The 144179-nt window shown below is 43.0% G+C and overlaps 2 protein-coding genes and 4 long non-coding RNA genes across 16 annotated transcripts; 2 read left to right on the forward strand and 4 right to left on the reverse strand.

Moving 5' to 3' along the window:
- Positions 1-5563: 5563 nt before the first annotated feature.
- Positions 5564-9108, reverse strand: LOC140619905 (protein arginine N-methyltransferase 2-like). The gene is made up of 4 exons (XM_072803779.1): positions 8917-9108; positions 7968-8104; positions 6459-6630; positions 5564-5985 (listed from the first exon to the last, which is right to left on the reverse strand). The coding sequence occupies exons 1-4, from the start codon at positions 9106-9108 to the stop codon at positions 5953-5955; spliced, it is 534 nt and encodes a 177-aa protein (XP_072659880.1). The 3' UTR covers positions 5564-5952.
- Positions 9109-25927: 16819 nt separating this feature from the next.
- Positions 25928-82835, reverse strand: MTDH (metadherin). 6 transcript variants are annotated; one of them, XM_072803815.1, is made up of 13 exons: positions 82185-82835; positions 70678-70779; positions 55873-55957; positions 54974-55150; positions 53503-53568; positions 51880-52116; positions 49308-49397; positions 47037-47135; positions 41582-41706; positions 35849-35956; positions 32493-32633; positions 29704-29860; positions 25928-29016 (listed from the first exon to the last, which is right to left on the reverse strand). In XM_072803815.1, exons 1-13 carry the CDS (start codon positions 82569-82571, stop codon positions 28946-28948), a joined length of 1845 nt encoding a protein of 614 aa, XP_072659916.1. In that variant the 5' UTR covers positions 82572-82835; the 3' UTR covers positions 25928-28945. The 6 variants fall into 6 exon arrangements, with proteins under 6 accessions (XP_072659916.1, XP_072659917.1, XP_072659918.1 ...); XM_072803816.1 differs by lacking the exon at positions 53503-53568; XM_072803817.1 differs by lacking the exon at positions 49308-49397.
- Positions 82836-93468: 10633 nt separating this feature from the next.
- LOC140620060 (uncharacterized) lies at positions 93469-98349 on the reverse strand. Of its 2 annotated transcripts, XR_012019790.1 has the most exons (3): positions 98092-98332; positions 95595-95744; positions 93469-94320 (listed from the first exon to the last, which is right to left on the reverse strand). It is a non-coding gene; the product is annotated as an uncharacterized lncRNA (long non-coding RNA). The 2 variants fall into 2 exon arrangements; XR_012019791.1 differs by lacking the exon at positions 95595-95744 and having other exon boundaries at positions 98092-98349.
- Positions 98350-101307: 2958 nt separating this feature from the next.
- On the reverse strand, positions 101308-104077 carry LOC140620058 (uncharacterized). 3 transcript variants are annotated; one of them, XR_012019789.1, is made up of 4 exons: positions 103551-104077; positions 102947-103106; positions 102104-102172; positions 101308-101835 (listed from the first exon to the last, which is right to left on the reverse strand). It is a non-coding gene; the product is annotated as an uncharacterized lncRNA (long non-coding RNA). The 3 variants fall into 3 exon arrangements; XR_012019788.1 differs by having other exon boundaries at positions 101308-102011; XR_012019787.1 differs by having other exon boundaries at positions 101308-102172; positions 103551-104072.
- A 14052-nt stretch (positions 104078-118129) lies between these two features.
- LOC140620061 (uncharacterized) lies at positions 118130-133618 on the forward strand. Of its 3 annotated transcripts, none has more exons than XR_012019793.1 (4): positions 118130-118540; positions 118633-118740; positions 119447-119496; positions 132602-133618. It is a non-coding gene; the product is annotated as an uncharacterized lncRNA (long non-coding RNA). The 3 variants fall into 3 exon arrangements; XR_012019792.1 differs by having other exon boundaries at positions 118130-118318; positions 118607-118740; XR_012019794.1 differs by lacking the exon at positions 132602-133618 and adding an exon at positions 119761-121684 and having other exon boundaries at positions 118130-118318; positions 118607-118740; positions 119447-119623.
- A 5586-nt stretch (positions 133619-139204) lies between these two features.
- LOC140619921 (uncharacterized) lies at positions 139205-142609 on the forward strand. Its single transcript, XR_012019684.1, has 3 exons — positions 139205-139340; positions 139725-140015; positions 142441-142609. It is a non-coding gene; the product is annotated as an uncharacterized lncRNA (long non-coding RNA).
- The last annotated feature ends 1570 nt before the right edge of the window (positions 142610-144179 follow it).

A 144179-nucleotide genomic window follows, 5' to 3' on the forward strand; every position in this document is an offset into this window, starting at 1 on the left:
ACTGTTGGGGATTTACCCCAAAGATTCAGATGCAATGAAACGCCGGGACACCTGCACCCCGATGTGTATAGCAGCAATGTCCACAATAGTCAATCTGTGGAAGGAGCCTCGGTGTCCATTGAAAGATGAATGGAAAAAGAGGATGTGGTCTATGTATACAATGGAATATTCCTCAGCCATTAGAAATGACAAATACCCACCATTTGCTTCAACGTGGATGGAACTGGAGGGTATTATGCTGAGTGAAGTAAGTCAATCGGAGAAGGACAAACAGTGTATGTTCTCATTCATTTGGGGGATATAAATAATAGTGAAAGGGAATATAAGGGAAGGGAGAAGAAATGTGTGGGAAATATCAGAAAGGGAGACAGAACATAAAGACTCCTAACTCTGGGAATCGAATTAGGGGTGGTGGAAGGGGAGGAGGGCGGGGGGTGGGGGTGAATGGGTGACAGGCACTGAGGGGGACACTTGACGGGATGAGCACTGGGTGTTATTCTGTATGTTGGCAAATTGAACACCAATAAAAATTATTTTATTAAAAAAAAGGCATTTTCCGGGGCTCCTGGGTGATTGTCTGACTCTTGGTTTCAGTTCAGGTCATGGTCTCAAGGTCTTGGGATTGAGGTCAGACTCTGCCCTCAGCAGGGAGTCTGCTTGTCCTTCTCCATGCCCTTCCCCATGCTCTCTCTTGCTCGCTCGCTCGCTCTGGCTGTCTCTCAAATAAATTCTTTTAAGAGAAAAGACATTTTCTTACTTGTGGCAGTTTTACACCTATGAAAATTCACCATGATTTCTTTTTTTTTAAGATTTATGTATTTATGTATTTATGTATTTATTTATTTATTTATTTATTTATTTATTTATGATAGACATAGAGAGAGAGAGAGAAAGAGGCAGAGACACAGGAGGAGGGAGAAACAGGCTCCATGCCGGGAGCCTGACGCGGGACTCAATCCCAGGACTCCTGGATCGTGCCCTGGGCCAAAGGCAGGCGCTAAACTGCTGAGCCACCCAGGGATCCCCTCACCATGATTTCTTGACGTCAGTTTGTGCCTATTTCAAATTTAAACTTGCCATTTCTGAAAAAGAAAATGTTCTTCCACAGGTTTTTTTTTTTTTAGTTTATTTATTCATGAGAGATATTGAGAGAGAAGCAGAGACATAGGCAGAGGGAGAGGCAGGCTTCCTGCGGGGAACCTGGACCCTGGGACCCTGGGATCATGTGCTCAGCCAAAGGCAGACGCTCAACTACTAAGCTACCCAGGGGTCCCTTGACGGTTGGTTTTATTCCCATCAGGACTCAAACATGGTGCACACGCTGTATTTTGTTCCTGTGCCTCCTAGACCTCTCTCTCAGCCCACCCTCTCTGAGTGGAGACAGGATCTGTGCTGTCACTGCCAGAAGTGACTGAGCGGTGTATCCATCCCCCAGAATTCCCCAGTTGGGACCTGGCGTCTGTGGACTGCTGTTTCACTAGACCTTCTACCTGTAGAGTAGAAGTTAGCTCTAAATGTTTGACTAGATGCAGGATCCTTTTTGTTCAAGAATATTTTAAAAACTAAATATATATATATTTTAATGAATGACACTTGTGATGGTTAATGTTGTGCCAACTTGGCTAGGCCTATTTAGTCAAACATTGTTCTAGATTTCTCTGTGAAGGTATGTTCTAGATGTGATTAACATTTAGATCATTAGACTTTGAGTAAAGCAGATGAGGCTCTCCAGTGTGATGAGCCTCGTGCAGTCGGTTGAAGGTCTTGGTAGAGATGAGACTGACCTCTCTGAGAAAGGGGATTCTGATGGCAGACGACCTTGACCTTCGGACTCAAGCTGCAGCATGACGTCTCCTGGGTCTCCAGCCTGCGGGAGAGAGGCACGATCCACATATACAGATAGTGATGAAGGATAAAGATAGAGACGCTGTAGATCGAGAGAGATGACATGGGTAGCGCACGTAAATCCTATTGGTTCTGCTTCTCGGGAGAACCCTGACAAGACAGTACTTCTTAAGGGAGAATATTTCAGGAAACACAGCTCCCCAGAATATAAAAAGAGCAACGTGAAATGTCAAATTAACAAAAAGTAATGCTGAAAATATTGAAGTTATGCTTGCCTTCAGTTTCTCTCTTTTGTGTTCAAACTGAACTTTGATGAATTTCAGAGGTGAGCTGTTGGTCTTGGATGGAAAAGAGTAGATTGTGGCCAGCTACAGCCACGTTTTCCTAGTTAGTTTACACGTCATTTAATATTAATTATGTTCTGGCACATTAAAAACAAACACATTTATTCCTGATATGGCCCCCACTCAACCTCCACTTTTATGTATTTTTTAATATGTAGCCCATTTCTTTTTTGTAAAATTGGCACTAATACCTATTTTGGGATGCTGCATAAAGTCTGGCCCAAAATAGCAATAAATGTCAATGGTCATTATCACCACCATCACCACCGTTTGCTTTGCTCTGAGTCCACGTGGAGCTCCTCGCATGGCAGAGAATGCATTTGCTTCCAGGGTGAGTTTATGAAATGATATTTTTAAAATGGGACTCATTTCCCAGGCCTCACTTAACAGTACTCCCAGCTGATACGGCCCGTCTCCCCCAAAAGCCGACCCTTTGCTTCCCCCAGAGGTCCCAGCTCCTCCCACATTATTCACGGCCCTCTGGGCTGTGTGCAGTGGAGCAGAACAGCTCAAATGAGGTTCGTGCATTAGGGAGAAAGCTGCAGGGCAGTGAAGAAGCCTGCCCATCCCTGCCCCTTCCCAACCCACAAGGGGCCTTCTTTTAACACACCCGAAGTCACCATCCAGTGCCTGTCACAACACATGGTCACGCCAGCACCTGCCTGGCAGCTGCATGACCTTGGGGAAACCTCTTAACCTCTTCAAGTTCCATTTATTAGTCTGTAAAAGAGGGACACTGTGATTTCAGGGCTCTGTGAGCATCTGCATGCGTGAGCGTGAATGGAAGCTCAATAAAGGCAATAAATAGACAAACAGACGGATGGATGGACAGATGGCTGGCTGGCTGGAGTGTGTCTCTTACAGATCCCAACACAGTTCCATATACCTGATCCTCGCCACATCCTTGTGATGTGAGCAGGGAAAGTAAAGTCTCCTTGAAATGAGGCAAACGACGCAAGACCCTGGCAGGATGGAAGTGGGTGTCGGTTTTCACAGTAAAGTGCAGTTTATCCTGGTTACCTCTCACCACGATGTGAAGTTGAGGACAGGTGTCTTGTGTCAGGTCACTATTTCTCGCATGAATAATGTATGGACAATTTCTAAAGAAAAAATTTCTATCCCACTATGTCAACCTAAATTATCATACACCTTAAATATAGGTTAGTGTAAACTCCAAGCAAATGCATAAACTGACTATCAATAGAGCCCTTTGCCGGTGCCTCCGGCTGCCACCAGCACCCGGGGCAGGGCTCCAGGGGGGACTCGCCCCGCCGCGGCCCCCCACCCCTTGCTCAGTCCAGGCCAGGCCCCAGGCTCTACTTGCTACTTTCCGTATTTCCTGTGGAAGCAGAGCGGCAGGGAGACCAGCTGGGGCCGGGACGCAGCAGCCATCCCAGGGGGCTTCTCTCCACGCGGGGCCATTGCAAGGCCGAGGTGCTGAGCTTCGGCTCCCCAGGGGCGGCGAGCAGACGGACCGGGGCAGCCCAGCACCCAGGCGCCCGGCGCATCCGGGCCGAGCCTTGGCTCCCTCCCGCCGTCTGCTCGCCGCCCTCCCCGCTGCTGGGACGGCGGCCCGGTGTGTGCCTGCAGGGGCGCCTGCAGGCCTCTCGGGGTGCAGCAGCAGGGACAGGGCCGGGAGGCTGCGGGGCAGCGGGCCTGGCCTAGGGCCACCCCCGCCCGGCCCCCCGCAGGCTCCCTGGGTCGCACCGGCCTCATTCCCCCTCGGTCTCCCGCTCCCGCAGCGCCTGCCACGTGCTGGACCCCGTGTTGGCCTCAGGGGGGAAGGCTGGGAACTGCTCAGAACCCGGGCTGGCCGGGCTGCGGTGGCCGGAGGCTGGAGGCTGGAGGTCAGAGGCCAGAGGCCGGACGCTGGAGGCTGGAAGCCGGAGGCTGGAGCCTACCCTCGAGGGCCCCGAAGCCACAGCAGGGGCAGCAGGCCGCGCTGCACGCCCACGAGTCACCCCCACCCAGTCGGCCCTGGGCGCCGCCACACATGGGCACAACACGTTTTGTAAAAAAGCAGACAGATCCAGGTCAGTCGAGGTCTTCCTGTTGCAACGATGACCTTGCCTGAGCCTCCAGGTCCACCACGGGGTCAGCTCTGGGGTGCAGAGGGCGCGGGGTTGGGCCAGGGGGTCGGCCTGGGGCTGCTCAGGGGGCTGATCCCCCCACCCCCACCCCCACAGCGGGGGCAGCCCCGGTGAGCAGATACCCCTAAAGCCACCCCACCCCGAGCACAGGCCAGCTGCCAGACCTCCAAGGGGCGCCGGGATGGGGGCTGGCAAGCTCGTGGCACTGTGAGCAGCACAGGGTGGGGCTGTGCCACAGGAGTGCCAGGAGCCCCCACAGGTGCCCCTGACATCCCCTGCCACCCCCCCATCATTCAGGTGCCCCCGACATCCCCAGAGGCCCGCTCTGCAGTGGGGGTTCCATCCCAGCACGGGGATGTCGGGGGTCACAGCAGGGCCCCGCAGTGTGACTGCGTTGCAGATCAGGGCCTTAAGGACATGGGTCAAATGAGGCCGCCGAGGTGCAGCTGTGTCCTCGGAGGCCCTGCTCCCTCCCGTGGCAGCTGCCTGAGGGGATGAGGAGGCGCAGCCGAAGCATCGGGGCCGAGCGAGCAACACGGCTGCCCGAGCCGATCCCGGCGACATGGTGGCCTCTCCATCATCCAACAGCATGACGCACATTCAAGTCCTTGTGACCTCAGGGGAGTGAGATGACTCAGGTCATCCTCTGAGCACAGTGACATTCAGCTAGAGATTAATAAGAAAAAATACCTAGAAAATTCCACCTTTGGAAATTAAGCCACAATTTCTAAATAGCCCTGGGACAGCAGAAGAACTCATAATGGGAATTAGAAAATACTTGGAACCGGAAGATACTGAAAATAAATCAAAACATGCTGTTGCCGCCGCAGCAGCTCTAGAGGAGAAAGCAAGGGTGCGCGCAGCAGGAGAGGAAAGAAGCTGCAACTCCACCGCCGGAGCAGCCACCCCTGGGGACGCGAATCCCGAGCCCGCCCAGACGGCCCGAGAGAAACCGAGGCCGGGGGCGCTGAGCTGTGCGCCAGGGCGACCGACGGAGCCGTAAACGGAGAACAGATTCCTTCCACTGGACGCAGCAAGTGCATCCTTAAGGAAAATAATGTCGAATCGGACAAAATAAAACTTAAGAACTTCCGTTTATCAAAATAGAGAGACTAAGCCACGGAGCAGGTGTTCGCAGAACAAGCCTATGAAGGGCTTCGAGCCGGGCCCCGCCAAGGAGCTGACACTGAGGACGCTGTGCGCACGGAAACACGCCAACACTCATTTCTTTAAAAATATTTATTGAGTATGTGCTATGCGCCAACACATAATTTACGTGGAAGACATCTCTACGACTGTACTATCCATGCAGAGTCCTGTCACATGCATCGCTGCCTCCAGGCCCTGCACGGCTTTGGGGCGCCCACCTTCGCACGACAGGGAGGGGCCCGGGCAGCAAGGACACCATGACACATGATGCGTGAACAGCCACTTTCACAGGAGTACGAGGTTGATGCGCGTGTGCCCTACGAGTTGAGATCTAGACCTAGCTTAGGGACACGGTGCCACCGACTCGGCCACGAGCCAGACTGTGGACACCTGGGGACACAGCCTACTTCTAGAGCACAGACACGGGCAGTGACAGGGGTGACGGGTCCCCGCCGAGCCCCACGCGGCGCCTGTGGAGGCCCCGGGCTCGTTCCTGCAGCACCTGCTTCCCACAACTTCAACCCTCATCTCCAGATGGGAAAGACCTTCTCTCCAACCTGAAAACAGACAAAGCAAATCAATCATAATAAACTGCTTGAGTGTGACTCACACGCAGCACCTCCTGATGACGACTCAGGATCGCACCCAAGAGCGACTTCCAGGCGGAGAAGTTTTCTTAATGACAAACATTAAGACTTTGACATAAAATTAGCACAAAGCAGGTAGGAGACCAGAGGAAAACCGTTGCATCCCCTCTGCCATCCTGCACCACGTGTGGGAACGGCGGCCAGGCCCGCTCTCCACCGGGGCCTCCTGCACACGGGAAGGGTGGCCCTGGGCTGGGCCCCTGCCCTCAGACTCACCTTCCTGCCCCCGTTTCCTGTTCTACCAATAACAACATCCACTTCCCGTGAGGAGGGTGAGAAAGCAGCGCAGGCGCGCGAGGCCGAGGCCGTGGCACCACGACCACCAGGCCCGTCTCCCAGCACCAGCGCCCAGCACCTGCCCTGCGACATGGCACGAGCCTTACTTTCTGCGATGTGGGGTCTTGTGTGGAAGTGACGGACCAGCTGAGCGCCACGGACATGTGCCTCCTCCACACGGGGTTTCTCTGCAACATAACCGAGCCTGTGATCACATCTCCCGAGAGCACGGACACGGGCTCGTCCATCATAAACAGCACCTGCTTCCAGTGGGTGGTTCTGCAAGACACGGGGCATGCGTCACCTCTGTGGGGCAGACCCCCAGGCTCCCCCGCGGGGCAGATGCACCAGGCCCACACGAGGCCTCTGTGGGCGCCAGGGACTGGGCCGCAGCCCAGCGAGCATGCGGCTCTAGGCCCTGCCCAGGCCCCTGCACCCTGGCACGGGGCGTCTACCACGTCCCTGCCTGGTCCCTAGGCTGCCAACGCTGAGTTCTAGTTTCTGCAGCGCAGGAAGGCCACTGCCCCTGGGAGTCGGGCTGGAGGGGGTGTGGCAAGTGCGACATCTGGGACAAATGGTCACGCTCCGCGCTCTCCGGGTTCTGCAGGCCCTGAGGACACGGCTCCACAGCCTCGGGGTCACGCTCAGCCCTCCTGTCCCTCCGGCCCCAGGCACCGTGAGGGCCCCTGTCCCCACGTCCCAGAGCGCTGCCCGGGCTCGGCACCTGCCTGCCCCACCCCACCGTGTGCGGGCGCACGACCCCGGGGCCTGAGTTCCCACCCTCGGCGGGCGACAGCTCGCATCTGTGCGCCAGGACCGGGAAGGGCGGCCGGAGGCCTGGCCCCGCCACCTCTACGGATGCTCCGGCCAACAGCCTGGCTCCTGTGGTGCGGACGGACGCGAGGCCCCGAGGACCCCTGCTGCAGCCAATGCTGACCTGAGCAGCGCGGCTGCCCACCCCGGCCCGGGCACTACCGCGCAGGCCCACGGAGGCCCCATGAAGGCAGCGCTGCGCCGGGCTGCTGGGTCCAGCTCCGAGGCAGACCGCAGCGCCCGGCACGCCCGAGCAGCGAGCAGCGCCAAGATGCTACTGCACAGAAGTGTCCCAGGGGCGGCTGGGGGCTCAGTCGGGGGAGCGTCTGCCTTCGGCTCACGGATGACCCTGGGGCCTGGGATCGAGTCCCGCATCGGGCTCCCTGCTCAGCGGGGCGTCTGCCTCTCCCTCCCCTGCCCCCGCCCTCTGCTCATGTGCTCTCTCGCCCACTCTCTCCCTCAAATAAAATCTTTAAAAAAAATTTGTCTCAAGAAACACTGACCTTCCTCAAGAAAGTCTTGGGGAGTTAAAAGCCCCTACAATTCCACGGGTTGTGCTTGTATTAGACCATGGGAAGCTGAAGCAGCGTCCAGGGCAACTGAGGCAGGCAAAGTGCGCTCCGCCCGTTCATGCAGGGGTCAGAGGACAAGCAGGGCAGCCCAGGGCAGGGGCGGGTGGGGCACGGTCCCGGTCCCCCGCCCACCGCCCACACACGCCACTGCCTCCCCAACGGCTGCGCGGCAGGGAACCTGCACCCGCTCCTCCCGGGGCAGCGGAGCCCCTGCGGGTGCTGCACACTCACGGGTGAAACGGGCCTGTGCTCGGCACCAGCTGCGGCTCGTCCTCCTCCAGGCTCTGGAACCGGACACTGAACCAGGCCGTGAATCCATGCAGCGTGCCGGCCTTCCTGATCTCAAAGTGCAGCTCGCCTTTCATGGTCTGTTCAGGCAACGATAAGGAAGGGACGCGGCTCCCGTGAGCGCGTGACAGCAGGCGGCGAGGGCTCCGGGGCAGGAACTAGCAGCTGTCCCCGCCAGCCCCGCTCAGATGCCGCTGCACTGCCCGGCCCCACGTCTAGTCCAGTAACTGTGGATGCAACTTGCTAGTGTCGCCAAACACAGCAAACCTGCTCCTCGGGAAAGAACTACTAAAGCTGGCAGCACAAATTCACATGCTGCAGATAATCAGAAAAGGTTTCAAGCAACGTGGGCCTCATTTGCCTCATTTTCTGGCCCCATATTTGAGTGGAATCCTTTCTTCTCAATTCTTGGCATAAAGAACCGGGCCTCTCTATACTGCGAAACTAAGTGCAGAGCCAACAGCTTAGCTCCCGGCTGAGCTCCAGGGGGTTCCAGGGACCCGCTCCCAAGCTCTGCACCTCCAAGCACACCCTTAAAATGAGACCCTCCTGAATGCACACGCGCCACCTCGTGGCAACAGGGGGAATGTAAGAGTAAGAATTAAGAATTTTGTCATCCAGGGCAGCACAACTTAGAAAAAAAATTTTTACCTTGAAATCCTTGAAGAAACTAGATATAATTTATTAGAATCTCAAGATGCTGAAAATATTAAACATAAATATAAAAATGACTGATGATATTAAAGAGGTCCGTGAAAAAATATTGTAAAAATGCAAAATCAGAGAATAAAAAAGACAAGACTCAGGGAAAATCAAAGGCAAGGTTCCTCAATCTGTGTATTCACACAGAGTCTGGTACGTGCGCCGCCCACTTAGCCTCCGGGGCTCTCACCTCCAGGTCAGCGATCTGCACGGTTCTCATGTCCAGCTGCAGGATGGTGCACGGTTCAGACAGACAGTCTTCTGGCTGCAAAATGTGGTTGTACTTGGGCTTCGAAAAAAACTCCTTAATCGCAAAAGATCTAGGGAAAAAGTCAAAGGAGTTGCTCAGAGGCGTGAACCAACAGCTCAGGTTCTGACACATGCACTCGCTTTGTCTCCAGCGTGAGCAGGAATTCCACGCCACCGTGTGCGGCACGAGGGCCCCAAGGCAGGGCCGGGGGTCCCTGGGGCGGCCCGCTGAGCGTGCACCGTGTGCGAGCACACCTACGCCCTCCTCGTGGGCGGCGAGCGGACAAATGGATAAAAATGCTCAAGCTATGGGACCACTACCTCCCCAGCGAGAAGGTGGGGCGCTGGGTGCCCCCGAGGGCTCTCCGTCCTGACGGGGCTGGGGGGCCGCCCTCAGTGTCCTCCTGCCTGGGGAGAGTCTGCTGGGAGCCCGAGCCTACCCAGGCCCTGGGACGGCGGTGAGGGAGCGTCAGGTCGCGGCCACGGTCCCTGCTCCTCGTAGGGGACGGGGCCCAGCTCCAGGGAGACCCAGCCTCTCCGCAGACACCCTGGAGCCGAAGCCGGAACCTTCTAGATGCCTCGCACCCCCTGGGCTCCAAGGGGCCGTCCTGGGCCCCTCTCACCAGCACTGCCTTCCTCCCCGCAGCTGCGACGCAGGGTCTACAAGGGGGTCCCGCCCCAGGTGCGGGGACAGGTGTGGCTGTGATTGCTGAACGTCGACCAGGTTAAGGCCAGGAATGCCGGGAAATACCAGGTGGGACCCGTCCACTCCCCGTGGACCCTCAGTCCCCTCCCTGCCCAGGGCTGACCCTCCATGTCCCCTCCCCACCCGGGCTGAACTCCTGTGTCCCCTCCCCACCAGGGCTGATCCTCCGGCACCCGCACCCCTGTGGGATTCCCGCTTTCCTCTAAGGACAGGAAGGTCTCCCAGGGGAAGGCACGCACCCTCGGCTCTGAGCCCCTGTTTGCTGTTGCAAGTTCAATAAAGTGTTGTTGTGTGAAAATGCACGGCTGGCTCGTTTCTGCGTCTCCTGGAGCTCTGTGCACGGGGTACGGAGACACCCCCAGAGAGGAGGAGGGGGCACCTCCCAGGCCCTGACCAGCCCCTGCAGGGGTGCTGCCAGGCACTCACAGCTGACGTCCCCATGTGCCTTCCAGGGGCGGCCAGATGCCAGGATCAGGACCCCACAGACTCTACTGCGACTCAGCCTGTGCCCTGGGACAGAGTGACAGCTGGGGAGCCTCAGGTCACCAGGGTCTGTGCTAAGCACCCTGGGAGGTCTGTGCCCCCTCTGTTCAGGGGGCCTGGGCTGCCCGGGCTCCGGGGCGCTTCCTCCTCTCCCTGGGGCACAGAGGGCCCACAGGGCGGTCAGCGTGGCCCCGGAGGGGATGTCAGGACAGCAGGCCCTTGCAGCTCTCACACCTGGGCCACCCTCAGCGTGCACACCTGGTGCTGCTGGATCTCTCGCACCAGAGTGTGGAGGGCACCCTGCACGCCCTAGAGAGTAGGGGCTGGGTGAGCGTGGGGCTCGGCCAGGGGGCAGGCAGCGCAGGGGACTGAAGGACCCCAGCCCCGTCCCCACCTCGACTCCCACACACAGGCAGCCCCAGGGCTCCCCCCATGGGAAGCCGGCTCCTCAGGAGCTCCCCCCCAGGGCGGCCCCGAGGTCTGGATCCCCGCTGGAGAGGCATCGGGGAGAAGAGATGCGGCCGGCGCTCGGCGGGGACCCACTGCCACCCACGGGAATGTGGCCGAGCCGGACCTTCCAGCTCAGCTGACCCTCCGGCGGGACGGCACGGCACAAGGGAGCCCAGGTCGGCCAGGAGAACCCAGCTAGCCGCCCAGCGCCAGCACCAGAAATGATGGTGTTTCAACCATTTCGGCGTCAGGACGACGCGGCCCGAGGATCAGATCGCGGCACGGCGACAGACACACACACACCCCAAACCCAACAAATGTCAGAATCCCCCATCGTTGTCAGACAGCAGCCGGACGGTTACAGACACGACGCTGGGGTCCCCGGTAGGACACACGGAGGACGCTCCAGACCACAGCTGCAGAGGCGCTGGAGGCCTGGGGATGTGCCTATGGGTGCCGACGGGGAGCGCGGGGCGGCGGGAAGCACCCTAGAGGGGGGCCCCTCCTGGGAAAGGACGCCAGGTCCCCGCGAAGGCTCCGGATGCTGACATCTGTCCTCTTCTCCTTCGCTAGGGTGTAGAGATGACAGAAAAATAAAATCTTAAAAAGAAAATCAATCAGTCAGTCTGGGGGAGACACAGCCCCGGACCCCACAGGGGCAGGGAGCCAGCTGACGGGTCTACGCACAGTATTAGAAGCAGCAGAGCACAAAGTCAGAACTTTCAGAAGTCTGCTAGAGTGGGGGACACGCCGGCCTTGGGGTGCTCGGGAGGCGAAGTGGGGGGCGGCTCCTGGAGTGACAGGGTGGGCTCAGGGTCCCCGGGGTCCCAAGGACGGTGGCGCCAACGGTCCCCAGGCCTAGGAGTGGGGACCCAGGCCGAGAGCCGCGGGACTAGGGCCAGCTGTCTGTCCTGTGTGGCCACAAACTGCAAACCCCTGTGCAGTCACAAGGCTGCGTCCCTGGGCCGGGCCAGCAAAGGCCAGAAGTGGGAGGAGACCCTCCTGGGCGGGAGGAGCACGGGTCTCCCCCAGGGCAGCCCCTAAAATTTGGCGTTTTGAAACTCAGTCACCTGTCTGAGATCAAAAAACAAACAGAAGCTGGGACACAGGCAGGGTGAACACGGGGTCTGTAGAAGCACTGGAGGCCCGGGGCCCATGGGCTCCTCTGCGGAGGCCCCTGCAGACCGGGGGGCAGGATGCTAAGCCCCAGGCCCAGGGGACCCGGCGCCCCCGCCCGCATCCCGCCCTCAGCGCCAAGGCTCGGGTGCAGCACAGCGCCGCCCGCGGGAGGCCAGACCTCGCCTCTGACCCACGGTGCATCGCCCCCGAGGCAGGTGCATGGCTCCTGAGGCAGGTGCATCACCCTTGAGGCAGGTGCACACCTGACCATAGCGCCGCGGGCCCCGCCCCCAGAGGACCCTCACAGAGATCAAAAACTCTCAATAAGAACTAGCACAGTGAATCCAACAACATATTAAATAAATTATTCACCATGAGCAAGTGGGAGTTATTCCTGGGTTGCCAAGATGGTTCAATATTAACAAATCAATCACTGCGATATACCACTTTATCAAAAGAAAGGATAAGAACCAAGTTATCATTTCCACAGATGCAGAAAAAGCACTGACAAAACACAACATCCAGTCATGGTGAAAACCCTCAAAAGGTTAAGTTTAGAGGGGGTGTATCTCAACATAAAAAAAACCTTAGATGAAAAACCCAGAATATCATCCTCAATAGGGAAAAACCAAGAACTTTTCCTCTACAGCTAGGGCCAAGACAGGGATGTCCGCCCTCATCACTCTGATTCAACACAGCCCGGAAGTCCTAGCCACAGCAATCAGACAACAAAAAGAAATCAAAGGCTTCCAAATCAGCTAGGAAGATGTCAAGCTTTCACCCTTTGACGATGAATGATTTTCTGTATAGAAAACCCACAAATCTCTGTCAAAAAACTGCAAAACTGATAAATTCAGCAAAATCACAGGACACAAATTGAACTTGCTGAAATCTGTTGTATTTCTATGCAACAATAATGAGGCAGCAGGAGGAGAAATTGAGGACTCAATCCCATTTATACTAGCACCAAAAACAATAAGATACATAGGATTAAGCCTAACCAAAGAGGTGAATGCCCTGTAAATACCATAAAACGCTGATGAAAGAAAATGAAGATGACACAAACAAAATAGGCATTTCATGCTCAAGGATTGGAAGAGCAAATATTGTTAAGAAGGTTATATACTACTCAAAGCAATCTACACATTTAATGCGATCCCTATCAACATAGCCATAGCATCTTTCACAGAGCTGGAACAAATGATCCTAAATTTGTATGGAACCACAAAACATTGAAAATAGCCAAAGTCGTGTTAAAAAAGAAAACCAAAGCTGGGCCATCGCAGTTTCAGACTTCAAGTTATATCACCGAGCTCTAGTGATCCAAAGAGTATGGTGCGGGCACAAGAAGTAGACCCTTAGATCAATAGAATAGAATGGAAAACCGGAACAAGACACACACCTGTAACTCTATGATCAATTAATCTTCAACAAAGCAGGAAAGAATACCCAATGGCAAAAAGTCTCTTCAACAAACGTGTTGGGAAAACTAGGCAGCCCCGTGCAGAAGAATGAAACAGGACCACTTTCTTACACCATATATGAAAAATAAATTAAAAATGGATTAAAGCACTGGGTGTTATTCTGTATGTTGGTAAATTGAACACCAATAAAAATTATTTTATTTAAAAAATGGATTAAAGACCTAAATGTGAGACCTGAAACCATAAAAAGAAGAAAAGATAGGCAGCAATGTCTTTGACATTGGCCATTGGATCTTCTTTCTAGATATGCCTCTGAGGCGAGGGAAACAAAAGCAAAAATAAACTATTGGGACTTCATCAAGTTGAAAAGGTTCCACACAATGAAGGAAACAACTGTAGTTAAAAGGCAACGTACAAAATGAGAGGAGATATTCGTAAACGACACATCCAATAGTTAGTGTCCAAAATATATAAAGCAAATATAAATCTCAGCATCCTAAACACAAATTGTCCAACTGAAAATGGGCAGAAGACATGAATGGACATTGTCTCTGACAGGACATCCAGATGGCCACCAGACACACGGAAAGACACTCAGCATCACCCATCAGCAGGGAAATGCAGACCCAAACCACAATGAGATGTCACCTGACAGCCGTCAGAATGGCTAAAATTAACAACATGAGAAACAACAGGTGTTGGTGAGGCTGGGGAGAAGGGGGAGCCCCTTATACTCCTGGTGGGAATGTGAACAGGTGCAGCCACTGTGTAGAACGGTGTGGAGGGGACTCAAGAAGTTAAAAATAGAACCTACCTACGATTCAGAAATTGCACAGTGAGGTATTTACCCCGAGGATACAAAAGTACAGATTCGAAGGGGGACATGCAGCCCAATGTCTGTAGCAGCGTTATCAACAGCAGCCAAACTGTGGACACAGCCCAGGTGTCCATCGACAGATGAATGGGCAGAGACGATGTGGTAAGTACACACACTGCGACATCACTCGGTCATCAGAAGGGATGGAATGAAGCCATTTACAAGGACGTGGAGAAGCGGAAAGGAATTATGCTAAATGAACTATGTCACTCAGAGAAAGACAAATACCAGATGATTGCATTTATATGTGGATTTTAAGAAACAAGATAAACTGGCAAAGGGGGTAAATGAAAGAAGCTAACCAAGAAACACACTCTTAACCATAGAGAATAAATAAATACCAGAGGAAGGTGAGAGAGGATGGGAAACAGGTGTGGGGATGACGATGGGCACCTGTGACGAGTACCAGGCATTGTAGTCAAGGGTTGAATATGTTGTACACATGAAACTATATCATACTGTTTAACAAATGGGAATTCAAGTAAAACTTTAACAATTGCTAGTATTGATGAAATGGTGATAAAACGAGATAAAAAACGAAAGGAAACTGAAAATCCAAATGAAGAATATTTAGAGCCACAAATCCCAGCTCAGGAGATGCCTGCCATGTCTATTCAAAACCCAGCAGAAGCAAAGAGTTTGATTCTCTGAAGAGGCCTCTAAATGGATGGATGCAGGGCAAATTCCCTAACCCCAAACCTAAATAAAATACTTAAACCCATGAAGATACTGGGAGTCCCAGTGCCAAGCACACACCAGATTCAATCTCTACCTGTATACAGACAATATCCCTAACACTAACCTTAATCCTAACCTTCACCTAGCCTAACAATAGACCTATTATTAACCTATTATTTGAAAAGCAAATACTAACCACTAGCCCTTAATCCATACACCTAACCCTGGCTACAACAATAACCCTATGCTTACAACTACCCTCTAACCATAACCCTAATCCTAACCCTAACCCCTAACCCTATCCCTAACCCCTAATCCTAACCCTAAACCCTAACCATAACCATAACCCTAAACCCTAACACCAACTGTAACCACAACCCCAACAAAAACCCTTACCATAACCCCTAAACCTAACACCTAACCCTAACCTTAACCCCTAAACCTAACCCTTAAGCCCAACTCCAACCCTAACCCTAACCCCTAACCTAACTGTAAAACTAATCCTAATCCATAACCACAACCACAACCCTAACCCCAACCCCAAACCTAACCCCTAACCCCTAACCCTAACCCCTAATCCCAAACCGAATCCTAACTCTAACCCTAACCGCTACTCCATAATCCCTAAACCTAACCCCTAACCTGAACCCGAACCTGAGCTCTAACCCAAACCCTAACCCTAAACCCGAACCCTAATCCGAACCCTAACCCAAACCCTAACCTGAACCCTCACCCAAACCAGAACCCTGACCTGAACCCTAACCCCAAACCCTAACCCGAACCCTAACCCTGAACCTTAACCCTACATCTACTCCTGTACCTAATCCAACTCTATCGTGATTCTAATCTTAACCCTACCTCAAACCTTTCCCTTCCCTACCCCTGTCCCAGGCGTACTCTACAGTCCATTTCCATTGCACCCCCTTATCTCTCATGTTCCGTTTTGCGTGAGGCTAGTTGAAAGCCTGGGTACATCCCTACTGCATATACTTGTATACCTACCCTATATACCCCACTGTAGAGATAGGATCCTCTTCCCATATGTGAGAGGAGAGATGAATGGTACCCACTGGGAGGGTTGGTTCTCAGCCTGAGGCCCACAGCCTTTCCACTGCCCAGGCTCATCCGCTGGGCTGAAAGTTTCTACTTTCCTCAGGGAAGGGGCCAGTGGAGAGCTGTACTCAAGGAGCTGAGGTGTCCCAGAGGCCCTCCAGCACTTGGTACCGCCCCTCCACACCTTCTGTGGGGATCTAACTTCCCATGTATCTAACTCCCTTATGTGAGGGGCTTGTTGAAACCCACATTCAAGAACCCCTCATTTCTCAGATTTAAGTATTTCGCATTACCATTGCGCCCCCACCCCGAGGCGTCTGAGAACATGCACAAAGCACCTACCAGAGAATCAATGTTCCATGAATTCTAGCTATTACCATGAATGAGATGTAATGTTCATGGTTATGGAATCAACTCAAAACCCATCCTACCCTGAGTAGATGTTTTGCCCAATGGCTCTTTTGTTCTAAGAACAATCGAATGTGTGGTGTACTCTTAAGGGGTCTAAATTCTAAATTGTGTGTGTGTGTTTTTTTAAGATTTCTTTATTTATTTTAGAGAAAGAGAGAGAGAGCAAACACATGCGCAGGAGGTGGGAGAGGGACAGAAGGGGGACATTCTTCAATTCGACTCCTCGCTGAGCCAAAACCAAGAGTCAGCTGTTCGACCAAGTGAGCCACTCTGGGGTCCCTGAATTGTGTTTTTAAAAGTATTTTTGCTATCATCACTATTTCTCTCTGTTTCAAAATTGGTACGTGGAGGAAGTGTGATGCATTTTTCCTAAGGCAAGGTCTGGACAGTTTTAATACTACTCAAATTAACAGAGACTGGGTTAAATATTAGGAAATTCGATTTCCTATTACAAACATGCAATGAGTATAAACAACTTCCTACAACATGACATGCACTTGAGATAAGAGGAGTTGGGATATAATTAGATCGTTCTCATCCTCTGCCCAGCCCCCTTCTCAGGTGGCAAGAGGGGACTGTGAAGAGGCGTGCTCATCTTGCAGGGAGGTTGAGGAGGAACTGCCTTATGATGCTCATTGAAAGCCTCGGTGCGGGGTTTGGTCGGATGTGCTGAGTCCCATCACCTTTACCTTTGTGCTCTATGAGACAGTATGATTGGCTGAGAGCTAGTGTGTTTTGTTAGTTTGCAAAAAATACCACCACCTCACAATTTATGTGATTTATGGGACGAAATATTTTGGAGTCCACACATCCATCGATACTTTACTACACAGCATTGAAGTTAAAAGCTGTATAATATGTGATCACTAAAGTTCTCAGAAAGAGAGCTTCTTGCAAATAAAATATTTAAATTTACGATGATAATATACAGAGTAATATACCTTTTCCAGGACTCTTACACCAAACTGACTACTGTTTATATTGTTGATGTCTTCAAGCCATGTGACTCGTAATGACCTCCAGCCTCTCATCCTCATCTGGGGCTGGGGCAATGCTTTCCACCCCAGAGTCTAACATAACAGTTCAAAGATTCTCAATCATTTCTCAAGGACGTTGTTGTCAGGATCTCATCCTCTTGATTTTCATCACGGCTGTCTTAAGGATGTATTTAGTTATTACTGTGGTAAGAACACAATATGGGATCTAACCCTCTGGACAGAAGTTTTTAAGCATTTTATTTTTAAGTAATCTCTATGCCCAGTGTGAGGCTCGAACTCATGACCCCAAGGTCAAAAGCTGCTGCTCCACAGGCTGAGCCAGCCGGGCACCCCTGGACCCCTGAATGAATTTTTAAGTACACAGTGCAGTGCTGTGGAGCATGGGCGCAAGGCTGCACAGCAGACCTTGCCTCACTAAAGCTTGGTCCTCCAACAGCAACTTCTCCTTTCCCCCAGCCCCGGGCAACCACCGTCCCGCCCTTGTTTCTATGAGTTCCTGCAGGTGGGTTCAGGCGTGTTCGGGCTTCTCTGGGGGGCAGCACTGAAGCCAACAGCGCATGCACTTACCCCGAGAGGCACCTGCGTTGCTGAGCGTACCTCCTGTGCGCGCATTACCCGGACGCACTGGCCTCGCCGCAGCTCCCCGTGGGTGCGTTGGAGAGGATGCTCAGGACCTAACATTCACTTCAGTTATTCTGACTCGATCGAACTCAGGTGATAAACCCAACCAACTGTCCGCGAGGGCATTTATGGTCTGTTAGGCATCAGCAGAATCTCATATGCAAATCAGAGCTTACCTTGGTCTAAAGCCTTACCTTGACCTAATTTACCTTAAAAAGACACATGATTTTCAGCAGAACTTGAAGTTGTTTGCGAAGAGGTCTTTATCTTGAAAGCTTTGCTTTTTGGAAATGTAAAATGGTACATCCACTTTGGAAAAAGAGTTTAGCAGTTTCTTAGTAAAACTAAGTAAGTCGTGAGCATACAATGTAGTGATTTCCTTCCAGCCGTTGTCACAGAGGGACAGAAACATGCGTCCACACAGGAAGGTGGACACAAATGCTCACTCACAGGAGCCGCAACCTGGAGAGCAAGCCCACTGCCCCTTGGCGGACGAACAGTTCAGCGGCCTTGGTGCGTGCGATCCCCGGGATGCTAGGCAGCAACAACAGTGGCAGGAAAAGGAATGAACTTTCGATACAAGAACTTGATTGATCTCAAGGGGATTATGCTCAGTGGAGAAGGCCATGCCTCGAAGGTACATACCATGTGATTCCGTTTATATAACATTTTTAAAAAAGATTTTATTTATTTATTCCTGAGAGACAGAGAGAGAGAGAGAGAGAGGGAGAGAGAAGCAGAGACACAGGCAGAGGGAGAAGCAGGCTCCATGCGGGGAGACGTGGGACTCGATCCCGGGATCCCAGGATCATGACCTGAGCTGAAGGCAGATGCTCAAGCACTGAGTCCCCCAGATGTCCCTATGCAATATTTTTGGAATGACAACATTATAAAGAACAGAGCACATGTTGCCATGGGGGGGCAGGGCTGGTGCCAGGAGGGCATGTGTGGTTATACAGGGCAGCGCAGGGGCCCCGTGGTGAGGGGCTGTTGCGCGCCTTCACTGCTGCTCACTGCTGCTCGCTGCATGAACCTACGTGTGATAAAGTTGCACAGTAATAACCACACACAGAGGAGGGCACCTGACTCCAAGGGAATCTGAATAGTGTGGTGGATCGTATCAACATCTGTTTGCAGCTTGCAATATTGTTATCACAGTTTTGCAGGATGCTGTCTTTGAGGGAAACTGGATAAAGGGTTCTGTGTTATTTCTTACGACTGCCTGTGAACCTGGTCTGGAATGGAGTGAGTACCCTGTGAACAGGCCAGGGCCGTGAAGAGGACGCTCCGTGGCGCGTGTTAGCGATGAAGACTAAGGAGATAAGGGAAAGATTACAGGAGATGCCATTGAACTGATCTTGAAGTGATTGCCTCTGGCTCTTTAAATACAACAGAGCACAACACACCACAACACGATACGACACAATATACCATGACACGACACAACTCAACACAACACGACACGACATGACACATGATACAACACAACACAACACACCATGACACGACACAGGAGGACACAATATAAAACGACACGACATGACACGATATGACATGACACAAGACATGACATGATACGACACGACAGGACAAGACACGACACAGCATGACACAACACGAAACAATATGACAGGACACAACACGACACAAGACATGACATGACACAACACGATATGATACAAGATACGACATATGACATGACACAACACATGACACAACACATGATACGACACGACACGACACGACATGATATAAGACAATACGATAGAACTGAATTAGAAATTTAGTTCCTCACTTGCAATGGCCACATGCTAGGTCCCCGCTAACCCCGCGTGCCAGCGGCCACACAGATATAGGACATTTCTGTCACCGAGAAGGTTGTGCCGGCCTGGAAGGTGGCTCCGTGGGGATAGGGAAGACCACTCGGGGAGGAGGCAGCAAGGACCGCCGGGAGGGCCTGAGGACAGGCCAGCCGTGGGCGACACCGCGGGGAAGGGAATTGGGAGAGTCTGAGGTTCAGGGGTTGGACCGCAGCACCTTTCTTTTCGTGGTTGAACGAATAGTCCCCGGTGACCCCGGGAGATCGGTGGGCAGGGGTTTCCTTCGCCTGCCCTCCAGCTGCCAGCGGGCTCTGCCCCAGGGCGTCCCGGGCCCTGGGCCGTTCCCCAGTCTCACCAATACAAGCAAATGCATTAGGAATGGGGGACACACTTGGCGCTTTTGGCATCGTCCCCTGGAACCCAGCGCTTCTGGTGGTGGCCTCCTGGGGGCCAGCCTGTCACCTCCTCCAGCTCCTCCTCCCTTCGAAAATAGCAGCCGGATGGATGGGCTGGGGGTGACAGTGCTGTGTTCAAGTCACCATCTTGTGGTGGCTTCAGATTCCTCCTGAAGGTTGTCTTGTCTCTTTTCTTTCTTTTCTTTTCTTTTCTTTTCTTTTCTTTTCTTTTCTTTTCTTTTCTTTTCTTTTCTTTTCTTTTCTTTTCTTTTTTCTTTTCTTTTCTTTTCTTTTCTTTTTTTTCTTTTCTTTTTTCTTTTCTTTTTCTTTTCTTTTTTCTTTTCTTTCTTTCTTTTCTCTTTTTCTTTTCTTTTCTTTCTTTTCTTTTTTTTCTTTTCTTTCTTTTCTTTTATCTTTTCTTTTTTTTCTTCTTTTCTTTCTTTTCTTTTCTTTCTTTTCTTTTTTTTCTTCTTTTCTCTTTCTTTTCTTTTCCTCTTTTCCTTTCCTTTTCTTTTTTACTTTTTTCTTTTCTTTTTTAAAGGACTATTTATTTGAGAGAGAGCAAGAGAGCATGTGCGTGCACGTGAGCACAAACAAGAGGAGGGGCAAAGGGAGAGGGAGGACCGACCCCCACATCGAGTAGAGAGCTCGATGCCGGGCTGGATGCAGGGGCTCCTTCCCAGGACCCGGGACCATGACCAAAGGCAGATGCTTAACTGACTGAGCCACCCAGGGGCCTCTCCTCCTGGAAGTCTTTAAACCTGCCCCAAGGTGGGCAGCGGCAGGCAGCCGGGGCCGGAGGACCGGAGGTCAGTCAGGAGCACTTGCTGGCAAAACTGCTTGGAGTCAAGGATGCCCTCGGTACCTGCCAGCCCCATTGTCTTCTTTAGCTGTCACGTTGAATGTGACAGCCCATCTGCCACTTCCGGCCTTACCGCCGGTTGCTCCGATCTGCGTTAAGGCCCAGCCAAGGGAGCAGCATGGCCCATATTGGAGCTTAGAGTCTCAGCCAAAGTGTGTCTTTGGCTTTTCTTTCCTGCAGCATCCTCGGTTCCATTTCCCTTTGCTTCCTGCCTCAAAGGACCCATAAGATGCCCCCCTTCTAACAAGATGAGAAGACACTGTCTTGGTCCCATTCTGCAGCTCTCAGAACACTTCTGATGTCTCGTATCCCCAAAATCAATACTTACCAATACTTTGAGTTGATGGATTTGCTCATGTGATGCTATCTGTAATTTCTTTTAAAAGATGTTGAAAAGCCTTTACCTGTATCCACATTATATAGGAATTGGTCCATGTTTTCTTTAGTACTTGAACAGTTTGGTTTCTTATGTTTGGGTTACTGGTCCACTGGGGTTTATTCTGTGCCTGGGGTTTGGTTTGTCTATTTGTGTGTCGGTATCACAAATACAGACGTCTTGGCGTCTGTTACAGTACCTGGGAGGGCTAGTTTCTCTTCCTACTCTTCTTTTTCAGTGTTTTCTTATTCTTTTTTTTTTCATGCAAAATATTTTTTCATGCAAAATATTTATTTTTTGCATGAACTTCAGTATCAACTTGTCCAGCTTGTTAGGGTCACCTATAATTTTTAACTTTAAAAATGGCACCTGATTGCTCTCCTAAAGGGCTCTAGTAATATATGCTGCTAGTTGCAGTAAATGAAAACGCTATCTTCTCTGTATCCCCATTAGCAATTGGCTCTTTTTAATTCTTGCCAGTCCAATAGTTACAAAGTGAGACAGTCATTCTTACTTTAAATTTTCCTGGCATGCATTTTTGAATACGTTTGATTTTAATTTTGTATTTGCTTACTCATGAATTATATACTTATTCTTCCCCTTTGCTGCTGTTTTCTTTTTTTCCTCTTTTGTCAACTGTTTTTATGTTTTATAGGTATGAGTTCATAATCTGTAAATTTTACTGCACATTTTAAAACTCCATCTGACTAGTCACTTTGTATATGCTATCTTTTACCATACAAAATTTTCTAATTTTTACATGGTTAGCCACATAGTACAGCCATTGAGCTTTGATAAAGGTACAAAAGCAATTCAGTGGAAGGATAGTCTTTTCAATAATTACTGCTGGAGCAACTGGAAATCCATAGGCAAATAAAATAATAAAATAAAAGGCACTGAGTGAATATATATGGAATTGTTGAATCACTATATTGTACACTTGAAACTAATATAACACTATAGATTAACTACACTGGGATTTAAAAAATTTCACATATTCTACAATGATTACTCAGAGTGAATTACAGATTTGAATGTAAAACATATAACTAAAAATTTTAGAAGAAAACAGGAGTCTTCAGTAGCTAGAGCTAGGCAAAGAGTTCTTAGACGTGACCCCAGAGACATGGCCCATGAAAGTCAATAAATTGGACTACATCAAAATTTAAAATGCCCACTCTTCTGTAAACAGCCCTATTAAGAAAATGAAATGACAAGCAATAGATTGCAAAAAAATATTTGCAAATCATGTACCCGGCAAAGGATTTTTCTTCTGGAAAATATGAAGGACTCTCAAAATTCGGTAGTCAAAACACACCACTGAACCAGAAAATGAGCAAAACATCAACAGACATTTCACCAAAGAAGATGCATGGGCGGCAAATGAGCAAGTGAAGAGACTATGAGCCATCAGGGAAGTGCACGTGACAACCACGCATAGACGTGGACTTGCTGCTGCTCTCCCGGCGCTCCAGGCTTCTCCTCTTGTTCACAATTACCCGCTTACTTGTCCTCAAGGTTGGGAAGACGAGGAGCTGATTTGTCGTGGTGCTTTGTGATTTGCATCCCTGCCCCCTACGCGGAGCCTTGAACCTTGGAGGTGCTCAGACCCGGGGAGGAAAGCGCTGCTTGTTGACGGCTAACCTAGGAACACAGGCGACCCGTGTCGACACCAGGCGGTTAAGCACACCTTCTTTATAAAATGGGCGACACATTTGGCAAGGGTCCGTTGATTTATCTGCTCATCGAAAAGATGTTTTTTGAGCAGTTGAGGCTTGTAGTTCTAGGGGCCAAAGTGAGCTACACAGACACGGTGTCTACTCAGTGCTGTGTCTACAACAAATAAATCCCTGCTGGCAGATCTGAGCCTTGCTGGGCTCACCTTTTCTCCTTCAGGTGTGTTTAGTGTTATCCTTTTCATTTCTCAGGTTATTTTCTGTCCTTAAAGACTTTAGTTTTCATTTAGTCTTGTATCTTTCTTGAAATATTTATTTCTTCATACGATGCTTCTAGTTGTAATATAATTGGATTTTTCCCCATTTTTTTTCTAGATTCTGATTCTAGTTCAGAAAACTCTATTAGTTTTTGTATGTCTGCTGCTTGAGTATATTCTCTTCCTAGAGATCATAGCTTTTTATTAAAAATCTCTTGAGCTTGGGACGCCTGGGTGGCTCAGCGGTTGAAGGTCTGCTCTCAGCTCAGGGTGTGACCCTTGGGGTCCTGGGATCAAGTCCCACGTTGGGGTCCCTGCACGGAGCCTGCTTCTCCCTCTGCCTGTGTCTCTTGTGAATAAATAAAATCTTAAAAAAAAAAATCTCTTGAGCTCTGTAGGTGTACAATCAGGAAAAAATAAGTTCTCTTATGACGTTAAGCCAATTTTAAAATTTTATTATCTGTTAATATCACTCCAAAGCAATCTAGGCTAGCAGGTAACTCTGCTTTGCTCTGATTTCAATTGAGAGGACTTCAGCATTTCCCCTATTTTAAATTTTTTTGTTTAAATCTAAATTGGGAATGGCTATTGGATTTTATAAAATGTTTCTTCAGCACGGTCATGATCATAGGCCTCTTCTGCTTTAAGTTTGTGCTGACATAGGTTAATAGGTATCGGCCCACACTTGTATCTTTGTTTTACTGTTGATAAATTACCAGGTTTTGTTGGCTAATCTCAGAAATGCCCCCAGGCTTTTGGCATTTGGGTGTCCCCCTTTCTACTTCTGGCACTAAGGCAGGTTTTCTTCCGTCGCGCATTATTATGATCATTTTGATTTTGATGAGAAATGGGAATAGCTGTCAATTTCTCCAGGTGATCCTATATTTTAAAATTATTATATAGTTTCAAAGAGAAAGAAATCATTCATAATTACACTCTCTTTAAAAGTTACTCACAGCTCCTGCTGTTTGGCCACAAACCCCCTTGTGTTTGTCCGTCTGCAACCCCTCAACAAACTTGACAAGGAATCCTCGCCCTCAGCAGGCCACTTGCTGCTCTTCTGAATCCTGGGGCTGGGGGCGGGGATTCCCATAGGGCCTCACTACCCTCCTTCCTCACGGGAAGGCTGCCCTGTGCACTACACAGCTCTGGGGGCACCATTCACTCTCAGCCGTTGTGCCTACGTAAATTTATTACAATTTCCCAGCGGATGGCAGTGGACTGGCCCGAAGGGGGCGCCAGGAAGGCCGGGACTCCCTTCCGAGACTGGCTAAGTTACCTGGAACCCGCAGCTAGTTTGGGGCAGGGAAAAAGACCCGTGCAAGCCTGGGGGCCTGAGAGCAGCGGTCTTCATCCACGCCTTTCCCCCTTGATCCTGTTAGTGAACAACAGTGGAAGTCAGGCTCACCCCCAACATCCCCTCGGCTGATAATGTTCTATTTCTTAAGCAGAATGGTGGTTTCAGAGGCGTTCACTTTATTATGCTTTATAGTTTATGTACATGTTACATATATTCGTTCTGAATGCTTTGATACAATAAATAAAGGAAAGCACACATATACAAATAAGAATATCATTCTCATGGGGAAGATTTTGAATCTGCTGAAATTTTTCTCCAATTAGCCTTGTCACCAATCTCAGTAATGTAACTATTATGAGTTAGCAAGCATGTCACAATGCACCCCATCTTGATGCTAGAGTTAGAAATTATTCTTCCGTTAAAGCATTTAGAAAAAACAGTGATGTATTTTATTTTTAATTACTTTATACACCAGGGTAATTTTTCTATTGACACTTGTTATAGTTGCAACATAGGCATGATAGCAGGCTGCTCAGTCTCTCTCAGCCTGTCTTTGCAATTTAAAGCAGTCGAGTGGCAGGAATTTCTTACAGAAAGCTATTACATAGAAGTTTGAACATTACTAGCTACTACTCTTGAGTGGTACCCAAGAGATTTCAAAATTTTAGTTGGAAAAACTAAAACCCAACCTTAAAAGTGATGCTTGGGTGCAGGACAAACGCAGTGCACGTCCAGCCCCGTGACGGCGACTGCTAGCTGTGCTTCCTCAGTTATGAATCCTGAAATGTTAATTGGCCCGTGACAGCCGGAATAAAGACGATTATTTCCTGTTCTCTTTGTAGCTAGTGGGATCAAGTTTGAGTTGATGAGCCTATGTGGTGCTAACTTGTAAGAAGTGTTCCTAAAGGAAGAGGGCAGAAATGCTGACAGGTTTCTAGCTGTGCAGCTGCCTGCAACTTTGATGCGGAAGCCACATACTGAGTAATGGGGGGGGGGACCAATGTCGAGGGAACCTGGGTTCCCGACCCCGCAGCGCTACAGCAGCCGTGGACTGCCTTCCGGACTTTTACACGCACAAGAAACAAAGTTCTATCTTGTTTAAGTCACTATTGTTTGGGGACATAGCCAAAAGTAATAAATAGTGCCAGATTTGAGTCTCAGTTCCTTAACTTAAAAACCCGATGCAAGTCATATACTGAACCTGGTGGCAGTTACAGCTACTGCTAAGATGGAAGCAGTTTCCCATAGAGAACATCATGTGTCCCAACGGCTATTTTACAGGGTGCTTAACTCCAAACATTTGACTTCCCACTAGTAAAGCCTCCAAGTGCACCCAGGCTTTTCGAAAGAAGCATCAAGAACATCAAAAAGTAATTGCCCTTAGGCTAGCTGCTTCGGATGCAAAATGACTGAAATCCCTTCCCATAAGAGAACTGTAACGAGCAATTAAACAAAAAAATGGTTTGTTTTATTTACAAAACTCAATGCATTTTACAAATAACATATTTGCATTCCCTAAGCCTTTTGGAAAGTAATTCCAGTTTGTGCAATGAGTTCACAGAAGAAAGTCTTAAGACATCTCTTAGACATCTTAAACCTAATTAATTCTCAATTTTGAAAGATATTTCACACTATGTTAATAGAGGACTGTTTTTAAATTCAGAAAACTAAACTCTGTAGTTAAATGTTGCCTTTCCATTATCTTTAACCCAAATACAAACTGGATTAGCCTGTGAAATAATTCCGTTAGATCTGGATAAATTATTTCCACTGCCCCCCACCCCCCTTCCCATGCATGCACAAAGTAAACATGGTAAATTACATTAATGACATTTTATTTCACTTTTTTTTTTTTTTTTTTTTTTTTTTTACTCTCTCAACTATTGTTTTTGCTCAATCTGGGGTACAGATAGGTAGGATTCCAGTCTGGGGAAATCCCAAGCCCCTCTACAGAATAGGGAACGACGGGTCAGGGTCGGGGGGATCTCTACATAGGAGGCCTCGTTTGCTAATCAGAACAAGGTTTCCCTTCAGGTCTCAGGACACCTAAAGGGATCAGCTACCACCCTCCTAACAGTCTGGGAAGCATCTAATCCAAGCCTCCAAAAGACAACAGGCTCCTCTCTTTCTCCTCCTCCCTGAATCACTACCTTCATTTTAGTTCCTTCTGAGGTTGATGATGGAGAACAGTTCCTGTGTTCACATTCCAGAAACTGGCAGTGCCATACAAAAATCTTCTGGAACAGGTAAAGAGCAACAAACAATGATACTTTAATTGTGCAAGAGTTTTCATCTCATGCATATGAAAGAAAATAATACTTTTATCACTCGTAGCTGCCATCTCTCAAAAACATAAAATCCACGTCCTGGCTCTTGAGCTGGAGAGGAGAGACAGAGGCATCTCCACTCCAGGTCCACCCGTTTAGCAATGCACTTCTTCATCTCCACACTAGATCTCTCCTCGAAAGACAGTGTCTCTCACGCCCGCTGTCGGTGGCTGTATGGGAGACGCTAAGCTGGAGAAATAAAGTCCAACACCTGACACGGCCAACAAAATCCTAAGCTAAAGAAATGGTGAGGTAGAGTTGAGAGAGTTCAATTTTCTGAGCATAGATCTTTTGGCACATTCTAAAAACTTATACAGACTCCTCAAATCCTCCTCTGGGACACCTTTACAAAGTGCTGGCAACTTAGGAACCCTCGGATCTATTTAAGAAACATCTATGCAAAGCTAACAGAAGAAAGTCATCTGAAGAAATGAATTCCTGGCAGGTGAGCTTATTTTACCCCAATATTGAAGCAAATAAAAACAATGCTATCCATTTGCTGAATTTATTTAAAGAAATCAATTTAGAAATATCATAGAATGAAACGAGACTTCTGACATGTAAACACACTGCCGTATTCCTGAAACAGATGTTAACACCTGATAGAAGCTAATAATCCTCGGCAGGAAAGCTGTCCGTTAGTAAGGCCGGTCTTCAGCAGTTACTAAAACCATTTTGCTTCTTCAGCTTTCCTGGTGTGACAATGCAATACTATCAAACCACAATCAGATATAATAAAGGACAAGATTGGATGGACAGGTCAGTACCATTGGTTACAGCTGTTAAACAGTTTCATTCTTGGCGCCACGTAAAAACAAGCCAATCACATCAAATAAATCATGGCTTTTTTTTTCTTTATCACAATTCACTAAGTGATGTTAATTATGGTCCTTGTCAAACACGTTTGGTAAAGGCTATTTACAGTGTACATGGCTGAGCATGCACTATTTATAGTTACAAAGATACCTGCCAGTTTATTACAATAGAATTACACAGTGCCTGAAAATGGTGAAACATCTCACACGTCATTTAAATCAATAGTCTCAAGCAGAAAACGTTCCTTATTTGACCACGATTGCAATAATTACATGAAAATTCTTATAAAAACACGAATCCCCCTCAAGAAATTGATGCATATTCTACGCACTATAGGTTAAGGCAGTAAAAAAATGTATTCCTGATAACTGGAGGTCTTGACAATGTCAATTAAAGCTGTCTGACTCTAGTTTTTCATTCTCCATCACATACTCAAAGTTCTGTCTGTATGACTAATTTGTGAGATTTCATTTTTAAAGTTGAAGTATTAGCAATGCAGAAGAGTCGATGCTGGAAAAAAGAAACTGCTAGGGAAAAGGAAAAATGTTAACGTGGATTTTGCTTGAAAGTTTTCAAATTCTAAACAAGAGCATTATTTGTGAGTCTGAACCTTACAAGTATAAAACAAATACATATAGTTTACCTTTCTTAATTTAAAATATACTGAACTTTGAACAATTCAAGTAATGTAAGACTATCAAAAATAACTTCGTAAGCCATACAAGCCATCAACTGCATGTTCAATGTTTTAATTAAGAACTTTTTAAAAACTGTAAACTAAACCAGGAGTTTAGTTAACAAATGATAAATGACCTTTATTTGCACTTGTGATTCCTTTAATACAAACGGCTACCAACATAGATGTAGGAGATGGCAGATTATGCATTTGATCAAAGCACTTGGATTTAAGCATAAACAGCCTCAGATGGTCTAAGCTCCGTGCAGAAGACTGCCCACTTGCAGACAGCCCCCTCTCCTCAGAACCCTGGATTCCTCAGCTGCAGAGGCGACAGGGACAAGCTGTTGTAAACAGGGCACTGCTGTAAAACCAGGATATATTCTTAAATTAAGATCATTCTTGTTCAGTTGAAAAGACTCTCCCCACGTGTCTTCCAGCACTGGAGTATATTCTGCTGACCTCTTGATTTCATAAATTAACTTTCCTTTGATTCCATTTTTACGGTGGTTGTGTTCACAGTTTTGTTTTAAAAATTGGTTTAAATTTATATAAAACTCTGTACATGTTCACAAATTATTGCATAAACAGCATAATCTTCCAGACAGTGTTTGCAAACACATGTCCAATTCAGGAAAAATATATTCACGTTTCCCGTCTGGCTTTTTTCTTCTTTTTTATTTGTTTGGGAGATTCCCAGTTAGTTTCAGACTTGGCTAAAGGGGGGGAAAAAAAAAGAAAAAGAAAAAGAAAAAGAAAAAAAAAGAAAGAAAAAACAGGAGTAAATACTCCAATGTCTCAAAAATACAAAAGTAGCATTAATGAAAACATGTTTTGAAATCCACTAATAATGCTTCAACCTTTAAGTTTTCAAGTTTCAGTGACAAGTTTTTAGATTATTCTATGGCTGCCTTCCTCTTTTCCTTTGAATCCCAATGTATTACTTAGTTTAATCACATGGAAGATATTTCACTGATTCTGATCTAGAAAACCCATCATTTAATATGGCTCAATCTAAGTAATAAAAGTGATAATGGGCAAAATGGACCCTGAAGGTAGCTGAAGGGACAAAAGGAGGGAAAAGGGGGCAAAGAACAATTCATAGTCCCAAGAACATGTGCACGGAAAACAAGCGGGACCAGACAGACGGACAGGCAAGCATCGAGTCCTCCGCTGTCACCGGCCACCCCTCTTGCTTGGAGTGGTGTCAGCCCACTGGCCCTCAGAGCTGAGGTCCACAAGGTTCCAAGGAGTCTATCTAGCCTTTGCAAAGGAAGGGAGGGTTGCCCTACTAATCCATCAGACTTCTAAGATCAGAAGTCTACTATTTCAGACTTCTAAGATATTAACACTTATAAAGTGTATGAGAACATAGAAAAAAATAAAAAATGAGGATTACTTACTCTGTGAAGGAGGCACACTATTTTGCTTAGTATTGGACTTGGATTTATCTGTCTCTTGTAATATCGGTGGCACTTGGGAAGAGCTCTTGTCAGAATCACTTTTTGATAAAATAACGGATGGCTCGGTAGAAATAGCAGGTGGAAGAGTCTTGATAGGCTATTTTGGAATAAAATTATTTTAGGTTCTTTTATAAAAAGTTTCAGATAAAATTAAGTATCAGAGTAATACCAAGAGGCTGTTTAGGAATACGTAAATACACCAAGACGGTTTCCAAATAATTATCGGCAGAAACACAACTCATGCCTGCCCTCTAGCAGCATAACCAAGTAAATCTTTACCTACAATATCCATCAATAAAGGTCAAGAAAAAAAATGGATGAAAAGTATTAAAATTACAAGATGTTTACTGAAGCTCAAATAAGAGTGAATAATTCCATTTCCATGAGCTTTTATGTTCTTCTTTTGCATTACAAATATATTTTATATGTTCTAGTGATTCAATGTTCTGTCCACTTTTCACCATCTCTCAATTCCTCAAAACTTTTTCAAATGAAAGACAAGAAGAAAATGGCTAATTTCTGAACTTCCAGTGGGTGACATTCCCTCCTCTGTTTCTTGAGAGGTAACTCAAACAGGGCAGCAAGCACTTCCATTTCCTACCCACGGAAAAAGATGGCATCAGACAAAAGCAGACTGTAGCTACTAGTCCTATCCATTAAAGGAAGCAATAATCCAAATTTTCCAGTTCTATCCAGTCTGGTAGTGAAATTGTAAGGCTGAGGGCCTAGACTCAGACCTTGCCTCTCCTCTCCAACCTGGGAGCAGAAAGGGGGCAAGTCAACTGATTTGCCTAAGTGAGGCCTAACTGAATGGGTGGTTAGGAGAGGTAAGGATGGAAGCTCCAGTATTTGGAGTGCCCTGAGGCTGTACCAGAGGAGGAGGAGATCCATTCATCCTTTGGTGTTACTTATCAACATGATGTGAATACGGGAACAGGGCAGGTGACATCTCTCCTGCCCCTAGTTCTTCCAGGCTCTGTGGATGTTAAGAAAGCTCAACTGAGGGGCGCCTGGGAGGGGCACCTGGGCTACGTAGTTGGTTAAGCATCCGACTCTTGGCTTCAGCTCAGGTCATGGATTTGTGATTGTGGAATTGAGCCCCACATCAGGCTCTGTGCTCAGTGCACAGTCTGCTTCAGATTCTCTTTCCCTCTCATTCACTCACTCAAATAATTAATTAATTAAAATTTTAAAAAAGCTCAAAGGAAAAGGAAACCGGAGGAAGCTCTGTACATGCAGGTAATTACTTGGATTCCCTCCTATTTCACATATGCATTTGTCTTGCTCAGTTCAGCTTTCTTAATGTTCTCTATATTTACTTCATACTCAAAAGTTTTAGTATTTATTTCCAGTATTCTCCTCTCTATTGTCTCACTTAATTTATGTTAAATCCCAGAAGAACAGAAATAGTTTACCAGATGGCTTCTGAAAATGACTTCCTAATAAGTAAAACATCAAAATGTCAAATGACCCTTTGCAGCCCTACTATTAAATCTATGCTTGTACTGAGATCACATCCTTTCATCTCAAAAGGGAATTTTTCTCTTAGGGAATTAAAAGCATCAAATCCCAATAGGAAGTATTTAAGATTTTATTTTAGCACAAGACCATTACCAATTACTTCTTTTAGTGGTAACTCGGATTCTTTTATTTTATTTTATTTTATTTTAAAATACTTTATTTTTAAGTGAGCTCTAATTCCAGTACGGGACTTCAAGTCACAACCCCAAGATCAAGAGCATATGCTTCACTGACTGGGTCAGCCGGGTGCCCCAGTAACTCAGGTTCCTATCTGAAGCTGTTTCATTAAATATGTATGCTCCACAAAGGCAGAGATGTTTTTTATCTGCTTTGCTCTTGGATATATTCTTAGAACCTCAAATAGTGGGTGGCGTGTAGTAGGTTCTCAATACATTTTTTTGAATGAGCACATAAACGAACCATGCAACTCTAGTAGGATTTCATATATTTCTATATAATTTGCCTTTCTAGAAATCAGATTTTTAAAAACTATGACTTCTTGTGTCACTGGCCTAGACTTTTAAAATGGTCCCTTCTGACATATTAAAATTTTCTACTGAATGGCACATATTTCAAGAACCTGTCACAAGGGGGCCTGGGCGGCTCGGCTCAGTGGCTGAGAGTCTTGCCTCTGGCTCGGGTCATGATCCTGGGTGCTGGGATCAAGCTCCACACATTGGGCTCCCAGCTCAGTGAGGAGCCTGCTTTTTCCTCTGCCTGCTGTTCCCCATGCTTGTGCTCTTTCTCAAATAAATAAATTGTTTAAAAGAAAAAAGGAAAAAAAAAAAAAAAAAAAAAAACGGTCACCAAATTTTAAACAAATGTTACATTTTGAGAAGTTGGACCAGAGTCCTATTATATACTGTGTGCCTGCTTTTAGCAAGATGCAACCAGTTTCATTTCCTCTAAGCAATCTATCCTCTGTATGTTTAGATATTTAATAGGAGAAAATACATTCTTGTGATCCTGGTTTCACCACAGATAGTTATGCAGCTTGGGACAAGGTATTCAACTTCCCCAACTTCATTTATATAATAGATCTTACCTCTCTTGTGGGGCTGTGATGAGGGCTAAATTATTTAGTGTATTTAAAATGCTCAGCACTTTAGTGATTAGTGATGCTTAGCACTTAGTGCTTCAATAAAATACAAGTTATGGCACAATTCTTAAGTCATCAAAATTTTATTACTTAAATATCAAAAAATTACCTGGCTATTTTTGATGAGTGCTTCAGCTGGATCACTAGTGCTTATGGTCTTCAAAGAAAAAGCTTTTTCCTGCTTTGGACGGACTTTAGAGGTATTCACTGGAAGCTCTTCTCTAATCTCTTTTTCTAATTCTTCTGTGTCCTACAGAGAAAAGTAGTCTATTAGATGATACAAATCACTCTTTTTTTACTAATTAAAAATCTATTTGGCTTGTAATATCCAAAAGATAGTCCAAGAAAGTAATTTAACTTCAATAACTGTCCAAATAGCTTAGCAGAGCATATAAAAACAAGCATTCAAAGATTGAAAATACACAAGTTCATCTGGAACAACAGTGATCACTCCTGCTATCCCCAGGGACTTCAATCAATTGGGAATTAAAAACCAATACACTCCCATCCCCAAATGCAAACCATTCTAATTTACTAAACCAACTCAAACAAAATAAACTGTTTTTTTTTTCTTTTAAACAAAGTACACAGTGAATTAGGTGATACTTAAAGCAAGACTTTAGAAATAACATTTCACTTAATGAATTGTTCAATGAACAAAATATTTGTATGTATGCACATTCTGTAGATAACTGAGGCTGACATAGCAGAAAGGACATTGCGGTTTTGGCCTCCTGCAGTCTAGCTGCATATGGTCAAGGACAAATCATTTCATTCCCTGAACCTCAGTTTTCTCAACTATAAAATACAATGTGCCTAGATAATTTCTAAGGTCCTATCTAAGCTGTAACATTTCCATTCTTAGGCCTGCAGACTTTAAAAAGGAGTTCCAACAAAGTAATTCTTTTTTTTAAAATTTAATTTAATTTAATTTATGATAGTCACGGAGAGAGAGAGAGAGAGAGAGAGAGAGAGAGACAGGCAGAGGGAGAAGCAGGCTCCATGCACTGGGAGCCCGACGTGGGATTCGATCCCGGGTCTCCAAGATCGCGCCCTGGGCCAAAGGCAGGCGCCAAACTGCTGTGCCACCCAGGGATCCCCAACAAGGTAATTCTAAAGCACATTACATGCTTGGGTGTGTGAAATAAATATGAACGAGAATATATCGAACAGGACTATCACTGTTAATTGTATTGTTTTTTAGTGTACACGTACATACAAACAACTGGCCAGGATTATCTTGAAAGTTTTCTGCCAATACTGGTAATTCATAAAACTTGTTCAGGATGGTAGTGGGTTTAGACAGCAAAACAAATTTTGTTGTGATTTTAAGTTAAATGAATAGCTTTGGAAGTATGTATGTAAGATTTGCAATCTGTACAAAATTAATGTGAACACATCAGTTAGTTCTATCCTAAGCTATACTCTTTTCTTTTTAAAAAAATATTTTATTTTGACGGAGAGAGAGAGAGCATGAGCAGGGGAAGCAAGCAGCAGGCAGAAGGAGAGGGAGTAGCAGGCTCCCCGCAGGGCAAGGAGCCCGACATGGGGCTCGATCCCAGGACCCTGGGATCATGACCTGAGCTGAAGGCAGACGTTTAACCAACTGGGCCACGCAGGTGCCCCTCTAAGCTGTACTCTAACAGTAAAGACGCCCACCAACCACGTACACACAAGTAAAATGGACAAATTCCCAAATGTATTATAGGTAGATTACTATGTTCTATATACTTGGCACAGAATTTCATGATGTCTCATTTAATTTTCAAAGCAACCTATGCAGTTAAGTCACTTTTGCAAAGTAAAACAAAAACTACTAGTTTAGTAAATGGCAAAACTGAAATTTGAATACAGATCTGACTCTAAATCCTGTATACTTACTCCTTGTGATTTATTTAAAAGATTTATTGACCTTGGGGTGGAGGGAGGGAGGGAGGGGAAGAGGGAGACAGTCTCAAGCAGACTCAGCGCACAGTGTGGAACCCCATGTGGGGCTCCATCTCACGACCCTGAGGTCATGACTCAAGCTGAAACCATGAATCGGACACCTAACCGACTGTGACACCTAGGTGTCCCATACTCACTATTATTTTTAAAAACAGATCAAAGGAGTATCAGAATACCAAAAGAACTTTCACAAGTTAACGACCTCTGCCAGTAAGTTGAACTTTACAGATTACATCTACTGCACAAAATTTCTTCTAAAAGGAACTCATCTAATTCACAAACCAGAAAATCACAAAAGTCCAGGAAAGTCTGGCTTAAAAGAGTTCAGACAGTATTATCAAGCTGTCAATAACATTTTTCATTAGCTCACTCAGCTAACAAGAGAAGCACCTCTATTACATAGTTTTAGTTTTTCATATCCATTGATCTCAGTTGCGTTAACCTTAATACCCAACCACTACTTGTGAGAAAAAACTAATACTGAAAATGGATTGGTGTCATTTATGATGGGCTGTGCTTCCCTTAACAAAAATGAATGCAACGCATATTTCCTTTAAAAAAGCCTTATGCAGCAACTTTTCCCAAAGAAAACAATAAACAGGAAAATTATTATGTGGGCTATCCTCTATAGAAACTCTGGCTATGTCCTACATTTATTTACTAACTTATTTTTTAAAAGATTTTATTTAGTTGACAGGGAGGGGAGAGCACAAGCAGGGAGGGGGCGGGGGAGATGCAGGCTCCCTGCTGAGCAAGGAGCCGCACATGGGCCGACTGCAGAACCGTGAAATGACCTGAGCTGAAGGCAGACACTCAAAGGACTGAGACACCCAGGTGCCCCTATCTCCCACATTTAGAGGAATAAGAACAACTAGCCGCATGTTGTAAGTAAGGAGTAAGATTTCCGTAATTTGTAATGTAATGGTTATAGAAACCCATGCATACTTCTAGTAATCTAGTATGTTTGAAATTAAAATAGCTTTGCTTTCACCCATATTATAATCTAAAAATTTTCCTAATAGGAGAGACCATGAAAAAAGAAGGAAAATGTAGGAATGACATAAACAAAGCTCCTGTCAGAAGCCAAACAAGCAGAAAATACTAAGTGAAACAGAGCAAACTCAGAGTGGATGACACTTCACTCATGATGCACACGGTTGTTCTAATTGAACTAAACTTCTAACTTGCTAATAAATTCCAGTTATTCAAAAGACATTCTGTGAGAAACACTGTTATCTCCTTTTCCATTTCACCTTAATATAAACCAAAATGTATCTTATTTTATTTTTAGTAACTTTTGGTTTTACATCTTTGGTTATGATTTTTTTAGAACAACAGTTTTTATTACAGTAGGATATAGAAGATCTTTAAAACATTCTGTGACTTTTCCAATACAAGTAAACCTGCTATCTCCTATTATGTCTTTTATTTCTACATATTCTTAGTATCTGCATATTAGCCTTTCACATTTCAGCAGTAGGTGCTTAATGAATGACGTCTGTTGTTCTGATACCCTACCTGTGCAGGAGAGTTATCTTCACTTTGCTTCTTCTTTTTCTTTTTTTTCTTTTTAGATTTTCCAGTTGGAAGAGCTCCCTCTCCCTTTTCTTTATCATCATCTGAAACCTGATGTTAAAAGCAAAATATTAAAGTGAACCAATTGGTTAAGTTTTCATTATTCAGGAATTATGGAATAATTTCATTCATTAGGCTCGGTCTTTATCTTCTAAATGCTAAGAATTAGTAATGAGTAATGAAATATATCTAAAATTACACATTAAAAAAGAACAAGTACATGGAATTTCCTTCTCCTATGTCTATGACAGACCACTTTTTCTTCTTTTTTTTTTTTTTAAAGATTTTATTAATTTACTCATGAGAGACATAGAGAGAGAGGCAGAGGCAGAGGCAGAGGAAGAAGCAGGCTCCACGCAGGGAGCCCAACGCGGGACTCAATCCCGGGACTCTGGGATCACGCCCCGAGCCCAAGGCAGACGCCTAACCACTGAGCTACCCAGGCGTCTCTCTTTTTTTTTTACATCTATCATCCCCTCCACGATAAATTACTAGAGCTGTGCAAACCTTGGTTTTTAAAAACTCACTGGTTAGGTCATTCTGTTTTATTTCATAGTTTAAATGCAGAACTATGTGCAGTAAAACAGAATCCTACCCTGTTAAAGAGAATGACAAGCTACTGAATGGGAGAAAATATTTGCAAACCATATATTCAACAAAGGACTTATGTATCTAAGACTATATAAAGAACACTCAAAATTCAATAGTAAACAATCCAATTAGAAAATGTGCAAGATATGAACAGATATTTCACGAAAGAGGACAGACAGATGGCAAAGCACATGCAGAGATAGATGTTCAATATCATTCATCATTAGGGAAATGCAATTAAAATCACAATGAGTTCACTAGACACTTATCTGCATCTAAAATAAAAAATAGTGACAAGCAAGAGCTGGCAAGGATTCAGAGAAATACGATCATTTATTTATTGTAAGTGGGAATGGGAAGTGATACAGCCACTCTGAAAAATAGTTTGACAGTTTCTTAATATGCTAAATATGTAACTATTTACAACCCAAGGATTATACTCCTAGGCATTTATCCCACAAAAATACTTATGTTCGCACAAAAACTTGTACACAAATGTATATGGCAGCTTTATTCATGGCAGCCCCAAGCTAAAAACAGTCCTGATGTCCTTCACCAGGAGAATGGTTTAACAATCTGAAGCAGATCCACACTGTGACTACTCAAAAGTAAAAAAGAGCCAACTAATGAATGCATACAACGACCTGGATGAGTCTCTAGAGAATTATGCTGAGTGAAAAAAAAAAAAAAAAAAAAAAAACAGTATGAAAAGGTTACATGCTGTATTATTCGATTCATAGAAAATTCTTGAAATGACAGAATTATAGAGATGGAAACAGACTACTGGTTGCCAGGCATTACCATGGGGCTCGTGACAGGAGGAAGAGTGGCCGTAACAAAGGGCAACATGAGGGATTCTTGCAGGATGGGAATGTCTTCTATATCTTGATGCAGTAATGGCAACTCCCTAGTTGTGATACTGTACTGCAGTTTTTCAAGATGTTACCACTGGGGGACACTGGGTGAAGAGTCCAGGGATCTCTCTGTATCATTTCTCACAAATGCTTTTCACTCTACAGTTATCTCAAGATAAAAGGCTTAATTTAAAAAACAGAGTGAGACGGAATGTCACTGAAAATAACATCCCATATGACAAAAATAGTGACTTAGGACTTAAATTAATATTCATAGTATCCCTTCACACAAAGCATATTGTTGACTTTTCTATGACAAAGTGCTTTTTGTTTCTCCATGATAGGCAAGATTCCTACTCTACCCTTATAGGAAGAGATGATGGGGTAACTACTACTTCTCTGCTCAGCAGAACAGTCATTAGGATGATTCTGGAGGTCTCACGAACCACCAACTAGTTCACAGAAATTACTAGTAGATGGAAAAAACAAAATCCTACACAAACTTAGCTAAGAGATGTCCGGTACAAATTGGATGCCAGTTGTGGAGAAACTTCCACAGAAGTTTTTTTTAAAAGATTTTTTTTAAAGATTTCATTTCTTTATTCAGAGAGACACAGAGAGAGAAGCAGGCTCCATGCAGGGAGCCCAATGTGGGACTCGATCCCAGGACCCCGGGGTCATAAGCTGAGCTGAAGGCAGATGCTCAACCACTGAGTCAGTCAGGTGCCCCTCCACTGAAGTTTTCACATAAGCTCATAATGACTGAAATACGTGGAAAAAAAAAAAAATGCATCCTATGGGGGATATTCAGGTCACAAGGACTCTGGTCATTCTGCTTCTCAGCCAATTATAATCCAATCATAAGAGAAATTTCCTCATGGCAAAACACTATTTTTTGTTCATGGGGAAAAGGCTGAAATCAATTCCATAACATCTTTTAACTCATATCAAATTGACATTTTGCCAAATTTATTTTAGATCATTAAATGTAAAAGACATTACTCATAAAATTCCTTTACACCCCCCCTTCCCAGTCCACACCACCTTCCCTAGGGGTAAACCACTAATTACCAAGAACTTTTTTGTCTATCCAACTAAGTTTTTTAAATAAATTCTGGGGTGTCCACGCATATAAAATTTACATAAATGGTATCATACTGTATCTTTCTGCAAACCTGTCCATCATTCAGCATGTTTCTGAGTCTATTCATGTTGATATCAATGTAACTTATTTCATAAATTTCTAACTTCTAACATGTGATTGTACAAACCCATCACATTTTACTTCTCCATTCCTCCAAGGTGTCCCATTTTTTCTAAGAAAAATGAAAGACAATCTTGGAGTATACTCAGAACACGAACTGCTGTACGTGACAGTCTTTACTCCATTCAGTGGTTCTACTGTCTAATTCTGATCATCAGGCACCAGGAAGTTTCAGGTAGAGAAACAGATTTTTGGTTGCACATTCATTAAACATTCAACAAATACCAGAATGATTACTGTGTGTTACGGGACTGTACCAGGAAGCTTTTCTATCCTAACAGGGTTTATTTTTAGAGCAATTTTAGGTTCACAGCAAAGCTGAGCAGGAGGCAGAGATGTCCATGTGCTCCCCACCCCTGCCATGCTCCCTCCCCAGAGTGGTACAGGTGTTACAACTGATGAGCCTACACGGACACAGGATTATCACCCAAAGCCCCTACAGTTTACCTTAGGGTCGTACATTCTACAGCTTTGGAACAAAATGTATAATGACATCCATTCACCATGCTACAGTGTCTATATAGTTTTACTGCTCTAAAACGCCCTACACTCTGCCCATTTATCCCTCTCTCTTCCTAACCCCTCAACCTTCGTATCACCTATTAACTGTCCCCCTCTACATTTATTTACACCTTTAGTATAAGTCCCATGGCCACCTATTCCTTTCTCTGGTCTCTATAGATCGGAGGTAATACCATCCTAACTGGATCAAAGGCCAGCCGACAATCCACTCACGCCTAAGGCTCCCCCACCTCTACTGTCAGGATCTTACTCTATGAGCCAAATCTCTCATTTATGTCTAACTTTTACTTGATTTTAGATCCCTTTTCTCTGTGTCTACAGATACATTAAATCACGGGTTGACGAACTCCAAACCTGCCCTGATGCCAGTTTTTGTAAAGAAGGTTCACTTCCTTACTGCTGATGGTTGCTTTTGCACTACCGTATGGAACTTTAAAGTTTACCCTGGGCTAAAGTCTCTATAGCAAAACTCAAACAACCCTCAACAAAACCCTTCCTGATACTACCACCTCACCTTCATTTCCATCCAAACTTAGTTAAAAGAAAAAAAACAAAACTTCTCAACCTACAGCAACATGGTTTTGAGTCTAGGATCTCTAACAAAGCTACTCTTAATCAGCAGAGCGCAAGCAGCACGCTTCTGTCACCCAGCGCTCTCTTCCTTCAGTCTTTCGTGGGCTTTTGTTTCCTCCTTAAAAGCTGGTGGTTTCCCAGATTCCATGTTCATTCCACTGCTCTTTTCAACTCTAGATTTTTCCTACATATTTCACCTACTCTCAAGGTGCTGAACCACCGTATACTAGGAACTTCCAAACAGATCTTTCTCCCTAAGCTTTAACCTGGCACAAAACCAACTTTTCTCAGGCATTTAACATATTCCAGATGGAGCCAATCATCCTTCCCCCAATTAACTAGCCTTTGGTCCTACATTTTCTCTGTTGGGAGCACCACTTCTACCTTCCCCAGTAACCCAAGCAAAAATCCTGGAAGTCATTTTGATGACTCTTCCTCCATTCAACTCTAACCACATGCTCTGTTGATTTTATTTCAACGTATTTTTCAAGTCTATTCAGTATTCCACCTACCATTCTTAGGAGTGACTGTCCTGGACTACTAAGCAACCTCTAACCTGGTCTTCCCGCCTCTATTCACATGTGCCTCTGCTCCTTTTCCTACCTACGTGGGCTGCCGGTGTAGCCCACGTCGAAAAAAACATTTTAGCTTAAAATCCTTCCATTACTTATTGGATAAAATCCAGGTTTTAAATACGTCATTCAAGAACCGCTAGCATCTGATCTCTGCCTCCTTCTCTAGTTTAATTTCTAACTGCTTTTTGCTCTACGTGCTGCCTCTATCTCTAGGATGCCTTTGCTAAAACTCCTAAGTGCTTCCCTAATACCTAATACAAACTGTAACCTTACTTTTATCTGCTGACATGCTGGTCCCCTTCCTCTCCTAACCAGACTGTAGGCTCCTTGAAGGCAGTAACTGTGTCTTATTTATCTTCTCCACTAATACCTGATTCATGGCAGATGTTCAATTAGTATTTGTTGAATACCAGTGGCTCTACTACCTTCAGAGCCTCTTTGGCTTTTCACCCTTATTCCTACAACTAGTCAAGTTTTGATCAGTAGCTTTAGGTCTCTGGTAAACACCACTTCCATTTATTTTTCGAAGCTATCAATTTAGTTCATTATCTCCTACCTGATTCATGTAATTGCCTCTTTACGACTTATCCCAAAATAGCTTCTGAAGCTTCTTGTTTTTCCACTGTATCCAGCCCAAATGTTCCTAATCCTATGAGGATTAGGTTATCCTTTGTTTAAAAGCTGTCATCAGGTTATCACTTACAGAATTTCATGAAAATGTGGCAAGGTACACATCATTCCTTTATTTACTGCATGCCAAGCATGCTGTTAGAGCTACAGACATAAACACTTCATAGTCCCTTTCTTTAAGGAATACAGCCTAATAGGGTAAGATCCTATCATCAACGGACTCCACACATGTGTACTATTTACCTCTCCACTAAACATTACCTATTTTCCTGCATCGATGTCTTTTTCATGGTGTTCTCAGTCTTGTCTGTTGCTATGAAGCCTTCCTTAATCTATCATTGGCAACTGATCTATTCTTTGCTAAACACACTCAGAGTTGATACATCACAACTATTATAATAATTCTCTTAAGAGGAAAGGAACTGTATTTCCTGATCAGTGCCTAATAATGCTTTCGACATATCTGAATCCTCAATAACTTTTGGAAAGAATAAACAGTGATATAGAGAAGGCATGCAGGCATAAGGACTGAAGCAAACAGGGTCAGAGTGGCTCAGAAGCAATTCTACCACGGGATACATTTATAATAGAGAACGTAACCCCTAATAATTCTAATGTAGTTGGGGTGCACAGAGAAACAGACATACCCGCCAATGCCTTTACTCACTTTTTGATCATCAGGAATTGGTTCCTGGGACTTTAGCAGTGAAGCTCTTTCTTCATCTACCCAATTTCCCCACTCTTCTGCTGGTGCATTCCAATCAGAGCTGGGATCAGCAGAAGACAGACCATCTAAAATTTAACAGTGTGAATTAGGTATCTATCATTTCTGCCAAAAGCTAAGATGCAAAAACTACAATTCCTTCTGTTGAACTAAGCTGCAATTTTAAACTATTGCTCTTCCTTCTTTTTCCCAAGCACATTTTAAGAGCTAGAAGAAAACCCAAAAACATGATGGTAAAAAAACCCGCTGCTCCACTTCTGCTAGGCACCTCATATGGCTGAGTAAATGGAATTTCTAAAAAAAACTCCCGGAAACTTAAGAATTACCCATTTAACTCCCTAATTCCTTGGTGACCAACCTCCCGACTCAGCTCTTTGTACTGTTTATATGTCTAACTTGGTCAGGGACCTGCTCCTTTTTTTCCCTTGGTCATTCCATTTTTGTACTTGACTTTAGTTCCTAGAATTAGTTGAGCTTATTATACTCCCCCCCCCCCCACAACCCCCCGCCTGTCCCTCTACCCTCCTTAGGAGCTCCTCAAGGTTAGGGTCTTCCAATCCAAGTCATGACAGAATATTTAATGTTTTCTTTCCTCCTATTTTTTTTTAAATAATTACTTTAAGACATTTAATGGCTGTAACTTCCTCTTTAATACTTAACCTGTACTTTCTTACATTCTCCAGATTATTCAATGCTACTTTTAGAATTCCAAAATAGTCAAGTCACTTTCAGGGTTTCTATCCTCTATTCTTGAGAATCTAAGATTCCTTTCTTTCACTCTAGAAGGCCCTGAACTTTACCTCCTTTGCTCATTCTAAAAAGGAAGAAACAATCTTTGGCTTTATCCTGGTTAAGTAGCTCTCAAAGTCAATTCTCTCCTCTCCCTGGATTTCATAAATGCTTCCACATCTACTTCTGCAGCAACTACTTACAGCCAGGTTTCATTTCCAGTGGTTTAAGATGAGAAGGGTTAAGCTCTATTTCTAAATGGTTAACAAGTCATTCTACACTGCTTTGTTGAAAAATGCAATCTTTTCCCATGTCCCATTCATGCTACTTTTATTAACTAGTAAGTTCTTTCACATACACTTCAGCCTATTTCTAGAATTTCTATCCTATTTCACAAATATATTCCTGGGATGGTGCCATATATAACTGTAACTCATTTTAGTAACTAGAATGATGAATCTGCCTGCATTCTTATTTTCTTTGCTGTTCTTTTCTTGTGAACTCTCTTTTTGTTTAAAGGGGCGGTATTATTATATACCTCATGAAGGCTTTAAAACCTATGTTTTGGAAGAAAATAATCATCTGGGAAAAGGCTCACAGAAAAAAAAAAAAAAAAGAGACAAAATTGTCTGTAAAACATGATCCCAAATTTATATGAGGAAGAGGTTGGAGAAAATAATACAGTAACGAGATATATCTTAAGAGTGGAATTACAGGAATTTCACCTTATTAAGCACTTACTATATACCAGAACTGGAGTGGGGTAGATGCTAGACATACAAAACTGAGTATAATGTACTCCCCCCGCCAACGTGGAGCTCCTGGTCTTATCTCTTCAGAGATGAAGACAGGTAAGTACAAGAGACAAGTACAGAGTGAGACAATCTGTCACAGGGGTATGTAAAGGGAGAAGAGGGGCTAAAACAGTAGAGGATGGAGAGACTGAAAACATAAGAATTTATGGTCTAGTGGGAGAAAAACATGGAACAAGTGATCACAAGTGTGAAGTCTGTTACAATAAAGGAAGTCCACTCCTAAATTTACTACCATGAGCAAGCATCCAGAGGCAGTATTAACTTAACACAGGGGTTAAGAGCATGGACCTTGGAGTCAAAACAGATCTACATCTGAATACTGATCACCTCATAACTACATGATATGGGTCAAATTTCATAATCTTAATGGGTTATACACTAACTTCACAGGACTGCTGAGAAGATTATATTAGATACATATAAAGCAGTGCACAGCAATGCAGTAAGTATTCAATGAGTGGCAGGGATTGTGTTTATGTATCACTGATGATATTAACAATAGAAAGCCCGTTTCTAAGCTATCAGGCATATATAGCTAAGAATTTATTTCTTACAAACCTGATAAATCTCTCAATAAGATACACTGAGAACCAACTGCTCATCTTATATTAAGCTTTCATTAACAACACTGTTGGGAGATCTGAATGCAGATTTGGAAAACTGCTCTCCATATGCCAGGTCTGTAAGGTCTTTTCTTATTAGAATAAAAAAGGTTAGACAAGTGGGTGGGCAATATACTGATATATAAACTATTTTCTTAATAAATATGGTGGTGTGGAGGAATAATGGGTAAAAATCTAGTATTTTAGTAACATTACTTTTTTAAAGGCTTAGATAACCAGAAAGTCTGAGGTATGACTACAGCCTATCGTTTAACTTCTGTAAGAACATTAACAGAAGCACAAAAGCTTTATGGTGATTTTTCCAGGTTTACTGATTGGAGGTTTGTTTTGTGTTAACTGAGATCAAACAGAATCACTTTATAAAACAACAGATCACCTAAACATAAAAGTTGTCACTAGGAGACTTCTCAACAATAATTCTTAAGATTTGTGGGCCTAATATGCTAACAAACCACTTTCCTTTAAGAAACTATGCAGTATAGTGTCATTCATTATATCATTTTCTCCATTTATAAACAGAGTAACTTCTCATTTCTCAAAATTCTCCCATTACTTTGCCAATATCTTTTCAAAGAGCCCTATTAGTGTCTTTTCAAAATGGTAAGGAATTTCTTTATTTACTTTGCTTAAATAATATTTTAGGTTTAAGCATCTCACAGCTAATCTCTTGTTTTACATCAGTAAAAAATTTGCTCAGATGTTTCTGGTCAGAACTTACTTTAATATTAAGTTTAATACAACAAAACAATTATGTCAGAAAGAATCTCCAGTGTTCAAACAGACAATACTAATGAACTCCACTGAGAAGGTGAATGTCGCCCCAGAAGAATATCAACAGCTCCACTGCACGTACTGGGTATTTACTGAATATATTCTTAGTGTTCTAAGTGTTCTATATGGACTTTATCATTTAATTCTCAACAACTGTGGAAGAAGAACTATTATTTTTACAGATGATGAAACTGAAGCAAACCACGCACCTGTCCAAGGGCCAAGGCTAAGATTCAAACCCAAGTAGTCTGTCCTCAAAGCTCATGCTCTCAACCCCTTTAACTATGCTGCAGCAAATTCACTCACTCTGGTATGCCAACAAGAACAGAGTTCTATTCAAAATCTGACTTTTATAGGGGTTATGATGATGTTCTTTTATGATCAAGACAATCGATAAGAGTAACATCTGTCTTAAAAAACGTTACCTTCTGTACTTTAGCATCTTAACTTTATATTCAAGTGTTTGGCTAAATCCAAGGCCTTTTGTCAGATAATGATGTTTATGCCTCAAACCAGAGGGTCGATATATTAATCATATCACACTATTAAATTTAACGCTAGTGTGTATGTATGTATCTACGTATACATACATACACACATATATACATACTCTGTGGATTAGTAATTTCAAATACTAAATCATTCATTTTGTAAATGTAGAAGGAATGATTAAGTTCATGGAGTACTAAAATAAGCCACATTAAAGATGGTAACACAAAAAATAAAAAATCACAGAAAAAAAGAGGTTAAAGAGAAACTGGATTTAACAAGACTATCAACAGCCTAATCAATGAATGATGGGGTTTCTGATACTTTAGCTTTCAGTAGAGTCCTGTGGATACATCCTTTTCCTTCAGTCTTTTATTTTAGCAGCCAATCATGTTTTCCATGTTATAAGATTCTATTCTGTGCAGAGCTGATCATTCTTCCCAAAGTACAGAGACTATATTTTCCAGCATTGTTATTTTCACATCTTGTAATACCTTGGATTTACAGGATGCTTTATAATTTGCAAAAAGCTTTCATGTTCATTTATTATCGCATTAAAACCTCACAACAATCTAGAGAAGTAGATATAAGAGATTATTTGCTCCATCTTACAGCTCAATTAATCTAGATTCCAAGATAAGTGCTGAAGTCCAAGCCATACGAGGTACTATGTTTTAAAGTGATGGCTAGAAGTAGGAAATACCTTTTCAAGTAGTACACCAATCCCACCACCCTAATCTTTAGCCAGCAATTCAAGACTTCTTATAGCCTAATCTACCTTTTCATCTCACTTCCCTTAATCTGTAAGAACTGTGCTTCAGCTAATCTACAGAGACTAAGTAGTCGACAGACTAATGTTTGTATTGCACTGCAAGTTTACCTTCATGATTACAATCATCACTAGGGTAGGACCACGTGGTGGATAAGAGCATGAACTCTGGAGCCAGACTACCATAGTTTGATACCACCACCTCCATTTAACTGGCTGTGTGATCTGAGTGAGATAACTTTCTTTGCCTCAGTTTCTTCATCTGGGAAGTGTGGGGAAAAAAAAAATCACCTACCTTTTAGAATTGTTATAGGCATTAAAATAAGTTAATAAAATGCACAAGACTTAGACTAGTGCCTGGCACATAGCCAACTGTTCGCTTTTCTTATGACTATTCCTATTGAACACCTGTATATAGTAGTGTAGTGTATAAAGCACTACACTAGGTACCCAGGATGTGAGAGTTATTGAGAGTTCCTATTTTTAGAGGGTTTCATTTCAACTCTACTTGAAGAAACAAAAGAATTTTATTTTATTTTTTGCACTGGCCAAATGGTAGAGAAGTCCACAAGGTAACATATAATTGCTAAGTAAATATTAGAAAAGGATTTCCTATGAAAATTCTGAGAAAGTAGTATAGAGGTTTGAGGTTGTGGTGGGGAAAAAAAAAACCCTCAGGTTTTTGGATTTTTTTTTCCAAGTGAAGTATAAGTTTTCTGAACATAAAAACTGAATTCTTTTTCCCTTCCTCTTTTTTTTGCCTCCTTAAATAACTCTTGTCTTTAATTTTCCCAAGTAGATTCTACTGGGAATCAGGCTAAGAAAATGGTTTTATAATACAAAACTGGCATACCTCATAAACTGAAAGCCATTTCTATTATATTCATTCTATTATACTAAAACTAAGAAGAAAAACAGAACATTCATGTAAAACAAAAAAATTTAAAAATAAAAAACTATAGAGCAACTGTAAGAAAACAACATGTTTAAATACTGCCTGAGTCATGAAAAGTGTAAATTTAGTTAAATTCTACAGTTATTTAATAATCAGTTTACAAGTACTACACATTTGGTATTAAATTATATTATGGCCTAAGAGGTGAAAATTAGGGTTAAAATTAAAACATAAATAATGAATTTAGGGTGTTAGAAAGAAAATTCTGAAAAAACAAAACAAAAGCATAATTTTTAAAAGGACATACTTAACCCAGACCATTCATCATCGATATAGGGTTGATTACGGCTAACATCCCACTGATAATCAGAAGTGGTAGAATGAGAAACTGGCTCAGCAGTAGACCCTTAAATGAAAACGAATGCAATAAAATTAAAAATGGAATTTTCTAATGATGTTTCATAACAATAGTTCTATACTTTGCACACGGAGTCTAAATTATTTATTTCCCCTAAAAGGAAAAATGCAGACATTAGAAGAGTTAAGGAAAAGTAGAGTTGAGGGTAATTTCAGATTAAGCGTGATAATCACTTGACTGAATTCACTGATCAGAACTATATTTTGTCCTTAGTACCAATCCATTAGTGTTTGTCATTTAAAATACAGATTTGAAACTGATTATCTACAAATTTCAAGAAGTTGGAAAAAAGTCATTTTATTTTTGTTCTTAATGAAAAATAGTAAAGCACAAAAGAAATCCTGAAGGTTTCAGGATATGCCTATAACCTGAGACCCTTGAAAGAGAGCTAGAAAATGTCTGAGTTTTCTGAAACCTTCTGCCTAAGAAAAAGTTAAAAAAACATGATTATCTAGAGAGGTGAGACAGAGGGAAGCTGGTGGTTTAGAGGCCAAGTTAAGTTCAGGTGCACTTAGAGAGAAGAGACTATTATCTTCTAAGTTTCTTCTGTTTTCTTTTTTGGGGAGGAGGCGGGGGTGAGAATGGGGTCACACAGTCTTTAGGATCTGATGAAAACTGTGATGGACTATATCATCTAGAACTTACATAAAATTTTGCATATAATTTTGGTGGCACAGAAATTCATGGGTGCCAGGTCTAAAACCTCTGTTCTTTAGCTATTAATTCATTTTAGAATGTGAACATAAAGCAGGGATTCTCCATGTGGGATACATACACCCCAGACCTTCTGAATCAGAATTTCCACATGTACTAGAATCCTTGGGAGACTCTGATACTCACTCTGGACTCAGGGCCACTGATATAAAGAAATGGTTAAAAGAATCTGTTAGTGTAAAACACTTATATGCAATCAAGTCCTCTTATAAAAGTCCTTCCTAGCTTACACATTTTCACCTGGTTGTAGATGATCTTAACAGCCGTCCACTAATATAATGGCTTGATACATACTCAAAATAGTTATGTATTTTTAATATAAATTTTAACAAGTAGAATAACCCTATAAATTCACATATAATCAGCATATTAGCTGCTTATAAGCACCACAACAACACTACTGCTATTTCTTTAGCAGCCCATGCTGCTTTCTCTTTCTCTGAATATAAGAAGAGAACAGTATCTGTGTTGTACCAAGTCACCAAATAAAAGAGGCAATTAATTTCTATCTCTGGAACTGAAATGTAGTCTATGAGAGCAGGGGTTGGCAAACGACACATAGGCCAAATGCAAACACTCTCTTTTTGTATGACCTATGAGTCAAGATCACTTTTTATATTTACAAATGATTTAAAAAATCCAGAGAATAGGATTTCAAAACCAGATACAGTTATCTATGTATCCTCTCTGGCTGCCTTCTGGCTACAATGTCAGAATTACATAGTTCCACAGAGACAGTATGACCCACAAAGCCTAAAATATTTATTATTGTGCCCTTTACAGAAAAAGTCTGCTGACCTATAATTCTAGGGACTCCAGACGCTGTGGAGCTACATAATTAGTACAGTGGGTCCATGGATTCCAACGTGAAAAAAATGTTGTCAATAACACCTCCCACGTTTATGTAATATTTGTTAAGTAGATATGACTTCTATGTGATTAATAAAAGGCATATCCATTTTTAATGCTGAATTCATAATAGTTTATTAGTAATAATGTATTTTCTAAATCAACAGATACTCTTAAGTTATTATGTGATGGTCTACATAACCGAAAAGGATTAGTTGTAAACTCATGATAATGGGGGCAAATAGAAAGGAAACAGCAAACTGCAAGTAGAAGTATGGTAGAAATATGTGAGTAACAGAAAAGTATCATGAGCCTGAAGGGAAGGCCTTCTATTTGCATTTGTCTGCCTGCCAAGGAACTTTCAGTTATGTTAGGCCACAGAATCTTCTATCTTCACTACAGAAAGGAACCAAGCTACTGACAGATAAGAATTTAGGTCTTCCTTTCTCCCCTTTTATTAATGCCTCTGCTAATTTATATATCTATTATTTATGTTGATAGCAGTACTTGACTCGATTAATTTTCAAATAGCGAGAGCTAAAAAGAATTGAAACAGAAATTCTTTTGTTAACTAAATGAAAGACTGTTTTCACATACCAGAAACAGCAGAGTTAAGTGTGAGAGATGCAAAAGAAGCAGAATTCTGTTCAGAGGTATTCATTCCCCTATCCACACTAGACCAAGCAGCTGTTAAAATAAAGAACGTCACTTGGAACCTTCAATTTGCAAAAGAAAAGTTGAAAGATATGTACAGGCTTAAACTATGATAATAATATTTAAAGATAACCTTAGAGATTAGGACAATACAGCAATAGCTACTATTTATTGAATGTCTAATATAGGCCAAACTTTTCATACCAGTGCCTCTAATCCGTAGGGTAACCCTGCTAAGGCTCAATTTCAGAGTACTTAAGTGACTAGCTGACAGCCAGAAAACAGCTGGGCCTTGACTGGAACTTAAGTTTATCTTCAAAAACCTTTCTCCACTTTAACAAGCTACCTTATTATTTACCATCATTCTGCTACTACTTTGGGACAGGCACTGAACTTGGTTCTTGACCTTCATTATAGCCAATCCTCATAACTACTGAAACTAGGAAATTCACACAGGTTAAAGAACTAGCCTGATTTCCACAGAAGTTAGTATGTGGGAAAATAGGGACTCATGCCAAATAGGTCTGTTTCAACTAGTCCACACTCATTCTACTATACTTACTATTTCCTCAACATTTTCAAGATATTTCTTACTTGTAAATGAGTATTTTAAAGAACATATACATCCATGAGACCAGTCACACCAGTCTCTTCTTAGTGATTTACTACAAATCCAGTTTAATATAGTTCTTTCAATTTCAACAAAGGTCCTAATCCACCTAGACAGGAACTCTAACCTGCTGCTTAATTTTATCTGCAGCAAACATTAAGCAAGTACCATCTAATTTATGTCCTAACTATAAAAATGCTACATAGTTTTTATAAGTAAATTGCAAATATCTGAAAAGGCCATAGTTTTTAACATTACTCCATAAAATTTGACTATCTTTTGTTAAATATGGAAAGATGCTTTACAGCATTTATGCTTTCTTCATTATTGAAAATGAGGCTTTCTTCTTCTTCCAAGCCAATTTTGATATTTCTACACAATTTCTTGACATTGTATGGAAGAATGAGCTTAAAAATAATTATCAGTAAATGCTACTAACTGCATTCTCGGGGACAAGAGTCAACAGGAGTTTCTAGGCTTAAAAATGATGGGAAAAGCAAATAACATTGGAAGAAAGTTTTTTTCTACTTAAACACTAAACACTCTGTAGTGTCTATTGCTCTTTCAAATAAAAGAAATAAAACAAAAGTATCTGCAACAAGCACAACAGAAAAAAGTGTATGTTTAATGTATGGAGTTACAACTTGATTAAAAAAAAAAAACAACAAACAATAACAGGCCATTAGACAAATGGGCAAAGAACATAGACAATTCATAACATAGCAATGATCAAGAAAGTCGTGAAAAATACTCAACCTCATTAGTGATTTAAAAAGTTAACCAGAACACTTTATGTATTTTTTTGTTTATCAAGTTAGAAAAGATGTATAAATACCAATCTTGGTCAGCACATGATAATTGGCCCTCATACTGATGCTGACTGTATAAATTAGAACTACTCTCTTAGAAAATATCTTGACAATGTGTCACAGAGCACCGTATGTTTATACTCCCTTTAACCCAAACCTCACTCCAAATAAGCCAAAAACAAATATATTCAATGCAATGTCATTTACAATGTTTTTTAAAAAAATTATCTTTATAATATAGGAATAGTTGAATAATTTATATGCTATGTTTATACAATATATCATAGGGTCTTCAAATAAAAATACTTACAAAGAGGAAAATGTTTATGTTACAAGTGGGGACATAAAAATGCATATCCAAATTGTATTATGTAAAAAAAACAAAACAAAAAAAAAACCAAAAACAAAAACAAAAAACAACTGTACACAGAAAAAAAATAAAAGGTCATTAAAGATTTATAAAAAACAGTGAAAAAAAAAACAGTGGTTGTCATTGGGTGATGTGGTAACAGTGGCTTTTTCCTTCTCTTTTTGTAGTTTTCCATATTAAACATGGATTTCTTTTCCATCACACACACACACACACACACACACACCCCGGAATTAAGTTGCTTTTAATTTGATTGCTTTCAACAAGAATAAGCTTTCTCAACTACTGGTCTGTATTTTTAAAATTGAGGGGGGAAATTAATTATAAATAGTCATTTTGCGGACTGCAAAACAGCATCAAAGTAGATGCTGTAAACCGCTTTCATTATTTTTAATTAAACTCAGTAGAACTGTTGAAATTAATCAAAAAACCTACTCACATGTTAAATTTATAACATCACTAAAAATACACAATTATACCCCTTAGCTACACTGATAATCAGATGTGATAAGTGTGAGAGCACTAAGAGGAAGTATTACATGCTATTATTGACTTTTTTAGTTTCCCCTTTGCTCTCCATGAAGGTTAAGATGAATTAATTATTACTATTATTTCTGTATAGCTTCACTCATTTTTCTACTTTTTCTTTTTGCATTCCTTGAAAATTCAAAATGTACCAGAAATAAACAACTGTAAGTGAACTTAAAATTTTCTAACACTTCTTACCAATGCCAGAAAATATCGAACGGTCACTCCAACTCCTTCCCCAGTCTTTTCCATTTGCATTAGCATCTCCAGTGTCTTGACCCCAGGCAGATGGCTCACTTTTCCTCTTGCCTGCGGAAGCAGGGGACACGGAGTTCCACTTCTCCTCACCTGCACTGATCTGTGAGGAGAGTTTGACAGACTTTTCATTCCAGCCTCCTCCGTTTACAGTGAGGTTTTCGTTCAATCCTGAAGAAACTTAAAGAAAAGAAAAGAAGATTAAAAACCGATACATGACTCCTTATTCTAAAACTGGGATATTTTCAAATTTCTATGACTGCTTGGTTTATACTTATCACTCATTTCCCCCCCTACTGTCCTGTCCTCTAAACAGCCTGAGCTTTAAAGATAAAAATGAAAACTCTTCAAAGTGACATGACCATCATGGATGACTTTTAATTTAAAAACTAAGGGTAGGCTTGAACTTTATATGTTAATGATGTTTTCAACAGCAGAATGACTTGCTCAAAGAAAGTACAACAGAGCAAACAGGAAAACAACACATATTCTGCTATATTCAGAATACTCACCCACTAAAAATATGAACACTTCTCTTTAGTTATATGTTTTTACACACACACACACACACACGCACACACACACACATAATGTATAATAAGGCAGTGATTCTAAAACCTGGCTGCACATTAAAATCAACTGAAAAATTTCTTGAAAATAGACACTAGAGCCTCAGCCCAGACTAATTAGAATCAGAATCTCTAGGAATGCCTCACTGGCTTGTCAGTAGATCATGTGACTCTTAAATCTTGGGGTTGTGAGTTCAAGACCCACATTGGGCATAGCGATTACTTAAGAAAATAAAAATCAAATCAAATCAGAATATTTGTATGCAGGTATATGTACATATGTGTGTATGCTGTTTTTCTAAGCTTCCTAGACAACTGTAAAGTGTAGCCAGGATTAAGAACCATGGGAATGAAGGAAGCTGACAAGGTGAAAACAAACCTGAAACAAGAAAGTGCTTTTTCATTTCTCAATTTATATTTTACAACAACACTTTTAGTTTCTAGGTAAGGTATACCACTCTACTTAATTCAATCTTTACCATAAACGAGTAAATAAAGTATTTTCTAATTGTGAAGCACAGTACAACTTTAGATTGCAGTCCATTTATTGTAAAATATTGGATTTTGCTAAGGAATCAATTTAAATGATTATAGGTATTAAGGATTTTTCCCTAATAAACAGGGGTAAAGTCTTTTATCCCATATATGCCTATATTAAAACCGAGTCCTCCCCAACCCCAAATTTTTTTTTTCTGTATTGGCTTACACAATGCAAGCTAGAATAAAAATTGCGTATAAACTATTACTAAAAAAATGTTTTTACATATGGGGAGAGGGAGAAACAACTAGAACATACCAAAGACTGTTAGAAGTGGGAATGATTTTTCTTTTTATCCATTTTCCAAAATCTCTGGATTGTGATTATGTTACTTTAGTAATTAAAAATCATTTCTAAGTCTTTTTTTTCCTTCTGTATCATTCATGTGAGGAAAGAGACATGTATGTAAGTTTCTATTTTGATGGGCCTTCAATTTAAGTTACATGTAATTTCTCTCACCCTGAAGTGTAGAATCTCCTTTTCCAGACTTAAAGTTGCTAACTTGAACATTTAGATGAGAATCACCTGGTTGAAATAGAAATAAAATTTATTTAATACTAAATAGGCCACACTATGCACATTAAATTAGGAGTTAACAAACACATTAATTTTTACTTGTTAATTTTAATAACTTGCTTCTTCAAGTACTAAATTCTTACACTGGAAAAGAGTCAGTTTTACAACATATCTAACATGTCCTTAAGGAATTGAGTTCTATAGTTACCCTATTCTTAGTCAACTAAAATGGCAACATAGGACCTGGAAAACTGTTCAAGTATACATAGAGTCTGCTGTTCTGTAAGGCTTATCAAGATTCTTTTAAGTAGGAACTGGAGAACTGGGGCTCTGTAATTGGATTCAACTTTGCCACCTCTCAACAATACCAGCTGCCTTTTCAATAATCCTGGAAGCAAACACATCCAACTTAAGAACACTGCCAGTATTTGGGACCAGGACTTAGGAAATACAGCAAGAGGTACGACGTTACAAACAAAGATACCATTTCTCTGACACTAAAAAGCATAATGATTACAATGTATCAAAAAACCAGCATGACAAAGGATTGTGCTAGCAAGGAAGGCATGCACCAAGACAGTGAAAGAGGGCCACCAACAGAAAGAAGCACTAAAGCATGGCTAATATGTAACGATGAAAATGCATAAATAGAAGCCACTGCTATACCAAAGCAATAAATTCTGGCAAGTCATCAAGCAAAAAAAGTAAAAGATAACAAGGCTAAGAAAGTGGTCTGGAGACAAATGCAGGGTAGGCAATTAATAAAAAGGAGGAAGAAAAGTCCATGTGCAAGTTGAACAGTACCCTGACTGATGTCTCCAGGGTAAAAGTGATGGCAATGTAAAGAGCTACTAAGAAGCCATCAGTATTGGATAGTGTGAGCACTTTAAATACATGGGAAGAACATTAGCTCAACAACCTCTGAAGTTCCAGTCTAGTTTATCAAACACCTATGGCATTCTCAAAAAGTCAGGGTGATAAGAAGTCCAGATAGAGCCTGCACTATCCAGAACATGCTTGTTTCATCTTGGAATGAAAGCACTCAACATGCAGAACGGTGACAAATAATTTTATTTAGTAAATGTCTCATCCACTATAAGAAATGGAGATGTAAGAGAGTTGGGGCAAAGCAATGCACACAAGAAAAAAAGGCAACATCATTTTCTCATGTGACTCAAGGCAGAAAGGCAATTTTAATTTAGCAGGCCATTCATTAGGCAGTAGTAAGTAACAAGTAACACTGCTGGTTTTCAGGTAAACCAATACGTGGTCCACAGTGCTCTCACGAAGAAGGGTATATCAGCACAATCATGTAAGCAGTTCAAAATAGCCAAATTTTGACGTAATCATATTTTGTACATCTGATTAAAAGGAGCTGGATTTGATGTATGACTCTTATGTTCCACTAATATACCTTTATTCTTCTTGGAACCAACAGGAAATGATGCAGTTGTAAGTTGCTCGGTGGTAACTGTGATGGTATTTTCTATCCCAGGGATAGTTGAATCCAATGAACCAGAATCAGTCTGCACCTTATCACGTTTACGCTGCTGTCGTTTCTCTCTGTGACTAATTTTAGTTTCCCAGGCTCCTGACATAGCCCCAGAAAAAAAAGTGTTATTCAGTAAAGGGGAAGACAAAAAAAGCTGTAGTTTTGAGGAGGGAAATGGGGCGGGGCACATAAAATATCATGATAAATTTAGAGAGTAAACTAAAAGCCAAGAGTATTGATTATATTAATTTATCCTAAGAATTTATTCTAATTCCAGTATGTTGTTTTAGGCAGCTAACTGCCATTATTATTTATTCTGGTCATTTTTATCAACTCTGTCATCTATGAATTAGGAAAAATAATAGGTAGGTCATCTTGTATATCTTTTTATCCTGCTGGAGAGAACTGAAAGTGTTATAAATAGTTACTAATAAATGGGTTTACTTGGTGATGACAATAAAGGGCTTCCTCAAGAATTTTGTACACAGCCTTCTAGGGATAGTATATTTATAATAAACAAGAAGGAAAAAGTCCAAACCATATTTCTAAGAAAAAAGACAAAACAATTGCTCAAAATATTGAGCTAGACCTTAAATTTCAAGGTGGTTCCCTTCAGGAAAAACACTATTAGATCCTTAAATAATTTAGATTTTTTAAAAAAGTGTTTTCTAACAAGGTCACAGATCTACACAGTAAAATCTGTAATTATTAAAAGAAAAGCTAGATACAAGATCAAGCGACACAAATGCAGCTTTTATATAATGCACCATGGTAAAAAAGGATTTAAAATTTCACTATAGTCCTTTCACTTGCTCAAGTACCTTCATCAACTTCCTTTCCATCATGGCGTGAACTGTTTTGCACTGCTTTAGCATCTGATTTTGATTTCTTCTTATTTTTCTTTGACTGAAAGTAAAATAGAATGTTACTTAATATTTCATTATGTTTTTGAAAAGGTAGGAGTCAGTAAAATACATAATGAAATGTATGATGCTGACAACCAAAAAATTTAATGTTTGATTAAAAACCTTAACATTAAATGGCAATAATAATATGAGGTCACCATGTATTGAGTGGGTTACTCTGTGCTAAGTACTTTACACTCATTTTCTTCTTTATTCCCTAAAAAAAAAAAAAAAACAAAAAACCCACTAGAGAAGGTATTATTCCCATTTTAGAGATGAGGAAACAGAGACTTAGAGCTGTTAAAAAATATTAAACAGGCTGTCTGGGGTCACATTAAGAGTTAGTAAATGGTAGAGTCAAATTAGGAAATAGGTCTATCTGGCTCCAAAGTCTGTGCCCTTAGAAACATGCTACCCTAACATATCATAAAACAAGGTACTATAATATAATGGGTTCAGAACAATAAAATAAAAATCTACTGCTAATGTTCAAAAATAAAATGATGCACTGATTATTGGTGTTGGGATTTTATAAAACACTTGTTGGAATCCCTATGGTATAACAAATTAGCGAGTCAACTATACAAAGCAGGCAATATTTTGTCAGTTTCAGAGCAATGTGAAAATACCTAGGATTTGCATATGGTAGATATTTAATAATTCATTAAAGAAAAAAAATACCTACACGCATGCAAGATATGGATATTCTGAAATAGCCTTCCAATTCCCTTCTGCTAATATTTTCTCCTTTCAAAAGTTCATTAAAACTTTATAAAGCCATGATTTCTATACTTAGATTAGTGCTTCCTGAAGAGTATTAACATTCATAAAATAGTGATTTTATTATTTATTTATTTATTCATTCATTCATTCATTCATTCATTCATTCAACTATTTATTGAGATTGGCTACATATGTATTCTTCTACACTATCTCTAAGTTTACCACCAAAAAAATTATATCTTGATAATTAAGTCTTTTTTTATGAGTAAAGCAGTAAATGCTAGTTTGAATAAGCAATAAACGACAGCTCTGAAGAGTGATTAAAAATTCTTTGACAACAGGAGTATGTAAGAAACAATTCAAAAACAATTTTTTTTTATATTCCCCACAGTTGACTTGTACTTGTTTCTTTGCATGTTCTCATCAACACATATCATGTTTCATGTACTGCTTTATTACATCTACCACGCCAGGCTCACATTCACTTTACAAAAATTGAGATATCATCTACATACCATAGTATTTACCCTCTTTAAATTCAGTAGTTTTTGTATTCAAGGTTATTCAATAGTTGTACAACTATCACCATTATCTAATTCCAGAATGCTTTCATCATCACCAAAGAGAAACGTGGTTCCTATTATCAGTCATTCCTCACCACCTTTCTCCCAGTGGCGTCCACCACCAATCTACTTTCTGTATGTCTGTCTCTCATAACCACTCTCAAGTAAAGATAATACACTGAGCACTTTTCAATTACAGCCTAGCGTAGGGGTCAGCAAACTTTTTCAATAAAGGACTAAATAGTAAATATTTTAGGCTATGCAAAGCATATATAGTTCTACACGTAGCAATTAATTGTACAACTCTGCTGCTATAGCATAGAAGTAGCTATGTGCAATATATAATTGAATGGGTATGACTTGTGTACCCACAACATTTTATTTACAAAAACAGGCACCTGGCTGGATTTCGGGAGCCAGAGTTTGCCAACCCCTGGTCTAGAACAGCACTGTCCAAAACAGAAATATAATACAAGCCATGTTTGTAACTTAAAACTTCCTAGCACACAGGTTAGAAAGTTAAAAGAAATAAGTAACATTAATTTTAATAATATATGTAAAACCAACAAGTCCAAAATACTATTCCAAAATGTAATTAATATAAAAAACTATTAAGAAGATAGTATGAGAAAGAGTGCTAAGTAGCCATGCAAGTAGCTGCTACATTGAATAGTACAGACCTATAGAAACTAACTAAAGTACCCCCTTTTTACAGATAAGAGAATTGAGACCATAAAAAGATTATATAAATTGCCTGAGATCACAGGGTTATTAAGTGGTAAAACTGGAACTAAAATTCAGTTCTGACCCTAGATCCTGCCTTCACAAATACTCTGCTATGCTGTCTCTCTATATTGAACTCTAAATACAAACTTAATCATGTATTAGCTATGTGAGATTTTAGGCCAAGTAGTTCTAAACCCTCTTTCCCAACTGCCTTATGCGACAAAAATTCCTAACCTCACATAAGGTTCTTTTAAGGATTAAATAAGATATGAAAGCAGACTGCTAACTATGAAGCAGTATACATAAATAAGACTTTTTCAAGGAGAGAGCAACTATGATAAAAGGATAGAAATTATATTCACACTGAAATACTGCCATTTGTCTCTAAAGTGAAATCTGCAGAAAAATAAAGACAACTATCTTGGTTTTAGGCTAGGTATTGTTTGATTTTTAGTTACCTTTAAAAGTCACTAATCAAAAAAATCACGCTTACTCAGATGAGACTTAAGAACGTATTATAAAAAGCGTTAAAATAAATATGCATACATGCTACTATTTGCCCAAGCCATCCTACTGAGATAAAACACCTTACTACAGTTAACACTTTTGAAGAAAACTGCAAATACAAAGTCCTGGCTCCCTTGTTAAACACAGTTCTTTCCCCCCATTTTTTGTCAGACTACCATGGAGCTGGCCTTAGCCTTTCTTGATTGGGCAGCATGCAAGAAAAATTTATTAAATATCTACAATATGCAAGACATACATTCTAAAATGTTTATTTGTATATTCTGGAAGGCTATTACACATATCCTACTACAATAATGTATTTTAAGATTTTATTTATTTACTCATGAGAGACAAAGGCAGAGGGAGAAGCAGGCTTCACACAAAGGGCCTGATGCAGGACTTGATCTCCGACTCCAGGATCATGCCCTGAGCTGAAGGCAGATGCACAACCACTTAGCTACCCAAGTGCCCAAAACCTAACTATTTTTAGTGGAAGCAGTATAACTGAATATGCTTCATTACTTTTTAATAATCTTCTAAATTCATGCATTTTAATACTTTAATATTTTTAATATTAAAAACTATCATACCTGACAAAGGTACTGAGATCCATTTAAATTAAGGCCATGTTTACTATAAAACATGACAGTAATTTTTCCACCTTACCTTCTAATTCTAAGTATGCAAAGGTTTTTGTGGATATGCAGTCAACATACAGTTGTTGTGTATGGAGTACATACATCAGTGGATATGTACTCAACACCAATATTTCCTGCAATTGAATCTGATGGTTTTACTTTATTTTGGCATTTTTAACAAATGGATTCACTAAAAAGACTTAAAAAAAATTTTTTTTTAAACTGGTTGTATTGGGGCGCCTGAGTGGCTCAGTCTGGTTAAGCAAGTGCCATTGGCTCAGGTCATGATCCTAGAGTCCTGGGATTGAGACTGGCTTCCTGCTCAGTGAGGAGTCTCCTTCTCCCTCTGCCACTCACCCTGCTTGTGCGCTCTCTCTCTCTCTCGCTCTCTCAAATAAATAAAATCTTAAAAATCTCCTCCATTAAAAAAAAATAAAAAACTGGTTGTATTGCTATCACTTTTTAAAAAATTTTTATTTATTTTTTAATTTATGATAGCCACACACGAGAGAGAGAGAGAGAGAGAGAGGCAGAGACACAGGCAGAGGGAGAAGCAGGCTCCATGCACCGGGAGCCCAACATGGGACTCGATCCCGGGTCTCCAGGATCGCGCCCTGGGCCAAAGACAGGCGCTAAACCGCTGCGCCACCCAGGGATCCCTGTATTGCTATCGTTTATATGGATCTTTCTAATTAACCCAGTCAAGTCTCAAAATAACTCTATGAGGCAGATATTATTATTTCCACCTTACAGATGAGAAAGGGGAGGCACTGAGTGATCAACTAACCAACCCCAAGATCACATAATTATTACATGCCAGAGCTGGGATTTGATAAGCATGCTCCAGAACCTTTCTGTTAGAAAACTACTCCAAAGCTATTAAATTATGCAGATATGAGAATTTTCACAACAAATAATTTTTAATAACAAAACACACAATGATGTAAACTTCTCAGAATATACTTTTTTTTTCCTCAGAATATACTCTTGATTGCATGAGTTTCTTAAAAAAAAAAAAAAATCAGCTACCTTGTGACACATCTGTTAAAGTTTCCTTAACACTGAAGGGACAGATTAGTAAGCACAAATTTTTCCCAAAAAGATCTGCTAAGTAGACAATCACTTGTTATTGTAAAAAAGATCAACACATTTAAAATGCTTGAATTTTAATAAAAGAAAAATGTGTGGTTCATTTTTTAAGTTGGTCAACTTTATAAAAGTATTTTGAGAAATATAGTCAATGAATCTCTTCTTTGTACAATAAAAGATGATGACTTCCACTTTGCCCTTACTATAACTTAAAGGCCTTGTTTTCCAATTTGTAGTCTGGCTTTATACCTTTTTTGCCATCATTGATTTATAGAAATAATGTAGTAAATGAATTTCATGCATGGTACTATCTCTATAATTCTATTTCCCTACTCCCCAAATTTTATTTTTTTTTAAATTTCATTCCAGTTCACACAGGCCCTTCATCAGTGGTTTTTATTTACTTTTTCCACACTAAAAAATTTAAATTAAGTGATCTATTCTTGAGAATCTACCTTTGTAGGTATTTTTTTAATCTTTAGTAGTTCACAAAAATAGTTCTTATGCGTTTCATTACTGAAATAGAATATACCAAGTTCTCCAATGTCAGAATAATCTGTACATTTTTCCAATTTGAATTTTGCTCTGCTACTGATTTACTCAATTCATCAGCAATGTTTTTATGCTGTACCCAACAGTAAATACTGATAAAGAATGTGTTCTGGTTGATTGTCATATTGTTTTTTTGCGAATTCTATTCATGGCAGAAAAGAAAAAGTGTTTTTCCCCCACGTATGTTTTTCCTCCTGTAAGTAACAAACCTAGAGAATGCCTTCTAAGCATTCATAATTATATTTAGTTAAATTCTGTCTTATTGGGTACTGCATAAATAATCATCTTTAAAAATCTTCACATTCTGAATGCTTAGATATCCTGCTGATTTAGACAGTTTCAGAATATTATTAGCTAAAATCTCAAGGCACAGTATAAATGGGCAAGGTTTTCTACCAGAAGTAGAAATATATTTCTATTTCAAAACTCTTCCTTGATGATTGGAATTTTTTGTGACCAATTTCTCACCAGGTATGATTAAATGATCTTAACCTTATGATATGGTTGACAAAGGTCTTGGTAGGCATAGCAATGCCCATTCAATTTTTCTAACTGTTTATTTGCATTCTTATCATCCACAATTTGCAGCTTCTTAGCAGCCTGTTCACTAAAGGTTAGTCTAGTTTAAACTGGGTAACACAATCAAGTAACTCATGGAGTTGAGCACACATCAAATGCAATCTGTCAAAATATGTTAAGAGAAAAGAACAAATGAGAGTAGTCTTTTCATTACCACTTCCCATTCTTCTCAGGATCTGGCCCATGTAGTGTCTTACTACCCTCTAATATTCCAAATGAGGATGCCAATGACTAGCCATACACTAATATGGATAAAGCTTAATTTCTTTTAATAAAAAATGAAGTATAAATACAAAGCCAATATTTTCCTCCTTCACATCCCAATGGATATCTTCTTGTGTACTCCAGTGTGGAGACAACAGTCTTAAAAAAGCACATGCTTCTAGTTCTAGGACTACAAGTAATATGCATTCAAATTCACAGAACTTAAAATATCAAAACCTTATAAACTGGCTATTAAAAAAAGACACAAAAATGACTTCCACAGATTAGCTCATCTTTTACCTTTGACTTTTTAAGATTTTATTTATTCATGAGAGACACACAGAGAGAGAGGCAGAGACACAGGCAGAGGCAGAAGCAGGCTCCATGCAGGGAGCCCAACGTGGGACTCAATTGCGGGTCTCCAGGATCACACCCTGGGCTGAAGGCAGTGCTAAATCGCTGAGCCACCCAGGCTGCCCTACCTTTGACTTCTTAACATGAATGAATATTTCTAATATTACACAATACCCAGAAATAAGTGATATCACTTATTAGAGCAACAAAGGTATATAGTAGCAGCAAAAGTAAATCTACTGAAATGGCTAACTGCTTTTTTGGCAGATCTTGCTATTTTAAGAAATTGCAAAGTGTGTATATATATATATATATATATATATATATATATATATAGCAGAGCATAGCTAAATTCATGCTGAAAAGATCAACTTAGGGAGTATAACTTAATATTTGTATACAGTCATAAACTAACATTAAGAGAGACACTACAAATTTTAAGGGAAAGAATACTTTATTTTGCAATTAGTTATTTATACCAAGGTAAGCAGTCAGATTCTAAGTGTAATCCTTACTCAATTTCTTAATTCTCTATTCTGGGAAATACTGGTCCTTAAAATTTTGGCAAACTGACATATCTAATATTTAAAGCCCTATAATTATCTAAAGCCACTGTTGGTAATGTCAGGATTGGTAAAGGAAATAAAGCCTGGAAAAGAGGAATGCTGAGTATTTCCTAAAGGTTAGATGCAGATACTGTGATGCTTTTGTGTGCAGACAAGTGGCTAGTATGTAAGATTTTCCACTAACTCATGGCAAAAACTCTTGTTTTCTGAGATTTTTGTTCTTTCTCTTTCCATTGTGTCAAAATTCCTTTTTTTCTGGTAATGATGACAGTGGTGGTTTTAAAAATGTATGTACCTAACAAAATTAAAAGCTGTTAGTCAAATTTGTTTTGAAAACTTGAAACAACCGTGACTTGAAAAATCTAAAACTACTGCATTAGGATCAATTTCATCCACTTTGTGCCTAAACAAATACGGCAAATCCCTATACTGCTGCACATTTAGTACTATTTATTTTTCTCACTTGTCTCAAACATGTAAACAAGCTCAGCGTGGTTAAATGGCAAAGGATAGATGGTCCAAAGAGCATATTACTTACATTTATCTATACCAGCAGTTCCTAATCTTAGTAACTTGGTGACACAATGTAAGGATGAGATTTAATTATAAAAAGTGTCACAAATCTGTTTAAAAGGAAAGTTGCAATTGATGTTCCCCCTTTTCTGGGGCAGGTGGTGGTGGTGGTGATGGCTAGTGTTCATGTAATTTAAACTAGAGCCAAGACTAGTCAACTCACTACCATTCTGATGCATTTTCCTGAATGCAAGGAAGCAGCAGGATTGCAGGTGCAGGAAAGTGCCCACGACTTGCACTTGACCTCTTTCTCCTTACCCTGTTGAGGTATATTTTTGTTCACAGCTCTTAGCACAACCTGACATGAGAGAATATATTTGCTTGTTTTTAGTTCTCCACCCGCCCCCGTTTTATCTACTATATTCCTAGTGCCTAGAATAGTGCACCCTGCAGACAGAAGATATTCAATTAATAGTTGGTTAATCAATCAAAGAGCCTAAAAGTAGACTACATTACATATGGCCTTGTCTGTCCAACTCTCACTGTCCCCAAAATAAAACCCCTGGGCTATTATATTTGTGTACTCGATCCATCATCCAAACCCTCCATATTTAAAGTATTTAAATATGTTTAGTGTGAGCACATGAATTATGGTACACCATGTAAGTAGCATGGCTATCAACCCAGAATCTTAAAAATTTACAAGAAACCTTTCTTAAGAACTTCTTAAATCTAGTCCTGAACTCTTTTCCCAGATATGGTTCTTGTATTTCCAACAGCCTAATAAATTAATTCCACTTGGAGACCCCATTTTTACCTCAATCTTAGTGTTTTAAAACCAAATTCATTATTTCACTGAATTTCCATCCCCTCTTGCCTCATAGAACTACAGCATCATGGAAAAATGATGGGCTAGTGTAGAAGTCTTGGTTCTGGTCTCACTCCTGTTGGTTGTCAGGAGTTTAGACAGAAAATTCTAGGCGCAGAAATGAGGTTTCTCTGGTAAGATACTCCCTCCTTTATAGAAAATACTGTATTTACCTTAAAGAAATTGAAAAGTAATTCCTTAGATAGGAACCCAAGAATCATGAAGCTACAGATTTTGGGCGTAAGGAGCCCAAAAGGTCAAGAGTCCAAGACCTACACAATTAGACTGAAAGCATTCCAGATAATGAAACACTTGAAGGAATCCAAAAACACTACTTTAGGAGTTTAAAACAGGGTTTCAGCAAAAAAATAAGTCAGGCAGTAAATATTTTAAGCCTCTGTTGCAACCATTCAACTTTGCTGTTTTGTTACAAAAGCAGCCAAAGACAGTAAGTAAGTAAATAAGTGTGGCTGCCTTACAATACATTTTTAAAAATAGGCAGAGAACTAGACATGTTAAAAGGGTCATGGTTTGCCAATCCCTGGTTTTAAATTAGTTTCTAAGATGTATTTTAGAAGGTAAACCATAAATGTATGTAAGCTCACTGGCGTGCAGGTGTTCTCTGTTTTCCTAAGAGCTGCTATACCTTACACTTGCTTAAAACCTATGAGGTCTTGGAATAAGTTTGTGTTTGGTCTTCTAAACACTGATTCCTCCTAGAGTAGTGGTTCTAAAACTGCTTGATTCATAGGATACTCTTAAAACTGACTGAGGATGTCAAAGAGCCTTTGTTTACATGGGTTATACCTACTGATATCTACCATATTATAAATTTAAACAAAGATATTATTTAGATATATATTAACTTCTTTCAAAATAATAAGACTAATTACATATTGTATAATTGCACCTACATTAAAAAAATTACACCTATATAAGTATTTTCCACAACAACAACAAAAAAAACACTTTGGTGAGAACAGTGCTATGCTTTACGTTTTGCAAATATCTTTATTGTCTGGCTTCATAAAAGACAGCTGAGTTCGCGTACCTGCTTTTGCATTTAATTTTATTGCGTGATACATTATTTGAAGCATATGAAGGAAATCTGGCTACATACACATACATATGTAACAGGAAAAAGGAGGACTGTCTTAATAATTTTCCAAATAACTGCATCATTCTTTAATATTACACCAAAGATTAGTGATTAACAGGGACTGGGGCTAGGGGAAAAGGGGAATATGGGGCATGACTGGTAATGGGCACAAGAATTCTTTTTGGAAAGAGGAAACGTTCAAACACACTGTGGTAAGAGCCGTACAACTCTGCAGGTACACTAAAATCATACACTTCAACAAAGTAAAATTTTATAGTATATCTTAAAGCTGTTTAACAAAACAAAAGACAGAAAACCAATGTGTGTGTCCTTAGGGAGGGTAGGGGTAGGAAAAGAGACCTGAATCACAGGCAGGGCCTTTAGGTTATGATTAAGATTGTGGAAGAAGAGGGGCACCCGAGTGGCTCTGGTAGTTAAGTGTCTGCCTTCAGCTCAGGTCATTATCCCAGAGTCTGGGATCAAGGGTCTTGGGATCCAGGCTCGTGTTAGGTTCCCTGCTCAGCAGCGAATATGCTTCTCTCTCTGCTCCTCCCTCCTACTTGTGCTCTCTTTCTCAAATAAATAAATAAAATCTTAAAACACACACACACACACACAGATTGTGGAGCAAGAGCAATGGGAAGTCTTGAAGGGTTTTAAGAGAAGAAGGAAAAAAATATTACGCCAAAATTTGTCAAGTGGGAATTTCTTAAAAACTGTTGCAATGTGGAATCCGTATTGGTGAAGTTTCCCATACTCTATTGGTCTATCTTGCACCTTGAATGAATCTTTTACACTTGCCTGATTTTGTAACATGCAAGCATTGCTCATTTGGAAAATACTGGTTCAGTGAGTTACACACATCTTCTACAATGTTAAAATATTCCACTGTATAAAGTATTTTTAAAAATCATGTTTGGTTGGCGCTCCCTTCGGCCCAGGGCGTGACCCTGGAGACCCGGGATCGAGTCCCAGGTCGGGCTCCCTGCATGGAGCCTGCTTCTCCCTCTGCCTGTGTCTCTGCCTCTCTCTCTCTCTCTGTCTCTCATGAATAAATAAATAAAAATCTTTAAAAAATAAAAATCATGTTTTTAATATCCTAACTGATCTCATCAGAAATTCTTTAAGCACTGGGATGCTGTCAAACTCATGGTGACAGATACAAATTTTCCAAATTTCTAATGTTCACTTGGAAATATATCATTGTATCATTTGCAACAAATACTGTTATTTTCCTTGAAGTGACAGGATCACCTTGTTTTTAAGAAAACAAATACCCTAAGTCTAAATAACCACAGCCTATCAGCTCTTCTTTCAAGTTAAGATGGAGCAACATGAAATAAATGGCTAGTCCAGACTGTAACTCAATTGTACAGGTGTTTTTCCTCAAGACAACCACTCTTCTTCAGTACACAGCATGCTGTATGTATACTTCCCATTTCATCATACGAAATAATTAAAAAGCATGTGTTTAAAGGTCAAGATTTAATTAAACCAATAATGATTATTTTTGCAACCTTATTAAGGACACTCTTAAGTGAAATTGGCTTTTTTCTTCTTTTTTAACTGCGAGTGGATTGCAATAAAGATTACAGCTACTAGTAATTTGTAGTAGTTACTATAGTAAACTGTCATGATTTGTGCTACAAGTCAGCAGTTTTACCTGCTATTGCTCTTGTACCATTCACGCATATATCAACACAGTGAAAAAGGCAAATAATGTCTCAATTATTATGAAAACAGTTTTGTCTTCCAGGACTCAGCAAAAGGTCCCCTGGACTCCTTCTCAGGGGTCCACAAACTACACTTTAAGAGAAATGCTGCCGCAGCAAAATTGAGGGATCATTATTTACTAGCTATGTGATCTTGGGCAATCCATTAAACTCTTTTTAATGAGATTGGTTTAAAAAAATGATAATATTCCCCTCCTTCCCCAACCAAGAGTTATTTATCAGTGTTAAGAGATGTGAAAATATTTGTATTATATAGCATCAAAAAAAGTAGGAGCGTATTAATACTTACAATGAGTGATATTAGTATTTCAGCAGGACACCACTGCATCCTGAAAACCTGGTGACCAAATTTCATATATTTTTGTTTCTGTTGTTTCTCTTACAACCTTTGCACTTCATCTTAATTCAGACTCTCATAAATCACTGATACAAGCCTGATTTGCTTTCATAAGTGTTGTTGCTAGCTGTATCTATTTTTATCATACTCCCACCCGACCCTGACCGGTCAAACTCGTTTAGGGTTGGCTTTCCATTGAGTATGTCTGAATACGTTCTTTTGTTTTAGCTGAATAATGTCTGATTGTGTTCATTTGTTTCTTTCACCTGCCAGAACTGGCCTCCTCACTTCTAGTTACTGAAATACCATCCTCATCCTTAGAAGTCCAATTAAGTCAATCTTTTCTGGCCACCCAAACAGGACAATCTTACTTCTCTGAATAATTGGCACTCAATTGTTACCAGTTATCTTCTCTTGTGCTTGCATTTCCTTAACTAGACTGCAACCTCTCTGAGGGTTAGGTACATCTTCCATTCTCCTCTGCATCTACTAGCACAATGCATTAAGCCTAGCTAATGGTCCTATGTATACTCCACCAGAGACCAGTACCAATGAAGCACTGACCTTCAGAGCCAAATAAAGACCTAGAAAACTATGGTAAGTTTAACTTGCTTTACAGGCCCAAGATCTAGAATTCCTGTCATATATGGTTCTTAGACAATGTCTGTCTTCATAAGGTTTATTCAAGTGACAAAGCAAGGATTCAACATTACAGCTTAGAGTGTAATTATTCCATAGGCAAAGTGTACTTCTCAAAGTGCCCAAGATATAGCTCTGAGAGGAAAACAAATGTACAATAATGTATATGAAAGTTCTTAAGAAGATCTATGGTAAGCATCTTTACAATAAAAGCACTAAAAAGTCTTTAAAAACACATATTTAAAACACACAAAAACACACACAGTGCAAGAGCATAAAAAATTAATTGAAATGAGGTCTCTTGGATGGAACCAAGTTAAAAAAGCATAAATCCAAGATGCAGATGACAAAAAGAAACACTAGCTGTGAGTTGCAGCATTTACTATTTTGCCAAAAGTCAAATCAAATAGGCAGCAAACCAAAGGCAGAAGCTCCGTCCTGAAAAAGCAACAGCAACTGAAAGGAGGAGGTACCATCAAGTTAACAAGTACATGGGCTTTGGCATCAGAATGAGCTGGATTCAAATCCTACCTCAGAAACTATGAAACGAATGAAATCACAAAATCCCTCTATGTCTCAGAGCCCTTATCTGTACAATGGGGCTCTTACTGTCTGTCTGGTAGAGTTTATAAAAGGATCAGAGATCATTCAGAGCAGTAAAAAGCACAGACTTTGAAGTCAGATGGGTCTGGGTTACAAGTGACTACTTTCAATAGGTTTGATTAACTTTTGCCTCAGATTTCTTTTTTTTTTTTTTAAGACTTTTTATTTCTATTTATTAGAAACACAGAGAGAGAGAGAGAGAGAGAGACAGACAGACAGACACAGGCAGAGGGAGAAGCAGGCTCCATGCAGGGAGCCCGACGTAGGACTCCATCCCAGGTCTCCAGGATCACGCCCTGGGCTGAAGGTGGCGCTAAACCGCTGAGTCACCACAGCTGCCCCAGATTTCTTATTTGTAAGATAGGTATAATACCACCTCCTCAGTGCCCTGGTAGAGCATACATAGAGTAACGTATAGATATTCTGTGAAGTCTTAAAAGTACACCCAGTAAGTACCCAATAACTTGTCTCTACTAGACATACATAAATATATTCATACATATACACATACCTCACCTTGCAACGTGCCTGCCATGTTACAGATATTTAACAAATGTCAATTATTATCATTAATTCCTATCAAAAATTTCAGAATGATTATAAACTCAACTGTGGTTTTATAGCCTAATATACCCAATCTACATATGATTCATCAATCAGAGATGAATGGTAGTTCATCGGTTATTCCAGCTATGAATTCTTCAAGACAATTCAGCAAGTGGAAGCAAGAATAAACATAAAATGCTCACTACTACACAGAAAGCCCAGAAACAAGGAAACTTTATATTTTTTATTTTTTTCATTTTTATTTATTTATTTATTTATTTATTTATTTATTTATTTATTTATTTATTTATTTATTTATGATAGTCACACAGAGAGAGAGAGAGAGAGAGGCAGAGACACAGGCAGAGGGAGAAGCAGGCTCCATGCACCGGGAGCCCTGATGCGGGATTCGATCCCGGGTCTCCAGGATCGCGCCCTGGGCCAAAGGCAGGCGCCAAACCGCTGTGCCACCCAGGGATCCCACAAGGAAACTTTAGATGGAAGAAGTATAAATCCATATTAGACATATAAGATATGCATTCTGTAAATTCGCAATCCCGAAATCATATGCTTATTTGCTGATACAAATCATTTACTATTTTATTTTTCTGCCAAAGGCAAAATAAAGGCATAAATTTAACTCTTTTCTATAATTACCCTTCATTTTAAGCCATCCTACCTGGAGCTGTCTTGGCCCTAGACCAATTTTACTGGGCTACAGAGGGAGAATTATCTTGCCAATTCTTCAAAGACATTTTGAAATTGTAAGCATGGGATGCCTGGCTGGCTCAGCGGTTTACTGCCTGCCTTTGACCCAGGGCATGATCCTGGAGTCCCAGGATCGGGTCCCATATCAGGCTCTCCACAAGGAGCCTGCTTCTCCCTCTGCCTCTCTCTCTCTCTCTCTCTCTCTCTCTGTGTCTCTCATAAATAAATAAATACAATCTTTAAAAATAATAAAATTGCAAGCATTAAGAAACTGCAGCAACCATTTCTTACTAGTATTCTGTAGGACTGCAACTGCTGTATTCCAGTTACTGGAAAACACTTACCTATCTCTGGTTATCTTTTGTTTTGTCTGTCTTTCTTGAAAAGGAGTTATGCATGCGTAGGGTTTTAAAAAGGGGAGGGGGGGGCGGGGCACAAGTATTCAATGTACCAAAAAGACTTAAATGAAAAGTCTTTCTCCTATAGCAGGACAACCCACTGTTAACAGTTTTTTACATTTTGCCTACTTACAAACTAAATTGAGTAAAAAAGAAAAAAGAAAAAAAAAAGGGTCAATTCTAACACTGAAAACTGAATAAAATCCCAGGAATGTATCATTTATGAGGTATGATAGATTGTCTTATTTGAAAACTTAAGAGTGCACATCCAAACATTTTAATAATGACCTGAGTATAGAATATTCCCTTTTGTCAAACAAAGTCAAACTGTCTACAGTAAATAGACAATTATGTCTCCATGAGAACAGCAATCTGTTTCAACACTGAATATTACAGAACAATTGTGGTAAGCTTTTTATGTCAGAAGTGCACTATTAACAAAGATAACACAATTCTGTTTTCAAATAAGAGGCATGTCACATACCTGGAACCTTACTCATACAAAAGATGTTCAAGTCATGAATAAACTTTTGGCAAAATGAATAGTAATGTCACATGATATTTAAAATACTTAGTGATATCCTTCCTTTTAAAAGTTAAAAGACAAAACAACTTACTTAAACCTTCACCACCTATATGCTATGAAAAATCCAGATTTTCAGTTATCCTTAAATGGGCTCTATAGGTACACTTTTGTGAAACAGAAAAGCATCATTTTTATATGTTACTCTCTTATTAAGAGCCTTGCATATAATTTCATATGTTCCCAAACTTACCTTTTCATTTTTCTTATCTGTCTCTAAGGGCTGCTTTGCTGTAATATTTCGAGGAGTTCGGACAACTTCCTCATCAGCCACTTCAACAGTCCGTCCATTTGGCTGCATGAGCAATATACAAGAATCTTGTTATCAAACTGCTTGATAGATCAAACAAAGATTTGTACTCAGGAAACAGAATATACTACAACCAAATTCCACCGCCCGACCCAAATTTAAAAGGTTTTTGTATAGCCATGTTATCTAACACCTGGACTACTGTTCATGGTAACTGTGTTTCATAATATAATTAATAATGAACCTATAAATAAAATACTGTACCACAAATATATTTTCCGATCTTACCCATATATCAGTTCCTCCAACAAAAAATAATGGAACAAAAGCAGGAAAAAAGGGAACCAAACGGTATTTGTGCTCTAACCACCAATTAGTTGTATAATCTCAGAATGTTTCACTCATTATCTTTGAATCTTATTTCCATATAGATAAAATGATAGGTCTGATCTACTCAAAAGTTGGCATACTTTGTCAGTAAAGGGACAGGAAATATTTACACTCTGTAGGCCACATCATCTCTGTTGCACTACAAAACTCTGCTATTGTAGTACAATGGCAGCCACAGATCTAAATTAATGAGTGTGGCTGTGTTCCAATAAAGCTTTATTTATAAAACAGTGATAGGGGGCCAGATTTGGTCCATGTACTTACCACAGTTTGTTATATTATCTTTAGTGTCTCTTGTAATTCTATTGCCTAAATCTCTACTGTTGTGGGATTAAGAAATTTACCAATCTGCTGCTACAACTTAAAAAGTCCACCTCAGCTTTAATACTTCTAAAATAAAATTATAGCTCTTAGAGATGCTCATGAATAAATTAAGTCTGTGAATTCTTCTAAATCTGACTTTTAATCAGAATCACTAAGTTTTGGGGGTTAACCTCCACCCCCCCCGCCCCCCAGTAACATTTCTGAGCCCTATCACCAGAGATGTATTGCGAATTAGGAGTTTGAAGAATGAGGTCCAGGTATCTGTATTCTCACCTCTTCTTTCTGGATCCTACTACTACTACTTTTTTTTTTTTTTAAGATTTTTATTTATTTGAGAGAACGAGAGCATGTGTGTGCACACATGCGTATACACACACACACATGGGGGGAGGGCAGAGGGAGAGAGAAAAACAGACCCCCAACTGAGCAGGGAGCCAGACACAGGCTGGATCCCAGGACCCTGGGATCATGACCAGAGCCGAAGGCAGCCACTTAACTGACTGAGCCACCCAGGCGTCCCTGGATCCTACTTCTGCTCACTTGCCTATCCTCATATTGCAACACAGTGAGTCAGTAAATCAATATACGAGTTTCAGTTGCCTTATCTTCCAGTTCTTGCAGGATAGATTTCCACCAGATTACTCTTTATAGTAGAGCCATACTCAAGAGAACAATATGAATGTTCAAGTTTCTATAATGTAACTTCTGTTCGTTCAAAATTATCAGGTATATACAATTAGAGAGACTACTAATATTCTAAATCCCAATTGGTAGGCTTCCTCAGATTAATGGCAGAAAAACTAAAACAAAAGCAGTCTTCTAGCTGATGGATTGCGTACTTAATCCCAATGCAATCTGCTGGCTCTTAACAAACTTGTGGAAGTCAGATGCCAAACGCAGGTCTCCTTACTCTTCGTCTGGTTTTCTCTCTCCCGTGTTGTTCTGTCACTTTCATGCTGCTTCCTCTAGCTGACCTTTCTGTACAGGTATATGCCTGTGTGGCAGGGGTTACTACACAGAAAAAGGTAAGAAAACCCTTAGCGGAATCTGGACTTAGAGCCATAACCACAGCAGGAATATAAAACTGCTTAATTCTACTTTCTAACATCACCATCTTACCTGTCAATTCTCATATGCTAGTTTTAGTTCATACTGTCCTCTTTAGCCAAACTTGTCCCGATTTCCTATGGTTGGCTTTACCTTTCTATACAAGCCTTATGCCATCTGAGTAATCCTGCAGCTCTAATTCCAGTTTCCCATCCCGAACTGGCAGCTCACAGGTTTACCTTTCTAAAATTTAACTTAAACCCTTCAGGAAACTTTCCATCATAGTCACTTATACAGCACTTCCATTCTATTCATGTAAATGACTACACTGAGTCATTTTAATTTATTTATTAAGTGCTAAAAGGTGAGAAATTAAGTGGTTAAAAGTGAATAAAAAGTTCAATGCAATTCCTTTGAGACCAACTGCAAACACTGTGATATAGCCTCCCAGATGAAAGATGAAATAATCTTTCCTCTTGAACAAATAGGAAATCTGGAGTCCTCTAATCAGCGACCCCGTTTCCATTTCATAGACTCTGAAATGACCACCAAGCCAGAGGTGGTCCCACACCAACCTGTGACCATTTTACTTCCTTCTTTGCAACAAAAACAAGCAATTGCTGTAACTGCAGCTGTTCCTTTGGTCCGTGCAGATTTCCCACTGTTCCGCTAACTCTTGGGCTTTCTATAGCTCTTACTACTACTGGGAGTCCGTAAGTCAGCAACAACTCCCCCAAAATGCCTGATAACATGAAACAATAAGCATCCTATCCCAAGAATAAAGTCAACAGAGCTCTTGGCAGCAGGAGAAAAGGACACATTATGGTGGCTGTGCCTCTTCTACCCAGCAACACCAATCTGTCCTTACTCTGCCACTAGCTGGTCAAGAAGGCCTGGTCCCGGAAAATCGTTAACCATGCTTACTTAAATCAGCAAATCCAGAAATGGAAGCATATTATGTAGATCTGCTCACATGAAAACTAACTGCAAACCAACACTTTAAATACAACCTGACTGCCAATCTGGGTTTTACACAAAGGTATTATCTTCTCTCATCATAAAGCCTTAATATATATGGTGTGTTTCTACAGATTAACCATTACACGGGCCTCTAATTGTACCCTAGTATAAAATTTTCTAGAAAACTCCGAGGGTCCCTTCCAGGACTAACCAAAGTTAATTTCATATACAGCATACAATCTGTATTTTAAATTAGACAAGAACATCCTCCAACTCTGATGAAAATCAACTAGTAACAGAAAAGTAATATAATCATTTCTTATATGGATAAACTCCTTGTAGGCAATGCTCTATCTGCCTTATTATTATACATTTCCCAACTCCTACGCCACGTTCTTTTAAAAACTCATTCATGAAAGAACACTGTGTGTGTTTGGAGGGGTGGTGATATATCAGAATGAAAATACCTAGCTGACAATCAAGAAAATAAAATGCAGGAGGGGGACACATAGCAGTGGAGTAGGAGCTCTTATTTAATAATGCTTGATTTAAAGACATTAAAATTCTTCATGTTAGTCAACCTTCAAATTATTAATTCTATACAATTCCATAAACATTTATTAAGTACTCCAATACCAGGCACTGGGCTAGGGACCTCAGTAACAAGAATAAAAGACTTTACCCTCCAGGAGTTTTTTTTAAAGATTTTATTTATTTATTCACAAGAGACACAGAGAGAGGCAGAGACAAAGGCAGAGGGAGAAGCAGGGTCCCTGTGGAGAGCCCAGTGTGCGACTCCATCCCAGGACCCGAGGATCACGACCCCAGCCAAAGGCAGTGAGCCACCCAAATGCCCCCTCCTCCAGCAGGAGTTTTGAGGTTCAGAATAAGATGATGTGCTTAATAACAAACCATCTACTCCATTTGAACAGCCTATACATATTTGTTAAACTGATTATAAACTGCAAAAAAATCTACATCTAAGATAAGCATATATAAAGTTTAACATTTGACTTCTAAAATGAAACCAATTAGAACACTATTTTCATTTACCTATGTAAATTTTATTTCTATATATAAAATATATAAAAACCCTAACATCAAATTACTTGGAAACATCTTAAGTTTAGAAACTAGAGGGGCAGTCTACCAACTACCAAAAAAAAAAAAAAAAAAAAAAGAAAAGAAAAGAAAAAACGAGTATGAAAAGACCATGGGCTTTGGAATTGCACAAAGCTGGCATTAAGACTTAACTTCTAATATAAATAAATAAGACTTGACTTCTAGGGGTGCCTGGGTGGCTCAGTGGTTGAGTGTCTGCCTTTGGCTCAGGTCATAATCCCAGGGTCCTGGGATAGAGTCCCACATCAGGCTCCCCTGCATGGAGCCTGCTTCCCCCTATATCGGTGTTTCTGCCTCTCTGTGTGCCTCTCATGAATAAATAAAATCTTAAAAAAAAACTTCTATACTGTGATTATAATAAGCATTTTCCTTGACTTAACCTTTGATTTCATTATCTATAATATAAATGAAATATGTTCATGTCTTTTTTTTTAAAAAAACCTGCTTATAGTTGAAAATTACATTATATTCACTATGTTCATTCACTCGACATACAGTAAGTGAACATAATAGAGTAATATGTAGAACCCTTAAAATCTTGAAACAAAGACAAGTGAGGCACAATCTCTGCCTTCAAAAAGCCTAGAACCTAGCAAAAGAAGGAGGCAACATTAAAATACAAGACAAAAGGTATACTCTTACCTCTTCTCCCTACCCCTCCAACCTCACCCCTTAAAGGAAAACAGTATGGGATCTGAAGGCAAGCTGAAATCAGGGCTGAATTCCCAAATGTGCGCCACCTTGGACAAGTTACTACTTCACTGGAGTTTCAACCTTCCTAGCTCAAAGTTATACTGAACACATAGAAGGCATACGTATATACATATTACTCCCTTCATACAAAAGATTAAAACATCTTTCCGCAAGATGTTACGGAAATTCAAGGAATATCACTGATAGCTGATAGATCAGTCTATAACAATTTCCAAGTATCTGCCAAGTGCCAAGCACCTTGCCAGATGCTTTACATGACTAACACTTAATCTAATGAACTGAGACCTTGTCTCAGTTTACTTTAGGTTTGAAGAGTTCTGATACAAATTCATGATAGAACAATTCCTTGTCATTTATTTGAAAGCATAAAACTGTGTCTTTTTCTGTCAAATGTCAATATATCAATTACGTAAACTAAACATACAATAAATTACAGTTTCAGTGACAGTAGTTTACCAAATTATTTTTAAATTCAACTCCAATTTTAAACTCTGAATAACTGAGAACAATCTTACAAATATGGCCTATAATTCAAATTTGCGAAATCCTGGTTGTATACCCTAAGATATTTCCTTTAGTGGTAAAGATCCCTCTTGCCTTCTAAGCATCCAGCCAAAGACTCAACTCTTCAGGGATTCCAAACTATCTACTTGTTGACTGCATCACTGACGTTCAGAGCTACTTTCACAAGATAGACCTGACACTCCACATCTGTCACCTGGCCAAATTATGCTAAGAGGATTTCTGAAAAATTCAATACAGTATTGATTTTCAAGATTTTACCTCTGATGGGTACTGAGATAAGGGCTACACATGATACAGCAGATACACAGCCAAATACTTTCTTGGATCCTGTTGGATGCTCTCTGGTATAATAGCAAGCAAACTTTAAAAGTGGTCAAATAACCCCAATTCCTCACTTAGAGCTCTTGATTTTGCCTGAATAATAATATTAATTTAAAAATATTTTCAAAGCTTTCATGACCTTGAGAAGTAGTACATTAATCAGGAATGCCCAAGTGTAAAAGAAACCCAGATGTTCAGAGGGCTTACTGCTTGCTGCTCTTGGTATCTAAGATAAGCAGAACTATTAAAGGTCTTCTCTACTAGGCCACTGGCTGGATAAAATGACAAGATGAAAAAGTCCTGTCATAAAACCAAACAAGCCAAAATGCTGGAGCTTTGGTAAAAGTCTTCACAATTTTCAGCACAAATTTCTGATTCTAAAAGTAAATTTTAAAAGAAATACAGAGAGCTTCAAATCACTGGGAAAACTGGATTTGTTCTATGAATGAAACATCCTTGAACATGCTACGGAAACCACAGTGGAAATAACAGCCCAGTCAGTAGACTAAAAAATAGGATGCTGTTTATTTAGCCTTTGAAACTCCTTTGCTCTGTGACTTTGAGTAAGTTATTTAATCTTTATGAATCTCAGGATTCCTTTTCTGTAAAATCGGGAATATTTGTTTTAACTATGACTTACGATTTTTTAACCGAATGATTATTCTTTTATTACTTAAAACTAAGAGGGCTAAGTCCAAACTCCAAACATTAGGAACTGTCAAACTCCTAATCATAAAGTTATGAAACTACAATAAACTTTGTGTTTAAATTTAAAAAAACAATTGTCAAATTTTCCCTTGAATAATCCTGCAAGTCACCATAAAAAAGAATGTTGATCACTTTAAAGTGTATTATGACTTATTTTAGGAAGTTCAACACACTCAAAACAGCCAGCTTGTCCTGACATTGGAGTAAGTGGCTGTTTTTCAGCTGGGAAACATAGGAGATACTTGGCTTATTTTCAGAAGCCATGCTACATGAAAAATATATTTCCACTCATTAAAAAAAAAAAAAAAAAAAAAAAAACCCAACTAAGAGGGCTAGTGATTTAAAGGTAAAAAGAAAATCCTGTATGTAGGTGGCAAGTGATATAATTTACACCTTTACTAATACCTGAAATAATATAGCAAAACTACTACCTAAGAAAAAAAGATATAATTCTTTAGGAATATCTTAAAAGACAAATTTATTTAATGAAATAAATTATCCAATTATAAAAAAAAAAAAATCCAATTGAACTGTGAGATATCACTATAGTACTTCATTCAGAATTTAGTCCAACAGAAAGTTATCAAAGGCTCTTACATGCCAGGCACTGTTTTGCAACTGCATAGCAAGGTGAGCAAGGCTTTTCCCCAGTGGAAGCAAAAGACCTCAAAAAAATTAATAGGCAAGTACACAGTTTACAAACTGTGATAATTACAAAAAAACCAAAAACCAAAAAACCCACATATAAAAGGTTGAGACAAAATAAAAGAGGATGCCTATTTCAAATAGGGTGATCAGAAAATGATTTCCTAGGATGGTGAGAGTTTTAAGGTGCGATCTATAGGCTGATGAAAACGGGGGGGGGGGGGGAGTATTCCAGAAGTGTTAATAATAGTTCATGTAAAGGCACTGGGTTGTGAAAGAGTCTGCAGAACTGAAAAAAAGATCACCATTGCTGGAGGTTATAATGAGAGGAAATTAACTTAAAATCAGCTTAGAAAGAAAACCAGGTGCTGAGCCACTTAGGAAAGAAGTTTAGATTTTAAATGCGAAAGCTACTGAAGTGTTGATTTTAGATCAGTGTTGGCTTTAGGACTGGAGGCAGCCTTGCAGAAGCTACTGCTATGTAAGTGAGCTAAGGTGCCAGACAAAAGAATGAGAGTTGTCAGACTGAATATACACATCTTGGAAATAAAATGGATGGTATTTGCTCATAGATTAGACATGAGGTAGGGAAGATATAAAGAGGTGAGGAAAAGGGAAGAATCAAGAATGATTCTTAGATTTCTGGCTTGAATAACTGAATGGGTGGCAGTCTTTTACCATTTACAGAAATGAGGAAGACAAGGAGAAAAAGCAGGGAATCGTATCGTGAATTGTTTTGCAGATATTAAAATTTGAGGCAAATGTCAGATTTCCAAGTGGAGAAGTTAAGTATACACACCTACATATGAGGAGATGAGAGGAATGGTCCAATTATAGATAAATACAAAGTTGATGCCCATTATTCAGAGATTCCCCATTGGCAAGTTCACCTACTAAGATTAATTTCTAATCTCAAAATCAATACTCGAGGTGCTTTCCTGATCACTCAGGGGCATGCACAGAGCTAGGAAAAAAAAATGTGGAATTGTCCTACAGGTACATTCCTAGACCATGCTCTATCTTCTTGTTTTAGAGATCGTAACAGAACATAAAATAAACATACAAAACACAGAGACTAACTCTAGCTAGGGAAGGCTTTATGGTAGAGATAGTTGGGCCTTGAAGGATAAGTAGAACGTGTAGAAAAATACAGAAAGACAGACTTTCTAATGGAACAAAATAGTGTGAATAAAGAGATACTGTAGTCTAGCTAATGAGAATGCATTTGGCATAATGGTTAGGAGATAAATCTAAGATGGGGTTCCATTGTGGCCATGTCATAGACTGGATTTTACTCAACATATGATGGAGAAACTACTGACAAGATATGAACATGAAACTCATGATCAGAACTGGGCTTTAAGAGATTTAACTGGCAGGAGTTGGTAGAAAGGAATGGCAACAAAGAGACTAGAAGCAGGAAAACCAGTCAGGATGCTGTTAGTATAGTCTAAGCAAAAGACAAAAAAGTCCAAAAGTAGGGCAGTAGCAATGAAACTGGAATAGAAGTAATAACTACAAAAGACACCACCCACTATCAGAATGATTTATTGGCTGTAGAATGACGGGACTTCACAGGATTTTAGCCAGAAGAGGCAAAGATAGCCATCGTCCACCGTAAAAATAAAACGGTGGCTCATATGGCTACTTACCAGGCATGAAGAATGGGAACGGTAGGACATCTGACTACTTTACGCATTCAGTAATTATTTACTGAATGCCACTTACGATGCAAGGTTACACAGAACAAACGAGACAAAACACTATTCAGCAAGCTTACAGCTATCGACAACTGCACCATGGCTAATTCTGATGAGAAGTCTTATGCTAATATAAAAATAACTTTTTCACTAAGATGAATTTTCGTCAAAGTTGATCCTGAGTTAAAGGCTTCCAGCTAAAATTCAGAGCAATTGTTCAAGACCAGTTATCTGAGATTTTACATATACCTAAATCACTGCTCAGATTAAGTCAAGTTAAAAATACTTACTGAGTGCCCATTGAATATTCACATTGTACTAGGTGTCACTGGAAATAATTATCAGTAATTTCCAAAAATGCCAAGAAATAAGCCCAGCAAAAAGTGCCACCTCCGTCACTTTCAATAGGGAAACAACCTGCAATTCATACCCTAAAAGACCTATGCCAGGATACTCTTAGGGGATAAAAACCAAAATGATATAAAAAAAAGTGCTTATGGGTAGATTTTAAAGAACTAAATACCAGCCACTCTACAGATAAAAATAAGCCACTAGAAACAAACTTTAAAAACTTGAGTTGCAAAATTTGGAATGACTTAAGAGAGAACTAAAAATAATGGGATAAAAAGATGAAAATAAAATATTTAAGTAAATATGCAATATCCTTTCACAAAACTAGTAGTTTAGCTGGCTCAGAGTAAGGTAGATCCTAAAATGTGTATCAGAATGATGTGGTAATGAGGAGATGGAGTCTAAGATTAAACATGACTCAACTTAGAAAGCTCTCCTATACTAAGGATATTATGGTCCGACACCAGTGAGTGATTTTTAAACTAATAGCAAGGATTTACCAAGGGAGTTCATTCAAAATGCAGGTTCCCTGGACTCAGTCCCAGAGCTTCTGAATTTTAAAGATCTATTCTGGTGCTCAGGAATCTGTAAATTTTAATAAGCATTCAAAGTAACTCTATCCCAAGTAGTTGGAGGTAACATTTTGAGGAATTCTGCAGTATTTTAACGCAATTAAGATCCCCAATTTATAAAGCTAACCACCAGAGCAAGGTTAAATGCCTTACTTGACTGTGGTTCTCCATTCCTGCCAGGCTGACAGAATTAAGTCTTCCTCTACTTCCTTTTCTGCTACTTGAGCCTCTTTCACGACCTTGCTCCCACCCACTTTCAAAGCCAGATTGTGTGATAAGGTCATACACAGCCTCCTGGGCCCACACTGGGTTTGCACTGTCAACTTTCTGTTTTTTAGTGTTATCTTTTTCCACAACTGGAATAAAAAGCTCCCTGGGTAGCAAATGAGCTTTTACTTTTGTAACCCCTTCACAATGAGACATACAAATACTGTATTCCTTTTTACTGCCTTTAGTTCTCAAGCAGTGTGCTTTTCTCCAAGTAAATACTGAGCACTCGCAGTACAAAGCATCTAAGCAGGACACAAATGGGTGCTTTCGCTTCTCAGTCCCATAGGCAGGACTGTTCTGTGGGTCACGCCTCGCGATGAAACGTGAAGCTAATCCGACGGGTCACAAATATCATTAAAGAAAAACAGAATGGTCTGATATGTGGGGTGGAGGGCAGGTACTGTAGTGTAAAATGTGTTTCTTACTTTAAGTTGCCGTCAAAAGTCTGAAAGCTAGAATTTTGTTAATGTCGGCAAACTTCTCCAACACCTCTGCAGCACAGGAGAGGCAGAGTATTTTCTCACTCAGCACTCAACCATTTGCTTAGTGGTCTCATTCTCCATTCCCCGAAGCTCGATGTTAGATTTATTTATTCATTCACTGCCCCACTTCTTAACTAAAGTGAAAAAGAGAAGGAGCGAGTCCTAAGTCTGATGAGTATTCTTCACAGTGCAAGTTTTCACAGGCGTCTGTTCCTTCTGCAGAGGGTCGTCTGAGTGTTACGAGGCGCTCCGGCTGGGCTCCTGGAGCACCTGTCTCTCCGCTCAAGTCTATCTGAAATTCTAGACCTCCCAAACAGGGCTTGGAAATTTTCACAACCTGCTTCACCCACGCAGCGTCTGGCCTTACTAATGCATGTAGTTTTTCCAAGATCACCTTCTTTGCTTACTTTGGAGCCAAGTTCTCTATGTCGACCATAGCGTTACTTTCCGGTAACCTCAATGAATTTAATCATATCATGTTCCACATCGTTCTAGTTCCTCTCCTAATCAAGGTAGAATTCATGTTGATAAAGCTGTACCGTCTTCTAGCTTTTGTAAGCTTCTTCCGTCCTCGTAATCAGCAGGCAGAGCGTCACCACTTAGGTGGGCCTCAGGGTGCACTGACCTGTCCCTTCTTCAGTACCGACTTCAGTCTTGGTCGTGGCATCGACAACACACTCACTGCTTTAGCTTGAACTCAAATCGCACTTTCCCCAGCGCCTTTCCTCGATCCCTTCAATGCAATCAGTCCGCCCGGGTCCAGGCCTCATCAGCACCCTCGCCGTCCGGTCCGTGCACTGTGCGCTGCGGCGTTGAGCGTTACTCCCCGAGGTCTCCAGGGCTGGCTCCACCTCCTACGCGCGAGCCTCTCACCGCCGACACACACCAGCGCGTCCCACGCAGCACGGCCGGGGTCACACTTACTTTACCGGGCTGCGGGGCGGAGAGCTTACTGCGGTGCGTATAAAAATAGGCCAGGGGCGGCTTGTGGCTGTGCACGGCCTCCGAACTCTGCTCGGCGGTAAGGCCCGGAACACACCGCTACGGGGGACACCACGCGAAGACGGCGAGCGCGGCAGGACGGCGCGGCCCGGCGGTGCCCGACCCTGGGGCGGCCCCGTTCTGCTCCGTCATCCCCGCCGCACCCGCCCCCCCTCCGGGCCCGGCCGCGACCGCGACCGCGACCGCGACCGCGAGGGCGGGCGGGCCCCCGGGCGGGGGCGGGGCGGGGGCGCGAGTCGGCCCGGGCAGCCCCCCCCCCCCCCCGCGGCCCGTAACCCCGCTGCCGGCCGGCCCCGCGCCGCCCCACCGCGGCTCACCTTGGGCTTGTCGGGCGCTTTCTTGCGGCTCCGCTTCTTCGGCTCGTCGCCCCGCAGGCTCCGCGGCAGGCCCGCGTCGTCGGGGCCCGGGGCGGGGGCCGGGGCCGGGGCCGCCTCCTCCCGCCGGCGGGGCGGGCTCCTCCGCTTCCTGCGGGCGCCGGCGCACGCCGCGGCCCAGCCGTAGCACAGCAGCAGCGGCAGCAGCAGCCCGAGCGCGGCGGTGCCCACCAGGATCACCCAGCCCGGGTACCGCCGCGGCTCCAGCCCCAGGTCGAGGCCCAGCTCGCTGCGCAGGAAGCCCAGGCCGAGCGACAGCACCTCGCGCAGCCGGGCCGAGCCCTCCTCGGCGCGCCGCGCCAGCTCGTCCTGCCAGCCCTGCGCGGCCATGTTCCCCCGCTCGCGGGCGCGCGGACGCCGGGCCGGGGCCTCAGGCCCAGCGCATCGCGGCCGCCCCTCGCGCCGGGGCCGGGGCCGGGGCCGGGGCCGGGGCCGGGGGTCGGCAGCCGCCGCCGGGACAGGGGCTCGCAGCCGCGCCGCGTCCGCCTCGCTCGGCCGCCGGGGGCACGGGGCGGCGGGACGGCGTGTCTCCAGCGGCGGCCGCTAAGCGGCGTCTCGGCGCCAGGGCCGGGCCCCGCAGCCGGCGCTCGCGGAACAATGGCGGCTCGGGCCGCGATCCACGCCGCGCGCGGGGACGGCCGCGGGTCACGTGGGCGCCCTGGGCGGGGCGCGCGGGTCACGTGGGCCCCGGGCGGGTCACGTGGGCGGGGCTCCTGCGGGGGGCGGAGTCCGGGCGCGGGGATCGCGGAGCGGGGCGGGGCCTGGGAGCGGGAGACGTGACGCTCTGCGGGGGGCGGGGGCGGGGCTTCGGCGGGGGGCGGAGCCCGGGGCGAGGGGAGCGCAGGGAGGGGCGGGGCCTGGGAGGGGCTTCGCGCGGGAAGCCGCTGGGGCCTGGAAGCGGGAGACGTGGCGCTCTGCGGGGGCGGGGGCGGGGGCGGGGCTTCGGCGGGGGGCGGAGTCCGGGGCGCGGGGATCGCAGGGAGGGGCGGGGCCTGGGAGGGGCTTCGCGCCGGAAGTCTTGCGGGCCGCTGGGGCCTGGGCGCGGAGAGACGTGGCGCTCGGCGGGAGGCGGGGGCGGGGCCTCGGGGCGGGGGCGGGGCCTCGGGCGGGGGCGGGGCCTCGGCCTCGGGGGCGGGGCTGCGCCCTCCTCTCTCCCTGGGGAGCGGCGCTGGGCGGGCTCGGCCGCTGCCCTGGGTCCCGGGGTGCGGGGGTCCCGGGGTCCAGCACCGGCGCGTCGCTGGCCGGCCTCTGCCGGGCCCCGGAGGCTGGGAAGCCCGGGGCGGCGCCGTCCTGCGGCTGCGGAGCGGGGGGGACCCGGGGCGGCGGCTGCTCACGGGTCGGGCCGCTGCCTCCCCGCGGGTCGGGTTAAGCTTTCGTGCAGCTCTGCACGAGGAGTTTGCAAAAGCGCCGTTGTTCTGACCGGTGTTGACCATCTCTGGGTGCTTAGGAAGAAGTGAAGTGCCTCTTTTTTGATTTTCTTTTTTTTTTTTAGCAGCATGTGAGTTTATTTATCTATATCGGAGGTCAGTTGGCCCCCACCCTGCACAGCCCCAGCGCTCTCCCAGTGCCCCCTGCGACGGGGTACAGAGGCGGGGTCGGCCGGGGTTGGCCGGGCTTGAGCAACCAACAGCGGGTAAGCAAGGGCCGAGAGTGGCCTGGACACTGATGACGCTCCAACAACTCGGGGGTCGGGGCACCGCCGCCTGGACAGCGGGTGGAAGAGCCTGCTGATGCCTCGAGGCCTTCCCAAGAACAGGAGCCGTCGCCTAACGCATGCTGTGTGTTACATGCATTATGCACTATATTCTTATAATGAAGTAAGCTGCAGAAAAAAATGCGATTGAGGAAATCCTAAGGGAAATGCACTTGCAGCACTGTACTTACTGATAGCAATCCTTGTGTAAGTGGGCCCAGGCATCCCAGGCATTTCAAACTCACGTTCTTCAAGCGTCAATTGTACAGGCTCTCTCAACAGAAAAAGGGGGTAAGATATAATAAGCACCCAAGGCCAAAAAAGGTATTAAAGAGTATTTTGACCTACTTTGCAACAGTGCTGTAATGCATGTTGTGATTAATGGGTGGAAGGGAGTTTTGTAAGTGATGAATAATAAAAATGAACCACTACTCTTGCTGAGCTTTATAGAGACTTATAATTAAAGACAGTGTAAATTACAAGGCCAAAAACTTAGCAGATGACATTGGGATCTGCTTTAACTCTAAAAGGTTCCCAATTCCATTTGTATGTATGAAAATAAACAGTTTGTCTCCAGAGACAGGAAAGATGATGACTGTCCTAAGAAGTTCAGCTGCCCATTCTAGGTTTACACCTGTGGATCTGTGAACTAAGCTATTATAGAAATGGTAGTAGCAGGGCTTGCCTGTTCCTTTGACAGCGTAGCAAGTATTGGTTAATGTAAAATAATGTCACCTTTCCTTTTTTGCTGTGACTGTCCCTAAAAATACCTTTTTAAAAAAAGGTGAAAATATATTTAAAAATATAGTTAGTAATACAAGTATCATTTTTCATATATGATTTTGTAGTCATTCCTCCAAGTATTTATATTTTATTTTATTGTCATTTTTTTTTTTAGATTTTATTTATTTATTCATGAGAGACACACAGAAAGAGAGAGGCAGAGACACAGGCAGAGAGAGAAGCAGGCTCCACGTAGGGAGCCCGACATGGGACTCCATCCCGGGTCTCCAGGATCAGGCCCTGGGCTGAAGGTGGCACTAAACCACTGAGCCACCCGGGCTGCCCGTATATTTATATTTTAAAAACAGAAATAAGGTCATACACTATTTACTGTTTTGCACTTACTGTAGTCATGAACATTCATGTCACTTGATAAAGCCCATCTATTCAGAATCCTAATTCCTCGGAAAATGAAGATAAATGTGGAATTTTTCTGAAACCTTTTACCTGAAACGTGGGTTGGAATTAAAGACTGCTTTTTCTAAGTGTCAAAGTGACTCATACAATGGAATGTCACTCAGAAATAAAAAGGAACGACTTATAAATACATGCAACAACACAGATGAATCTCAACATAATTATACCAGGCAAAAAAAAAAAGTATATATAATATGATTCCATTTATATAAAACCAGAAAATGCAAACTGTAGTGACAGCAAATCAAGGGTTACTCAGGGGAAGGGATGAGAGCGAGAAGTGGGAGGGAAGGATGACAAAGGGGGTACCAGGAAACCTCAGGGAGTCAGTGATGGTTTGACGGTTATATATATATGTATGTGAAAACTTATAAAATTGTATACTTTAAATATTATAGTTTATGTTGCTGTACCTCAATAAAGCAGTTCAAAGAACTTTATAAAAAGTGACCTGCATAGCTCAGATCCTTATAACAGTGGGATGTTCTATTCTTATTGAGAAGACTTCTAACTAAATTTTGCCAATCTATGATTTTATTTTACTTTAAAGATTTTATTTATTTATTTGGGATAGCAAGAGAGCACCAGTGGGGACCCTGAGCGGGGAGCACGAGGGGGAGCAGAGGGAGAAGCAGGCTCCCTGCTGAGCAGGGAGCATTATGTGCTACTCAATCTAAGGACCCTGGGATCATGACCCGAGCTGAAGGCAGACACTTAACCGACTGAGCCACCCAGGCACCCTCAATCTATAATTCTGAAAAACAAGTTTTCTCAATACCATATCCTTGATACTTCTTTGTTAACTAGGCTCCACACTGAGCATGGAGCCCAATACAGGCCTTGAACTCAAGACCCTGAGATGAAGACCTGTGCTGAGATTAAGAGCCACCCAGGCACCCCTATTCTTGATGTTTATAAACAAAAGCACAATAAGTATTCACTTATTCTATCATCTGGCTCTACTGTAATTTAACATACTTTATTGTTGGATAGTTAGATTACAGGGTCTAGTGTATGTTTTTGTTTTATGCTATTGATGGCAACTCTGGTATGAACATACTTATAACTAAATCTTTGTGACTATCCATAATTACTTCTTAAGCATAGCATCCTGGCAGTGTAATTGCCTGAGTCATAGCCCACAATATGTAATCTAACCCTTTTAATTAGGAAGTTTCAAGGGACCTGAAGAGGTTCTACTTAAAGTCTCTCATTTCATAGAAAAAGAAAAAGGAGGCTTTAAAAGGTTGTCATACCCTAGAGTTGGAGTGGCCAAGCTCAGATTTGAGCCCAGTCTTCCCATTGCCTTTGACCCTTTGGCTTCTCCTCTTTTTCAGTATACTGTGTGATGGGTTCTTGGGATTAGAATGTGTATTTGTCTGCTCAGGCTGCTATAATAAAAGTCCATAAACTAGGGACGTAAAACAAAAGATTTATCTTCTTACGGTTCTGGAGGCTGGAAATCCAGGATCAAGGTTCCGTCGTGGTCAGTTTCTGGTAAGGACTCTCTTCCTGGCTTGTGGATGGTCACTTTCCTGCTGTGTCCCAAGAGGTGAATAAAAGGCCGGTGAGCTCTCTTGTGTCTCATAAAGATACTAATCCTATCAGATCAGAGCCCTACCCTATAACTTCACTTAGCCTTAATTATTTCTTTAAAGGCCTTATCTCCAATTACAGTCACATTGCGGGTTAGGGCTTCAACATATGAATTTGAAGCAGGGACACAAACATTCAGTCTATAACAGGGCATGAAGCTTCCATTCAAGTAACTTATCTTTGAGGGCTGATGAAAGGATGATGTAGACTTGGGTCTTCAAAATGTAGATGGTTGCCATTATAAACTCCTGGCCCACAGGATTGTATACCTAGGAGGGTGATTTTATGGTAAACCAGGAAACTACAGTTGAGTGTGCCAAGACTTTGGAACTATAGTTAGGAAAGGGTTATCCTCAGGATAAATTGGTCATAATTAGTAAATAGTGAAATTATCTGCAGAAGTGTCCTAAACTGAGGGGCCGCCTGGATGGCTCAGTCAGTTGGGCATCTGCCTTTGACTCCGGTTGTGATCCCAGGGTCCTGGAATCGAGCCCCATATCAGGCCCCCTGCTCAGCAAGGAGTCTGCTTATTCCTCTCCCGTCACTCCCCCTGCTTGTGCTCTTTCTCTCTGTCAAATGAATAAATAAAATCTTAAGGGAAAAAGTTGTCCTAAGCTGAAAGATGATTTATAAATGCATTGCTCAAAGGGCCAGGATATATCAAAGTCTCTTTAAAAGATCAGAAGATATGCTAAGAACCTGTGTGAAAGTAAAAACTGATTGAGGCATGGATGTAGTGGCCAGGGAAGCAGAGAAGACTGAACAAGATAACAAATGCCAAAGGTTCACCCAGTGAGATGCCATGCCACAATAAACGTAGCAAAGGAATTTACATTCTGATAACATGTATGATGTAAAGTTCAAAAAACAGGTTTATAGATAAAAATGTAAAACCATGCATGGGAATAATGAACAACAAATTCAGGATAGTGGTTATTTCTAGGGAGAGTGAGAGAAAAATGAGACTGGGTTGAGGTATACAGGGTGTGGGGGGCACACCAAATGTATCTATAATGTTTTATCTCAAACTAGGTTATGGGTACAAGAGTCTCCTTATATTATCCCTACTTTTTATTTGCCAGAAATACTTTATAATTAAATATAAGTGACAAAAATTAAATGACTAAAGCAATAATTTGCACAGAAGCTTGACAAAATAATGGGGGCTCCCTTGACTACTCAACTCTTGGGTCACTATCATCTTACAGTGAGGGAACAGGGTATCAGACCATCTTAGCTCCACGAGTAACTGCTAAGGTCACCTAACTTCCTTTGCACTGATTTCATGCCTGCACAGCACACCCGTGTGGCCTCTTATATAGACTCTGCTACATAACAGAGAATGGATTGAAGAGCTGATGTAAATACTCTCTGATCCTCTTAAGTTACACTTATTGGTATAAATCATGCATTCTTAAAGGACCAATGTTGCTCCCATGGGGGTGAAAATGACTGGTTCTCAGGGCAAAAAAATACTTTTAAGAATGTATAACACAGAGATAAAATATACTAGATGCATAGATATGCAATGTATCTATAGCATTAAAATTTCATAGGTGGTAATTAGGGAAAAATATCTAAAAAGGCATTTGGAGAAATGATAATTAAGAAGTTGAAAAATCCTGGTGTATAGGAAGAAATTGGCATTTGGTTTCATCAATCAGGCTCACATGTTTTTGGGTTGTTTCTTTAATCGTATCTTCACTGTACTTTCATGAAATCACAACTCTGATTTAAATGTGTATTGTCTTCAGAAATCTCAGAACCTAGTGAGTATGATGGTCCCTTTATTAAATAGTCTTAATACAAGAGAATATTGGGGCACCTGGGTGGCTCCATTGGTTAAGTCTATGCCTTCAGCTCAGATCGTGATTCCGGGGTCCTAGACCCCCTGCTCACAGGGGAGTCTGCTTCCCCCTCTCCCTCTGCCATACTCCCCACTTGTGCTCTCTGGCTCTATTTCTCTCAAATTGCTTTGAAATAAACTTAAACATAAATAAAATCTTTAAAAAAATACAAGAGAGTATTGCTGTAGTAAGTCGATTTGAGCATTGGGATTATACTGGATGTTGTGATGCCTTCCCAGATGCCCCTTCAATAATGAGGGACTTATTCCTCAACTCTGGGAGCATTAACAGAAGACATCTGTTAGGTGTCCGACTTTTGGGAAGATTACTAAGGAAAACCTGCTGGGGGACGCCTGGGTGGCTCAGTGGTTGAGCATCTACCTTTGGCCCAGGTTGTGGTCCTGAGGTCCTGGGGCCGAGTCCCATATTAGGCTCCCCGCGGGGAGCCTGCTTCTCCCTCTGCCTGTGCCTCTCCCTCATGAATAGAAAACTAAAATCTGAAAGAAAGAAGAAAGAAAGAAAGAAAGAAAGAAAAAAGAAAGAAAGAAAGAAGAAAGAAAGAAAGAAAAGAAAGAAAGAAAAAGAAAGAAAGAAAGAAAGAAAGAAAGAAAGAAAGAAAGAAAGAAAGAAAGAAAGAAAGAAAGAAAACAAAAGATCCTCAGCCAAGGTCATGTCTCCTTCCAGGGATGGCCCATATCCAGTCACTCAGCAGCCTGGGGGATATCAAGTCCTGGCCTTCTTGCTCTGACTTGGAACAATTTTAAAGACTATCCCAGCCCCAGAGCACTCCATGGCTCGACTGAGAATTGTTAGCACTGCATCACAGCTCAGTTTTTCCTCTGCCCAGTCCTACTTCCTTCTCTCCCTTCCACAGGCATTGTTCCCAAGAGCACCTCCTTATATGCTGATCTATCTCAAAGTCTGCTTCCCAGAGATCCTAACCTGTAACAGGGGTGATGAGGTACACAAAGTGTTTGGTATCACCAAGGAGAGGGAGATTATTTCTGCACAGAAGTGGTGGAAGGTGGAACGTCCACGGCAGTTATGTTTAGGGCAAGTCTTGGAGGACGAGTAGGATGTTGCTAAGAAGAGAAGGGAGGGGGTGGAGATGAATTTCTAAGCATGGACACCAGCAAAAGTAAAGGCTTGGGACATAAGAGAATATGGGATATCTGGATTGTGGTGAGGCTGCTGTGATTAGTGATCAAGTCCTTCAGATTTTGGTGAGGGGCTGAGGAAGATGGAATGGTCAGGAGTGACTCCTAGGTTCCCCACTTCCAGCAGGACACATGGTGATGTCATTCACTGAACTAGAGAATATTGGGAAAGAGCTAAGTTTGGCAAGCCAAAATCAGTAGCATGGTTTTATATGCATTGATTTTGAGGAGTGCAAAATATCCAGATGAAGATATCAAATAATCAGGTGAATATATAGGTGTAAATTCCAAAGGACAGATGAGAATTTGGAGGTGACTCTTGGTTTCTTTGCTCTAATCACACTTTTCGTTGCTTAGTCACTTGATGCTTTCTGCTCTTATAAGCCCCTTTTATCTGCTCTTCATTGGGCTTTCCCTGGTTAATTCCTGCTCATTCTTCGTATCTCGAAACATCCTCCTACAGGCTGTGCCCAACCACCAGATTGGGTCACTTCCTCATGTTACATATTTTCATAGCACCACAAATTCTCATAGCATTTGTCAAAATTGTAATTTCACATTTATTCATAGAATTATTTTCTCTCTTCCTCTGACTATGATTTTCGTGAGAACAGGAAACTTTGCTCATTATTGAACTTCACCTTATAACTAGTATAATGCCTAGCACATGGTAAAGGTCAGGACTTATTTATTTATTTAGAAAGATTTATTTATTTATTTGAGGGGGAGGAGAGAGAGAGAGAGAGAGTGAGCACAAATGAAGAGAGGGGCAGAGGGAGAGAACCTTCAGGCCAGCTCCCTGTTGAGAGCAGAGCCTACACAGAGTTTGATCTCAGGACCCATGGGATCATGACTTGAGCTGAAATCAGGAGTCAGATGTTTAACCAACTAAATCATGGAGTTTTGTTTGTTTGTTTCTGTGGGTTTTGTTTATTTATTTATTTATTTATTTATTTATTTATTTAAGAGGGAGAGAATGTGTGTGTGCACGCGCGCAGGCAGGAGGTGGGGTGGGGAGAGGGGAAGAGACAAAGAGAGACAGACTCTTAAGCAGGTTCCATGCACAGCATGGAGCCTGGTGAGGACTGGATCTCATGGCCCTGAGGTCAAATCAAGAGTCAGATGCTTAACCAACTGAGCCATCCAGGTGCCCCAATACTCAGGTTAATGTGAATGAAAACACAATAGACATTTATTCATGATGCAAATGTCTCCCTAATTGAAGGCGTAAGTATTTGGTGGATGAAAGACTCTAAGATGCCCCCCAGTTATCCTGACTCCTGGTATGCATATCCTTGTGTAAGTGTAATCCCCTGCCCTTGAGCTTGGGAGAAACCCATGACCTACTTTTAACAAATGGAATATGGTAAAGGATGATCATATTACACAAGCTATAGCTGCCATCTTGCTAGAAGATACTCTTTTCTCTTTGCTTGCTAGTTTGGTAAAGTGAATTTCCCTGAGAAAGCTCTTCCTATGGGGCAAGAAACTGAGGGTGGCCTCCTACCAGCAGTCAGCAGGAAAACAAGACCTTCAGTTTTAAGAACCAGAAAGAACTAAGTCTGCCAAGAACCACATGAATTTGGAAACAGAGGGATGCCTGGGTGGCTCAGTGGTTGAGCACCTGTCTTCGGCTCAGAGTGTGACCCGGGGGTCCTGGGATCGAGTCCCACATCGGGATTCCTGCAGGGAGCCTGCTTCTCCCTCTGCCTATGTCTCTGCCTCTCTCTGTGTCTCTCATGAATAAATAAAATCTTAAACAAAACAACAACAACAACAGACCCTCAGAAAGATCAAGAGATCAGACAATTCAGTCACATAAAGGAGATTTGGGAGAGATTAAAGGTAAGCTTCAAGAAACCTCTCAACCCGTAGGTCCTCTAGGAAGTTCATGGGCATTTTTTCTTCAGCAACATCAACAGGGGCCCAAAGTAGAGAAGGTCTTACCCCGAAGAGATTTTGGATTGACTTTTGTCCAGTGGAATCAACTCCACAGAAATTCACAGCTGACCCACACAGTTTTTGAGAAAATTACATCACCCAAAACACTGCCATTTTGGACCGAATGGGACAGAGAGAAGATGGACAAGATGAAGAGAAGGTGTTGGGCTTCTGAAACTCTACTGGCAGGAGGCAGGCTGACAAAAATTATGTGCACGGCAAACTTGTACTATCTTTCATGAAAAGGAACAGAGAAATTCAGAATATGGAACCAAGAGTCTAGAGGGTGGAGCCGAGAACCACAGAGAATTATACCTAGACCTTGAAGCCTAATCAGAGAACATCTAGCATTCGCAGAGATGTATTTCTGAATTGCTCTGCACCACTGCGGCCCTCATACCTACATTTCCCCCACATTGATTGGGAATGCCAAGAGCTGTTTTCCTTTGCCTGTCACACCATTGTATGATAGGTGTTGAGGAGGAAGAAAAATCATCTCTTTCAGAGTTTCCCCAAATTAAAAAGAGTCATGCTCCAGGAGGTATAATTAACAAAACTACACCTAAGTAGCTTCATCTGTAGCTGTACCTAATTTAGATAAAAAGATTCTGGACTTTGAGCAGATGCTGTAATGGGATGATGCTCATGAGGACCTTAGGAGAGGGTGATGTGTTTTGCACGTGGAAGTGATGTGAATCATTGGGGAACAGAGGGTGGACCACGGTAGACATTTTTCAAGATGGTCCCTAATGATCTCAGCCTTCTGGTATTTATGGCTTTGTATAATCCCATCTTCTTAAATAACTTGGTTCTAAGAACAAATAGACGATCTCACCATTGAGGTAATGTTCGTTCTTTCTTTCTTTCTTTCTTTCTTTCTTTCTTTCTTTCTTTCTTTCTTTCTTTCTTTCTTTCTTTCTTTCTTTCTTTCTTTCTTTCTTTCTTTCTTTCTTTCTTTCTTTCTTTCTTTCTTTCTTTCTTTCTTTCTTCTTTCTCTTTCTTTCTTTTTTGAGACAGAGAGGAGGAGGAGAGGGGCAGAATGAGAGGGAGAGAGGAATCTCAAGCAGTCTCCGCACCCAGCACGTAGCCTCACTCAGGGCTTGATCTCACAACCCTGAGATCATCACCTGAGCCAAAAATCAAGTCAGAAGCTTAAGCCACTGAGCCACCCAGGTGCCCCAAGGGAATGTCATTTCTATGATCATATTACAAAAGATTCTGAATTCCATCTGTCTAGTTGACTTACTCCCTTGATGGTTTTGATAAGTGAGTTGCCATGTTGGAGAGGCACATGTGGCAAGGAACTGAGGGCAGCCTCTGGCCGATAGTCAGCTGCAAACTGCAGCCCTCAATCCAACAACCCCAAAGGATTTGAATCTTGCCAACAACCATGTAAGTGAGCTTAAAAGCAAACCTTTCCTTACTTAAACCTTCAGACGAGACCCCAGCCCTGGCTCATGCCTTGATTGCAGCGAAAATTGTGAGGGAACTTAGGGGGCCCAGTGAAACTGTGCCTGAACCCCCAATTCACAGACCCCAAGAGAAAATGTATGTGTTTTAAGTTGCTGTGTTTATGGTAATTTGTTAGACAGAAATAGAACTAATAGACTTATTACATTGCCGGAGTTGGAAAGATGGACAAAACTTAGTGTTTGCAAGGCCGTGGGGGAACACACATTCTCACAAAGTGTTGGTGAGAGTGCAAACTTTTTTTTTTTTTTTTGAGAGTGCATACTTCTTGAAGGCAATTTGGCAATATGGATTTAAGAAAAATCAAAAGCTTGAAGGGTGGATATGTTTGATCCAGCAAAGTTTATTGCTAGGAAATTGTCCAAAGGAAATAATTGGACAGGTACACAAAAGTGAAATCACATAGTCATTACCTTGTAGTTTATTCTCTCAAAAAATTAGAAGCAACCCAAAGAAGGATTATTTGAATACATTGTGACATATACGAGGATAGGAATGCTATGCAGCCATTAAAGAAAATAACATATCTATGCATATCAATTATCCACTGACATGGAAAGCCACATGCTAAGTGAAAAAAACCAGGTTACAAACTAATATGCTTAATATTAGCTCATCAATATTTTAGAATGTGTATTTGTGTATACATGAATAGAAAGACATCTGGAAAGATAGTCCCCAAAATCTTTACAAGAGTTTACAACAGTCACATTTAGGAACTAGAGTTTTTAGGTGGTTCCTACATTTTTCTATATAATCTTCAGAATTGTTTGAATATTTTATATGGACATATATTACCCTTTTAATCAGAATAAAATAAGTTCTTTTTTTCTTTGTTGAAGCTTAACCTACAGAATGATTGTGCACCACATCAGATATATAATCTCAAAAAACATAGAAACAGAATAGCATAGCTGTGTCAATATGCTCAGAGAAGCCATTGAGTTTTGGTGACATTTAAAACCTGAACAGTGACTAAGAATGGAAACAAACTCTGAATCACACAAAATCATTCATTGTCTCTCTACCCAATAGGGCTGAAGCAGTGGGAACTCTTTTATATGGCACATGTTTGGGCTTCACACATGAGCAGGATCACAAGAGGGATCTGTCCAGAGAGGCCAACCTCTGAAATATTCTTTTCTTCTTTCTTCCTAAAAGAAGTTTTCATTTACCTTTTAAAAATTGGAAAGAAGTTTATCATTAACCCCTAGAAAATTTTTCCCAAGAGGATGATCTTTTCTGGGTAATATATATTAGTTAGTATAATTTACATTTAAAAAGCCTTCTTGGGAAATGCTTCATAAAAGCTAGAATATTTATTTAGAATATTTATTTAATAAATATTTAGAATATTTATTATGTTTCATTGAGGCCCACTTTGCTGAATAATGCCAGTACTAAATTTGAAGATATGCCAGCCCATGTCATTTATTAATATAACCAGTGGCTACTAAAGTTCCAGTTAAATTTTAAGATTTATTTCTGAACCTGCGAAACGTTTCTTACTTAAAGGAAAACTTCTTTAGAAGGTGATAAGTAGCCTCTGCCGGAAGAGAGGAAAAAGATATAATACCTCAAACCTCATTTGAGACCTCATGTCCATAAAAATGAGTAGCTATTCTGGTGGCTGAGCAGAAAGGAAAGACACAGGTGTGCTTGCTGGGAAAGGCCAAAGTGTTTATGTAAATTAGGAACCTCAAATACTCAAAAGCTCACAAAGGAACCGATACTGTAATCTAAAAAAACAAAACAAAACTTTGTCAGTAAGTTTACTACTCCAATGTGGCCTTACTAACATCTAATAAGTCCTAAAGTTGATGACTTATTTGAAGTCAGTGTGCGTGTGTGTGGGAGTGTGTGAGCACGCTATGCTTTGTTAAAGATTAGAATATGGGGATCCCTGGGGGGCTCAGCGGTGGAGCGGCTGCCTTCAGCTCAGATGGTGATCCCTGGGGTCCCGAGATCGAGTCCCACATCGGGCTCCCCGCAGGGAGCCTGCTTCTCCTCTGCTGTGTCTCTGCCTCTCTCTGTGTCTCTCATGAATAAATAAATAAAATCTTAAAAAAAAAAAAGTTTAGAATATAGTGCAAGTGAATTGCAAATGTGAAGTATGGTTGCTATTTGGAGAAATTCCTTTTGTCCATGTTGTGACCCTTAATCCTCATCACCCTGTTGTGTCACGTTGTGACTATATGACAACGTCAACCACTTCAGTACAAAAAAGAATATTTTTTGATAAATAACATATCTTTTTCAGATAAATATTTTATGGCATTATTTTCCTGGAAAATAAAAACAAAAAGTTGTAAAATGGAATACGTAATCACTTTAAAATACTATTTCATAGTTGTATCTAGTTTGTCCAAAATAACGATCAGCTTCTTGCTCTTCTGTTGGCATCGAATGAATCTACGTTTGTGAAAGGGATGGACATCTGCCAACTTACCAAGCAGGCAACCACCTTCGGGTTCCTGCCCTTAAGAGGTTCTCCAGTTGCCTTTGTGCGCTCTGTCTGCCTCGAGAGTGGGAAAACCCCCACTAGTGCTTTAGTTACAGCTTCCTCTTCTGAAGACACTTCAGTCACTGGCCGGAAGCGCTGAGGGAGAGATTAACGAACTTTGCCCACAACTGCGCCTTAAGAAATGATGAAATTCTTTATTAAAACAGTCGAGTAGAGTGATGATGAGGACCTACATGAACAAAGGCTTAAAATAGAGAAATGGGGTATCTTTGGAGGCTTTTCCTTAACTGGAGAGGAGACCTGGCGTTTAAGAACAATGCCTGTGCGGTGGGGAAAAGAGTGACAGGATGTCTTTAGTCAGCTTGGGCCGCCATAAATAATTACCACAGATGAGTGGCTTAAACAACAGAAATTAATTTCCTTATAGTTCTGGCGACTGGAAGTCTATGACCAAGGTGGCGGCAGGATTGGTTTGTCTTGGGGCCTCCCTCCTTGGCTTGTAGATGGCTGCCTTCTCCTGATGTCTTCACATGACCTTTCTGTCTGTGTGTGCGTGGAGGGAGAGACAGCTCTGGCGCCTCTTCCTCTTTTTATTCTCTATTCTATTTACTTATTTATACTTTCATTTATTAATTTAATGTAAGCACTATGTCCAATGTGGGTCTTGAACTCACGACCCTGAGATCAAGAGTTGCATGCTTTACCACTGAGCCAGCTAGGCACCCCTCTTCTTTATAAGGCCATCAGTTCTACAGGATCGTGGCCACCCTTATGACCTCATTTAACCTCAGTTACCTCCTTAAAGGCCCTATCTCCAAATATAGGGCTTCAACATAGGAATTTGGAGTGGGGCAGGGGTGTGTGTGAGTGTGTGTGGTGAATTCAGTTCAAAACACAAAAGATCTGGGATTGTTCTGTAGAGTCTTGGAGGACAAGATACCATAAGTTGATTTACTCTCTCCCCTTGCTGGAACATAAGCCCGATGGGGTCAGAACGAATGTCCGACTTGTGTCCTGTGATACCCCAGCACGTACTGCAGTGCCTATTAGTATAAATACTTGTTCCATTAATGAATTAATGAACATAGTGACTGGAGAAAAAAGTGGAAGGGACGCTGTTTCAATGGTCTGATGCATGAAGTACCAAATGCCTATCTTAGTGGTGGTAGAAATAAAGGGAAAGGGAGACAATGAGTGTGACAATAAGAAGATGGGATAAAGGGGAGGCAAGAATCATAGAGGACTGACATCCAGTGATTAAGTGACATGGTGATCACTATCCCATTGGTGAAAATAGAGAAATTGAGAGACTTTATTACTATGAATCCTCATTTTGAAATGAGATGCCTCTTAGGATTTGCTCACAGTTTGTGAAACTGAAAGCTATTGTAGCTTCTCCCAGGTGTCCCTTAAGGTTTCCCTGGAGGCCATGTGATTCCTTTCTCTTCCAGCAACATTCATGGCTTTTATTTTCTGACTTAGCACTCTCACCCCATTTTTGGTAGCCCAAAGTGAATTGGAAAGACTGGAGACACACATTTCTTCTCCTTTTTTAATAATCCTACTTCTCCCTTTACTGCTTTTATTTGTGGGAGCTACAATAGAAAATAGAAATTATAGTCATAGTGGGCATCACAGTGAATAAAATTTCTAGTCCTGAGTGCCTTTTGCTTTAAGATGATTCCTCTTTTCCTGACTGCTTTCTTATCTTCATAATTCTAATAGAAATGACTCATAATGTCCTTTCACACCTAGTTCTCTCTCTAGCTGAGTTATTGGGAGTGGAAATTTGCATCGAAAAGCAATCTACCTTCTGAAATTGCTGGTAGTTACAGTAGCTCAGTTTAGGTCTGAGACTTTTTGAACATATTCATTACCTCTTCTGAACCAACTACTCTTAGCCAACTTCACAACTGAAACTCAACAGGTTGTTAAATATAGAATTAGAGTAATTTGTTTACATCTACTAAGAGGATTTAGCAACAGGATATTATCTCAGATAATGGAAACACAGTCTTTTAGCTTTTACCCTAATTCCACCAAAAGTAAAATGTTTCAGTGCATCCCCCCCATAACCTATGTTCATTTTCTTCATGAATAAACAGTATTGTGCATAACTTTTAGCATAGGATTTGTTCACTGGATGTGGACTTTTATAATCAGCCAATAAAATGATCCTTTTGAATTATTAGATGATATCAATGTCCGTCAATTTTAGCAAAGTTATCACCTTTCTTTGTACAGAAATTTGTATAATTCTTTGAATGTGTTGTTGCTCCTTAACTTAAATACTCTCAACAACTAGTGAACATGAAATAGCAATGAGTCACCAAAAGCAAAAATTCTAAATGTAATCTAATTGAAATTGAAATTGTAGGGTGTTTCAATTAAAGATACACATTGATCTGTTTTAACAAAGACTTACAGAGGTTTAAACAATATAGAATTTTATTTTCGTTTAATAGTCTGATTTATTTCTCACCTAATATTGATGTGTTGGCTCCTTCCATCCTGCGGTACCACAAGTATCCATCAAGTATTAGCCCCATCTGCTTGTTCTAGACGGCTTGCCGCCATGTCCAGGCACCAGGATGGCAGAAGAGGAGACAGAATGAAAAGACATATTTTCCATTTAAGAACAACTCAGAAGTTGTCGCTTCCGCTCACATTGCATTGGTCAGAAATTAGTCATATGGCCACACTTAGCTACAAGAGAGGGTGTGAATACCGAGGCAAAACTTGGGATTCCATCGCCTGAGGGAATATGGGAAGACAGATATGACATGCCAAAGGTTGTGACTCTTCAGTCTCAGATGAACGCTCATTGGATTAAGCTGGTTGGACGTGGATTCAATGGTGAGGGGAGAAAAAAGAAACAGAGGCAGAAGTAAGCATCCTGAGCAAAATGTTGAAAATACGTTGTCAAATACCAAGTCCCAAAGATGTACTATAAATATTTTATAAAATTTATGGGTCTCGGTAATGGAAGCTCTGCTTATAACTCGCAAGTTTATTGTTTGACTTTCAAAGATTGGCTTTTGGCTTTATTTAGAGTAACACCCTTTGAGAACAATTAGGAACATATCTGAGTGATAATTTCTGCCTTATCCTTTGTTTGCGAATTTATGGTTGAATTAGTGTTACTGTAAAAACTAGATGCTTTGAGTATCCAAGTTTTCAGTAAAGAGTGTAATGTGGTGGGTGTCAAGGCTTTCTAGATGAAGCTTCTCTATTTTTTTTTTTTTTTGAAGCTTCTCTATTGAACCTTAGAAAGTGCTTTTGAGTTTGTTTACAAGGAAGACTTGGTCATCGGGCATCATCAGCGTCCAGCTTAGCCACAGCTTCTCTAAAGGGAAGCAGTGTTTTCTAGTATCCGGGCAGGTGCTCTGGTGTGGGACGGTTCGCCTGCCTGGGAAAGGGAGAAGAACACAGCATGAGGACAAGTGAAGTGTCAGGAAGCGTGGAGGGCCCATGCACCAGCCTGGGTTCTGGTGGCCTGAAGAGAAAGACTATGGGAAAGGTCAGGAAGAGATTGTGCCAACTTAGTAGGGAGAAGAATCACATGATGCTCTTCTGCTCTGGTCCATTTGAGAGCCTCAGAACCTCTCAGCCGGTGGTAAGGAATCAGTGGCCACTGGGATGGCCATCTTGTTCGACTCCAGCGCCACTATGGCTGAGGGGTTTAATATACCAGACCAGGTTTAAATAGCTATCTGCTTGGGATCCTTTGAGGGGTCTTCCACGTGTCCCCCAGCCATTTCATATTTCATTTGGTAGTCTGCTACAGTCCTTAGGGATGCTAACAAATGTGAGATACCAAAACTTCCTTCTGGCTCTAGGGACATGAATTCTCTACTACTGAAAGCAATCCTTCAGGTTGAGCAAAAGAAGTGAAGACACTGTCTCTAGAAGCCACAGTCTGTTATATTTTCTGGGAGGACAAAGGAGTGGGATGTTGTAGCTCTAGTTTTCTTTAGTTCATAGTCATGTATAACTGACCTGTTTATCCAGTTAACCGCTTGCCACACTGGAAGTAAGAGAAGTTTAAACAAGTCTGTCTGCAACTATCCAGTCTGACCGGCCAGGAGCTGTTTGGCGGGGGGTGAGCTAAGGAGGGCAGGGCCTGGGAATTGCCTTGTACAGAGGTGATACCTTGTGGCTGTGGGCCAGAAAAGTAGGAATGACACACAAGTGTCATCCAGCAAGACATCCTCCAGGCTGTTCCTGCTCGGACTTCTTCTAGGCTTAGAATGTCTGGATTGGGAGCAGCATACATTATTATGGTTTCCAATTCACTGTGGTTTATAAGGCGGGATATTTTTTCCTCTAAGGATTCATAATTTTTTAGCTAGTCATACCGCTGCATTTTAATACTGTGATCTTTAAATAGATATATTATGGTGAATCACAAATTTGGATTAAAGCTTTTTACTATAGTCTTCAATGAGCTTAATGTATCTCTATGTGATCTGTATCTTATGAATAGTATAGATCTCTTTTTTTCTTTAAAGATTTTATTTATTTATTCATGACAGACACACAGAGAGGGAGAGAGAGAGGCAGAGACACAGGCAGAGGGAGAAGCAGGCCCCATGCAGGGAGCCCGATGTAGGACTCAATCCTGGTTCTCCAGGATCACACCCTGGGCTGAAAGTGGCTCTAAACTGCTGAGCCCCCGGGGCTGCCCAATAGTACAGATCTTTAATGATATTATGTCTCTTTATCTAAGTTAAACAAGTTTTAAAAAACTACATTTCTTTAAGTATAAATATTCTTATAAGCCTTTATGGGACTGAAGATAGTTCCTTTAATAATGGAAGAGAGACTGTCAACAGGGAAAGAGCCCTGCACCTGCACCCAGAGGTCCTAGGTTGTTGTCACAGGTCCTGCTGAAATGACCTGTTGTATTTTTAATCAACTGGATACCTAGTTATTAACTTACAATGAGAGATACACCTTCCCCATGATCAGAACAATCATCTCGGGGTCTATGACCAATGACTGAGGGTCTAATCCCAGTATTAAGGGCATTGGGAAATTGGTATAGTATTTCTGATGTAATTGGTCTTGATCTTTTTTTTTTTAATTTTTTTTTTATGATAGTCACAGAGAGAGAGAGAGAGAGAGGCAGAGACATAGGCAGAGGGAGAAGCAGGCTCCATGCACCGGGAGCCGGACGTGGGATTCGATCCCCGGTCTCCAGGACCACGCCCTGGGCCAAAGGCAGGCGCTAAACTGCTGCGCCACCCAGGGATCCCTGGTCTTGATCTTAATTTATCTTTTGTAATGTTAGAGGTTTGGATAAGACAACTTTTTAAGTTCCTTTTAATTTTGAAAATTCCTATTGCATGGTCTGCATCGGGGCGAAGGGAAGCCTTTGGAAAGTAGATGAGTTCAGTGGCAGGCACAGTGATGAACACTTACTGTGCATTATTTCGTTTACTCCTCGCAATCCATGAGGTAGGTATTGTTATCATCCCCTTTTTACAAGATGAAGAAACTGAGACCTATAGGCGTTAGGGAACTTGCTCAATGTCCTACAACTGGTGAGTGGTGGAGTTGAGATTCTGAACACGGCACGTGAGGCTCCAGGGTTTGGGGGCTGAAGACTGCTTCTTAACTGTCATGCAGTAGTGGTTTTGAGGAATGAACCCAAGAGCAATAAACAGTCCAATCAACAATGTTTCTTTTTTTTTTTTTTTAAGATTTTATTTACTTATTCATGAGAGACACACAGAGAGAGGCAGAGACACAGGCAGAGGGAGAAGCAGGCTCCATGCAGGGAGCCCGATGCGGGACTCGATCCCGGGACCCAGGATCACGCCCTGGGCCCAAGGCAGACGCTCAACCCCTGAGCTCCCCAGGTGCCCCCAACAATGTTTACTTTTAACAAATTGTGTAGTGGCAATATTTCTCCAGATATTTTCTGTATGCCTATTATTATAAGTTTATAAGGTTTGAAAACAGAAGGGCACAGTGACCTCTGAATACAAATGGCCAAACAAAGCCAGATTAAATGATCTTAAAAAAAGGCAACAATGCATGAATGAACAAAGGACAACTTTAGGGCCTAAACTTCTAAGGTGATGGCTAAGGATGGTGCGAGGGGTTGTGCTGTAGCCCCTTTCTTCGCACTCGCTCAGCAGGAGCGGCACTGAGCACTCTGAGGACGGGGACTGGTGTCACCAGTCGGGTAGCAGCAAGCGGAGGGGGCAGGTGGTCAGCCCTGGAAAGGTACAGGAGACCCTTGGGTGTCGCCGGCTCTGCTCCCTGCAGGGCCTGGCCCGAGGCAGGCAGGGCTTCCAAGGCCCTGACCTTCCGGGTCCCTGGGCGGGGGAGGCGGTGACCGGAGGGATGTCCCCATGGCTGGCGGGCGGGCACAGGTGCTAGGTGTTCACGGGACTTCAAGGGAGAAGTCAGAGGTCCCCTCAGTAGGACGGCCGGCCCTCCCTCACGCGCCTCCCAAGTGCCCTCGGTGGGCAAGTGGATCTTACCCACTAAAGTCAGTGGCTCCAAAGCGACTCCAACACGTTGGAGCTCCAAATGGGGTAGACAGACTGGCCCTAAACAGGGTGGAAGCATTATATGAGATCAGATTGGAAGTCCGGGAGGAGCTGTCTGATGAAACATCAAAAGAAATGGCATGGCAGTATGCAAACCCCTTGGAACCAGGAGAAGAAAGGGGAGAAGGAAAAGAAAAATGAGAAGAAAATGACAGAAAGAACACGGTACAAAAAAGCAGATGTTTTAAGGGGGGAGAATGGGTTTTAAAATAATAAAAACATAGCTTCTCCAAACAAACAGGACTCCCCAAGGAAGCTTTAAGGTACAGAATTGCTTTATGATACTATTATTCTATAAAACCCAGGCCTTAAAATGAGATAATAATACAACTGAATAAAACGAACGAGGCCATGGCAGAGCTAAGAAAACTCGTTGAAACTCCAAAGGGCGCCATCATAGATCTAGTAAATTATTTAGGAAGAGCAGGGAACAAGAGGGCAGTGGTTGAAAATAAAATTAGTGGAATGGAGGAAATGCTTGAACTAATCAGCTAATGCAGAGAAAAGGGACAAAGAAATTAAAGTATGTAGAAGGCAGTCAGGACGGAGGACAGAGTCCAGTCAACATAGACAACAAATGGAATAGGCAAAGTAGTTAGATATGTTAAAAGAAACTTCCCTGAAATTAAGAAACTAAGTCTTTAGCTAAAAGTGCACTCAGTACCCTAAAAAAATTGATACAGCACAATAAACATGCAGATATACTTTGGTTGAAGTATTGAAATTAAAGAAGAAGAAAAATCCTTAGCTGTACAGGAAGAAAAAGCAAGTTACCCGTAAGGAGGAAAATTAGGGTTGCCTTAGATTTCTCAGCAATATTCAAAGCCAGAACATGATAGCACAATGTTTACAAACTTCTGGGGATGAGAAAGTGTCATTTTGACCCAGTCAGAAATTATTTAGTCATAAAGTCAGCAGGCAGGGTTTTTCAAACCTGAAAAAAAAAAAAAAGAAAACACAGGAAAAGTCATATTTAGAATCTGGTGTATAAGATACAAAACCTGAGAGTCTTTCTGAAAAACAAGAACAAACCCCAAAAAACAAAAACACATTTGACAGTGAAATTCTGCCAAAGAAACAAATGAAGATCAAGATCAAGAATTTAGGAGTGGTGAGAGAAAAATGAGCACTGAATCCGTTTTTAAAAAGAACAAAGATTAAATAACTCTGAGAATCCCAATTACGGAACACAACGTGATGCTTTACAACCTGGCAAAGTGAAAATATGAGCAATGAAAAACGGAACCGGGCAAAGCGTAGGTGGGAGGAATAACAAAATTGTGTCCCTTCATCTTGGGAGCGGAGAGTCAGTTCATGCTACCTAAAATTAAGCTACGTAGTTAGGGAAAAAAAAACAAAAAACAAAAAACAAACAAACCAGCAGCAGGATTTCCAAGGCTTTGATGATCTTTATAATCTCTGCTTAACCGAAGAGCGGGCGGGGAGGGCAGCGTGGGTGCCAGATTGGCCTGCAGCTGTGTTTGGGTTTTGTAGGGCCAGTTCAGGGTTTTATGATCTTTTACAATGTGAATGCTTCGAGGTGGGGGTGAACTTGGCAGTCACCCCCTCCCGCGCGTGGCCCGGCCTTCGGAGGGCTCCTTGGGGTTTAAGGTCTGCTGTGTGAAGGGTCCCATGTCCCAAGCTCCACAATCCCTAGCATCAGATGAAGTAATAATCCATCACTGGGGACATCCCTCTCCCTGTTTTTCTCCGGCCTAACGAATGGCATTTTCCTGTGCAGCCTGGGCGGGGGGAGGCCCCGCCGCCCACCGTTGGCTTAACTCGGCTGCCACCTGCCACGGGGCCCGGAGTCCAGTGCAGCCCAAGTGGTGACAGAGGGACTTTCCTGAAAGATCCCTCCCTCCGCATGGGAACACTCCCTGGCGGCTCCTCGGGCGGTCGGTGTCTTATTCTATTTAAAGCCTCAAGGGCTTAGCTGCTGTCACCTGCTATTTTTCTGGGTCAGTTTTAACCTTCAGCCCCTTAACTAGAGTGCAGGTGGGGACCCAAATGGAGCCCAAAGAATGCCCTGTGGGCGGTTCCGACACAGGCCTTGAGGCTGAGCTGGTCATGCTAAGAAAGACTGCGTGGGCCACCCGGGGCCTACCCTGCTGCCTTCAGGAGGGGCACCCGGGGCACCGGCAGGAGCCCAGCGGCGGGGCACTGCGGCGAGAACTGCAGGACTCTTAAATTAGCACTTCCGCATACCCCACTGCATTCATCCTTCAACGATTTATGGTGACAAAGGACCTACCTTGGGCCAAACCAGCCTTTTGTTTCAATTAAATCCCGCAATAATCGAGAGAGAGATGCCTCTCGCACTCAGGGTTTGAATTTGTAAGTATTTCCCCAGTTAGAAGACGTGCCATAAAGAGAGCGAAGGCTGGACCGTGTGGTGGTGGCCGTGAGAGTAGGGGGTGGCCGGCGGGAGGGCGCGCTCCCACCCTCCCCGTCCCACGTCATTGCCAGCATCCTACAGTCAGGACCGCAGGAAAGCAAGAGCAGTGTTTGATCCTGCTTGGATATGGGAACAGGAAAGGGGTTAGTTAGGCTCTAGAGCTCGAATGGCAGGTAACACGAACGATGGACAAGTGAAGGCCTTTACACACTTTACACAAGGCGTGGTCACTCGCACACTTACTGCTTTGGTAGATACTATCATTACAGTCAGAGCATCGCCTCTAGTGAGACGACGTCCCTCCGTGTTAGCGGTGCTCACAGTGACAACGCTCTTGGGGTAACCTCTGAAAGCACCACGACGTAGTGCAAATGGACTCCTTGCACAGAATATTTTTGTTATGGAGAAAAGTTCCTGAGTTTGTGTAAAGCTGATCACATTAACCTATTGGTTGACTTCAAACATTTTTTTTCAAGGATTTTATTTATTCATTTGAGAGAGAGAGAGTGAGAGAAAGAGAACGAACGAGGGGAGGAGGAGGGAGAAGCAGACTCCCCACCAAGCAGGGAGCCTGACGTGGGGCTTGATCCCAGGACCCTGGGATCATGACCTGAGCCGAAGGCAGATGCCCAACCGACTGAGCCACCCAGGTGCCCCCCCGTTGATTGACTTCAAAGTCCACACTGAGAACGGTAATTGGTCGCTACTAAGATATTTCAGGTATATACAGCCAACGATATATATATTTTTAACCCTTTGGATGGAGATTGTTATTCTCATTCTGCATGCCTTTCATGATGTCCTTTGAGTTTGGTTGCATTTTGTTGAGTGTGATTGTCCTGGGCGGTGGTTGTATTAGAAAAACAAAAAACAAAAAACAACCAGTTCCTTTTCCTCTGTGTTCCATTTACTACTTACACAGAACTCTTGGCTTCCAACACTTGCGGTCACCAACGTGTGGAGGCTTTCTCCCACCAAGCAATTCTCTGTGACATCAGCTAGGTGTCCCACAAATGAATTTAATTCTGGGACTATCTTCCTGGAAATAGCATCAGCTCCCACAGGTTAGGGGCCTCAGATGCCAATCAGAGGTAGAAGGTCCCCAGGTCATGCATAACTTCTGTCAGATATGGCTACAAGTTGGAGGTTTCCATGAAGTCCTCCTCCTTGGGTTTGGCTATTTGCTAGAGAGGCTTTCAGAGTTCAGGGAAACACTTCACCTACCATTTACCAGTTTATTAACAAATGTGATCAAGGATAGAGAAGAACAGCCAGATGCAGAGATATGCCGGGTGAAGTCTGGGAGGATCCTGAGGACAGGAGCTTCTGTCCTCATGGAGTTAGTGTCACCCTCCTGGTACATGGATTTGTCCACCAATCTAGCAGCTCACTGAATCTCATATTTTGGGGGATTTATAGAGACTTCATCACTTAAGCATGGTCAATCATTAATCCCGTTTCCAGCCCTTCTCCCCTCTCTATACAAGTGTGTGTAGGGGAGTAGAATTGAACATTTCAAGCTTCTTTTTTTTTTTTTTTTAAGATTTATTTATTTATTCATGATAGACACACACACACACACACACACAGAGGCAGAGACACAGGCAGAGGGAGAAGCAGACTCCACGCAGGGAGCCCGATGCAGGACTCGATCCCGAGACCCCAGGATCACGCCCTGGGCCAAAGGCAGGCGCCAAACCGCTGAGCCACCCAGGGATCCCCGAACATTTCAAGCTTCTAATCATGGCTTGGTCTGTCTGGTGACCAGCCCCTATCAGGAGCCCCAGAGTCACCTCATTAGAACAAAAGATGCTCCTAGTGCTCTTACGGCTTAGGAATTTACAAGGCGTTCAGGAGCCCTTTGCCAGGAACTGGGGCAGAGGCCAGTATATGTATTTTTTATTATCTAACGTGGTATTGTGCATGGGAAGGACTGCCCAGATTTGTTGCATTGAATTAATGTCTAATTTATTAGGATTATAAACTGGATGGGGCACCTGGATGGCTGAGTGGGTTAAGTGTCCACCTTCGGCTCAAGTCACGATCTCAGATCCTGGGATGGAGCTCGGAGCCGGGCTCTCTGCTCAGCAAGGAGTCTGCTTCTCCTTCTCTGCTGCCCCTTCTTCCTGCTCATGGTCTTTCTCTCTGTGTCTCAAATAAATAAATAAATAAATAAATAAATAAATAAATAAACAAACAAATAAATAAGCAAATAAATGAATAAATATCTTTAAAAAACTGGAAGTATTTGTTTTTTTAAGCCTTGTTATTTTTAAATATATCTTGTGAATTTTTGTAAAAATGGAGGAAAATTGGTTTCACTTGCTTTTAAAATCAATGTTCCATTGATTTGTAAATTCGACAGATTAAACTCTCCTCAATAAAACTAGTTTACTGTGTTTCCCTAAACGTTTCAAACCAATATTACAAGTGTGATGTCATAGTGTCCAATCTAAGATGCCAGCAGTTGTAAGAGGCACCACTAGCTTCTGTACTGCCAAGGAAGGGAAAACACTGCCAACACTATCTCATCACATTGATTGTAAGACTCTCAGGTTGTAGGTTTGTTAAAATGAGAAAAAAGTGTGCATCTTGGCATTGATAAACTACTGTATATACATGTGAATATCTCAAGCAATGCAAATGCAGGGCATTTTGCTTTGTTAGGTTTGAATCAAAATCTAAGCATTTAAGCAACTCTTATAAATCTAAATACACTTAAATTAATACACATGCTATGGAATGATTATACGTATCCCCCCATAATTCACCATGTTGAAATCCTCAATCCCAAGGTGATGATATCAGGTGGGACTCTGGTAGCTGTGGAGGCGAACGGGATTGAATGAATGGGATTGGCGCTTTTATAAAAGAGGCTAGAGAGAAAGACTCCTACCCCCTCCACCGTGCGAGGACACAGCAAACGATGGCTCTCTGTGACCCAGGAAGCCGGCTCTCACTAGACGCTGAGTTCGTTAGCGACTCGATTCTGGACTTCTCAGCCTCTCGAACTGCGAGAAATAAATTTCTGCTGTTTATAAGCTCTCCAGCGTATGGTATTCTTGTCTTTGCAGGCTGAATGAACTAAGACAATACAGATTTCTAAACGTAGTATATCTTAAGTGTTTCAATACTATTTATAAACGTAATCAAATTCAGTTACACATTCTAAAATCAGGGGGACAAAAGAAAGTTTCAATAAATCACAGGGTTAATATGTCAATTTCTGTAATATGCCAGATCCTCTTAAGCATTTCACTTTAAATTCAAACACACAAAGATTTTCTCAATGTTTATAAAACTTATTCCCAAACTTACCATAAAAGAATTAATAATATATTTGGTCACTTTATCATCCTTGTTCTTATTTCAGTGACTTCTAAGTATTACAAGAGTCACTTATCCCATGAGCAGATTTACCATCCCAGCTGGGCTGGGGTTACTGGTCCTCAACCCCCCCCCCCCCCCCGTCTGCAATTGGATTATGAATTAGAGCAGTGGTTCTCAAACGTTTTGGTGTCAGAATCCTTTAATACGTCTAGAAATTATGGAGAACTGCAGAAAGCTTTTGCTTATGTGGTTATAACTACTGATATTTACTGTAATAGAAGTTAAATCTGAGAAATCTAAAAAAATATTTTCATTGATTCCTTTAAACCCATTCCATTAAACCCATTCCATTTTAACATAAATAATATGATTTTATGGGAGAAAAACCCTATTTTTTCTAATGCCAAAGGAATTTAAAAAAAAATTAAAGTGCCATTATTTTACAATTTTGCAAATCTCTTCCTGGCAAATTTTACAGTATACTAGTAACAGAATGAGAGAGGAAAAAGGCCAATAATTTGTTAGTAGTATTGTGAAAATAGGTTGACCTAATGGAGCCCCTTGAAAGTGTCTGAGACGCCCCCAGAAGTCCCTGGAACACACTTTGACTGGGTGGGAATCTTTTTATTGCATGATTGGGACTCGCTGAACATTGCACTGCCTCCCCTGGACTGTAGAACTCCCCTTCATTGTCTGGTTGGACTGTGCATTGTTTCTTCTATTTTTCTTTTCTGGCTCTCGACCACAGTTCTCTAGGCAATTTATTGCTAGGACGCTTAGCCTAGTTTTTGCACATGTTACAGTTAAGCATCCGGACGCTGCATACGTTGTTTGTTTTCACAGAAGCTGGATGACCATTTGTTAGAGAATCTGTAGAAGGGGTTCCTTCGTTAGGCAGGAAATCAGACTAGATCAATGATCTCGAAGTTCTTTCCACTTGAAGATTCTATGCTATTTCTGTGTTCTTCTTGCAATCCTGAAAAAACTATGGGCCGCTCTGAGGATCCCTGGAGGACCTCTGCTGGCTTTTTTCGTGTTCAAGTCTCTCCTTTCTCCTTCATTGTGGAAACTCAGTGGCGTTAGAGCATTACTGCTCCCAGTTGAAAAGTCATAATTCTGTGGATTCTTTGCAACGAGGGATGGCCTGATGACCTAGTTCCGGCGACCCCTAGTTGCAAACGATCCAGAGAATCCAGAATGAAATGTAAGCAAAAGTCCACAGGATGATGGTTCTGGGACAATGATTATTTCTCTTATCAGAAAGGAGCACACTTAGAAGATAAGCGTCTTCTTACTTCTATCTCTCTGGAACATAGATGCAACACCTGGAGGTGGGGTGGCCCTCGTATGCCTGTCAAGAAGAAAGTCACGTGCTGAAGACTGAGGAGCCGAAGGCTGAAGGAAGCTGGGACCTTGAGAACTTCCTCAGGTGTGGTGCCCTGTCTGATCGGCCTCCTTCTGGATTTCTTGATACACGAGCAAAAAAGAATCTTTCTGTTAGACACCGTAATTGGGTTTCCATTACAGCAGGCTAAGTTTGATCGTGGTTATCCAATGCATCCGTTCCTGGTTAGTTGTGGCAGCCAGTGCCTTAGCCGGTCGTCTTACCACCTGGGCCTGCTTGCCGAGGTTAACATCTCGGTGAGTGCAAACAACCCTGGCCTTGTACCGCGAGCTATATGGCCTCGGGCAAGTTCCTTAATCTCTTTGAGCTTTAGTTTTCTTATCCATTGAACTGAGACTAATATTTAATGCGTCCAGGTTATTGCGAGGATCAAAAGAGGTAACAGACAAAACGCCCAACACAATATGCCACATGAGTCAAAGTAAATACTCAACAAATGCAGGTTCCTTTTCTCTTTTCCTGTTACAGAAGAAAATTAGTTCTGTTCCTTCTCAATGGCAAATATTCCAAATCTATCTCCCGCTAGTCTGAAGTTGAATAACAAAGATATACCAGGATTGTCGTATGTAATGCTTGGGCAGGTAAGCGTACAATAAGCCAGGTAAGGTAAGGTTGCCTGCGGCAGGCTGTGCAGGTGGGAAAGGCGGTGGCTGATCATCTACCAAAGCACTGAATGGTGACCCCTGAAGTGATTAACAAAGATGATGGTGATGATGATAGTGGCTAATATTTCTTTCTATCTTTTTCTTTTTTTAGGAAGAAAGAGAGAGTGGGCGTGAGTGTGCAACAGAGAGGCAGGGGGAGAGAGGGAGAGTGGCAAGCAGGCTCCACGTCCAGCGCAGAGCCTGATGTGAGACTGACCTCATGACCCTGAGATCATGACCTAGGCCAAAATCAAAAGTCTGATGCGTAACTGACTGAGCCGCCCAGGAGCCCCAGGGGCTAATATGCTATCTATGATATACGAGCCCTACCTATGTGCTAGTCACTATGATGAGCACTTTATACGCATTATCTTCTTTCCAACACTCAAGAACCAGGAAGTAGCTACTGTTATTACTTCCAGCTTATGGATAAAGAATGGAAGCTTAGAGAGGTTAAATATGCTGCCCAAAGTCACCCAGCGCTAGAGTTAGGAGACATTCCAGCTCTGTCCAACTCCAAGATCATGCTGACGACTGGCCTATTGATGAGACGTAAACCAGAGGTGAGCTGGAGTTGGTCGTGAGAGCCGATTATGTGCATCTCTCCTCAATCCCGAGCTCAGCGGGGTTGCATCGGCAGCTTGGAATCAGCTGCACGGAGAGTATTTACACCACAGAAATTGGCAAGTGCTACACAGCAGGTCTCCCTCCCTGCTTTCCTGCCCTGATAACTGGTTGTCAAACATTTACCAGCACACCCCTGGATGGAAGAGAGCCACCTTAGAAAGGCTACGGGTCAGGTGCATGGCAGATATTAAAAGGTATTGAGGAAATGACGGCGGGGAAAACCCTTGGACGTTCATCTTGTGTTGTTTGCCAGGCACGATAGAAGGACCGACCCCTGGGGCTCTCGAAAGGGGGGTCAAGCTGCAGTGAGGGTCTGAGGACCTCAAAAAAGGATATAATGTACATTTCCCCATTATTTTCTTAAGTCCCTTTTCTGTGTGGCTACTTCTGTCACATAGAGACGCGGAAATAAAATAGAATCTTTTCTGTTGGTGAAGCACACATACACAATCAACAATGGAATGCGGGGAAAAGGTAATAAAAATCTGAGCACATACATTTGTAGTGAGGTGGCAATTTGCTGTAACTATGGCAAATAACCCTTTGGAGCTTCCTGGATCTTCTGAGGGGAAAAGTCTTTTATTATGATGGATCATGTTAATAAAGAAAGGCTCAGGGTGCACACCATCAAGCCGTGGGGTAAACGTGCACCTCTACGGGGGGAAAGGCACCCTAATAGCATCTGTTGTCCAGGCCGGTTGGTACGGGGGGCCAGCTTTAGCTCTTGGAGGTTGACTGTCCGCCCTTTTCAGTAGCCTTCGTGTGTCCCAGGGTTCTCTTTGGGTGGTCAGAGAGGAAAGATCTGGGGCTTTAAGTCCCTCTGTCACTTCCTGTTTATTGATGCCCCACGTGCTTATACACGCGGACTATGCCCAACGCTGTGTCACTTGAACGCATTTTTCATCTTTTCTTTCATGAGATATGATTGCCGTGACGTGGTATTAGTCCCAGGTGACAACACAGCGATTCTGTGTTTGTGCGTGTTGCAACATGATCACCACGGTAAGTTTTTATTTATTTATTTATTTTTTATTTTTTATTTTTTTTGATCACCACGGTAAGTTAACATCCGACACGACGCCCTTACAATTCTTTCTCTTGTGATGAGAACTTTCAAGGTTTGGTCTCTTAGAAACTTCCACACCTGCCAGCCAGTATCATGAACTGCAGTCACTCCGCTGTGTATTATCACATCCCCATGACTGACGTATTTTATACCCGGAAATTTGTACCTTTTGACCTTCTTCGCCCATTTTGCCCATCTCCACCGCCCACCTCTGACAACCTCCAAGCCCTTCTCTGCCTCTGTGAGGTTGCTTTTCTCCTTTGGGCGTTTCAACAGCTCTTGTTCCTCAGACCGTGTACAAGGTATTGACACGTTCTCTTTAGTGGAAGAAAATGATTAAAACAGAAAATCTAGGACAATAATTTCAGATTTCCTAATTTACCTACATTTATATTACTACATATTTTTTTCAAATTTTATTGTTCTCTTTTTTTAAAACCCCTTTAGGTATTAGAAGAGAATCTATGTGGGTTTTTTTCGCCCCCCCTAAGGTTTTCATTTTTTACCAGAGCATTTGCATTAAACAGCAATTGATTCTGAATTTTCTGTACTCCCTCTCTCTCTCTCTCTTTTAACCGTTTATTACCATGTGACAGGCTTGAAATACCATTGTGATAAGACAACTCTGGTTGTATATCTTTCAAGATGGGGAAAGGGCTATTGAAAATCCATTCCACACTCACTTCCCCCATGAATCTAGTAAGATTTAAAATTCTCCTTTTTTTATGATCACGTATTTTATCTCTGGTGTCTGAAGGATCCTTGTAAATACTGGATCATTGTTTCTGAGAAAAGAGGAAAGCATTAGGCTGGCCTCTTGCTGTATAAAAAGCGATTTCCTCCCAGAACAGAATGTTTAGAGGAGATAACGGTTTTCACCCTCAAAGCTGTATATCCACGTCGGAGCCGTCACGTCTGGGTTCTCAGATACCAGCGGAGCGGTAAGGATGGCTGTCCTGGTTGCGTCCGGGGGCACGTAACGCTGCCCTTAAATTAGACCCGGGATGCTCTCCAGGCGAATTTTTAAAAACTTGGTAATAAGTCATTCTAAGTCTGACTCATTCTGTTGCTGAAAAGTCCCCTTTACGGTCTCACGGAGACATTTAATCTCTTTGCAGCTGTGGATGGTTGGAGGTGGTGCCGCTCCTCTTCAGCTCTCCTCCTGGTCGCCCAGGTCCCCTAAGGGCCAGCAAAGCCACCAGGTGGCCCCGCAGGTGGCCGCAGCTCTGCTCGCTCCTGGAAACGGACCTGACTTCACAGTCGGGGGATCTAAGAAGCAGACTGCTCGCCATTGTTCAGATTTTTATATTCGAATTCGTACCCCCATAAGGACCAGTTGTCTTCTTGCCTGTGTCTAAGTATCACGCTTGCTTTTTCATTCCTTGGAAGCTCAGTAAATACTTTTGGGGGATAATGTGTTGGTTTACTTATTTTTTAATTTTTATTTATTTTTTAAAGATTTTATTTATTCATGAGAGACACAGCAAGAGAGACAGAGACCCAGGCAGAGGGAGAAGCAGGCTCCATGCAGGGACTCGATCCCAGGACCCCAGGGTCACGCCCTGAGCCAAAGGCAGAGCAATGTGCTGGTTTAAATGGCCTTTTATTATGAATAGAAGTCGAGATCCACTTTTTCCTTGACATGGCTTAGACTAGCTGCTCTTATCCCTAATGACTTTTGTTATGTATTTTGGAGATTTAACAGTTTTTAAATGACTGAAATCCAGATACCAACTGTCCCCAAGGACAGCTTCTGTTTTCGGTGAAAATCTAGACCCGGAACTCAGCACCATTATGAAGTCTCCAGAAAACCTACTTACAGGATGGTGGTTAATATGGTGAATTTGAATCTTTTTGTCTCAGCTGTGGAATCTTCAATACCTTCATTAGCCTCTCTGCCTCAGTTTCTTTATCTCTAAAATGGACATGATAGTAATAGTGCCTACCCCACACATTTGTTGTCTGGGTCAAATAAAAAAATTCATATTAAGTGTTCAATACATTGCAGCTGTTTATTAGTGGGCAATATAGATTTCAAAAACTTTTTATTAAAGAAAATTTCAAACATGTATAAATGTAGAGAGGAAAGCCAATGACCCCCTTGCCCCCCTGTACTCATTTCCCAGCTTCAACAATGATCACTTTATGGTCATTCTGTTTTCATCTTATTTCTTACACCTCTCCCCCATATTCATTTGAAACAAATCTCAGATTTTGTATTTTCTTCCTTCTTTCCATACCAAGAATCCCATTTCTCAGTAACATTGGGAATGAGGGAATTGGAACATCACATTGTTACTCATTTGTTTTATCCCAAGTGATAATCTCAGATATGAACAGCATAAACTCAAAATTTCCAAGACTTCCTTATTAGTTTTTTTTTTTTTTTTCAATAGCCTCTCACATCTGTAGGCTGTATCTCACAGAGGACGCCACTGAAATTACTGTTTTTAAGTCACTTAGAATGGTTTCTCTTTGGTGGTTTTGCCACCAACTGGATACACATTTACACTCATTTGTTTCCTTTCATTTTTTAAATTTTGAGTATTGCTTTTCCTTATGAATTATTTAAACATTCACATGATCTTGAAGTTAAATCTACCAAATAAGACCCATCTTAGGAAGTCTAGTTACTGTCTGTTTCTTCTCTACCTTATTTCTTCCCCCACTTCCCCAGGTAGATATTACTATTCTTACTTTGTGGTGGTCCTTCTGTTGTTTAAAAAACATACATATTTATTAAATAGAAGCAAATATATTTGTGTCCTCTGTTTTCATATAAGCTGTAGCATAGTCTACAACATTCCCAGATCTTGTTTTCTTCACTTAACCATATATTCTGGAGCTTTTAACAGATTTTTAGAAATGAGCAGATAGGTACAGGAAATACAGATTTTTTTTAAAGATGTTATTTTATTTATTCATAGAGAGAGAGAGAGAGAGAGAGAGAGAGAGGCAGAGACACAGGCAGAGGGAGAAGCAGGCTCCATGCAGGGAGCCCGATGTGGGACTCGGTCCCGGGACCCCAGGGTCACGCCCTGAGCCAAAGGCAGATGCTCAACCACTGAGCCACCCAGGTGCCCCTATAAAGCTTATTTTTAAGTTATTTTATAAACCAACCTTAATCACTAAGGCTGATTAGAGTACAATCAGAAGTTATTATTGTATTTTCTCCTTACGAAATTGTTCCATTATCTTAGCTGCAATATACATTTTTATTAATTAAATTTTGTAGCTGCTTCTTACTTCACTTAGAAAAAAATTATGGGACACCCAGGTGGCTCAGCAGTGGAGCATCTGCCTCTAGCCCAGGGCATGACCCCGGGGTCCTGGGATCGAGTCCCACGTCAGGCTCCCCGCACGGAGCCTGCTTCTCCCTCTGCCTGGGTCTCTGCCTCTCTCTGTGTCTTTCATGAATGAATGAATAAATAAATATTTTTTTTAAAGAAAAGAAGTGTAGCAGTAGTTGCTTCCAATGGCTCTAACGAGGAAGCCGCCGTGGGTGCCGCAGCCTGCGGGCAGAACTCGGGCCTTTGCACGGGCAGAGGGGTCTGCTGTGGGGCTTCTGCTGCAGCTGCGAGTCTCTGCCTCCGAGGCCCAAGTGCTGAGGCTGCTCCTGGGGCGCTTACTGGGCCCCGGTGTTGGGGCGCGGGCTGCAGCTACGGGCCAGGAGCTCAGTAACCGGGTCAGGTTTTGTGTTGAGAGCGGGCGGGGTGCAGTTGCCTTGGTCCTGGGGTTGCGGTCGTAAATGCACAATTTGCTGCTAATTCTCCAAACAAAATGCTCTGCTCTACATCAGGGTTTTGACATTTAAATTGTGGGTTTCGAAGGAATCAGCAAGGTTGCAAAGAAAAGACGTAAGGAGTGGGGGGAGGAGTGGGGGTCCCTGCGACAAGGACACAGGCTGATGAAAAATTAAGAGGAAGGGGCTTGAAGAGGCTGTTCCTTGGTCCAGAAGGAGCTGGAGGGAAGTGGGGTGGGAAGGGGGAGAGATGCTGGGCCGGGGAGCCTCGCGGGGGCCTTCGGAGCCGGGAGGACTTTGGGGAGGGCTTTGGGGCAGTGCAAGGAGTGGGGCCGGGCTGGGGTGGCTGGGGCCCACGGGGGACCCGCTGGCCTATGGGGCACACACACGCTGCCCGGAGCAGCTCTGGCAAGGGGAGCGATGGAATCGAGAAGAGGGAACAAGGGAAATTATTAGGGTTACAGTGTAGAATCTATTTTAAAACAATGATTTACTTGTTCCTTCATAAGAAATTCTAAAAATCTTTCAGTTTGTCTTAGAAATACGGTTAGGGAGGCTCTCACTAGAGATCTCTTACATTGGGGCCTATAGGGCCGCCAACAGAATTGTCTCCTCAAACTATTAAGCGCTTTACCGAAAGTACCAGCTGTGATCTCACCACCCAGATATCAGAGCCTTGTAACACTCTGATCCTTGGCCTCTGGCAAGTGCAAGTGTCCGCTATGGACATAAGGGACACGTAGAGGCAGTGGGGTCAACTGTACGTGGTAAGGGTTGCCGACACCCGCTAGGAGCTTAATATATGCCGGGCCCTGTTCTCAGGGCTTTCCCCGTAACACCTGACAGAAACTCAGTGAGGCCACCTTATGCACGAAGCCCAGAGAGGTTAAGACGCTTGCTCAAGATCCCACAGCTAATAGGGACTTGACCCCAGACCACCTGACTCCGGATGTGCTTTTATAACAAATTATCGTTCATATTAGTGCTCTTTCTTTCCACATAAAGTAACATATAACGGACATCTTCCATGTCGATGTAGAGCCTCACCTTAAATACCAAATGTTTGCCCTCAACGCTCTTCCGATGGGCATTGGGGTTGTCTCACGTGTTTTGCTACGGTGTGCATTCACCTTTGTTCATTTACTTTTAAAAATCATTTATTTCTAAAAGCGGGATGTGTTTTGGCGGGGCCGGGGAGGGGTAACATGGTGAATTGAGCGTGAGGAAGATTCCCGGTGGCCAGTCCCACAGCCCTGGGCTGGGGTCGGCGCGGAGCCGGACTCACCAGTCGGGGATTCCCGAGTGCCACCTGGTGGTGCGATCTCTAAATCCCAGTAGCAGCATCTAGGAAGGATGTTGAGCAAAATGCTGTCCATTCTTCACTATGATAACACTGTAATCCTCAAATTTATTCATAGTTAAGGTCATTTCTTTAGGGAATAGGAATAGGGAATTTTCATAAAAATTCTATACATTGTCAAAAGGTATAAACACTATTTGGTCTCACTAGCCTACAATTTCACTTATATGTGGAGCCTAAAAAAACAAAACAAGTAGAACAAAACCCAGGCTCGTCAATACAGGAAATAGAATGGTGGTTGCCAGAAACGGGAGGTTTGGGGGGCGGTGGGCAAAATGGGTGAAGGGAATCAAGAAATACAAACTTTCAGTTTTAAAATAAGTCACAGGGAGGTAATGTAGAGTCAATAATATTGTCTTAGCTTTGCATGGGGGTGGATTGCAACGAGGCTCACTGGGGTGATCATTTTGCAATGCGTACAGCGGTTGAGTCACTAGGGTGTACACCTGAAAATAATAATGTCTGTGGATTACATAAATAATAAATAAAGGTGTGTCAAAAAAATCAGAAAACACAGCTTGTTAGTGATGAAAATAAACAGTTTAAAACAAAAATTTTTTTGGTCTCACAAATGTATGTATGTATTACAAGTGTAATAAAGAATGAAAATTACATTAAAAGATAAGAACCATAAAATGACCTGCTATTTCATGAGCCAGCGAAGCCACTTTTTAGGGCTGACTTAGGTAAATTTCATTGCACTATTTTTAGAGACACAATTAAGGTTACAGGTATACACAATTTAATAGCCTGCCTTTTTTTTTTTTAAAAATGCTTTTTTTTGTTATACTTTATACTCTAACTTCCTCAAGGGGCCCTTAAGATCAGGAACTTCGCCTTACTTACTGTTGTATCTTAATATCCGCAACGGTGTCTGGCAAATACCGGTTTAGCAAGCAAAATTTCGCAAGAGCTAAAATCTGCATGTTTTTTTTCTTACCACCGTTCTCCCTCCATTTCTACAAGGCGGTGTCCCCTGGGCTGTGCAACTCCTGGCCCTACCTTATGGGGAAGCAGATTCAATATCGCAGTTGGCTTATTTAAGACTATTTCTGTCTCTGGGCTTTGTCTTCTTTTCCCTTAGTGTTTTCTGCAGTCAGGTGGAGTGGGAGACCGAAGGAACCCCTCCTCGGATGGGTTTAATTAGCAAAGTTGTGGAATTGAGGAGGGAACAGGTGGTGATTCCATGTGGGGGGGCTGCGGGCCGGTGGGCAGGAAGACAAGGAGCCATCCGTGTGCCCCCGTGATCCCCCTTTCACAAGCGTGGAGAGCAGAGTGGCTGGCCTCAGGGTTTTCCGTAGCTCTGATCATCCTGGGTTCTGGAATCCGAATGTCTGCATGGGGGAGGGAGCGGGGGGCGGGGGGCGGGGGGATGTCATCTGGAAGAGAGAGTCGGATGCCTGGAAACGGGGCGCAGGGGAGGCGGGCAGGCAGGGCCTGCTGCAGGGATGCGGACCCACACAGCGGCCCTGGCCCCGCTTGCTGTTCTGCTTTGGCCATCTTGACGATTTTTGGTGACCTCTGAACAAGGGATCTCCCGTCTTCACTCTGCTCTGCGTCCCACACATTATTAGGTGGTCCTGGGGTGGAGAACAGAAGGGAGGTGTGAGGGAGAGGAGTGCCGCAGGTGGAAGAAAGAGCGGGGTGTGAAGGGGGCTCCGTCCCCTTCCCAGCCAGTGCTGCTGGGGCGCCCCAAGCCCACTGCCTGAATCCTGGGGATCCCCTCCGCCTCCTTCATGTAGCCCACGGCCTGAAGTAGACACACTTCCCGGATTTACCGCTCTCCTCCTTCGCAGGTAATTACAGTGTTGGGAACCTTTTTGAGGCTTAGTTGGGTTTGTCTTTTTCTTCTGTGAATTCAGCCGAAGTTTCCCCTTAACACCCTGAGGATTTCCAAGTCTGGCTCACGTCTCACTTGCCTGCGCTGACGCAGAGGCCTGCAGAGCAAGAGAGGATGGGGGGCTCCTCCGGCGGGCGTGCGCCTTGGGTGACGGTGGTGAGTGGCCCCCCCTGCCCAACCTGGGTGTTCCTGTGTCTTCCCAGACGCAAAAAAGCCGTGAGAATCCAAAGGCGTTCTTTTTTTTTTTTCTTTTAAAGATTTATTTATTTTGGAGAGAGAGAGAGCGTGCACATGAGTGAGGGAGGGAGGGAGGCCAGTAGACTGCTCGGTGGGGAGCTGGATGTGGGGCTCAGTCCCACCCCGGAGATCATGACCCCAGCTGATATCAAGGGCCCAGGGCTGGGGTGCCTGGTGGCTCGCGGGACCCTGGGGCTCCCAGGTCGGGTCCCCGCAGGGAGCCTGCTTCTCCCTCTGCCTGTGTCTCTCTTGAGTAAATAAATAACAACTTTACAAAGAAATAGAAAGAGCCCAACACTGTCCCGGCGGAGCCACCCGGGACCCGTCTTTTATGGGTCTGTGGCGCCTCGGCCTTTGCCCAGGGGATGAGGCTGCTCAAGCGTCACCAAGTGTTAAAAACATCTTGATGGCTGTATTTGATGTAATCGGTTTCCCCGTGATTGTGCTTGTTTAGATTATACGTTTGAAAGCATTAGTCTCAGGAGAGGTTCCATGCTTCATCGGACTCGTCGAGGGCTCCGGGACACATAAAGATTAAGATGCCTTCACTTATAAGGTCTTTCTCCTTTAACATTCTATGATTATATGATTCTAAGCCAACCCAACTTTTTTTTTTTTTTTTTAGGCGGCCTGCTTCCCCTGCAGTGCTCCCAGGTGGACCCCGTTACCTGGAGGGTGTGTCTCACCCACCAAGACATTTGAGGCTAGAGATGCCAGGCAAAGGGACCTGTGCAAAGGTCCTGAGGCAGGAGCACACAAGGCACATTTAAGAAACACCGAGGTCACTATGGCTGGAGCTGAGGTGTGTGGTGGAGAGGATACCCCGGTTATAGGATCCGGAGGCCCCTCCAGGGTGCTGGGCTTTTACTTTGAGAACGGTAGGGAGCTATTGGAGCGTTCTCAGTAGCTGACAAACCATCTGCTTTACGTTTTTACAAGATCAATGGGAGGACAAGGTCTGAAACTGCAGAGGCTGGTAGAGGCTGTTGCAACAATTCAGGAGCGTGGACGGTGGCTCAGATCAGGATGGGGATGGCGGACGCGGCAGGAAGTGGTCAGATCCTGCGTATGTTTAAAGGTGGGATTTGCTGATGTTAGATGGGATGTGATAGGGAGAGCAGAACAAAGGACGATTCCAAGGTTTTGGCCTGAGCAACGTGAAAGACGGACTTATTTGGTGGGTGTCCAGCATACGGCAGGCAAGGGTTAAACCTCAAGGGACAACAGTGAGGGGAACACAGCCCCTGCCTTTGAGTGGCTTAGAGTCCAGGGGACAGGGTGGCGAGGGGCAGGTGAAGGAGAAACGCAGTGGCCATCGGACACCACTGGAGCCTGGGGGGGACTCCCCGTACCGTCTCCCTAAATTACTGGATACCCTGCGACTCTTGTCCTCATCTAGGTCATAGTAGCACGTTTCGTGGGTTTCGATGCTGAATAAATGAAATGAACCCATGGCCCCTCCCCACCCACAGCACCTGTCAGGCCCCAGCGCCCCCAGCGCCCCTGACTCTATGTAAAGCCCCGCGGTACTCAAAGTGTCGCCTGCCACTGCATCCCGGTGTCAACCTTCATGAACCCGCCCAGTGGTGGGCTCGACAGGCAGGGCCTGGGAACAGTGGGCTGCCTGGAAATGACAGTCATTACTGCACCACACAGAGCCTGTCTTCACTTTTTTTTGAATTTTTATTTATTTATGATAGTCACAGAGAGAGAGAGAGGCACAGACTCAGGCAGAGGGAGAAGTAGGCTCCATGCAGGGAGCCCGACGTGGGACTCGATCCCGGGTCTCCAGGGTCACGCCCTGGGCCAAAGGCAGGCGTTAAACCGCTGCGCCACCCAGGGATCCCGAGCCTGTCTTCATTTAAAAATGTTGCTATTTTGCTCACCGTGGATTTTTTGACATTCATTTTGATTTTTGAAAATTTGCAATACAATTTTATTTTTGGATAATGAGGGTTTTGGGCACCCCCTAAAATTGTGTGCTCCAGGCAAGTGCCTCAGTTGCTCTGTGCGGCCCCCAGCCCTGCCCGTCCCTTGCAGCCGGGCCTCCCTTCTCGGTGGTCCTTTATCACCATAACAGTCAACCCACCTCCTCCCGTGCTGCGCACCTCCTCTCGTGATTTCTCAGTCTCTGTCCTCCCTCCTTGTTCTGTAGCTACTCAGCTCTGGGTCGTCCGCATCCATCCTCCTTCCCGGCACGCTCTTCATCGTGTTCGGGCCTTGTGCGCAAATTCCTCAACATCTCCCATATTTCCAGACTTGCTTTTCCGAGTCCTGGTCCTCATGAAACTGGCTCAAGGCCCACGGATGCCACTTCTGCAGTCCCCCCCCCCCCCCCACCTCGTCTCCTGCCCGAGGACCGCTGCTGGAGAAGGGGCGGGAGGACGACTGGCTTCCTCCCGACTCCCCTCTGCCGGTCCTTGGTTGCCAGGTCCCTCTTGTCATGTAAAAGGACATTTTCCTTTGAGACTCAGGTATCCAGATGGACGCCCCTCTCCGCCCCAGAGAGACCCACTGGTAAGCGGGAGCTCACCGGCCTTCCTCGCTAAAGACCCAAATGGAGCTTAGTCATCGTGCTAAAGGCAAAGCCCACCACAACCCGGGATATTTGAGGTCCTGTAGCTTTCCTGTCCCAAATTTGGCCTTGCTCCTGAACTTCCCCGGACTTTTCACTTCTAGTTCTCTAAAGCTGCCCGCTTTACAGGCGTCTTTACATCTGGGTCACATCTTCCATTGTTTGTCGCTGGAAACAGCTCCCACATTTAGCCTTAATTTTCTACCCTTTTACCCCAAACATCTGTTGTTTTTTCTTTCCCGTGGCCTCCCTCCTGCTTGGCCTCCTTCTCTACGTCTTCTGCTCTTTTCTGACCCTGGTCACCCTCTCTCAGCCTTTCAACCCTTTCCAGTCCCCCCCCCCCCTTCCTGGCCATGCCGTGCATCTTCACCTGAACTGCTCTGCCCATTCCTCTGCCCACTGACCCCCTCCATCGTTTACCCGTAGAATTCAAACCCTAAGCTCATTGGTCTCCTCTCTTTCTATAGACGTTGGGTTGGGAATTGTTGGAGAAAGCCACACGGTGTTGTAGCCTCTTGCTCCGACGTGAGCTTTCTCCTCAGCTGGAACCCCCTCCCCAGAGCGGACTCATGGCCCCATTAAAAGGGTTTGGGGTGGGGGTGGGGGGTGTCCAAGTAGACTCAGAGAGTTTGTAACTTGTACCTTTGCCACTGTTTGCAAGGCCTCGTCCTCGGTGGTCCAGGGGTGACCTTCTTTTCTTCGGAGTTCTCTATATTCTGTGGGATTTAGCATGGACAAAATTCCTCAGATGGATCTTGGGATCATGGATCACTTTGAACCTTATAAATCTTTAAGTCCAATAAATCCAAAATTCCATAAATCTTAAACCTCTCACATGGGAATATACCCAAGTGTATGCCAGTTGAAAGGACACTAGGACATGTTTTGGGCTAAAGAGAATGTTAGACACCCTTAAGGCGTGAATTACTACCACAAAACTGACATCTAAAGGAAAAACAGGCCAAGTTGGAAAGAACTACCGACAGATCTGTGCCCCGGAAGCCATGGGGCTGGTGTAAGGCCTCCCCATGTCTCCCGCGGCGGCCCCCACCTTCACACCGTGCACTGAGCTGAGAGCTGGGGGGTGGCCCCGGGCCCACCATTGCAAAGGCAAGGGGCCCCCGAGTCCAGTGGAGAATCACTTGGAAGGTGCGGCGGAAAGTCGGGGCATCTCCAGGTGTTAGCCGGCCGCCTGCGTCGGACCAGCGCCTGGGACGCAGGGCGAGAGCGAGGAACGAGGCCGGCCACACCAGGTAGGTGAGGACCGACCAACCGGCCTGTCCTGGGCGCATAGATGAGAGGGTCTCTGCCTCGGCCGCTGGGGTCTCGACGATTCGCACAGAGGCCCTCACGGCCGCCCCGTCTACTTTCTGGGTGGCCCCAGCAACACACCCTCACCTCCAGGCTCTGCCCTCCAGGGCCTGGATCCTGGGTAGACTGGGGGGGGGGCCCACCCCTCTCCAGGGCCTCCCCCAACCTCAGGTGCCAGGGAGCAGTCTCACATGGCCCTCATGGAAGGAGGGGCCAGCCTAGGGACCAGCCTACTTGCAGGAATAGGAAGCAGTGACCAGCTGGTAAAAAAAAGTCCAATTCATAGTATTTGCTGATTTCTGAGCTATAAATACGTCTGCGAGGACTGATTGCAACTTATCTACATGCTCTTACTGAACACAGAGTGACGAAGGGGTGTCTGCTCGGTTCCTGGCAGCCCCTACGGGCTGGCTCCAGCACACCCTTCCCTTTAGCACAGGCAGTGACCCGAGGGACGAGGGCCCCCTCCGGAGCCCGTGCCTGCACCCTCTTACCTGCTCGTGAGGCTGCCTTAGCCGTAGTTCCAAAGCCCACATTGTCTCTGCATGTCTGACTGAGTTGAACTAAGGAGACTTGGAGCCATCCTACAAGTGGGGTAAAATCTAAGCTCATTTATGCGGCGTTTGGGGCTAAATGATCTGCTCCTGCCTATTTCCAGATTCATTTCATTTCATTTCCTTTTTATTTTTTAAACTTACAGTTTAGTTACTGAACATACAGTGCAATACTAGTTTCTGGAGTAGAATTCAGTGATTCATCACTTGCACACCACACCCAGTGCTCGGCACAAGTGCCCTCCTCAGTATCCATCACCCAGCTAGCCCCCCCCCCCCCCGCCCCCTTCATCAACCTTCAGTTTGTTCTCTATCCTTAGGAATCTCTTCTGGTTTGTTTCCTCTCTCCTTTTTTTTTTCTTTTCCCCCTTCCCATATGCTCGTCTGTTCTTTCTTACATTTCACATAAGCGAGATTATATGGTATTCGTCTTTGACAGACTTATTTTGCCTGGTGTTAATACACTCTAGCTCCATTCATGACATGACAAATGGCAAGATTTCATTCTTTAGGATGGCTGAGGAATAGCCCGTATCATGGAACATATCTATATCTATATCATCTATATCAATATCGATATCTATCTATCTATCTATACATCTATCCCATATCTTTTTTATCCATTCATCAGGTGATGGACACTTGGGCTCTCTCCATAGTTTGGCTACTGTTGATAATGCTGCTACGAACCTCAGGGTGCACGCATTCCTTTGAATCTGCATCCTTAATTTTTGTACCCTTTGGGTAAATCCCCAGTAGTGCAATTGCTGGGTCGTGGGGTAGCTCTATTTTGAACTTTTTGAGGAACCTCCACACTGTTTCCCAGAGTGGCTGCACCAGCCTGCGTTCCCACCAGCAGTGCAAAAGGATTTTCCTTTCTCAGCATCCTCACCAACAGGTGTTGTTAATTTTAGCCACAGATTGATTTCTTACTTTTTGCTCTGTGCATTTTTTTTTTTTTGCCTACCTGACTTCTATACATTTTTAAAGACTTAACTTAGACATCAAAAAACCTTCTCTGAATTCTTTAGGATTTAGTGCTGTCCAGAAGAATTTCTGCCACCGTGGCAGTATTCTATATTTACATTGTCTCATATGGTAGCCATTGGCCACATGTGGCTTTTGAGCATTTGAAATGTGGCTAGTGTGACTAAGGAACTGAATTTTCAATTTTAGTTAATTTTAATTAATTTAAATTTAAGTAGCCACATGTGGTTAATGGCTAACATATGGGGGAGTGCAGCTCTGTATAGACGTGGGTGCCTCTTCATGTTCATGAAATACATTTTGAGTTGTTCTAGTTTTTTTTTTTTAATTTTTTTTTGAGTTGCTCTAGTTTTGCATGTACCTTAGTGTGTCGCCTTTGTTGTTTTCCTTTGCCTGCCTCTCTCTGCCAGATGCTGTCCTTGTTGAGAGAAAGGAATGTGCTTGCACCGTGGCAGATGCTCCATAAACCTCATCAACCGTGTGAATAGTGCTGGATCTTTCCAACGCCAGGGTCTGCCTCTGGGACCTCTCCCTGCAGGCTCAGCTGCCTGAACGGGCCTTTACCTGCAGGCTACCAGCTAGATTTGGTGTTTTCCTAGCCTCACTTCATTGCTGTTGAATTCCTACCGATGTGGTTGGCTCTCCTGGCACAGTAACTCACTTTCCACTCTCCTGCCTCTACCTACATTAGCCTCTAAGGCTTCACTTGGACTGTTGCTAAGGTAGCATCTCTCCTTCTCTGGGCTGATGTGATGGCTTATCCTCTGATTCGTGCTTCTACGCTGGCCCTTAGGGTTCTAGCCCCTGACTGGACGTTCACATGGCACTGCTCTAACCTACATCAAAAGTATACCTACATTTGGCCTGAGTCTTGCCTCCTCTCAATCTTTTCCAACCTGCCATTTTTTGAAGAATTGGTTTTGCCTCACTGGTTTATGAGATAAATGCATTTTCTTTTATGACCGTCGTTGTTACTTTTGGTATAGATATGCCCATTCAAGAGGTTCCTCCAGGCCCTTTAAAGATTTTATTTATTTATTCATGAGAGACACAGAGAGAGGCAGAGACACAGGCAGAGGGAACAGCAGACTCCATACAGGGAGCCCGACGCGGGACTTGATCCTCGGACCCGGGGTCACGCCCTGGGCCAAAGGCAGGTGCCCAATCACTGAGCCCCCCAGATGTCCCAAGGCCCCTTAAAGCTTGATCTTATAATTACTGTAAGTCTCTCTTCTACCCTGGACACTTTCACCTAATTATAAGATTTAAAATGAGCCACATAATTAGCTGAGTGGAAATTAACATGTATTGTTTGCTCTTTGCTCCTTTAAAAAATAAAAATATGGTTAATTAATATCCAAACTGAATATTAAATAACATTTTTAATGAATGGTCATATCTTCTCCTTTATTCTGTTCGTGGGATAAATTACACTGATTGATTTTCTTATGGAAACCAGTCTTATCTGCTTGGAATAAACTCAACTTGGATGTGATATATTATCCTCTTATAGTTAGATTTGGGTGATAATATTTTGTTTTGGATTTTGGTAGCTATGTTCACAAGAGAGATCGGTCTACAATTTTTCTTTCTTGTAATATCATTGTCGATTTTTGGTATTATGGGGTCATGAAGGTCTAATAAAGTATAGTTGGAGTGTCTATACTCCAGCTGTCTCGCTGTTTGGGAGGGAGCTCGGAGACGTAAGGTATTCCACATTTCCCTTATGGACTCGAGCTTTAGATAATCACTGCGTGACAACTGCTCATTCTGGGGCTGCCTTCACTTCCTTGTCTCGGTTCCCCACTACCCTACTAATGTTTCCTCTAATCACTTCCTTAGACTCAAATGATTCTCTTGGCAGCTGCTTCTGGAAGGAACATAAACTAAGGATTGTGGCTCTCAATTCCTGACCCTTTTGCTAGCTTTTGAATGCCTTCAAACAGATTCACGGTGAATTCTATCCCACTTTTCTAGTGGTTCTTGGCGAGATAGTTGGTTGAGTATAACCTAGTCCATCATGGCTGAAGGCAGAAATGTTTACTGATACCGTGTTCACACATCGTGTATCTAACATAAAAAAGAAGGTGCCTATGTACAATTTGGTAACTTTCCTAAAAGTTGGATCCAGTCTTTAGTATCTGTGAGTTCTGATTTAAAGTAACCCTGAAACTAATAATATACTATATGTTAATTAATTGAATTTAAATAAAATGAAACGCAAAAATAAATAAAATGAAATGCAATATCCCCTTGGAGGGGCATCCCTCCTCCCCAAAAGTAACCCTGGTGACATAGCCAGTCTTTATCTTCATTATTCACTCTGAAGGCTTATCCTGGAGTCGGGGCCTCCTGAGAAAGGTTCTGGGATTCAGGCCAGTTTGGGGCTCCTCTGCTCCCTCCAGTCCCCTGGGCTCTCATCTGTAGGTGACATTACCCAGGTTCTGAAAGGTAAGCCTCAGTTCATCCTTCTAGCTTCCTTATTGCCTTGAAGGTTGCTGGGCCCCTGATTCCCCTACATCTCTTCAAGGCAGAAAAAGAGACATTAGACAATGAAGCTCATGCTCGCTAGGACGACGACAAAAGCTTGTTTCCCTGAGCAACGAGAACTCAATTTCCACTTTATCTAAAAAGAGGGACACATTTCTGTTCTCAGCCATTCTTGCATCTCCAGCTTCTCGCAGGTTGCTAAATTTTAAGAGGAGAACATTCCACTCGTTGTTGGAGAGCGGTCCCCTCTCAGCTACAACGTTTATAAATAGCTCTTCTTAAAAGGGACACCTACCTTTTCACGGGATATTTTTAAAAACAGCTTTGAAACAATATTTAGCATTTTCAGAAGCAGAACAATAGCCATTAGGTGGGGTCGAGCAGGTCGGTGACCTTGTGGGAGGAGGGGTCAGTGACCCGAAGTGGGCATCAGAGCTTGAATGAGTTAAGGCAGATGCACATGCAGGGAGGCAGGCCAGCTTGATTTGCCTTTTTTTCCCCTAACGATTCAGTCAACCCACCAGTATTCTCATCTTTGCCTCTAAAAATAGATCCTAAATCTGATCACCTTTCGTGTCCCCAATGTTGCAGCCCTGGTTCAAGACCCCTAGACTATAGCAATAGCCTCTCAGCTAGTCTCCAGGCCTTCACTCTTTGTCTACATAGCAACGGGAACAGAAGCTAGAAATTATCGCTCCTCTATTATCACTCCCATGGCTTCCCATAGCAACCAGAATAAAACCCAAGCTCTGCTAAGACCTACAGGGGCCCACAGAATTGGGCCCTTACCACACTCTTGGGCCTCACCTCCTCACCCCCTCTTGTTTCCTATTAGTTTCCTATCGCTGCTGGAGCAACTGACCACGAGCTTTAGTGGCCTGAACACCACATCTATTCTCCTACGGTTTTGGAGGTCAGAGGCCCTGAAGTCAAGGTGTTGGCAGGACTGTGTTCTTGCTGGAAGCTCCAAGTAAGAATCCACGTCTGTGTCTCTTCCAGCTCTCAGAGGCCACTGTATTCCTTGGCTCGTGATTCCATCTCCAAAGTGGGCAGTGGAGCATCTTATTCTCTGTCTCTCTGACACTCCTGCCTCCCTCTTAGAGGAACTCCTGTGGTTACAGTGGGCCCTGCTGGATCGTTCAGGACACTCTCCCCATTTCAAGAGTCTTCGATTAATCACACCTGCAAAGTCCCTTTTGTCATTAGGGTGATGTGTTCACAGGTCCTAGGGATTAGGATATGGGCATCTGCGTTGGGGGGCATTATTCATTATTGAGCTGACCTCACTGCCCTAGTCTCCCTGGTCTTCCCTCCCCTCCCCTCCCCTCCCCTCCCCTCCCCTCCCCTCCCCTCCCCTCTCCTCTCCTCTCCTCCCTTCTCCTCTCCTCTCCTCTCTCCTCCACTCTCCTCTCTTTCCCTGTCCCTTTCCTTTTTCTTTCCTAATGTGACCAGGTGGAGGCACAGAGGGGGAGAGAGAGAATCTCAAGCTGACTCTGAGCTGTGTTCAGAGCTCGATGTGGGGCTCAATCCCAGGACCCTGAGATCATGACCTGAGCTGAAACCAAGAGTCAGGTGTTCAACAGACTGAACCACCCAGGTGCCCCTCCCTGGTCTTCCTTCGGTCCCTGATCCCACCCAATTTATTCCCATCTCAGAGCCTTGCTTAGATTGTCCTCCCAGTGGGCTGAGGTCGACTCAACTGCCACTCCTTGGAGAGGCCTTCATCGAACATCCCGGACGGGGAAGGTCCTTCCCCTCCTACCCTTTCTGATACGCCTGATGTGATGTTCTCCACACTTTGACTTTTCCCGAAAGCATCTGCTTCGTTGTTAAGGGGAACATTTTTCTCTGCTCTTCTGATGTTCAGTGGAGGGCATTATCCCCAACACTCTTGGCCTTTGGCTTCACTCCTTTCTCCACCCTACAAATGGGAAGTGGGCTGAGAAGTGAGTCCAAGGAGCAACTGGGCAGGCAGCAGAGACCTCCTACTGTCTTCTCTGTTGACGTCTGCCTCACGGCAGCGGGTCCCTAATCATTCTCAGTCCCGTAGAAGCTGTGGGGCCTGTGGTGTGGGGGGTGCTGCCGTGGTGAGTCTGCACTCCTGTCTTCCACGGATACGTCTCCAGGGCCACTGTGCGTGGAAAGCTCACTTGGCTCCTATATCTGATGCCAGGCGCTCTGTGTCAGCTGGGTCTGTACTAAAGGTGATATTTTGGTCTCCACATGCAGATTCTTTTATATTTCTTTCCTTTTTTTTTATTTTAAAGATTTTATTTATTTATTCATGAGAGACACAGAGAGAGGCAGAGACACAGGCAGAGGGAGAAGCAGGTTCCCCACGGGGAGCCTGATGGGGACTCGGTCCTGGGACCCCGGGATCACGACCTGAGCTGAAGGCAGATACTCAGCCACTGAGCCACCCAGGTCTCTCTCTTTTATCTTATTTATTTTTTAATTAATTAATTAATTAATTAATTTTTATTTTTTTAATCTTATTTCTTAATTGGTTTAGAATGCTATGTATTGGGATCTCCTCAACTCTTTCAACACTTCCGCATTTGAGTTTTTGGTGCTTTCCTTCCCTCCTGAATGTGAGTCCTCCAGGATCAGAAGAGTGTTGGCTCTCTCCTCTGCATAGGCTATTCCGACCACGCAGGGTAGGGCGCCGCACAGGGAATATACTCAGTAAATCCTTATTTACTAGATAAGCTTCATGTTAAAATACAATAGCCACTGAACTTTGGGTGTTCGGACTTATTGGAGATTTACTGCGCTGTAGGTCAAACTAATTATAAGGGCAAAGGATTTTTTTTTTTTTGGTCTAAAGTTGCCCCTGTTAACCTACTACTTATTTAAAGGAATAACAATGCTTTCCATGGAACATAAAACAAGCCTTTAGACATTATTAAATCCATTCTAAAGAGAAGCATATTAGGTGATATTTTTCTACACAACTCAGGTTAACTTGACAGCTTCCACAATTAGCATTAACACCATGATTTACTTGTTAAGCCTAAGATGAGTCAGTATTTAAGATTTCCACCATCGTAGTATTTCGTCTATCCTGAAATGTAAAATAGTACATGTGATATTGCAAGACCTTCAGATATTTGACAACCAATATTAGCAGACATCCTGAAACTACTGCATGAGGCACACTGCTTGGTACGGGCTTACAGAGGTGAATGATACACCCTCACCCACTTACCTATTGGAGAATAGGGCCATGAAACAATATTAGTGCTTATTCTGTGCCTAAGAGATACTAAATACTAAGAGCTTTAGTATTTTTATTTTTATTTTTTATTTATTTATTTTTTTGGCTTTAGTATTTTTAAAACACATTTAATATCCATGACAACTGGTGGGTCAGCTATTATAACATTTTTCATTTTATTGAACATATAAGCAAACAACCTTGGGAGATACACCGTCTCCCTTTGGAGCAGAAAGCAGTTTCCCTAAACTCAGAGCTGCTTTCCTGTAACGACACTGCATGTGCAGATATAATCTGGCCCTTTTTGCATCTCCCTGTGGGGAATGGGATTCCAGGAACCAGAGCAATATATGCTGATACCCTGGCTACTGTGACTGTTGTCAGTAACGAGCTCTCCTTCATCTCTGACCCAAGGGTTTCATATCTTCTACCAAGGTCTGTGAAACTATGGCAGACAAACTTGCTTATTTGCAAGTTAGTAGGTAACGTCTCAGACTTTTTACAGTTTTCAAGTAAACTGAAGGACAAAATGGTTCAATAACTTGCCCAGAGTCACTTGGGCAGGAAGTGGTGGAAGTGAGACCCAAACTCTTGTAGTGTGGCCTAGTTGATGGGTTCAGTTCCAGGCATACGAGGTTTAAGGTATCTTGGGGCATCCATGTGGTGATATATCCAGTAGGGCTTTGCTCATATATGGAGGAACCTAGGGCATAGAGTCATATTTGGTAACCAATTATGTTAATGCTGCTGAGATGACAAAGTGGCAATAGAATGTGGAGATTCCTCTTTCTAGAAGTGGCTACAGAGAGACAAAGAACCACCAGCAAGGATGAGAATAAAGATAAGAGAGAGGGGAAAGCTGGTGAAGACCCCTAAGGAAATAGAAATGGATGGAACCATGTTATACTTTTTCTACTGAGGTGGGAAGAAGGAAGGAAAGCTAGATAAGGGGCTGATGTGCATATAGATGTCAGGATGTCAGGGAAAGCTAAAGGAATCCTTCTCTAAAATTGTGTACATCACTGCCAATAGGAATGAGAGAGGTGTTGGGGCTGGAGGCTCCAGGGGAACAGTGTAGGTTAGGAATAGCCGTAGGAGGAACAGAAGATGGAGCTGTCGGTAAACATTGAGTCTCTCGTGTGTGGACCAAGGCTTTGTACATAGTAGATGCTCAGTAAAATAAATTGAATTAATGAAAGGACACACTAGAAAGATTCTTGGGTAGCACTGAAGTGTCAGTTGAGGTTGAGATGTTGGGTCAGATGGTATTATGGGCAGAGAGGAGTATCCTATTTGGTGACTGCTCGTGGCCACTAAATGGGTGGGTTCAGCCCACCTGTTAAGAGATGGGAGGATGGTTTATCCTGAGGCACAGGCAGGACCAAAGCTCGAATCAGCTGTGATGAGGAAGGAATAGTACAACTTGAGTGCTCCTCACTGGGAGCCACTAGGAATGCCAGGAAGTTAAAGCTTGGCCACACATGAATTCTATCCATAATCAGAGTAAACAAGAATTGTTTACTCTGCAATCTGAGAATAAATTCCATAATATGACCTCATTCCAAAGGGGATTGGTTTTTATTTTTAATGTATTTACAGAACTGGGGTTCAAGCTTCCAATAGAATGAGAGAAAGGGGTAGAGGTCAATGAAGGGGATGAGAAAAATAGCTCAAAATGAGCCACGGGACAAAAAAAAAAAATGAGCCATGGGACATTCCATTTAAAAAGTTTGTGGGCAGCCATAAAATGATCCTAATGGTTGTATAAACAGGCAACAGTCATAAGAGAGGATTCAAGTAACTTTCCATTACTTGGCAATGTTTTAAATTTGGCTTATCTGACGCTAACAAGCGAGGGAGAAAGCCAGCCCACAACTCTAAAACCAAATTAAAACTGCTCTTGAGGCATCTGAAGATTTTGAATTGGTTTCTGTTTTGTTCATGCAAGTCAGCAGGCAGGGTGAGAAAAGCGCTGACCTGCAGCAAAGCGTCCGCCTTCCCAGCAAGGCCTCGGCTTCCCCAGTGCGGTTCAGAAATCAGCTCTACAAACCTTCCGCATCCCAAGTGAACGGTGGAGGAAACAAACAAACAACTGAACAGTGTCGTACAATTTAAACGTGTAGGAAACTGCCCCCGTATGCGTCCGGCAGGTGTCCACGGATGCCGTGGCTCACAGTGGTGACTCACGGCGAAGGCTGGCGTGATGCTGCACCCCAGAGAGCCATTTACAGGACACGGGCGCATGTCGCTTTCTTTAACTATCATCTGATTGGTCTTGACGTTTTGGGGCTCTGCCGTTTATTTCAATATTAAATTACAGGTTTTTAAAACCAGACCATTGTGCCTGGCCATCCAGCAGCTTCCTATTACTCACCTGCCACAGCTTGGGAAAGTCATCTGAGGAAATGTAATGAGATCAGTGGGGCAACCCCTTTCCAAGGCTAATTATTCCAGCACACTCTGTATTGCATTGTTATTTTTAACTCACTAACATTAGCTTTTTTTCTTCCTAAGGAGACTTGAGTCCACTCGATTTCTCTGTCAAAAAATGCAGATTGCAATTTTATTTTTTCCTTGTTTCCTGGGAAACTAGAACTCTCATGTCCAGCTTCATTTTCCCGTCTCTCCTTTTTGATGTTCTCACAGAGCAGGGATTAAAACTGGTCACTACAAGGTGACAGACACGTTTTCAAGTGGCCTGACCTTTGGAGGTGATGGAGGTTGGGAAGAGCGGTTTCCAGCCACAGGGATGGAACTCATCTTCGTGTTTTGCCCCGACCCCTCTCAACCTGTGGATCCACGGCCCGGTGATCCTGGGAAGACCCCCAGGGGTCAGATCAGCCCTCTACCCCAAACTGAACCCCGTCTACTCGCCCCCTCTATCCCAGTCCTCACAACTTTTCCCTCACTCATACCATTGGCTCCAGGGACTTTCTCACTATCCCCGCACACACACCAGCTGCACTGCTGCCTCTGGGTGCCTGCCGTCCTTGCTCTTTTCCTAGAATGTGCTCTCCCCAGATACCTTATCACTGACTCTCTCATGTCCTTAAAGCCTGTACTTGGTGAGGCCATCCTCGACCATCCTATTTGCAATCCCAAGCTCCTTCCCAATCCCCGCCTGGGATTCCCTCTTCCCCGCTCCTTCTCCACAGCATGCATCACCCTCTATCTTACTGTGTGCATTGCTGTTTTATTTTTCCATGTCTTGTTTTTCCCTAGTAGCACCTGAACTCCAAGATGGCAAGACACGTCGTGCGTTTTGTTTACTGCTGTATCCCCACTACTCAGAAGAATGCCTCGAAAAAGTCAGTATGTTCCTCATTCGTGCCTCATTTCGGGAAGCCTATCGATATTGGATCACGCGGACCCTTAAAACTGCCTCGGGGTGCCCTTACCCAATGGTGTGCTCGTGGAATCCTTTCACAAATAGAAACTGTAAATGCTCATGACGACCCCAGAAAAGAAACACAGAAAAATGCAATGGGTTTTTAATGTATGTTTCCATTTTTGAACACTTGAAAAATAGGTCATTCATGGTCTTTCTTGTATAATTAAGAACTCCATTGACACCATTAGCAAGTTATTAGCAGTGACTTGGAACTAAGTATGTGTGTCATAATCCTTCCCCAAATAAAGAAAATAACTTTAATAGCTTTGAAAGATGTTCAATGGAATTGGTTCAGCTTGGTTTTATTTTTCGCAGAAGTGATTTCTCTGCATCGGGGGCAAGTTTTTGACTTGTTAAATATTTACTAAGCAGCTTCTATATTGCAAGTGACAATGCATTCCAATGATGCGCCGTGTCGTAGTTATTTCATTTATGAATTTCTCTTAGTGGACTTGAGTTGGGGTACTTGGTGTGCGCTGAACCGGGCTATTGGTACAACGGATCTGTTGCCCTTCGCAGAATCCCCAGGAGGTCACACCCTTTAAGAGACACATAGATCAGTCTCCTGGGAGTGGCTGGCTCTTTGGTAAGGTCCAATCTTCGTCCCAAAGGTCTGTCTCACTTTCACCAAGTTCCCAAAGCAACCAACAGCCAGGATTCTCGAGCAGCCTCTGTCCTGGCTAGAGTCAGTTTTTGTGGGGAATTAGCACATGGAGAACAGTAGGCCGGCAATACTCCTTTGTACAACAATACTTTTTAAAAAAATATTTATTTATTTATGATAGGCACAGAGAGAGAGAGAGAGAGAGAGGCAGACACAGGAGGAGGGAGAAGCAGGCTCCATGCAGGGAGCCCGACGTGGGACTTGATCCCGGGACTCCAGGATCGCGCCCTGGGCCAAAGGCAGGCGCTAAACCGCTGGGCCACCCAGGGATCCCCAACAATACTCTTTTGTAGCAGTTTACTCATTGCTCTTTCAGGGACTAGTAGGCTCTGATTGCGGTTTGTACCCCCTTACTAAACATAATCACCATATATCTTCTTTTCTCTTAAACCGTTTTTTTAAATTATTTTATCATTCGTTTTTTAGTTTTTTTAGGTTGAACATGTATCTTCTGATTTAATGTTCATTCATTCATTCTAGTGTAGTGGGTAAACCTGGGGGCTTTGGTGTGCCAGGTAAAAATTTCAGTGTATTATAAACACAACTCTCATATAAGTATAGAATGAACATATGTCACAGATTTGATCAACTCATTAATGAGGGAACTAGCAGGGTGGTAAACCTGCTTCAAAGGATTACAGCTGAGATGGAAGGATTTATAGTCACTGAAAGAGGATGCTAGAATCGACTGCTGCAGTAGTTGGAAACGGGCTAGTCTCCCAGGGGATGCTAGAGCTGTCCCCTTTGGAGTTAACTTTTCCAACTGGAGAGAAGCTCTCTTGCGTTGCTGCGGGTCAGGGATGGTTTAGGTCACTCTCAGCTTTGTACAAGTTAACATCTACCCGCACAAAGTTGTAGTAGACCCTAATCGGTGGTAAAGAGTGAGTCACTAGTAAACCCCCGGAGGACAGGATAATTGTGGAGCGGGTCTGTACCATGTTCAGGATGACACTGACAAGGCAGCCAGCCACCTTTTTGTCCACTGCCAAGTTTTGGATGTTTTTGCCATTAGGTTGCCTGGAGTCAAATTTTGGCCCCACGCTCACCAGCTATGACTGCGGCCAAGATATTCAACTTCTCGAAGCCTCAGTTTCCTCATCTGTAGAGTTAACAATAAATAGTTCCTACCACATTGGGTTACTGTGAGTTGTCAGTGAGCCGACCCAGGTGAGGAGAATGGAACGGAATGTGATCGCCCGGCCTCCAGCAAGTGCTCATAGAGCTTAGAACTATTCCTTATGCGGGCGTTAGGCTGAACTGTTGGTAATCAGGGGAGGAGCCGTGTCCTCCATGTCCTGGCCTGGTGAGGGAGGGTGATGGGACTCTAAGGCCATCACAGTCTTGGTTGTAGTGGTCAGAAGAAGTTCATGTCTTTTAGGAATCACAGAGAGCTTTTACCTCCAGTCTGCGATCAGAGTAGCCATTGGCAGTCCAGGGCAGAGCCTGGATGGAGGCAAAGTAGGGGGGCACTGGGACAAACAGAAGGTGGAACAGAGAAGGGGCGGGGGGAGCTGAGGGCCTGGTGTCACTTGGAGGTGGGGGCTGCTGAGCCAGTGGACATTTGAATCTTGTTTTCCTTCTTTTCTTTCTTCCTTTCTTTCCTCAACTGCTGAAGCTTCCATGCAGGCACTAGGTACTCTTCTGGTTGGTACTTTTCTACTCTTCAGAGTTGAACATGATACAGTCCCAACACTTAGGGAGTTTGTGAACTAGCAGAGGAGCCAAACGTGACCAATCGTTGTAGAGAGTGTACAAAGTGCAGTGTATCAAATAGGAGATATGCCTGCAGGAGGAAAGCGTTTGCTCCTTCAAGATTGTTCCGGCAGCTAACTGGCCTGGGATGGACCACAGAAGGAAGGCAGTGGAGCTTATGAACACATCAGGAGAGCGACAGTGATTTGTTATGGGTTGGATTGTGCAACCCAAGGTAATATACTGAAGTTCCAATCCTCAGAACCTCAGAATGACCTTATTTGGAAATAAGGTCATTGCAGATGAAATTAGTTAAGATGAGGTCATAGTGGAGGAGGGCGAGCCCTATTGCGATGTGACTGGTGTCCTTAGGAGAAGGGGGGATTTTGGACACACACACACATAGAAAAGGAAGTTGATATGAAGACACACAGGAAGTCGGCCATGTGAAGACCCAGGCAAGACAGGAGTCGTGCTGTCACAAGCCAAGGAAAGCCTGGGGCCACCAGAACCTGGAAGTGCGGAAAGATCATCCCCTAGAGTCTTTGGAAGGAACATGGCCCTGCCGATGCCTTGCTTTCTGACTTCTAGCCTCCAGAACTGTGAGGGAGTAGGTTTCTGTTATTCTAGGCCAACCAGATGGTGCTACTTTGTCACATCAGCCCTAGGAAGCTAAACAGCTTTCTGGGCAGGTGGTACTATTTACAGTTTGCATTAAAAAAAAAATCATAGAGTAGGGAAACATTGGTACATGACTTATAAAGCACAACTGACACAGCTCATTTCTGGAATGGTCTGGCCAAAGAAGAAGGTCCATGAGTCCAAAAGGCTAAAGAACATTGGGTGATGTTCACTGCGAGCTTGTAGTGGTCCATGCTCTTCGAAGAGCTCTACGTGGATGAACTCATTCACCATTTTAACCCTTCCCGTGAGTTAGGGGTCACAGTCTCCGCCTTACAGAGGAGGAAACTGAGATCTACAGCCCAGGTCACGGTGTGTATGTATCAGGAGTGGGGTTAAAACCAAGTAGTCTGTTCGCAGAGCTTGTGTTAACTGTGGCCGTGCCGGGGTCCCCTCCTTGGACCTCAGGGGAGGGAAGGGCCGCAAGTGCCCACGGTGCTCCCCCACGTGTTCCTTCCTCAGCCACCGCCCCCGACGCCCTCCCTGTGAGTGCTCCCGTAGTGCTACCTCCTCTTTTTTAGAAAACTGATTTTTAAAAAAGGGAAGTGAAATTCACAAAACATAAAATGAACCACTTTAAAGGGAACAACTCCGTGGCATCTAATGACCTCATGATAGTGCAGCCATGACATCTAGTCCCCCAACATTTCGTCCTTCCAAGAGAAAACCCTGACCTGTGACGCAGTCGCTCCCCATCCTCCTCCCCCGCGCCTGGCAACCACCCATCCACCTGCTTCCGTATCTGTGATTCACCTACTCTGGCATCTTACCTCAGTGACATCGCACACTATGTGGCCTTTTATGTTTGGTTTCTTCCAATGCCCATGCTGTTTTCGAGGTTCATCCAGCACGATTTGGATGGCTGAATGACGGTCCGCTGTATGTATTTACCGCGATTTGTTTATCCCTTTATCTGTTGATGGACATTTGGTTGTTTATTTTATTTTATTTTTTTTTAACCTTTGGCTAATGTGACTAGTGCTAGTGTGAACATGAAGGTACAAGTGCACATCTGAGTATCTTTTTAAAATTCTTTTGGGTATAATCCTAGGTATGCAATTGCTGGCTTATATATTATTTCTTTTTTTTCTTCTTTCTTTTTTTTTGGGAGGGGTCATATATTATTTCTATGTTTAACTTTGTGACCTGGCGTCTCTTGTTTCTCATTCTTCCATGTTGGTTCCTCATCACAAAGCCCTGCTTAGAGTGTGGGGAAGCTGGAAAGCTGGAAATGGGCCAAGGAGTAGGGTCAGGGTCAAGGAAAGGCTGGGACCATGTCCACCTTAATTACTGTTTACTTCATCTGTCACATTTATTATGTGGGATTATTCTCAAGTTTTAGGAAAATGGACTAAAAGTTTGCCCCTTAAAATGGAATTGTAGAACATTCAAGATGGAAGATTCTGTAGAGATTTTACAATTTGGTGAATCTTCAAGCTTTCCCTGACTGACTTCTCTCAGGCCTCATGAGGAAGGCCTTGAGGTCCTCCCATATCCCATCCACCCCTTAATCATATTGGCTCTAATTTTTACCTCTTTTACATTTTGGGTTTAAGGGTAAGATTTCCCATGATGAGCAGAGGAATGATTTTTTAAAACTTAAATTGTTTTTGCATCTGGTATTTCCTTGTACCCTTGGGTCCTTGACCCATTCAGTGAGCATGGCTTTCTGTGTCCATTGCCTTAGGAGAAAGACGACTCAGAGAAGTCAGAGGGACAAAACGGGAAGGCATTCTTGGGTTGTAAATTTTAAAAATCTGGGTTTCCGAAAAGGCAGATTTCTGTGCGTAGGATAGGGATTTGGGAAGCGAAGAAAGGCAAAGATTCCTGCCTTGGGAAAGACTCTCAGAGATGGGAGCAAGGAAAAGGTATCAGGGGAATGAATAGGCAGGGAGGTCATTGGGCCTGGGTGAGTCCTAAGCCATTGATGAATGGCTCACCTATGCTGGATGTCAAAGGAAGCCAAGTCTCCATTGGTGTGAGCACTATGTCCCCTTCAAGGAGGAGCTTGGAAATGGATTTCTTGATGTCTGGTGAGGACTTCCTCTTAGACAACTATCTGCATGTCATCTAATGAATAGCGTGAGGACCTCCATCTGTGTGCCAATACTGTCTCCTTCCTGTGGCACCTATAGCTAGTGGCCTACTCAATTTCCATTCACCTCTTTCCTCTTGCTTTTATATATCCAGCTTGGTTCAGGGTCGTGATGTGTTTATCAAAAAAAATTCCTAGGCTTCCTTCAAGGCCACGTGGACAGTTTCTTAGTCAATGAGATATGAATGAAAGGCTTCCATGTTCCACTGGATGAGGCTTCCAGGAAAGCCTTAGAGAAAACCAGCTGGCATGAACCCTTTGCCCTCTCCTTTCTCTCACTTTTCTGCCTAAAATGGAGACATGTTGCCTGCAAATGTCCAGATACTCTGTGACCATTTGCTAAGGACGGCGGGGCAGGGATGTAGAAGGAGCCCAGTCCTTGGCCACACTAGAGCTGGCTTGCCTTGTACTCAGTTTCCTTGTTAAATGAAAGAAATAAATCCCTCACTTAATCCACTATTTACCTTCCAAAACATGTAAATGAGCATATTTGGGACAGGTCCCATGACTCTTAGTCCATGTACACAACTTGAATAGGAACATGTGTCCCACATGCATGACTCGCATTCTGACAACCGATGAGGGGACATATTTCTGGAGACCTGCAGAGGTGGTGCAGTGAGGAAGGAAGAACCTTCAGCACTTGGGTGAAATCAAATGGGACCCACCTGCCATCTTTCTAGAGCCAGGATATTGATAGAATATTCTCTTTCCATTACAGAAGAATGGGTTCACTTAAAAGTAAAATCCCCTGCTGTGATCCACGCTCTCTCCCTTTATAAAGAAAGGGGATGAAACTGAGGGACAGGAAGCGACTTGCCCCGGGTCCTGCAGGAAGTAGGCGGCTAACGTGGATCAAGAGGTAGGTCTCTCCCATTCTCCATGCTTTCTCCACCACTAGAGCGGTTCCAGTGCTAAATTCCTTCATATTTTGTTTTGTTTTCTACTAAGGCGATTAGCTGAGTATCTGGTGTGCAAAATTAGGGAAATTTGAGGGCTTCTAAATGAAAGTAAACAAGGATTAAACAAATCAGATAATTTAAAAGAAATCCAGATGGTAATTAAAAGGATTAATCCTGGTGTTTCTAAATGACAAACAGTTCTCTTAATCTTAATTATTAATTGCTAAATTAAATGTTACAGCCTCATATATTCTCATATTGTTCTGATTTATTCATCATCAGTGTACTTGAGAGAAGTGGGAAACATTAATTAACCATATATAAATTTCTGTATTCCTGAGCAGATGCAAGAACAGGACAGGTTTCACTACTGCAGGGGATTATAGTTGACATAGAACTCCAGGATGAGGCAACAGCAATCCCAAGTGGCTGGAAGAAATGGTCTCCCAATCTGGAAATCTAGGGCTGAAGACACAGTGCTTTTCCACCGAGCAGCTCACGGAGAATTGGTCGGGAAAGCAACCGCGATAGCTTTGAGCCTGGCCCGTGGTAGTCCGCAAAATCTGAGTGCTCTATAGGAAGCTCATGGACGCAGTTCCTCTAGATTTTGGTGGAGCACCCTCTGGTGGCTCCAGGTTTGTTTTTTTTTTTCTTTTTTCTTTCTCTTTGATTTCTCTCTCTCTCTCTCTCTTATAAATTTTGTTTATTTATTTACCCATGAGAGACACAGAGAGAAGAAGAGACACAGGCAGAGGGAGAAGCAGGCTCCATGCACGGAGCCTGATGCGGGACTCGATCCCAAGACCCCGGGATCACGACCCGAGCCAAAGGCAGAGGCTCAACCATTGAGCCACCCAGGCGTCCCCCAGCAGGTTTTCTGCAGGAGTATAGACCCTTACTCCGTGAGCGGAGTTATTTCGGAGGGACTGTTTCTGTGGTGTTGCACCTCTTTTCGGAAAGCATTCTACTGCTTCACATATTTTACAAGTTGCAACTTGCATTGCCTTTGATGCTGTTTAAACTCTTCACTTGGTTTTTCTTCAGTTGAAACAGGTAGTGATGCTTCATCTCCCACCTGAAATACACACTTTCAAACCCTGCATTTAAGGACTAATATTTCGTGGACTTGTTAGAAGGGAGGAGATGACTTCTCCTAATTTCATTCAGTGTAAAAGGGAAATTCACTATACACCAAGGTGTGTTTTTTTTGGATTAATTTAACTTTAACATTATTTTTTAACGTATGTGAGAGACTTAAAAATTGTAAAACCCTGCACATATCTAAGTATTACCTGCATCTCTGTCATCTGTCTCAAGGGAACAGGGAACAGTCACCAAGCTCAGTTATAAAGGCAGAGAATCCTCAGCCAGAAGGTTGGAAGATCATTCTTTTATTCCTCCATTAAACATCTATTAAGCACCTGTAGTCAGCAAATATGAAGAAGTTCTTAAAGAGTAGATAGTCTGCTGGGGGAGAGAGAAACATTAACAAATAGTTATAGTGTGTGAGCACCTTTATAAGCCTTAAATTCGGGACGCCTGGGGGTGCTCAGTGGTTGAGCATCTGCCTTCAGCCCAGGGCGTGACCCTGGGGTCTTGGGATCGAGTCCCACGTCGGGCTCCCTGCATGGAGCCTGCTTCTCCCTCTGCCTGGGTCCCTGCCTCTCTCTCTCTGTCTCTCATGAATAAGTAAAAATCTTTTTTTTTTTTAAATCTTAAATTCCCTTTATATTCACAATAACACAAAGCCACTTTAACCCGAATGATTTGGACAAACTATCTGAAGACATATACCATCTGGTAGCAGTTACACACTTATATATAAAGGAAAATAAACTCACCTCTATTAATCATGGAATAATTCACTGTTTTAGATGATAATCTTAAAAGTTTCCTTCTGTTCCACTGTTTTCTGAAATAAAAAAAATGCTGATATATATAAAAGGAAAGAAAAGAAAGCCAGAAGGCTTCAGGGGCGAGCATGGTGTCCAGGACACAGCAGAGGCCCCACAATATTGGAGAAATGAACAAGTACATTAACAGCAAGAAGAGGGAAGGGATTTTCCCATTTCTTACGTGAGCACTGTTCAGAATGTCCATTTGGAAATTCAGTACAAGGCCCGGCGTCCCAGCCGGGAGCACGTTAGCTTCTAACCACCTTTCTGTGGATGATTCAGTGGGAAAAACGCGAAGGCTTCAGAGAAGGGTGCCGAGGGAGACCACATTGCCATCGTCCTCATAGCGACGGGCAGCCAGTGGGTCGGCAGCGGCAGCGTAGACGGGGGGTTCCAACATTTTCCCGAAGGGGGTTGAATTGCTGCAGGTTGCTTGCCTCCCCTCTCTCGGTCTGGGTCACAGGCATGTGACAGAGCGCCACGAGCCACGCTGGACAGGGGCCACGTGGAGGAGGATGCTCTGCTGCTGAGGATGGTGGGGAGCAGAGAGGGAAGGGGGACGAGGCCCCCGATGGGACTGGCCCAGCTCTTGGTGTCTTTTATGTGGGACAAATGAAACCTTTATTCTGTTTAAGCCTAAAATTGGACTTTCTGTGAGAGGCCGCTGGACCGGATGCCTACTTAAACGTTGCACTTTGCTGCTCTTTTCAGGGGCTGGAGCCAGCCACTGCCTTTATCTCCTCTCACAGCTCCCCTGCTGCAGCCCTTCACCTGTCCGCAGCTCCAGGCATCGAGAAGCCTGTTCCTTGGGGGCCATATGGCGAGTGTCGCGGGCTGCGTGAGTCGCCGGGCTCTGCGCTGAGGGCAAACCCGCGGCTGCCGCAGAAAGCAGGACGGGCCGGGTCATCACACGCCTGTGCAGCTGGCCCGCAGGCCCCCCCTCGCTGACCACAAACTTTTAGTCCACAAACTTAGGGGAGATGAAAGATCACTTTTGTTCACAAAGTGCTCGGGGTCGCCTGTTGTCTACCATGTCTCCCCTCTTGGTCCATGACTTTTCTGTATATTCTCATCACCCGGAAGAGCATTTAACACATAATATTGATTCAACATATATTTTCTTTTCCTTTTTCTTTTTTTAAGAATTTATTTATGTATTTGACAGAGAGAGAGAGAGCGAGCACAAGCAGGCACAGCAGGAAGACTGACACGGAGCTCCATCCCAGGACCCTGAGATCATGACCTGAGCTGAAGGTCGATGCGTCACCAACTGAGCCACCCAGGCGCCCCCGACATGTATTATTTTCAAATAAAGAACTGAGAGTAAAGCACCATGTCAAGGAGGCAACGAGTCCTTTGAAGGCTGAGAGATTGAAGTTGGTGGTAGTGAGACAGCGAGCTCCGGTTTCAACTAAAATTTTTTAAAGCAGAAACCCCTTTAGGGGTTGCAAAACTTGAATTTACCATAAATTTCTCATTTTCTGGGCAGATTAATCTGTGTCTTGATACAATCTCTTGCACATTGGACACAGATGAAAGCATCCCCTTCAATTCCTACAGACACTCAGAGGAGAGCCTAGGTCCCAAGGACGGAGGAGCTGTTTATCTTGGTCCAGGTTGCTGGGCTGGATGAGCACGAATACAGTGTGGACCGGGGCTGTCCACCTCGGTGAGCTGAAGCGGGTCCCTGCTGCACGGAACCAGAGGCGGACACCATTTCCAGCAGGGGCTGCCTCAAGGGGCTGGTGGCTGCAGAGGGAGACTGGGCCACATCTGCGACCAGGAGCCTGTGGGAAGGAAGGCGTTGTCTGCTCCTCCCCGGGCGATGAATGAACATAGTGAGCAGGGTCTCTGGACAGGCGACTTCTGCTGATCAAAGGACAAAATTCACACCCTTCATGCCCTCTCACATATCCGTCCTTCCCCACAGAGCTCATGCTCTCGGTCTGCCTGGCACGCTTCAAGACACCCCCGAGAATTAATGCTTCTGAGGAGAAACATTAGCTTCTGTCTTGCTTGTTTCCCTGCAAGTTTCCATGTGCAAGGTCCACGGTCCCTTATCCAGACCCTTGGGGCCATAAGTGATCTTGGCTTTCAGATTGTTCTGGGATATAGAGAGGTAAAGGGTGTTGCATATAACCTAATGCCCCCAGCACAGTCTGGGGAAGCACCCCTTGACCAAACCCATTGAAATTTGTGCAGAAAAATGTGAATATTCACAATCAGTAGGATCAATGAAGATTATAAGTAACCTCATTCAGGTCAGGGCAGGTTTTGCCACCATATAGATTTTGATGTCAAATGCATTACAAGGGAAGAAAGGAAGAAAGGAAGAGAGGAAGGAAGAAAGGAAGAAAGAAAGAAAGAAAGAAATAGAAAGGAAGGAAGGAAGGGAGGGAGGGAAGGGAAGGGAAGGGAAGGGAAGGGAAGGGAAGGGAAGGGAAGGGAAGGGAAGGGAAGGGAAGGGAAGGGAAGGGAAGGGAAGGGAAAGGAAGGAAAAAACGTTTTCAGAGTTTTTTGAATCTCAGAAATGTGAATCGAGTTGTCGGCCTCTATTTGGTCTTTCCTAAAGTGCCATCTTCCAAAGAGTCATCATTTATTTGGTCACAGAGGCACATCTGAATGGCGCTTTATGCTCGGATCAGTAATGTCACGTTCTGACCTGTCCACCCGCTGGCCTTACCACAGGCCACCAGCCTAAATTGGTGAGTTTTTGTTAACGAAACAAAAAGCAGTCTTGCAAATTAAAAGTCATGATAACAGTGTATTACATTGATAGAACCAAGTCCAAGGAGGTCAGGGGCTTGGCCCAGGGTGATGCAGAGCCTTGAGCTCCCGGCGCTCTGTCCTCACCAACCTTGCTGTTTGTGCACAATATGAGTGATGGTTTTTTTTTTTTTTAAT

This window comes from Canis lupus, chromosome 28 (assembly GCF_048164855.1).
Source record: "Canis lupus baileyi chromosome 28, mCanLup2.hap1, whole genome shotgun sequence".
Taxonomy (NCBI): Eukaryota; Metazoa; Chordata; class Mammalia; order Carnivora; family Canidae; genus Canis; species Canis lupus.

Bases quoted from the DNA above. Each gene is read 5' to 3' on its own strand.
- MTDH (XM_072803815.1), bottom strand. From the start codon at position 82,571: ATGGCCGCGCAGGGCTGGCAGGACGAGCTGGCGCGGCGCGCCGAGGAG. The intron at 53,569-54,973 runs GTATATTAGTGG...TATTTCAACCAG, and splicing joins TGGTTCCAAGAAGAATAAAG to GTGATTCTCATCTAAATGTT. The intron at 29,017-29,703 runs GTAAGTAATCCT...CCCCCCCTTTAG, and splicing joins TAGTGTGCCTCCTTCACAGA to CCAAGTCTGAAACTAACTGG.
- LOC140619905 (XM_072803779.1), bottom strand. From the start codon at position 9,108: ATGTGTCAGAACCTGAGCTGTTGGTTCACGCCTCTGAGCAACTCCTTT. The intron at 6,631-7,967 runs GTGAGTGTGCAG...CGTGTCTTGCAG, and splicing joins AGCACAGGCCCGTTTCACCC to AACCACCCACTGGAAGCAGG. The intron at 5,986-6,458 runs GTAAGGCTCGTG...GTCTGTTTTCAG, and splicing joins AAGACCCCACATCGCAGAAA to GTTGGAGAGAAGGTCTTTCC.